Source organism: Procambarus clarkii, chromosome 5 (genome assembly GCF_040958095.1).
Source record: "Procambarus clarkii isolate CNS0578487 chromosome 5, FALCON_Pclarkii_2.0, whole genome shotgun sequence".
Taxonomy (NCBI): Eukaryota; Metazoa; Arthropoda; class Malacostraca; order Decapoda; family Cambaridae; genus Procambarus; species Procambarus clarkii.
In genome coordinates this window covers 48,371,511-48,515,689 of record NC_091154.1, presented here as the reverse complement: position 1 = coordinate 48,515,689, position 144,179 = coordinate 48,371,511, and the positions used below count along the sequence as shown (strand labels likewise).

The following is a 144,179-nucleotide window of genomic DNA, read 5'->3' as shown; positions in this document are numbered from 1 at the left end:
AAGCTCTTCGGATATCAAAGCGAACTAAGACCGACGACACAGAGCGCTGAGATGCCAGAAGGGAGGAAAGAAGACACACAGGTCTAGAATGCCTCCACATAGATTTGTGGGGGTTTCAGGGGTCACTCAAAATCTGAACATCAATGTGACTACTGTATTTAGTAAGACAGCAGCTGCTTTCCATTCCTATTACTGAAGTCCTTGTGCCTAGTGTGACGGTGTTTCCCCCCTTATATCCCCCCTTTCCTTCCCCTCCCACACCATCTGTAAGAGTCATATCTACTTTACCTGAACATTCTCTGCCTTCCAGAGAACAATTTGACATATGTGGGAGCATGAGGTGTTCTCGCATAGGAGAGAAATTAACTAAAGAAGAGTGTTTTTGCCAGTGGCTTAGGCTCTTTTGGACGCCAAGATGGCACCGACTCCTACATTTTCGCGCCAAAATGTTATGACGTCAGTGGCATCAGATTGGCAAAGAACGGTGACGTGGTACAGGGAGCCAATGAGAAACGCCCCTGGCAAGTGTGATGTCACGAGTGGAGGTAGGTCCGGGCCATGCGCCCCCGTGGCGCCAGGAGTTAGATACGACACGTCATCAAGGGCGGACGTGCGATAGGGATGTCCTGTCAGTCTGACAGTATTCGCCCCTCTCCGGTGAATATACACATCACTAGTGGTCTGCGAGCATCCTGTGAGGTCTTCCTGAACTCCGTGAGATGGACAGAAGAAGGAATTGACGGGAAACGAGCAACAAGTGCTCCAGTGACAGGTGCTTAGCAAGAGTGAAGCCTGGGCAGTGATGTCAGGGACGACTGTACAGTTTCACCAGTCGGGTGATGACGTAGCGGCTGGGCCAGTTCACCGTGAGAAAGAAGAACAAACTAGCTGGGAATATGAACGAAGTGAGTGAAGCCTGGGCAGTGATGTCAGGGACGACTGTACAGTTTCACCAGTCGGGTGATGACGTAGCGGCTGGGCCAGTTCACCGTGAGGAAGAAGAACAAACTAGCTGGGAATATGGACGACTGCAGCCAGGAGTAAGGACTGCAGACGTAGTTGTGAGGAGGAGGCGACGGCCAGGGGACCGACTCCAACCCTTCAAGAGGTTGTGGAGGAGCACGGAGCTTGCAGAGAGAAGCAGTATGGAGAAGACGCGTTTTTGGGTGTTGGTTGAGGTCCTGGGAAGATCAGTGTGTGGGGGGGGGTGTTCCCTACAGCAAGTCGTGAGCCGGGACCAGGAGCTTCAATTCAACTCTCAACAGAGGACGAGTCTACATCATTTATGGTGAAAGTAGTTAATTCCGTTTTCCCTCCCATTCCCCTTTAGTTAGCGATTAGCCAGAGTATCTTCTATGTTGTGAGCAGGGCTCACCAATGTCTATGTTTCTAGTAAGACACAGTTGTGAAGGGAGATGCTATAGAGCTCTCACGAGATATATATATGGTGTGTGATTGCACCTGTGGTTTGATGAAGAGATTACTGCGATGAGGACATTTATATTTACATGTCATTTATATTATAAGTTCGTGCCAGAGGTTATATATATAAATATACAATTTAATAGTGTAAGGCTGTGTGCCTAGAGTTACCTCGTTATTAAAAATATTAATAAAGTGAACTATATATACTGGAGTTATTAATTTAACACTTTCGCGCTATCTGGACGCGCCGGCGCGTCCGGTTTCGTCTAACGTAAACGCATAGTGGACATAAAGTTATGTCTTCTTTTAAAATATTTGTATAAAATTCAATTTTAATTCGATTTCATTGGGTGTTTTTCAAACGACGCGCCATGAAGTTCTCTTTCTCACCACTAGGCCGCCTGGCGCGTCGGCCTACCCGGTCACGTGACGGGCCCATTGTTTTCGTGTCACGTGTCGTGAGTCGATCACGCTCCCCTCGCGTGCCAAACTCAAGCATTTTTACCCGTTACCGTGTGGATTATACCCAATTACTTCATCAAAAATGGATCAAGGTCAAGGCCCAAGCACTTCTACGCCCAAGGAAGCCTCCAGGTCATCGAGAGTGGACAAAATAACCCAAATTTTTAAGAAGTGGAGCGGAGTGAAGCTCACACCAACGAAAATTCCAGGCCTTGTGGAGGATTTATCAGAAGCTGAAGGTGATGTAGAGGTATTGGAGGAAGATTTTGGAACCCACAACGATTATAGTGTACCTAGAGCTAGAGGGAATGATACGGCAACGAGTGATGAGGAGACTGAGGCCCTCACCGAGGAAGAGGAGGCACCGCGACCCCCTCCTCCTCCTCCATCTCGGCGCACACGTGGTGCATCTAGGCTACCTAGAAAAGTAGCTACCAGACATGTTACTCGTCGTAGGAACACACGACAAATTGCGCCAAGTGATTCTGAAAGTATAAGTGATGAGGAAAGTGATGAGGATTCATTCGAGCCTGCTGAAAGGCGTACACGTACAGTACGTACTCGGCAGGCTGGGGCTGGTGAGGGCTGGAGTCGTAGCAATACTTCTCCAGTTGTTGATGATTTTACTGGAAATCCTGGACTGAAAATTCCCAAGCCTACTAGTGCACTGGCTTATATTCAATTGTTCATCACGCGTGCCCTCCTTGAGTTCTTTATCGTTGAAACAAATTTGTACGCCTCGCAGTTATTCCGGATGGCCAATGAAAATGTATCAGATATTTGGACCCCAGTGAAGGTGAGTGAAATGGCGCGATTCCTAGGACTGTTCATATTGATGGGCATAATTAGGCTCCCAACTATGAGGATGTATTGGCAAACAGCAAAGCCATGGCATGCTCGTTTCTTCAGCTTGTTCATGCCGTCCAGACGATTCCAGCATATAAACCAGTTTTTCCACACATTCAATACCAATGCAGTGCCCGTGAACAATCGTGATAAGTTGATAAAAGTGAGACCAGTGTTGGATTACTTGAAAGAGAGGTTTGCTCAAGTTTACATCCCCAAGAAAGAGTTGTGTTTGGATGAGGGTACAATGGCATGGCGAGGCCAACTATCCTTCAAAGTGTACAATTCAAACAAACCAGACACGTATGGTGTGAAACTTTATATGCTTGCTGAATCTGTCTCTGGGTACATATATGACTTTGACGTATACTCAGGTATTGGTAAGACGATAGTGGATACAGTAACGGGGTTGATGCAGCCTTTAGTGAACCAGGGTTACCATTTGTACATGGATAATTACTACAACTCGATTACCCTGACAGAAACATTGAGAGAACTTGGGGTGTACACATGTGGCACAATTAGAATGCTACGTGGCGCCCCAAAGGTATTGCAAGCTCTAGCCAAGGGTAAACTTCCACTGGATACCACAGTATACCACCGCAAAGATAATACCTTCATTCTCCTGTGGAAAGACAAGCGAGTGGTTTCAATCATTACCAACATCCACAATGCAGACACTCAGCGAGTTCAGCGAAGGAAGCGAATTCGCAACCGAGACGGAACAAGTGGAATACAACAGGTAGTAGTGAACAAACCGACTGCAATTTGCGAGTACAATAAGTTCATGAAAGGTGTGGACCACTTCGATCAAATGATTAAATATTACCATTTTACCAGGAAAACTCACAAGTGGACCAAAAAGATTACCTTTTATTTCCTGCAAATGGCATTGCATAATGCCTATGTTTTGTACAAATACAACACAACTGATCGAAAAAAGCTAACATTGCTACAGTTCCACGAAGTGGCAATCTGGGCCCTATTGCACTGGTACACAGAGGAGTGGCCTAAAACAACATCATCATCTCAACACTTGCGGCACGCTCCAGACATAAATGATGACACAGTTCCTGCCAATGCTGACGCCATGCCAACTCCCGGACCATCTGGTGTGAGGCGGCCTTTGTTCACTACACCACCTCAAGATGAAGCAGACAACGAATCTGAACCCGACATGTCTGCCACACTGCCAGTTGACGAAACTGTTTTGTCAGATGAATCTGACTCTCCTGCAACTCCTGTTACACCTCCAGCGAGAGGACCTGGCCGCCCTATTGTTGATTCAGAAAATCGCATGAACTACAAACTGAAACATGAAATTTACAGACTGCCCAAACGTCTCAAGTGTCATGCATGCGCACGGTCCGGTAAAAGGAAGGACACGAACTATGGATGCAAGACCTGTGGTGTTGCACTCTGTGTTGTTCCCTGCTACACCAATTACCACCGGAAACAGGTGTATTGGGTGGTGAAGAAGTAACCACCCGCAACAGCTTCACTCCACCTACAAACCATCTGTTGAGCAACTTCAGGAATGAAGAACCTGAAGAAGGTGGAGTGAAGAACAAATGCTCAACTTACTGTTCCACAACCAGCCTTCCCTTGGTAAGTACACCTATTTGGTCCAAGTTTGTGTAGTATAATTTAGCTCATAGAACATTCTATTGCGAAAACATTGCCACAAAAATGAATGACATACATACAATAATAATATCAGAACAGTGAAATAAGTATAAACTTTCAAAGCAACGTTTCGCGCGTGTGTCGTCCGGTCACTGTTACCGGGTAACAGTGCGCCCACTTCCCACACTCTTGCGGGTGGGCCGGGACCATTATTCTACGATTATATTCATATCACCGTGTTGGAAATTTTATTGGGAGTCCATTGATACCAAAATTAAGGCTGTAGGACAATTGTAGAGGTGATAATAATCCCAAGAGTAAAAACATTTTGTTGCTGTTGAGGGCTCACGGCGACTCATCTTCGTAGTTATTTATTTCATGCTGGTATCTCTATAGCTTTCGTGACTTTTTTGACTGATGTTCTTCTAGAGAATTTTATTGCGAACACGTTGGTACTAAAATGAAATACGTAGCATGAAAACTAAGGTCAGAAAAGTAAAAAGAGAATACATATTTTTGCTTAAGCGATAAAAATGCCGCGCGCACATACGATTAGCTGAGTGACCTTCGCCGAGAGCGCGAAAGTGTTAAGTAAGTAATTATCAAAAGAAGGCACCAAACCTGGAAGGCTATGTAGCACCATCAAATGCGCAAAATAATCAGAGGGCGCTAAATATCACCAAAAGTTGCCAATACGAGAACAAAAATGCCTAAGGTGAACGATATCAAAAGTATCCGAGTCACCAAGAATTCTATTGAGGGACAAGTGACCGCAAGGGGCGGTCGGAAAGCAAGACACACGCTCGTCCTGGAAGTCAGGACATTCAAGAAGGACATGCACGATGGTAAGAGGGACAATGCAACTAGGACAATAAGGAGCAGGGCGGCGCTCCATCAAGTGACCATGGGTTAAACGAGTATGGCCAATACGCAACCTCGCCAGAGCTGTTTCCCACCGCCGGTTACGGTGGAAGGAGGACAGCCACGAGGAAACACAACATTTAAGAGTACGTAGTTTGTTACCAGTAACACAACCAAGAAGCCTGCCAACGGGTAAGGACAGAGGAATGGATAACCGGGTAAAAGTCGGAATAAGGAATACCTTTACGAGAGATGGGACAAGAGCAGACAGCTTCCTTGGCGGCAGCATCCGCACTCTCATTTAAAGACACACCAATATGGCTGGGAACCCAACAAAACTCAACCGACTTAAATTTACTGTGAACAAGAAACAGCCAATGCTGGATCTCGACAACTACTGGATGAACCGGATTAAAGGACCCGAGAGCCATGAGGGCACTACGAGAGTCAACAACAACTACAAAGGAAGACTGACAACAAGAAAGCAGGAGACGAAGAGCATAGAGAATAGCATAAAGCTCCGCTGTAAAGATGCTAGTCTCCGGAGGTAAGCGACACATATAAGTGCGATCAGGAAAAACAACAGAGTAGCCAACACCGTCTGCAGACTTAGATCCATCGGTGAAGACAGAAACGGAGTGGGAGTGAGAAGAAAAATGCTCAAGGAAAAGGCGTTTTAGAACCGTGGGAGGGGTAAAAGCTTTAGTGATATGGGTCAAGGATGTACAAAACCCTGGAAGAGGGACTCTCCACGGGGGCAAAGAAGGAACAACACGAGGAGAAACATTAGAAATATGAACGGAAAGAGAATCCTGTAGGCGAGATAACCGGACAGAAAGAGGGAGGTGGTGAAGAGGAACAGGAACCGCAGGAGGGGTAAAAGTTAAAGCATGACAGAGGCGAGAGGAAGGATGTTGTAAGGACCGCGTAAGATAGCAAAGACAGTAGCGATCACGGCGGTCTTGGAGAGACAGGAAGCCAGTGTCAACATACAAGCTAAGGACGGGAGTCGAACAAAAGGCACCAGAACTGAGGCGCAACCCAGTATGGTGCAAAGCATCAAGACGGCGAAGAGTAGAAGGAGAAGCAGACGAGTAAGCAGGGCAACCATAATCGAGCTTAGACAGGACGAGAGAGGAATGTAAAGCAAGGAGAGTGCGCCTATCTGCCCCCCAAGAAGTATGGGACAAGACCCGAAGGAGGGTAAGGGCCTTAGAGCACTCAACACGGAGGTAAGAGATATAAGGAGATCAAGACAAACGAGTGTCAAGGAATAACCCCAAAAGCTTCGCAGAATCTTTGTACTCAAGGGGATGACCATAAAGTGACAAAGAGGGACGAAGAACGACCCGTTTCCGCGTAAAAGTCATGGCACAAGTCTTAGAAGTAGAGAACTTGAAGCCATGATCGGTGGCCCAAGATGACACGGCATCAATTGCAAGTTGAAGCCGGCGCTGAAGGAGAGGCTAATCATCACCCTGACAGCAAAGGGTAAGATCATCGACATAGAGAGCGGAGAAGATACCTGAAGGAAGAGAGGAAAGAAGACCATTGAGGGCAACCAGAAAAAGAGTAGTGCTCAGAACACTACCCTGGGGCACACCTTCGTATTGCTGAAAAGAGGCAGAGAGAGCGGCACCAAGGCGCACCTGAAAGGAACGACGAGAGAGGAAGCTGCGGAGAAAGAGAGGGAGATGACCACGAAGGCCAAAAGAATGAAGTTGAGATAGAATATGATACCGCCAAGTGTTGTCGTAAGCCTTTTCCAGGTCAAAATGGACGGCAACAACGGAAGTCTTCACAGCAAAAGCAGTACGAATATACACCTCCAAGTTCACCAGGACATCTGTCTTGCTGCGGCATTTGCGGAAACCAAATTGAGAAGGGGAGAGGAGGTGATGGTGTTCCAGGAACCACATCAGACGAACGTTAACCATACGTTCAAAGAGTTTGCAGACACAACTTGTAAGGGCAATAGGGACGAAAGTCCTTAGGGGAAGTACCCAGATACCCCGGTTTGGGAACAGGGAGGACAACGGCATCGAGCCAGTCCTCAGGGCCTGGTGAACAATGGCACTGTGAGGATCGAGTGCAGACCCGTGGGGGCTACAGTAAGTAACGTTTATCACTACTAATACTTGGTGGTGACTGGCTAAAGAGAGAGATACACCCCGACACTAGCTAGAATTTAAGTCATTACGAATGGTTGTTGGATGACCACTGTGTGCACATTAACTAGCACTATTGTAATCAAAAGATTTCTGAAACATAATAATTATTACTTTCTCATCTGTTTTAATTTCATTGATCATTGCTTCCTCAATTCTCCTAACAACTAGCAAGGAATAATATTAGGAGGAAAAAGCACTGAGAGATATGAGGGTAAAAAGCTGGGATATGAAGAAGAAATGCAAGACGTGAGGGCATCACTCTATTAAATCCAGGCGATAGGAATTATGACTATATACTTAAAAATTCTGCAAGGATAAATAAACTATGTTTCATTAAGTACATTTGTTTATTAACTGAATGATGCTCTTAGTTACAGTGACCTTTAATGTAGAGATAACCGCCAAGTAAGTTCTCTATAATAATTAAAGGGCCATGAGTAAGAACCAACTATTACACTTTATTCTGTCTAAAAATATACTTTATTAATAGCAAATTACTTAATTATTCACATACATAAAAAAAATCAACTGCAAATCAAGTTCAAATAGCAAGTGAAGGTCAGGTCAGGAGAAAACACTATGCCATTACGACTAGCACTTGGGAGGAATATGAGGTTAAGTGTTTAGGAAAGGATTGAGAAAGGGAACGATACCCAACCACTTGGGTATCAGGGATTGAACGCCGACCTGCAAAACGTGGAAACATTGCTGTACCGTCCAGTCTAAGTGGGTGAGTAAAGTCACAATAACATGCTTGAAAATTACACACCCAACCTACACATCTGAAATACAAGAAGTCTTAACATTTCAGTCCATCCTGAACATTAATCTACTATTAATAATAGTCCAGGATAGACTGATATGACTTCACTTCCTTTATTTTAAGATGTGTGGATTAGGTGATGAATCAAATCAATGTTGGCTACTTCAATACCTGGCAACACACAGGCCTATAGCTCATGATTATATGCCTATATAGTTAACATTTAAACTTAACCCTTAAACTGCGCAACGCGCCTGCAGGCTCGCATCTGGTTTGCGCAACGCGCCTCCGGGTATTTTGATTTTTTCCGTTCCATTCAAAACTGGCGCGCGGTGACGCAGGTATGGTATGGGTGGGTGGGGGCCCCAGTGATCGTTTGCCTTCTTAAAAAAAAATCCCAGCATGCCCTGCAGCCGTGGGGAGCCTCAGTTTTACAGCAGCAACCATGTCTGATGCATCCTCTACGAGCTCCCGCTCCACGGTGACCCACGGTCATGGAAAACGACTCTCTGAGGAGGAAATATGCGATATTTTGTATGATGACGGTGCTCTGGATGATGACCTGGACTATGATCCAGAGAAAGACCTTACTCAGAGATCTGATACGAGTGAGGAAGAGACGGAATTGGAAGATGTGGTGAGTGTGTGTGGTACACGTGCCTCGCCCGGCCTGTCTCGCCGCCCTGGGTCAACACCGTTATCATCACCACCATCATGTATGTCCGATTGGCTCCGATACGAGTAGTGTGGACGACCCGAGTACGAGTAGTAGTGGTGTTACCAGGCGGAGTTTTGCTGCCTCAGCAACACGCCGCGGCAGGCGGCAGCGTGCCTCACAGCATGTGGACAACGACAGTGGCCCCTCAACATCATTTATTCGTGGTAGGCCTACAGTACGTAAATCTGCCTCAGCGCCTAGCATACCCTCACGCAGCTCCAGCAGAAGCAGCGGACGATGTAGCCGTAGTTTTGGTGCTCGTGGCGGTGTTGGCCGTGGTGTTGGCGCCAACACCAAAGCCCCTGGTGTACTTGTGTGGGAGGATTGCACCACATTTGTCCCTCAAATACCAACATTTGATGATAGCGATTTTGGTGTTACACCATTATTCCCATATACTGGTGATGATATGGCAGACATGGAACATTTTCAGGCATATTTTGACAATGTATTCATGACGCATCTTGTGACAGACAAACAGGTTCGCTCACAGCCTCATAGACGAAGGCATTTTACCTGCCTCACGGCTCACACGATGGAAGGACACGACAATCGACGAAATGTACGTGTTTCTGGCACTCTGTATGATGATGAAGCACTCTGAGAAAGCTGTCATCCAGAATTATTGGAGCAAAGACAGCCTTGTTCCATCGCCTGTGTTCAACCGGTACATGTCGCGTGATAGGTTTCTCTTGATACTCAGGTGCCTGCATTTCGAGAATAATACAAATGAGGACAGACACGACAGACTGTGGAAAGTACGGAAGATGTTCAGTGACATGAGAGGGAAGTTCAGGGATTATTTTGTACTGGACAGAATGTGGTTATTGACGAGTCGCTTGTACTGTTCAAGGGGCGACTGGCATTCAAGCAGTACATCCCATCAAAGCGGCACCGATTTGGACTGAAGTTTTTTGTGCTGTGCGACTGTGAGACTGGTATTGTCTTGGACATGATATTATATTCTGGTACAGACGTCAACATACCGGCTCAAGATGAACACGGGTTCTCTGGCAGTGTCGTAAAAACCCTGATGGAACCGTTGCTGAACAAGGGGCATGTACTGTACACCGACAACTATTACACCAGCCCCTTGTTGACCAGATACCTCCTTGCCCACAACACCGGCGTATGTGGCACTGTGAAGAGCCACAGGTAGGAAATGCCAGTGTTCGGTATAGCTATAGCCGTGGGTGAGTGCCAGCTGCGCAAGTGTGTCAGTGCGGTGGAAGGACAGACGCGAGGTGAATATGCTGACTACGATTCACACCGGTGCCATGTTGGACAGTGGGAAAGTCCACTTTCAGACACGCAACACCATGTATAAGCCAGACTGTGTCATAGACTATAACGTGATCATGCGCCTCATCGATAAGTGTGACATGATGCTTGGTGGAGTGGAGTGCGTGCGCAAGTCTGTGAAGTGGACTAAAAAGTTCTTCTTCCACCTCATGGATGTTGCAGTGCTCAACTACTTCAATATGTACCTAGTAAAATCTGGCAGGAGACCGTCTATACGTACATTCAGTGCTGGTATTGTGTCACAGCTGCTAGTAAAATATGGCAAGGAGGGTTCTGTTGTACCGCGCGGAGTGCAAGCAACAATGCCACATGCAGCTCCAGACAGATTGAGGGGTAATGAGAACTTCGGAGCACATATGCTCGAGTATATGCCAGGCACAGCATCACGGGAGAAGGGTAAACGTGCGTGTATAGTATGCAGGAACACTACCCGCGGAGAACAGAAACGAAGATGTATCAGCACCTGGTGCGTGGAGTGCAAGGTGCCACTCTGCCCCGTTGGCTGTTTCTCTGCATATCACACACTCGCGGAGTACTGAGTGTGTTTATGGTGTGTGTATATAGTGTGTGATACTCTACAGTGTGTATATAAAGTGTAAATATAAATATATTAGGCATGATACATTGGAAATTGTCCAGGATAAGTGAACTTGTTTGCGATGCACGTAACACAGTGTCTACAGACAGTACGGATGTTGTACTGCGATATTATAGTGTATGTGTTTATTATACATTGGATTGGCACATAAAAACAATGAAAATGTATTTGGAAAGGTGCGCAAAAAATGAACAAAAATATATTCGTGGCAACTCGCGCGCCCTGCCCTGAGCGCCCCACCGCCCCCGAGAGCTTACGGCACGGGCGCACGGGGAATGATATAAATGATCAAATGTGTATTATACATGGAATATTGATATTAATCTGACCAGAATGTGTATTATACAGGAAACATTTATATTAACCTGACCAGAATGTGTATTATACAGGAAACATTTATATTAACCTGATGACGTCACGCCCCAACTTCCGGACCCCATAGCAGCCAAAGTAAGTACAATTTCGACTTTTTTTTTTTACATACCCATACTGAGGGAAGGGTTTTTGATATTTTAAAAAGAAAAAAGAATTTTTTCCAGAGAATTTATTTCCTGCGCACTGCGGGGGGTGTCACATTTAGAGGCAACGCAGTTAAGGGGTTAAGAGCTATATTTTTAAATTTATATAACTTTTAATAGAAAATAAATATCCTTGTAAAATAATAGTTTATAAATAATTACAAGAATAATAATAGCAATTAGGCCTAGTCTAGGGTACTACTGTGAAAGAAATATTACCAGGATAATACAAATTCCAGTCAGGCTAACATAAATGTTCCATGTATAATACACATTCTGGCCAGGTTAATATAAATGTTTCCTGTATAATACACATTCGGTCAGGTTAATATAAATGTTTCCTGTATAATACACATTCTGGTCCGATTAATATCAATATTCCATGTATAATACACATTTGATCAGGTTATTATAAATGTTCCCTGCATAATACACATTCTGGTCAGATTAATAAAAATGTTCCCTGTATAATACACATTCTGCTCAAGAGTATATGTATATTAAGAGTTTGGAGTATATTATACAGGAATTATACAGGTTCCCTGTAAAATACACATTCTAGGAGGTCCACCCAATACACCCTTTTCCTGTGATAAGTGGTGTAACAAGGTATGACGCAAAGTGGAACATCGCATGTCTTGCACGCTATACCAGTTTCCTTCCTGATACCCGACTTTGCACACACTTCACACCTGCGACGTTTGGGGATTTTTACCAGCTCATGTTTCAATTTATAATTCAGGCGAGTCTCTGCTATAACAACACGTCACTGTTGTCTCTGGGTTGGCAATAAACTGCTGTCTGAATCGTCGCTCTCACTATTGTTTTCAAACACTAATGTGGAATATGAATTATCTTCATCAGATTCAGCTTCAGCACTAGGTGTAGACGTGAAGAGAGGGCGCCTCACACCCGACGGGCCAGGTGTTGACGGGTCAGCAGCAGGATACACAGGACCAGTGTCATCATTTATGTCTGGAGCATGAACTAGATGTGGAGATGGTGCAGTTGTTGCAGGCCACTCTGCCTTGTCAAATTTCAATAAAGACCAACTTCATGGAACTGGAGCAGAGTTAGTTTCCTTCGATCATCTGTGTTGGCCTTGTACAATGCATAAGCGTTTTGCAATGCCATTTGCAAGAAATAAAATGTTATTTTCTTGGAGCACTTGTGACATTTCCTGGCGAAATGGTAATACTTTACCATTTGATCAAAGTGGTCAACACCCTTCATGAACTTATTGTAGTCAACAATTGCCTGTGGTTTGTTCACCACAACCTGCTGTAGTCTTAGTCGGCGGTGCTGGTGCCCCCTCCTCCTCCTCCTCCTCCAGTGTCATCATTTATGTCTGGAGCATGAACTAGATGTGGAGATGGTGTAGTTGTTGCAGGCCACTCTGCCTTGTCAAATTTCAATAAAGACCAACTTCATGGAACTGGAGCAGAGTTAGTTTCCTTCGATCATCTGTGTTGGCCTTGTACAATGCATAAGCGTTTTGCAATGCCATTTGCAAGAAATAAAATGTTATTTTCTTGGTCCACTTGTGACATTTCCTGGCGAAATGGTAATACTTTACCATTTGATCAAAGTGGTCAACACCCTTCATGAACTTATTGTAGTCAACAATTGCCTGTGGTTTGTTCACCACAACCTGCTGTAGTCTTAGTCGGCGGTGCTGGTGCCCCCTCCTCCTCCTCCTCCTCCTCAGTTTGGCTTTCAGTCTCATCCTCTGTGGAGTCATCCCCAAGGGGTCTACGGCCCCCAATTTCAAATTCTTCTTCTACATCCTCACCTTCTGCATCACTTCGTTCATTTTCAGTTTGATCAAAGGCATCCAAGACATTGGGAATCTTGGTGGAAGTGAGCCTCACACCAGCAAACCTCCTATAGATGCCGGTAATCCTGTCTTTTCCACTTGATTCTGAGGCTCCTGTAGCCGAAACACCGCTTGGGCCTGGTGCTGGATCCATTATTGATGAATTTAGTGGGTTACAAACACACACAAACGGGTAATAATCCTTGAAAACGTGCGAGTTTGGCGGCCGAGGGGAGAGAGATCCGATCGCTCCACGTGACAACAAAACAATGGGCCTGTCACGTGACCCAGTAGGCCGACGTGACTTGCGGCCTACCCGAGAGAACGGGAATTTCATGGCGCGGAGTTTGAAACAAACCCCAAGTAAATCGGATTTAAACTGGATTTTTTACAAATATTTTAAACCGCACCGTAAAATTACGTTGTGATCCGACAAGCGGTTAAGGAAAACGCCCGTAATTCCAAGTCGAAAATCCAGGAAAGTGTTAATTGACTAATACTTAATACTTAAATACTTAATACTTAATACTCTCCATCCCTCCCTCCATCCCTCTCCAGCCCTCCCTCCATCCCTCTCTAGCCCTCCCTCCTTCCCTCTCTCCATCCCTCCCTCTCTCCATCCCTCCCTCCCTCCCTCCCTCTCTCCATCCCTCCCTCCCTCCGTCTCTCCATCCCTCCCTCCCTCCCTCTCTCCAGCCCTCCCTCACTCCCTCTCTCCAGCCCTCCCTCTCTCCAGCCCTCCCTACCTCCCTCTCCAGCCCTCTCTCCCTCCCTCTCCAGCCCTCTCTCCCTCGCTCTCTCCAGCCCTCCCTCGCTCTCTCCAGCCCTCCCTCCCTCTCTTCAGCCCTCTCTCCAGCCCTCCCTCTCTCTTTCCAGCCCTCCCTCTCTCCAGCCCTCCCTCCCTCTCTCACTCGCTCTCCATCCCCCTCTCTCCATCCCTCCCTCCCTCCCTCTCTCCCCATCCATCCATCCCTCTCTCCATCCCCCCCCTCCCTCCCTCTCCCCCTCTCCCCTTCCCTCCCTCCCTCCCTCTCTCCATCCATCCCTTTTCTCCCTCCATCCATCCAGAATTTAAGAAACAAATCAAGTTAAAAAAAAAAAGTTAACTGGGTCAATGAGTTAGGGTTAGCGAGCGAGTCCCTTCACCACAACCGACACACCTCCCCTACCCCTCCACCACCCCTACAGCCCATACACACACACACTCTGCTCAACTCAACCTCCATCCCTCCCTCAAATCATCCATCCTTCCATCCCTCCCTCCATCCTTTTATCAATCCATCTCCATCCTCTCCTTCCCTGGCTCCCTCCCAGCCTCTGCCTGCCTGCCTGCCTCCCTACCTGGCTCCCTCCCTCCCTGGCTCCCTCCCAGCCTCTGCCTGCCTGCCTGCCTCCCTCCCTGGCTCCCTCCCAGCCTCTGCCTGCCTCCCTCCCTGGCTCCCTCCCAGCCTCTGCCTGCCTGCCTCCCAGCCTCTGCCTGCCTGCCTGCCTGTCTCTCTCCCACTCTCTGCCTGCCTCCTTCTGTGCCTGTCTCCCTCCGTGCCTCCTTGCCTCTCCCTCCTAAGCTCTGCCTGCCTGCCTCCCTCCCAAGCTCTGCCTGCCTGCCTCCCTCCCAAGCTCTGCCTGCCTCCCTCCCTCCCAAGCTCTGCCTGCCTGCCTCCCTCCCAAGCTCTGCCTGCCTGCCTCCCTCCCAAGCTCTGCCTGCCTGCCCCCCTCCCTCCCAGCCTCTGCCTGCCTCCCTCCCACGCTCTGCCTGCCTGCCTGCCTCCTCCCTCCCAAACTCTGCCTGCCTGCCTCCCTCCCTCCCAAACTCTGCCTGCCTGCCTCCCTCCCTCCCAAACTCTGCCTGCCTGCCTCCTCCCTCCCAAACTCTGCCTGCCTGCCTCCTCCCTCCCAAACTCTGCCTGCCTGCCTCCCTCCCTCCCAAACTCTGCCTGCCTGCCTCCCTCCCTCCCAAGCTCTGCCTGCCTGCCTCCCTCCCAAGCTCTGCCTGCCTGCCTGCCTCTCCCTCCCAAGCTCTGCCTGCCTGCCTCCCTCCCAAGCTCTGCCTGCCTCCCTCCCTCCCAAGCTCTGCCTCCCTGCCTCCCTCCCAAGCTCTGCCTGCCTCCCTCCCTCCCAAGCTCTGCCTGCCTCCCTTCCCCCCAAGCTCTGCCTGCCTGCCTCCCTCCCAAACTCTGCCTGCCTCCCTCCCAAGCTCTGCCTGCCTGCCTCCCTCCCAAACTCTGCCTGCCTCCCTCCCAAGCTCTGCCTGCCTGTCTCCCTCCCAAGCTCTGCCTGCCTCCCTCCCTCCCAAGCTCTGCCTGCCTGCCTGCCTCCCTCCCAAGCTCTGCCTGCCTGCCTCCCTCCCAAGCTCTGCCTGCCTGCCTCCCTCCCAACCTCTCCCTGCCTGCCTGTCTACATTTCAGCCTCTCCCTCCCTCCCTGCCTGCCCATCCACCCACCAGTCAGCCATCACTGACACAATGAGTGCATTTGGAGCCGACATGGTGCACGGATGTTCCTTGATTGTGCAGATATGTCCAACAAAGTCACAGAATGAACACTCCAGCCTCTTGACAAATCGAAATATAGTGTTAAAATTAAAGTTGCCATAATTTTAGTGTTCAATAGTTTTCAAAAACTTTTTGTAGTTCTCAACATACAGCAGAACTACTTAACACAGTGTTAACGGCATAATACACTACAGTATGTATTTACTGTACAGCATTCACAACTCCATGAGACTTCAAGATGGACATAACTCCAACAATAAGGTAAATAACAAATGTAACACAGTATTTGTTACTAGAGTAATAATATATAGGTAAAGTATATAATATGATAATGCATTTATATTGTCTACAAGAAAAAAAGAGACACTGATGCATACGCCTCCTGAAGGTCACCCCTTGCAACGAATCCAACGCTCCAACGAACTGGGGTCGGTCCCATATAGTACGTTGAATCGAGGTTGTACTGTACTAACAGATGAAAAGAGGGAACCTAGTTCGGTCGCGACCTGCAACAGGTCCACCACAAGTGCACCACAGAGGCGAAGGACATGCGAGACATCGGGAACAAACTTACCCGCTATCTTGCGGATATGCTTCCAGACCAGTGGCAGAGGAGTTTCGGACATAATGGTGGAGACATAAGACATCTAGCATGCACGTTTAGCTGCACGGATGGTCCTACGGGCCACCGCACTCACTTTCTGAAACAAAAGAAAAGATTCGACTGTCTGCCAGCGGCGGTGTCTCTTCCAGGCTGCACACTTATAGCAGACAGCCCGAGCACAGTCCACATTCCACCAGGGAACGCACTTTTGCGTTCCCCGAGAGGAAGAGCGAGGAATAGAGCGGAGGGCAGCGTCAAAGACAGTATCATGAAAATGAAGGATGGCGCAAGGAAGAGGCAGAACGAAGAGGTCGGAAATAGTAGCACGGAGAGTAAGAGGCGCCAGTCAGCCTCAACAAACTGCCACCTAGGGAAGTTTGGAAGGAGAGGCCCCTTCCATTATAACAACAGTGATGACATTTCTGGGATACTCTCTCAGGCAGGTTTTGCAGGCATAAGACTACGACCTGGTTGTGGCGTACTGCTTGCTTGTCTTACTAAGAATCTGTCAATAGACACTTGTCTATAGTGAGACATCACATTGTTGCACTGTGAATGATCTCTTGTTTTTCCTCTATCATCATCCTCACAACTATTTTCTTGGGTTGAATTTTACCACTGACTTTCTTGGAACTCATGGCATGATATATTATAAGAACTTTTATGTTCTTATATCCAGTGTTAAATGTAATGAAATGCCATTTTCTGGGTGAGACCCAGAGGCTTCCTGGAGCTATCCGGGTTGATATGAATGTATTATCATTCAAAGCAAATTGAGTTCTTAGGCTTACCGGACCACGAGCCAGAACCTGGCTCCCTCAGAGAGGCACGATTAGAATGGCCTATAGAAACCCCCTGTGTGGTTGGAGGCATTCTATGTCTGCCATCGACTGGGTCAAGCACCCAGAAAGGTAGGCGCACCAAAACAAACCCTACCTGGCAAAAAATTGCTACAAAAAGCCAAACTGTTGGACAGAACTCCCTAAACAAAAAACGAGCAAACGAGCATGACTTCACAATCGTCATCTCTGTCTGCACAGCTCCCCCTCCCCCGTTCCCGTGGGGGGGGGGGATGGAGAGCATCAGACCCCTGCGCCAGCTATCCACACCCACAGTTCTGAGGCTGGATGTCAAAAATCATGCAAAAACTACTGACTGGAGGGAGGGAGGGTTGCCGGGGAGTCTCCGGGTCTCACCCAGAAAATGGAGTTTCATTACATTCAACGCTGGTTTTCTGGGGGCCCTTTGGCTCCTTGGAGCAACTTAACGAAAGACAAAACAAGAGGGACTTACCCAGGAGGCAGTTGCTACTCGCTCCTCAACACGAAGTTGAGACAACTGGCTGCAACAGCCGACCCAATGCAATACATGCCCGACTAGGGCCAGGAACATTGACTAGGTAGTGAGCGGCCACGACCTTGTTCGACCTCCAAAAACCTCATGCCCAAATGTCAGCCCAAGACATGTTGCCAAAGACTGCAGCCAAAGCGGCAAACTTACGAATGTGAGATTTTTCTCTACGCCTACCTCCCTTAGGAGGTGGACTACAAGTTTAAAGTCTGCTCACGGCAGTTAAGCATGAGTCCAGTAGAAAAAGGAAAAGCGGGAGCAAACCGCCAGGCCTCCACCATCAAGGGTGAAAACCTGTCCACAATAGGCCGCTGGCTCCTCCTAGTTAAACAGGACGTTAAACTAATAAAGGGTAACCGACGGGTTCTCACAATCAAATATTTATATTTGTAGTGGCGCTATGAATTGGAATTCGAATTCCCAAGAACAGCCGCCTTATCAAGATCACATCAACATTTAATAATATGCAGAAATATGGTGGAATAATATGGTTGAAGGGTTGACATCAAAGACTGTTTTCTACAACATAACAATTTATTAATAACAAGAGACTAACTACTACATTACCGAGTTTACATTACGTTAATGTCAATCCAGTGGCACGATAACAAACAGCTAAATAGCAACCCTTGCTGTGAGGCTGCATACTGAACTAACCTGAACACAGGTGTGCCCACTGATGACGCAATATTGCAAAACAAAGAAAAATATCACAGACTAAGTTACACCACAGGGAATGGTTATGTTATTGTACATCAAGTGGCATTTGCAACACAGCTATTCAACAGCTCCTCGAGAAGTGACAGCAGGCTCCATCTTGCTGACACTTTGGGCTGACAACATGAACTAACTGAACAAATGAAGGATCCACTGAAACAAAGACACAAGCAGGCAACCAATAGTGTCACGGTTTCCCTGACAGCTACTATAATCACAAACTTAGGGGTCCTCCTGCCCCCCAGGCAGGAGGACCACGTAACTAGGCGGAAGTCTAACAGTGACTCGCCCCTATCACAACCCCGTGTGAACACTCTTTGCAACTCCCAATAAGAAGTTGCCTTGTTGTAACCCGATACACAGACAGGCAAGGCGGGATTCTGGGACACAGCTCCACAGATCCCTAGATGACTCTACTCTCGTCACCAGACGACAACCAAAAGAAATTGCCTGAAGTGATTAATTACGTTAATTGACTGATCGCAGCAGTCAGCAACAAAGTACCACGGTAATCACAAACAATTGTCTCCCACTAGACAACAACATGATGATACTCTACGTTAATCTTTAACACTTGTCTCTCTCTTTTGTTAACAATAACTCGACATAATACACCACACTTGACTCCTTGCAAGTATTCAGTGAGTAATTCTCAATTAAGGTCAAACGGACCACTAATTACATCCCCATTGAGTTACGTTAACTAAGCCTACCCTAACTTGGTAGCTTCTCCACAGTCTGTGTCAAAAAAATTACGAGTGAGTGTTAATTACCCTAATTAACCCACTAATTACTTGAGCCATTAATTATCTGTCACCAGGACCGATAATTAATCATCCATAAATACGTCTCACTCCGCACTGCCTAAGCAGGTCTCATCAAACACTGTGAATTCACGGGAAAGGAGTTAATTACCCTAATTAACAAGATGTGCCAATAATCCACTGTCCTCAGACAGGATATGATTAGTACAACGATTTATGCTAGCTCCATGACCTCGCTTTACCGGGTCACCGGAGCTCTCCAATGCTAATTACTCCACTAATTAACATGAGCCACTAATTGCTATACCCCTGAAAGGTAATTAGTCTCGAGCATATTACGTTAACACAAATACTGACAGACTCTGACAGAACCTCTCCCACTACATGAATTCATGATGAGAAGGCTAATTACATAATTAGCTAGAGTGGTCAATTAATTGTCACATGGACAATTAATTGCTCCCGAGACGTATCTCATTCTCGCTCAACACTGTTCTCTTATAACAGCCCTCACTCACTCCACAATACTAAGTGTGCACCCCTTATCCAGTTAATTACCCCTTAATTAACTCACTGAATCCTTAAGTCCTCAACATAACTTAAAGAAACAAAGTAACCCCAGCGTTACATAGGTCACACTATAATGGCATGCAACAACATATCAGCACTGCCCACATATGGTTGCGGCTACTGCAACTCACTAATTACTGTGCCCACACAATAAAAACACACGGTTGTGCAACACACACAAGTATACTAATATTACTGCCCTCCCTCTTTTAATTCTTGCACCTGATTGCAAAGGAATACTGTGAACACACACATACCTCAGCCAGGCAATTAACCCATCAATTGCCTGCTCTCAGTAAGTACTGTGAATTCCCCTGAATAATCCCCTGAATAATAAACCCTCAAATAATGTTGAGGGTTTAAGGGACCTCTAGGTCCCTTAAACCCTCAACACAGTTCCTGGGGCAATAATATTGTATAAACTGATAACAACACTGCACAAACCTGCAACATAATGATGCCGTCAGCATGCCCCCCATGCTAATGACAACATTAGGCAATCAGTCAGCAATCACACCTACTGACTTACCACACAACACAGTACATAAACATGCAAATGAACACATATGAATGGCATTCACATAATCTATGAAAATTAAATCACCAAGTAATGTGCTAATGTGCAACTAATTACACAGACTTCAGGGGTCCCCACAGACATCCCTGTTTACCTCTAATGATTATAATTTTATGATACTCTATGGCATTAATCCAGCCTGAACGATTATATAGAATCGACAGGCTGGATCACTTATATGGTAAATCTCTACACTGACTGATTTACATACTCTAGTCAGTCTACACACTTATATAAATATATATATAACTACTTGTGTAGTACCGTGTACAACATCCATCTCCAGGTACATCCCAACCAGTCACCTGGACGACAGTACAGACAGCTGTCTCTCAGCTGCTTCCTCACTGTAACAACTGTTATTGTACTCACGGCTCCTTAAATCCTCAACAATCCTTTCCCCTGGTCACTACCTCTCTGGCTGTAAACACCTAGCTCGCTCCTCGTGCGGGGTGTGGCCCTAGAATGTCCAGGGAAGGTGGCCAAAACATGTGGCCAAGGCATGTGGCCACAGCGCCCCTCCCGAGCTGAGAGAGGGGGGGTTGGGTGGCCTGGGCGGCTGGTGTGCGGGTGGCCTGAGTGGCGCATGACGTCATACCACCCCACCGGCCGGGCTGGCGGCGCGGGGTGGTGTTTGGCCTAAGTGGCTGGCCTGGGTGGGTGGCCTCCACCTGCGGGCGGGCGCGCACATGGCGCTTGCCTCAGGCTGGCTGGCTGGCACCCACCAGCATACACACGTGGATGGAAGACTCCCATCAAACCAGCATGCTCGCTCGTACACTCGGGTGACAATGGCCGGCGGCGTCACCACATGGACACCGCCAGGTGGAATGCAAAGTCCAACATGGGCCTGTAATATCACATACGCGTACACTGCCCAACATCAATTGTCCATTGCCACTAGACAGGATACTCTCACACCTGTTACACCAGGCTCTGCCAGCCTGCCTCATACGTTCACACAGTCAACTGTCTCTTAGCTTTTTACTGTTTCTTCCGTAAATCCCTGGCCCCAATTCACTTAATTGGGCCTTGACACAACCCCCTGATGGCAGGAGTGCCACCAATCGAGTAATTTGGACGACAGAAGCGATTAACAGGGGGTGGAGGTGGCAAGGTGCCACCTTCACCCAAACACGTCTCCTTTCCCTGGCCGCCCAATTCAAACTGAAGATTTCGCGGGCTAAGGGTACTCTAGATGCCCATACCTCCTCCCTACAATGCCTAGACCAATCAGCTTGAAGCCGGCACGGCTCTCTCATGCCTAAACCAATCATAGTTGTTCGCGCCAAAACTAGGCTTGGACCACATGTGCGGGACCCAATCATATGCCTCCGTCACCCTCGGCGTCTTGTGACGTCACAAGGAGGGGGAGGCCTAAAAGACAGTGGCTTATTGTCTCCCATGTGGGGGGGGGGGGCAACGTTCACTCCACTCTCTCTCCCCTCCCCCTGTAAAACCGTTGGGAGAGTCAAGTACCTCCCTACACCACTTCACTCTCAATCCCCATCCTATTTCACAGAAACAGGAAAATCTCTGTAATTCTCTCTACAGAGCAATCACAGACTTCTAAGTACTCTCAAGTGATAGTTCTTGACATAAGCTTTCATTCAACACCCAACAAGCATATGTTATTTTGAAAGCTTCAGTTTCTAGAGTGCCTAGCCTACTCTAGAAACTAGGAAAAACTAGCTGAGGGATCTAGATCCCTCACAACGAATGTCATGGGCATGAGGGTAGACCTCAGGCTGGCTGGACCGAATAATCCTGCAGACGAAATGGGAGACCCGAACCCTGGAACAGGGAAGAAGTTTTACTGGGTTAATGCAAAGCACGTCCCCAGTCACCGAGGCCGTGGCGTGCAGGTAACATCAAAGAGCTGCAACCAGACAACACATGATGCACCCTCGGCTGTACCAACCAAGCATCAACAACCCAAGGAACTCTGTAGAAAGCAGCAGTCTCATTCTTCGCCAGAACAGAAGGAGATGGCTGCAAACGAGCAAACCTATCACCAGGACCAAAAGAGCAGAATCCTCTGCACCGGAGAAGAGCATGAAGCTCACCAACCCCAGAGGCCAAAGCCAACAGGAAAAAGAGCCTTCACAAATCAACCTTGAACAGAAGGGACCACAACAAACTGAGGAGAACAGAGAATCGAGAGAACCCGGTTCAATGATCAAGACAGCTCAGGTGGCGCATAAGTAGGCCGGAGGTGAAACAACGCACGAGACAGCTTGCAGAATAAGACAAAAGTAACACCCACCCTGAACGCAAGCTGAAGTGGCTCTGCCAGTGCTGCACAATCGAGGCGACAGTATTCGGCATAAGATATCGGTCCTGAAACAACCTAGAAAGGAAGGACAAGACAACCCTATCCGAAAGAGAAGAGAACCTACAGAGGGACAAGAAATAATGAAAGGACTGCCAGAAAACTTCATACTGCTGCTGAGACGAAGCTCACAGGTGGAACACCATCAACGAAGCCAAGTGCTTACCATACAAATGGTGATAGACCCACGTCAGAAAGACCAGATGCAAAGAATGTAAGAGAAGATCGAACCAGCTATGTAATGGACTGGCTCGATCTGCTGAAAGAGGCAGAGACTAGGGAAGATCCCCGGGTTCGAACACCGAGGAAGCAGCACCTGAAACCAAGGCTGGGCCGGCCACCAAGGGGCAAAAAAAATTACTCTTCACCTGGAAAGTCTCCAAGCAAGCTAGGACCTGAAGCAACAGCTGAACCGGGAGGAAGAGGTACAGGTAACCCCACCTTGACCAGTCCAGCCTGAAGGCATCAACCCTGATGCCTTCAGGGCCTCGCAGTCGAAAAAGGGTGCCATAGATAATGGGAGATGCCTCGACCATGCCTACACGAAGAAGTCCACCTCCGGGAGCCCGTATGCCCAACTAAATGAGTCAGCGATGACCGTCCATTCCGTGAACAGGGAATGAACAGTCCCCCAGGATGTTGAATACCCCTCCCTCCCGAACATGAACGGCCAGGAGAGTCAAACCTCAAGAACTCAGCAGGTGAGTCACCTGAAGCGACAAGCCCCATGGACCGTATCGAACCCCCTTGGTTCAGGCAATGAACCACTTGGAAGCAATCAGAATGGAGTTGGATCGTCGATCTGCGAGTGACTGGAAGCATCCGGAGCGACATCCACATGGCTGCGAACTCCTTCACCGTGCTGTGGGCCCGACAGAGGGATAGACCCCAACTGCCTCTGGCTGGCCTGGTGAGCACTGGTCACAAAGCCCCAGCCAAGAGATGACGCATCCGTGAACACATTAAGTGAGACACTGAACCCCGAAAAACCTGAAAAGTAAGCCGGTAACTCAGCAGCCGACGTAAGGCACCCGGAGGCCAAACCCAGCAATCGCAAGAGAGACAGAAGGGGCGTCCCTGAAGGAACCAGAAGAGCCGACGAAGCCAAACCCGGCCCAGAGGGTAGACCAACACGGCAAAGTTCAGACTCCCGCACAAACCCTCAAGCAACCACATCGTGACCCGGGAGCCCTCCAGAAACAGCTGAAGGTGGGACTGCAGCCGCAGCAGAATCTCCGGAGGGAGAGACAAGGAAGTGATCCGAGAGTCCCACACAAGACACAACCAAGACCGAACCCACGTGGGAACCAGATGGGACTTCCTCCAGTTCACCAGGAACCTGAACCCGGGGAGCTGGGAAAGTACTAAATCCCTGGTGAGCAGACATGTGGATTGGCTGTGAGCCCACACCAGCCAGTCGTCAAGGTAGGCCAGAACCTGAACCCGTAAGAGACACAGACCGTCCACCACGAACCGGGTAAGGTGTGTGAACAAGTGAGGTGCCATTTCAAGCTGAATGGAAAGCAATGAAAGTGGTAAGCCTAAAGCTCCACAACAAAACCGAGCCAGTCACTGAACCCTGGATGAACCAGGATGAGCCAATATGCATCCCTGAGGTCCAGGGACACAGTCCAAGTGCCCAGCTCCAAAACAGGCCAGACTTAGGACAGAGTAGTCATCCAAAAGGGTGGACAATAGACCCAAGGGTTCAGATGCGAACAGTCCAGAATGAGTCGCAGGTCCGTGCAGTCCCGTTTCAGAGCCAGAAACAGGCAGGAAACCCACCTGAGGGACGAGGACTTTTTGACCATGCCCAAGCGAACCCACTCCAAGATGACCTGACAGAGGGCAGGAGAAAAGGCACGCCCCACCAGCCCCGAAGGAGGAGGACCTACCCAATGTCACCGCAGGCCACAAGAAATGACCTGAAAAAACACAAATCATGAGACCAGACGTGAGCAAACAACGCGAGCCTCCTTCCAATCACTCTGTCAATGGGATGAACAATGAAAGAGTCGATGACGCTTATGAGAAGCCAACTTATGAGTAGAATGATCACTGCACCGACCAGTTGTTGTCGGGTCTGAAGGCTGCGGGATCTCCGAAACTGGCCCTACCAGCCTACCACAACAGAAGGAACCAAGAGCCCTGGCACGACCCTTTCGGAGAGATCCCTCATGGGCTCCTTGAAGAACTAACAAGTCCGATATGGGACGACAACTAGAAAAAGTCGCTTGCAGATACTGCACAACCTGCAGACTCTTCAAACAGCAAAGGCATAGAGAACCAAAGAGACAGGGCCCAAGCAGATTTCAAGAAATGAGCGAACACCGCCTGCTGGCAAGTGAGATGAGACGCAGAGAACAGAGACACCGCTTCTTGCAGGATTGGCACAAACAGCTTCAACAGAGCAGCACCTCCAAGTCCAGCGCACCAGACCCAGGATTGGCTCTGAGCTTCTCCATATTCTCCTCAAGCCAGTCCATATAGACAGCTCAAAAAACTAGTGTTGAATGTAATGAAACATCATTTTCTGAGTGGGTTCTGGAGGCTCCCCGTAGCTATTTAGGCTGATATGGATATTCTTAATGATGGCATCAGTCGACATGAGTGGAGTTCTAGGTCTACCAGGGACCTTGAGTCAGAACCTGGCACCCTCAGAGAGGCACAAGGAGCAATGGCCTATAGAAATGCACATTTGATTTTGGAGCATTCTATATCTGCCAGCGACCCAGACAGGAACCCAGAAAGGTAAGCACCACAAAACAAATCCCTATTTTTGGTTAAAACGACGAAAATAGACAAACGAGTGGACAGAACTCCCCCCCCAAAAAACGAACAAACATGCATGACATCACACGAACTGCGCCACATGTTTGTGCAGCTCCCCCTTTCCTGGGAGGGGAAAGGGGAAGCCCCAGACCCCCTATACTGGTGATCCACCCTGCAGTTCTAAGGCTGAATATCAAAATATGCGAAAACCGCTGACCGGAGGGAGGGAGAGTTGCCGGGGAGCCTCCCGGACTCGCCCATAAAATTGTGTTTCATTACATTCAATGCTGGTTTTCTGGGGGGAGCCCCAACGACTTCCCAGAGCTACTTCACTGAAGACAAAAACAGAGGGATGAATCCAGAAGGCGATCGGTGCTCACATCACAACACGAAGTCGAAAGAGGCTGCAACCGCCGACCCAAAGTGACACAGGCCTGAATAGGCCCAGGAACATTCATGAGGTAGTGCAGCCAGGACCCTATTCGATTGCCAAGAACCCCCGTACCTGAAAGTCAGCCCAAGACATGGTGCCAAAGACAGCAGCAAGTGCAGCAAACTTACGAACGTCATGGGCAAGGGGATAGACTGTAGGCTGGCTTGACCGAAAGACCCTGTGGATGACCGGTGTCGGGGTTCACCATAAGAGGGGCGAGTAACAGTATACACAAGGTCACTCACCGTAGCCCTGAGGGTCTTCCCTCTATCCTCGCGGCGCTACTGAACGCCAGCAGGGTATCCCAGTCAATCCCAACCGGCCTCTGATCGAGAATGAGTGAAAACACAGCTTGTTCTCTTTACAGCTGTGTGCCCACCCCGGCAAGGGCTCTACTATTAACCACAAGGTCGCCAGCTGGTGTTTCCTGTGTCCAGTAACACGTCAGTGGTTTCGTTGAATTGTGATAACAGTGGCAAGAGCACACTCAATTAGTCTGACATCAGGCAGGTATTTATTTCTATCACTCTATTTCCTTTCATGTATTATATAGCCACAAGAAATATGGAGGGGATGATACAAACGCCAAGGTATTTGTGTTTTACTTAAAACTCAAGAATCACATAATCATATCAATAAGCAAACAGCTATTTCACGTGGAAGTCGCTCGTTCTCACAAATAATCATGAACTCGCCTAGCTGGCAATGCTCCCCCTCATGTCAATGTCAAAATCAGCTGGGCGGCTCCCCCCTCACTGCGTGATCCCTTACTGCACTTGTTTGTTGGCGAAATATGCCCGTTTCTTTAAATTCTCAAGGATCACTAAATGTTCAAACAACACAATATCTGCGGCAATAGCAATAGAATGTAAATACTTCGCTGCACTAATCTTGAACTCAATCAAACATTTCTATATTAATGAACACCATACTTCACTATCATGGTATAACACACTGCACCTCATTTAATGATATGCATGCAAGTATATATTACTGGAGTTCTCAGTAATTCCTTTCGTGGGCGAATATTCAATTGATCACTGCACACATGAATGGTTGTTCAATACACAGGCATAGACATATATATATATATATATATATAGATATATATATATATATATATAGATAAATCATAAATATCAATAATAGTAATAATATAGTTACTGGGCACATAGCCTAACACCAAATACTGGTACATTTATATATATATATTCTCTCACTGAATGATCATATTAAAGCTCATGAAAGACATTATCAACACAGTAAATTCATCAATTACTCCGGGTGCCTGCACACACCAATAATAATAATAATAGATACCGTGAGTGCCCTATGTAGCCCCACTGCACACTTGTGCCTTACTGTGACATAGGTGAGCCTTGCTCACGACATACAAAATACTCTGGCTAAATAATATAGCTGACTAAAGGGGAATTGGGAGGGAAACTAGAATCACCTACTTCCACCTATCTTCCAGTGAGAGTTGAGTTGTAGCTCCTGGTCCAGGCTCCTGCCTCGTGTAGGGAACACCCCCCACACACACCCTGTCGTGTCCTCCAGGAACTCAATCAACGTCCCAAAATAAACGCGTCGTCTCCGTGTTCTGTCCTCCGCGGGTTCGTGCTCCTCTTCCACGTCTTGTAGGGTTGGAGTTGGTCTCCCGGCCGTCAACTTCTCCTCCCAACTACGGCTGCCTACCTACGTCTCGGCTGCAGTCGTTCGGATTCCCAATTAGTGTCTTCTTTCACTGCTTCCCAGTAGATTGGCCCAGCCGCTACGTCGTCACTGTGAAGCTATCAGACGTCCCAGATGATACTGCCTAGACTTCACCTGCACAGCACCCGACCCTGGAGCACCTGATGCTCAATATTCTGTCAATTCCCTCTTCGGTCCACACATGGAATGAAGGAAGACCTCCCGGCATACTGGCAGACTACAGGTGACGCGTAAGATCCACGGGAGTGGCGTATTACTGTCAGATTGACAGGATCAACCTTCACACATCCGTTCACCTTGACGTGTCGTGTCAGACTGATGGCGCCGCTGTGGCGCTATAACCGGACCCCCCTGCCTTTGTGACGTCATACTTGCCAAGGGAGGTTTTCATTGGCTCCCTGTGCCACATCGCTGTCGGTGACCAATCTGGTGCCACTGACGTCACACAGTTTTGGCGGCAAAACGGAGGAGCCCGCGCCATATTGGCTTCCTAAAGGGCCTATACCACAGGCCAAAATACTTTTCTTTCACGAATTTCTCGCCACCTCGAGAACACTACAATCTCCCACAAATATCAAACTGATGCCTGCGATGTAGAGAACGCTCGGGTAAAGTGGACATGACTCTTACAGCAGGCGTGGGAGAAATATAAGGGGGGGAACACCGCCACACCGGAGAGACCCGAATCCGAGAACAGGAAGGGAGGAAGGGCAACCGGATTAACCCAACGCGCGTCCCCGGCCACAGAGGACATGGCGGGAAAATAACGGTAGAGGGCCACAACCGGACACCAGAAGAATCACCCCCGGCCAACCAACCAAGCAGCAACAACCCCAGGGACCCCTCTGGAAAATAGCTGTCCCAACCATACCAGAAAGGAAGAGACGACCACAAATGAACAAACTGATCACCAGAACCCAAAGAAGTAGAAACCACTGACAAACAAATCTGAACCGAAGGGGTCACAACAAACCGAGGGGAAGAGAGAAAAGAGCACCCAGTCCAAAAGGAGGATGGCACAGGTGGAGCATGAGCAGGCCGGAGATGAACACTGCCCGAGACAGCCTGTGAACGGTGCAGAAGGAACAACAAAACCAGAGCAATCCGAAGCGGCTCCGCCAGTGTCGCATGAGACAAAGCTACAGTATGCAGCAAAATGATGGTCCTGAACCTCCACGAGAGAAAGACAAGACCACGTCAACAAAAAGCGCAGTACACCAACAAAAATAAAAAGAAAAGGAAGGAACGTCAGAAAACCCCATACCACCGCCGAGACAAAGCACACAGGTGGGACACCATCAAAGAAGCCACCTGATCACCTAAAAAGATGGTGAGAGACGCGAGTCAAAATCACCAGACTTGAAGACTCGAGAAGATCTTACCAGCCCCATCACGGAGTGGACCGATTATTGAAAAAGAGGCAGAGCCATAGGAAAACCACAGGGTTTGGACACTGAGCAAGCAGCGCCGGAGCCAAAGCTGTCAAGGCACCAAAAGGAACGTCCGCCAGGGACCCAGGAACCCAAACCCGACGAGCCAAGAAAGAACCAACCCAGGCGAGCAGACACACCCCTCTTGCAGACACAAAAGCCTCTTGCAGAAACTGCTGAACCGCAGACTCCCCAAACAGCAAGGACCAAATGACAATGAAAACTTAGGAAGCAGGGCACAGTCAGAGACCAACACGGAAGCGAGCACCACGCACCAAAACGTGAAGCGAAATACAGACATAAGAACATAAGAACAAAGGCAACTGCAGAAGGCCTATTGGCCCATACGATGCAGCTCCTATTTATAACCACCCAATCCCACTCATATACATGTCCAACCCATGCTTGAAACAATCGAGGGACCCCACCTCCACAATGTTATGCGGCAATTGGTTCCACAAATCAACAACCCTGTTACTGAACCAGTATTTACCCAAGTCTTTCCTAAATCTAAACTTATCCAATTTATACCAATTGTTTCGTGTTCTGTCTTGTGTTGATACTTCACTGCAACCCGCAGGAGCGGCACCACCAGCCCCAGCAGGGCAAAACGATACATGCGTCGCAGAGGAAGAAATGAGGAGAACTACGTAGGACATGTACTACACTAAAACAAAAATGTACTGTCCAAAAAAGGAACACAAAGGAAAGGCCATAGCCAGGGCCAAAATCCTAGCTCCCCTTGTCCCAACGAAAAAGAACAGGAGCTTGTGATTGGAAAACTGCATCTACCACCAGACACTGCAACACAGAAGCTGGTAGTGACAGACATGGAGATTATTAGTAATGTCGAGACAAAGTATGGAAAGAGGTGATTATCAAATAATCAGAAAAAGCATCGAAAGATAAGTAATACGGAAGAGGACCAATGAGTCCTAGAAAAGACTGGAGGTAAGCCTCACTGAAAGGCGACCGATGTTCCAATAATGTTGAAGGATCGAAGATGTACCTGAACCTGCGAGATCCAAGACCATCAAGCACAAAATCCCGGAGGCTCATATGGACCCAGTGGTATCCGTGACCAATGGTCATGTAGGACCCGATACAACAGAACATGACTGCGGCATGATGTAGAACACAGGTCCTAGAGAAGCAGGGTGGGAAGGTGGATAAAAGTACCCACAGAAGCATGGAGTCGGGGCCATGGGAGGGGCCGACGCCCAAACTAACTCATACACAGAGGGGGAAAAGAAAACCCCACTCCATGTAACTGAAAGCCTTGCCCAGAGGACTGGAAAACCCAGGCGGGGTCCAACGGGGCCCAAGGCCCCCAAGTCAATCTTCACAACAGGTTGACTTGGGGGCCTTGGTTCCCTTAGTTTCCGGGTTCCCCAACCCCGGGAACCTCCACAACAGGCCCCAGGGGCGAGTCATTCTCAAAAGCCCCGGCCTCACAAAAAAAGCCGGGACAGCCGAAATAGCAGGAAGAGAGTGGGCCCACTGGTCAGATTCCAGCGCTATGGCAGGAGGAATGGATTCAAATACCTCCGACGCCTCCCGAGAAGGGGTAATCTCCAAAACTGCCCAAGTCTCAGAAACCTCGAAACCCTGCTCCGATCCAGAAGCCCTCAGATGCTACGGAGCCAGTAGCAGGGAGGGAGGAGGAGGGGGGACAGAATAAACCACAGCAAGGGAAGAACAAGGGGATGCGGACTGAATCAAGGCTGAAGCGACCAACACGCTCAAGTCCGGGTCCCTATAAACAAGGTACTCACCTAGTTGTAATCTCTATTAGTGCATCTCTCTCTATATTATGCACTAATCTATCCCAATCTTAATTATGGTATCTGCATGGGGTTCAACCACTGCAAACCACCTCAAGTCCATCATCACCCAGCAAAAATCTGTTATCAGAATAATAACAAATTCTGCTTTCAGACAACACTCAGCCCCCCTTGTTTAACTCCCTAAACATGCTAAACATAATCTCACTCCACAGATTCTCTTGTGTCAACTACATTTACAAAACCCTGTTCTTAAATGCAAATAAATAGGCTAGAGAAAGGTGAGGAGCAAAGTGTAGTAGAGGGGATAGTAGTAGGAATAAGAACTGCAGAGGGCCTATTAGCCCATACGAGGCAGCTCTTATTATAACCACCGAATAACAAGGAGATAGTAATAGGAATAAGAAGAGGATAGTAAGGGAACGTAAAGAAAACAATGAACAGAAAAGAGAGAAGAGAGAAAGAAAAGAAAAGAGAGAAGAGAGAAAGAAAAGAAAAGAGAGAAAGATAAATGGAAGGGTAAGCTTATGTTAGGTCACGTTTGTTAAAAAGATTAGAGCATTTAAGTATATACTGTGAAAGGGAAGAGTCCACAGCAACAAAGCCAAGACTCAAGTTCATGTTGGATATATTGTGTATTAGAGCCGATTCAACAAGATGGCGTCTGAGTAGAATAGAGGCAGGAAAGATTATTTTGGAGGAAGACCAATCAATAGGATGATTGGAATCCCTCACATAACAGAAGAGAGCATTGTTAGTGTCTGCAGACTTAACACTTCTCTTGTGTTCTTGAAGTCTGTCATTCAGTGTACGGCCAGTTTCGCCAAAGTATTGGAGAGGACAAGACGAATAGGAAATAGAGTAGACACCAGCAGCATTAGAAGCAGGAGGAGCAGTGTGAACTAGATTGCTACGAAGTGTGTTAGTTTGTCGAAAGGTGAGCTTTATGTCAAGAGGACAAAAGGTATTGGTAAAAGTTTTCAGTTCAGATATGAAGGGAAGGTATAGTATAGTGCTACGTGTCGTGTATTGGAAGCAGGTTTAGGATGAAAGAAATTGTGTTTTGCTTGAGAGTAGGCACAGTTGATGAAATGCAAAGGGTAACCAAGGTGAGAGAATGATTTGTAGATAAAGGAAATTTCAGAATCAAGAAACTGAGGGTCGCTGAGGCGTAGAGCGCGGAGGAAGAGAGGACACTTTTCTTAAAAGAAGGAGGATGGTAGGAAAAGAAGTGAATGTACATGCCACTATGCGTGGGTTTGCAGTAGACAGAGAAAGAGAACCCGGACACAGAGCTGTGAACGTGAACGTCAAGAAAAGGAAGGAGGGAATTAGATTCCCACTCAACTTTGAAACGGATAGAAGGAGCCAGATTGTTAAGAGAGGAGAGGAAAGGCTGGAAAAGACTAAGGTCATGAGGCCATAAAGCAAAAATGTCATCAACATAGCGAAGCCAGAGAGAGGGACGAGTATCAATAGAAAGAAGAACAGTTTTGAAGTATTCCATGTAGAAATTAGTCAGAACAGGGGAGAGAGAGGAACCCATAGCGACACCGAAAGTTTGAGTGTAATAATTACCATTGAAAGAGAAAGAGAGTCAACACAGAGTCTAATGAGTTCGAGGAAAACGTCAGTGGGAACCGGGAGAGGAAGAAGGCCCTCAGACACCTTCTGGCTAAGGAAAGAGAGAAAGTCATCGAGCGGAACATTATTGAACAGAGTCTCGACATCAAAACTAAGCATCTTACAAAAGGGTTGTAGGCGAAGTATTCGTCCCTTCACCTTCTAGTGTGTGGTCTGGTCATCATTGCTGTTTTCTTATATGTGCTATCAATCTGCTGTATGGTGCCTATTAATCTTGTGTAAATTACCAATCAAGCCATTAATGTAATCAATCAGAGCTTTAATATACCAATGTGCCTTATTATACTTACTAATCTCTCTCATCTCATTTTTTTTTCTTGCAATGTATCTGTTATCATTTTATTAATTCTGCTAAAATTTACCTACTTAAAATTATCTGTTAGATTAAGGACCTGCCCGTACCTGCCGATAAAGTCACTAGTTAAGTTAGTTAAGGACCTGCCAATAAAGTCACTGCATGTACTAGTGACTTTACAAGATTGTAAATACTATGCTATGCTCACAAACCCAATGTACCTTCTTGTATATAAATAAATAAATAAATAAATAAATAAATAAATAAATAAATAAATAAATAAAAGATGTCAAATAATATACACGTGGTAAATACTGGAGGGACAGGTCCCAAACTGCACAGGTAAAATAACAACGTACTGGAATGAACGATATGGAAGAAAATGCAGAACGGAACCAGTTAAGAGCAGGGGTGCCATGGGCACACTCAGAAAACACTGTATAAACATCAGAGGTCCGTGGTTGCTCAACATCCTCCCAGCAAGTATAAGAAATATTGTGGGTACAACCGTGGACATCTTCAAGAGAAAACTAGATAGTTTTCTTCAAGGAGTGCCGGACCAACCAGGCTGTGGTGGGTATGTGGGCCTGTGGGCTGATCCAAGCAACAGCCTGGTGGACCAAACTCTCACAAGTCAAGCCTGACCTCGGGCCGGGCTTGTGGAGCAGAAGAACTCCCAGAACCCCATCAAGCAACAGCCTGGTTGATCAGTCCAGCAACCAGGAGGCCTGGTCAACGACCGGGCCGCAGGGACGCTAAGCCCCAAAGCACCTCAAGGTAACCTCAAGGTAGCATGTATGAAGCAGGGACTGAGTGGATGGATGGATGGCGGGAGGGGGATGGGGATGGTGGGGAAACTAGAGGAATAGCGGAGAAACTGGAGGGATGGTGGTGGGAACTGGATGGATGGTTGGATGGTGGAGGGGGACTTGAAGGAGGGTGGGGTGAACCTCCATCCCCCACACTACACTGATCCCCGCTACTCCCATACCGCCACTGAACCGTCCCCACCACCTTCATCCCCTACTCCCCACCCTCCCCGCTACATCAATCTCCCACACCGGCACCTCCCCTACCCACTGTACCCTCCCAGTCACATATGGATGGTGTTAATATAGAAGGCTTCCTTGCTACCACCTGGTGGATCAGGAGGCAAACATTAAACGTTTGTTGTTTACAAACTGTGAAAGCCTGATTGACTGTAAATGGCTGAATAACAATAAATGCCTGACTGACTAAATGCCTAACCGGTTGCTACCACAACTGTGAATACTTGACTGCCTTTGGTTATGACTGCCTGTGACTGGTCTTGACTGTGAATGCTTGACTGACTTGTGACTAAGTGCCTTGTTCTGACAGGCTGCAACATATAACAGAGGCAGTGAAATGTTTGAAAGGAAAATAATCCCCTGTCAAAACTTCGAGTCAACATTCACGCCACATCCTAAACTTGGTATATAAGCAGAGTTCGTAAACGATTCTGCCCGAAACGCTGCGCGTACTAGTGGCTTTACAAGATTGTAAATACTATTCTATGTATTCTCACAAACCCAATGTACCTTCTTGTATATAAATAAATAAAATAAATAAAAATAAAAATAAAATAAAATCTGGAACCAGTGACGCAGATACGAAAGCATTTAACGCGAGCAGGGGATAGTCTAACCACCTGCTCCTCCCTCTTCCTCTCCCTCCCCATACACCAACACCACTCCTCCCTCACTCCTCCCTGTCTACCATATACAAATACAAATACAAATTACAAATACAAATTTTTATTCAGGTAAGGTACATACATACAAGATAAGATACAAAAGTTGATGGATTTATGGATAGAGCTAGTACATACAATGCCTGAAGCCCCCTATTACGCAAAGCGTTTCGGGCAGGTTAAACACTAAGACTAAAACTTAATACTAATTGAGATTAAAGTATAATTTGTGTTGAGAAAAAAAAAGAAAAGAATGGAAAAAGGGGGGGGGGAACATGGCAGAAAAAAACAAAAACTACAATTTGGTCAACAAAACAGCATTGTTTAAAATAAAAGACATGGGTTGATATTTTGGGGGTGAGGTAGGTTACATTGAGTTAATTAGGTAGTACTTAGTTTTTATCTTAAACTGGTTGGGAGAGGTACAGTCTTTAACATAATTGGGAAGGTCATTCCACATTCGAGGTCCCTTGATTTGTAAAGCATTTCTAGTTTGACTAAGTCGTACTCTTGGAATATCAAATAGGTATTTGTTTTTGGTGTGGTGCTCATGGGATCTGTTACAACCTTCTAGGAAGCTTTTAAGGTCAGGACTGACATTACAGTTCAGCGTTTTATATATATAAAATACACATGAGAGGATGTCCAGGGACTTAATATCTAACATATTCAGAGATTTGAGTAAGGGTACCGAGTGATGTCTGGGGCCAGAGTGAGATATTTTCCTAATAGCAGCTTTGTGTTGAGTAATTAGAGGACGTAAATGATTTTGGGTAGTAGAACCCCCAAGCACAAATACCATGTTGAGATAAGGATAGATGAGAGAATAATAGTGTCACCAGGGCAGGGCGAGGTACATAATATCTGATCTTAGAAAGAATGCCAACAATTTTTGAATCTTTTTTGGATATATTTAGAATGTGTCCCTGGAAATTCAGCTTGCGGCCAATGAGAACGCCAAGGAATTTGCCATCTACTTTGTTACAAATTTGGGTATTGTTAATCCTGAGATTTATTTGATTTAAGGATTTATTGCCAAACAAAATATAGAATGTTTTGTCAATATTGAGGGTAAGTTTGTTGGCAGTTAGCCAGTGATAGACTTTATTTAGCTCAGTATTCACTGTGACATTTAGAGCAAGGGGGGTCAGGACTCGAGTAAATGAAGGTCGTGTCGTCAGCAAATAAAATTGGTTTGAGATGTTAGGAGGCATTTGGAAGGTCATTAATGTAGATGAGAAAGAGGAGAGGGCCAAGTATGCTGCCCTGGGGAACACCAATGTTGATGGATAGAGTGGGAGAAATTGAATTATTCACAGAAACATATTGGAGCCTGTCAGTAAGGTAAGACTTAATGTACTGCAGGGAGTGACCTCTGACTCCATAATGTTGTAATTTAAGAAGAAGGTTTTGGTGGTTAACAGTGTCAAAAGCCTGATGCAAGTCTACAAATAACCCAACAGGGAACTCATTTTTATCAAGTGCTGCACGTATCAAGTTAATCATACTGTATCATAATCATAATAAGTGCATCGTTAGTGTTTTTTTGGGGTCTGAAGCCATATTGATAAGAGCTAAGTATATTGTGTTTGGCTAGATAAGAGTAAAGCTGCTTATAGATTAGTTTTTCAAATATTTTTGACAAGTTTGGCAGAATTGATATAGGTCTGAAGTTGTTAACATCAGTGGGATCACCACATTTGTGGACAGGGGTTACTCTCGCTTTTTTTAGACTATCTGGAAAGGTTTGGAGTTCAAGTGACTTGTTGAAGAGCAATGCAATGACAGGAGCTAAAAATCTGGAGGCTTTCTTGTAAATAAGAGTTGGTATCTCCTCAAGGGCGATACCAACTTAGTTTTAAGGGAAAGGATTATGTCAGTAACATCAGTGGAGTTAGTAGACATTACGTACAGAGACTGTGGATAGTTACCTGTAAGATAGTCCTGAATATTAGTACTGGATGATGGAATATCATTTGCAAGGGATGATTCAATGGAAGAGAATAACCTATTGAACTCAAGAGTAGTGTCAGAGGCTGAAAGCAGACCATCATTATTTGACAGGAGTATTTGTTTGTTATTTATAATCTTCTTTGATCCCAATATTTGAGAAATTGTGCTCCATGTTTTCTTAATATTGCCCTTTGTGTGGGTAAATTTATCTTCATAGTATTTAATTTTGGCTCTCCTAATTATTTTAGATAGCAATGATGAGTAATTCTTTGAGAATTCTTTGGAGACGATTCCTAACCTATACTTCTTCTCAAGGTCATGTTTTTTATTAATGGAATTAAGTATCCCTTTTGTAACCCAAGGATTGTTTAGCCTTTTAGTTGTGACTTGTTTCGTTAGCATAGGACAGTGGGTGTTATAAAGGCTGAGAGTTTTGAAAAATTTTTTGCACTGCTAGGTTGATGTCCCCTATGTTCTCTAATTCATATTCCCAGGTGATATTAGCGGCAGCAGCTATAAAATTAAATAAATAAATAAATAAATGTTTATTTAGGTAAGGTACATACATGCAAAAGATTTTACAAAGATTGATGGATTTATAGATAGAGCTAGTACATACAATGCCTAAAGCCACTATTATGCAAAGCGTTTCAGGCATGAAAAACTTAAATGACTAAAGCTTAATACTAATTGAGTATAAATAATAAAATGTGTTCAGAACAAATAAAAATGGGGGGAACATGGCTGAAAAAGCAGCACAAATACAATTAGGTCGACAAACAGCGTTGTTTAAAAAAAAAACAGACATGGGTTGACAATAGAGGGGTAAGGTAGGTTACAGGGAATTTATTAGGAAGTGCTTCGTTATCTTAAACTGGTTGAGAGAGGTACAGTCTTTAACATGGTTGGGAAGGTCATTCCACATTCTGGGTCTCTTGATTTGTAGAGCATTTATAGTTTGATTAAATTGTACTCTTGGAATATCAAAACTGTATTTATTTCTGGTGTGGTGCTCATGGGTTCTGTTACAACCTTCAATGAAGCTTTTGAGGTCAGGATTGGCATTACAGTTCAGCGTTTTATATATGTATAATACACATGAGAGAATGTGCAGTGACTTAATATTTAACATATTCAGAGATTTGAGTAGGGGTACCGAGTGATGTCTGTGGCCAGAGTTGGATATTGTCCTAATAGCAGCTTTGTGTTGAGTAATTAGAGGACGTAAATGATTTTGGGTAATAGAACCCCAAGCACAAATACCATAGTTGAGATATGGATAGATGAGGGAGTAATAGAGAGTCACCAGGGCAGGGCGGGGTACATAATATCTGATCTTAGAAAGAATGCCAACAGTTTTTGAAACTTTTTTTGATATATTTAGAATACCCATGATATAAATTCATTAGCTAACCTCTTCCTCTCCAAAACTCGAAGCCTCTACAACCTTCATTGTCCCCTTCTTACCAAGCAAGTAACTGACAAAAGATTAAACAATCCATGGCTCACAAGTGGCATTCTCAACTCAATCAATAAGAAACATGAATATGAAAAGAAAGTTAGGATTGGCCTAGTTTCAAAGGAAGTAGCTAAAAGGTACTCATCAATGCTTACCAGTATCATAAGAAAGGCAAAACTTGCATATTATGTGAATAGATTCAATGAAGCAAAAGGCTACATGAAAAGCACTTGGAAAACTATCTCTAGTATCCTAGGAACTAAACAACACTCACATCATAACCAAATAAAACTCTACAAGGATGGGGATATACCGTCAACTGATTTAGAAATGGCAAATGAATTTAATAGTTTCTTTTTATCAGTTGGTGCTAGTCTTGCTAGTAAAATCCCACAGACTCAGACACATATTAACACATATCTCTCAGGCAGCTATCCAAACTCTCTTCTCCTTTCACCAATCAGCCCGGCAGATGTTGTGTCCATCATACACTCTCTAAAAACCAAGGCAGGGAACACCAGTGAAATTCCGTCCATTGTATACAAGAGCGCCTCCCGTGTCCTTGCCCCACCCATAGCCCTACTGTTCAACAAATCAATAGTGTCACACCTTCCCTGATATCCTCAAAAAAGCAAGAATAACGCCAGTCCATAAAGGAGGCAATCCGGCGGACATAAACAACTATAGACCAATATCAAATCTACCCATTCTATCAAAAATATTTGAAAAAATTATTTACAAACAGCTCTATTCCTATCTCGTAAAATTTGACATACTCAGCCCCTGCCAGTTTGGCTTCCGGTCCCAAAAGAGCACCAACGATGCAATCATTAGTCTCCTTGACATAATCTACTCAGCCCCTGACAAAAATGAGTTTCCGATTGGACTCTTCATTGACCTAAGAAAAGCCTTTGATACTGTTAATCACAACTACCTCTTACTTAAACTCCAGCATTATGGAATCCGAGGCCTTGCCCTTGACTACATCCGATCCTATCTTATTGACAGACACCAATATGTAACCATCAATGATACAACTTCTTCCACTCTACCAATTACCGTTGGAGTGCCACAGGGCAGTATCTTAGGACCTCTTCTATTTCTTATAAATATAAACGATCCGCCTAATGTCTCTAATATTCTTAAACCTACATTGTTTGCCGACGATACTACCCTTATCTATTCAGACCTCAACCCACATACACTAAATAATGTTGTGAATAATGAATTAAAATAAGTCCACTTATGGATGTCAACGAACAAACTAACATTAAACTTCTTAAAGACTTACTTCATCTTATTTGCAAGCAAATCATCAAATGCAATTCAGCTACAGATAGACAACATTAACATCAGTAATAAGAATGATGGCAAGTTTCTTGGCCTATTCCTAGACAAGAGACTCAACTTCAGCACCTACATTCAACACATAACTAAGAAAGTCTCTAAGACAGTTGGTATATTCTCCAAAATCAGATATTATGTTCCTAACTCTGCTCTCCTCTCACTATATTATGCACTAATGTACCCCTATCCTAATTATGGTATCTGTGCATGGGGGTCTACCACTGCAAACCACCTTAAGCCCATCATCACGCAGCAAAAATCTGCTATCAGAATAATAACTAACTCTGCTTTCAGACAACACTCAGCTCCCTTGTTTAAATCCCTAAACTTTCTAAATATTAACTCCCTCCACACATTCTCTTGTGTCAACTACATCTACAAAACCCTGTTCTTAAATGCAAACCATGCTCTGAAACTCTCCCTGGACAGATGTAATAGGACCCATTATCACCACACCAGAAATAAATATTTCTTTGATATCCCCAGGGTCAAACTTAATGTGTAAACACTATGCAAATTAAGGGACCTAGTCTATGGAACTCACTCCCTAGTGAATTGAAAAACTGTAAAACTTTTGCCTTATTTAAAAGCAAAACCAAGAAGTACATAATTTCATCTTAGTTTCCTACACTGAGCTTTAAATTTGCTTTGTACCTAGTGTTACCTAATCTCCTAATTTTTACATATTTAATCCAAATAACCTTATTATTGTGTTCATTGCTGTCTTCTTTTATGTGCTAGCCATATGCTGTATTGTGACTACCAATTTTTGTCAACTACCATTCAAGCTGTCATTGCAATTAATCTTAGCTACCTATGTGCTTTAATATACTGTACCTACAATTTTCTCTCATCTTTTTTTTTTTTTGCCATGTAACTGTTATCATTTTTTTTATATATATATATTTTGCAAGTATTTATCTACTTAAAATTTTCTTAGATTAAGGACCTGCCCGAAACGCTGCGCATACTAGTGGCTTAACAAGATTATAATTACCATAATATGTATCTTCACATTCCCAATGTACCTTCTTGTATATGCATAAATAAATAAATAAATAAATAAATAAATAAATAAATAATAAATAAATACTTACCTGTTACTGAATTGATTAGTTTTCCCTTGGGCCACCACTACTACTATATTACCACTACTATTTCACTGAGGTGTTACTGGACACGGAAAACACCAGTTGGCGACCTTTAGTAAGCGGTAGAGCCCTCTGTCGGGGCGGGCACATGATCAAGAGAAGTGATCGTGTTCTCACTTGTCTTAGGCTACGAGGCCAGCCGGAGATAGACTGAGAGACTTTCCTGGTGAACAGTGGCACCGTGAGGATTGAGTGAAGACCCGTGGGGCTAACGCTAAGTAACGATTATCACTACTAATACTTGGTGGTGACTGGCTAGAGAGAGAGAGACACCCCGACATAGGCGACCTTGCCAGGATTACGATTGTGGTGCTTGATAGTGGCCGAAGGTATTAGGTACAGGTAACAGGTATTCACTCATAGCACAAGTATGTAGGACGAGAAGGTTGCAAGGTTTATTGACACCAGGGATGAACAGGTGCTGGAGGATTGCACCAAGGCGCAGCTGCAGTTAATAGCTGACCACTTTGGAATCCAGTTGAGATCCTCCAAAGTGGGAGAAAGGAGGCTTGAGATTGTGGCACAGCTCAGGGCCCGAGATGAGGCTTTGAGGGAGGAATGGCCACAGACACTTGCCAGTGCAGGGGAGAATTTAAGCATTGGTGGAAGCAGTACGGGATCCAGCGGCAGCCGGAGCAGCGTCAAGTTGGAGATGATGAAGCTGCAACTGGAGGCACAGCTGAAGCGTGAAGAACAAGAAGCACAGCTGAGGAGAGAAGAGGTGCAGCTGAAGTGTGAAGAACGAGAAGCACAGCTGAAACGTGAAGAATGAGAAGCACAGCTGAAACGTGAAGAACGAGAAGCAGAAGCACAACTGAAACGTGAAGAACGAGAAGCACAGCTGAAGCGTGAAGAACGAGAAGCACAGCTGAAGCAGCGAGAGATTGGAGCCAACAGAGAGGTTGAGCTGAAGCGGGATGAACTAGGGCTAGCCCCACCCGCACCCCCACAGCAGGAAGACCGCTGGGTGCGAGAGCGCGATTTACCGGTCTTTGTGTCCTTTACCGGTCCTAATGAAGCTGAGGGCTTCTTTGACCATTTCGAGAGGGTAGCTACCTTGAAGAAGTAGCCGAGAGCAGAGTGGGTGGAGCTGATCCAGGGTAGGCTCACCGGTGAAGCTCACGAGGCTTACAACATGCTTGACCTCAAGGAATGCACCAATTATGATGCAGTGAAGAGAGCAGTGCTTCACTCGTTTAAGCTGACTCCAGAGTGTTACAGGAAAAGGTTCTGGGAATGTACCCGTTCGCCAGGTAAATCTTACGCAGAGACGACGAGGGACATGGAAAGAAAATTTCTGAAGTGCTTGGAAGCTGAAGGAGCTAAGTCAGCTGAGGACATCAAACAGCTAATAGTCATGGAAAAATTTATGTCCGTGTTCTCCCCTGAGATCAAGATTAGAGTTAAGGAGGGGGACATAAAAGACCTGAGGGCTGCTGCTGACAGCAGACATGTTGGAGGAAGCCTTGCAACCACGCAGAGAGGGACCGCACCAACTGCCAGTATACTATGGCTATGGGAGTGGTTTTAGGAAGACGGATGGATGGAAGACAGGAACGAGTTCTCCCAAGTCCCACCTCTCGAGTGGAGACGGTAGGGGACTGAAAAGTTCTGTGGAACCAGTCAAGAAGCCCCTAGCTGAGAGTGCCAGATCTGTTGTTGTGCCGAGGGACGCTACGAGGGAGACGGAAAGCGCGAGGAAGACCCATGGAGCGACGGTCTCTGGAGGTTATGCCAGGGCGAGCGGTGGTGGAAGGTCACCGCCAAGAAGGGTCTGCTGCTACAACTGTGGAGCATATGGACATTTTGCGCGGGATTGCAAACGCCCTAAGCAGTGTGGGAACGTTGCTTTCGTTGGAGGACCAAGTGGCCGAGAACATGCGGGGTGAGTCCGTACCAAGTGTGGAGAAGAGAATTCATCCGTTCGTGTGTGAGGGGACGGTAAGGATGGGGGAGGCAGACCCCGTTCCTGTGAAGATATTGAGGGACATCGGGGCTGATTTTACCCTGGTGAGTAGAACCCTGTTCCCCGAGGGTTATGAGAATACCAGTGTGGGGGTGGCTGTTGTGACCACTGTGGGAGGCCCAGTGAGGATGCCCCTGCACAAGGTAACTTAGGATTCTGATTATGGTTGCCAGACCCTAGTGGTAGGGGTCTGCGCCTCAATGCCCAAGATGAAGGCGCAAGTTATCCTTGGGAATGACGCCTGTGGAGGATGTATCCTCCCTAACCTCATGAAGGGCGAGCAGTGCTTGGAGCACTACAGAGAGAAAGGCGGAGTATTAGACGCCTGTGGGAACGAGAAGGGAATCGCCGAGGTGACGTTCCCTGTATGCGCTGTGATCCCAAGGCGGTGCAACGAGCACGGAGTGAGTGGATCTGATGGGGCTGAAGAAGAGACGTCTGACAGCCTGGGAGTCGATCACCTCTTTGTGGAACCCGGAGAACAAGTGGAGGGCGAAGGCAACCCGGATGATGAGCTGCAGGTGACCCTCGCCAGTTCTCTTGGGGTGGACCGCGCTCTTCTGGGGGAGTTACAACAGTTGGAGTTCCCACAGTTGATTTGGGAGGCCAAAGGAGGACGTGCTGGTCCCGAGAGGGCCACACATTTTTATCTGCAGGATGGAATGCTGATGAGACAATGGAGGCCTGTGAGAATAGAGGCCAGAGAGGAATCACTAGGTATGAGGCACCAAGGTAGTGTTGCCGGCCCAGTGCAGAGCGGCAGTGCTGGATCTGTCGCACTCTGTGGATTCTGCAGGTCACCTGGGAGTGACCAAGACTCTACGCAAGATCAAGGACCATTTCTACTGGCCGGGTATGGACGCCGATGTGAGGCATCACTGTAAGACTTGCTTACCTTGCCAGAGGGCAGGAAAGAGTGTACCCGCGATACCGAAGGCCCCGTTAGTCCCTGTTCCTGCATTTGGGCTAGCATTTGAGCATCTGTTGGTCGACAGGGTAGGACTGTTGCCATGGACGAAAAAGGGAAACACCTACCTGATGACCATCATGTGTGCGGCGACAAGGTTCCCGGAAGCAGTCCCGATGCGACGTTTGACGTCAAAAGATGTAGCCGGGCAGTTGCAGCGTTTTTTCTCTTGGGTGGGAATGCCCAGGGAAATCCAGATGGACTGTGGGAGCGTATTCCAGTCCAAGTGGTATAGACAGACCGTGTCGAATTGGGGAGTAATTCAGATTCGGTCGTCGCCCTACCGACCTCAGTCGCAAGGGGCGATCAAAAGGTTTCACTCCACACTGAAAACCATTCTGAGAATGTTCTGTGCAGAACAAGGAGCTGAGTGGGATGAGGCAGTGTACCCTGCATTGTTTGCTATAAGGAACGCTGCAGTGGAGTCACTGGGTTTCTCACCGTTCCGACTGGTATACGGACATGAGGTACGGAGTCCTCTATCCATGCTGAGAGAGCAATGGGCGCCAGGAGTGACCGTGGGAACGGTCAACGAATATGTGCAGAAACTTAACCCTCAAACCGATAGGGGCCCAAATGGAATTCACACCCACAGGCGCAACAAAAAAAAAAATTCCAAAAAATTCTTTCGTCTTATAGAAGTGTTCATTTTTGTTCCCTGATCACGGAAAAAATAACAAAAAAATCGTAGGTGGCATATTTTAGCCGCAATAGGGTAGGGAAGTGTGGCAAAAAAGGGGCGTTGGCAGAGCCTTCACCAGATGAGGTCTACTCCGCCCGAGCTGTCAGACGGCAGTTGCCACAAATATATTATTACCTAATTATTTCAATGTCTCTGATTGATTTTTTATTAGTTTTTTTTTGCAGTAATATTATTCCATACAGTGAATTGTGGTATATTTATATTATAAAATGTGTGAACCATCGCTGTACTCAAAATTATAGTGTGCATACTAGTGATTCAATTATTATGTTCATAAAACAATAAACAAATAGTTTTGCTGTTGTTACACTATATACACAGGTTATATATAAATATTTGCATGTTTTGTACACCATAACGAACTACTAAGTTGGTCTTGTGAGTCAAAAAGCAACGAGGAGTGACCGCCAAACACCAGAGAGCCACTCACTGCCACTCCCTCCCTCAACACCACCTCACTCACCCTCATTCACCTCCTACAATACTCTTTCTGTATTTATTCACTATACACAGACGTTATATATACGTATTTACATGTTTTGTTCACCATAACTGTACATCTAAGCTTGTATGGTGAGTAAAGGCCACAAAGACGTAGCTACTCACAGTCAGCTGATCGGCGGCCGCCCTCAAGGCCAGACGCACTAATATTTGTCCTTCAACAATATTGTTTGTGGTGTTATTACGCTATATACACATATTATATATAAGTATCTACCTGTTTTATTCACCATACCTGAACAAATAAGCTGGTATGGTGCCCAAAGACCATAGTGGCCATCAGTAAACACCATGCCAAGATGTGCAGACGACGCTCTTCCCTCACCAAAATGGCGGCTCCCAACCTACTCCTCTCGCTGTTATCACACTTTATACACACGTTATATATAAGTATCTACATTTGTGTTCACCATATCGAACCACTAAGCTGGTATGGTGAGTGCAGTCTATAAATGGTGGCCACACACAGTCAGAAGACGACGCCACAACCCTCCCTCGCACAGCCTTACGCCTCCCTCCATGGAGCACAGCGCTAAATATCACCACAATCCTGCTATTATCAGAATCCTGGTCAGTTTTATCACAGTCAGGGGGCTTCAGTAATACTATCACTGCTAAATAATAGCAGTATCATATATATTATGGTATTTGTAGGCGATGCTGTGGTCACAAGCTGAACAGCGGTGCTGTGAGCTCGTGCTGCGTGCGCCAGCCTTGGTGGCTTGCTCAATACTGACGCTGTAACACCCAAGAATGTTGGCCTGGATTTTTTTTCTAGGTGGCATCTGGCAACTATCGGTCGTGGCTGTACTATAGCTGCCCCTATCCCAGGCGGGGAGTTTAAATTATAGCGCTAGACACGAAATCATATATAAATGATGTGCGCGGTTTCGGTTTTGTCACTGATATCATTTATATATGATATGCGCGGTTTGAGGGTTAAGGAGTGTCTCACTTTGGCGAAAGAACTAGCAGGAAAGCATTTGAAGGAGGCGCAGCAAAAGATGTCAGAGTGGTATGACAAGAAAGCTACGCCAAGAGAGTTCCAGGTTGGGTCCCAGGTTATGGTGTTACTGCCAGGGAAGAGCCGTGTGACCGAGTCACGATTTGAGGGACCGTATAAGGTGCTAAGATGATTGGGTCCAGTAAGCTATGAAGTCAGCAAGCCTGACAGACCCCGCAAGACACAGGTGTGTCATATTAACCGTCTGAAGCCTTTCTTCCACAAAGAAGGAGGAGCCGCTGTGCAGGACGAAACAATGCCACGAGAACTACAGCAGAAAGTGATCTTATGTGTGCAGGTGAATCAAGAGATTCCAGCAGAGGAACGAAAGTGGTCCAGGGCGGATGGCACCCATCTCTCCAATGCGGAGAGTTTGGAGAATATCGAAGTCAAGCTTCAACACCTGGAAGGAAAACAGAGAGCGGACCTGACGGACCTGTTGAGAGAGAATGCATCTCTTTTTACTGACGTGCCCCGACGCCACAAGAGTGTGATGCACGAGGTAGAGGTGAGGGACGCCAGGCCCATTAAACAGAGTGCTTATAGGGTCAGTCCTGAGAAGTGGGAATTGATGAGGAAGGAGGTAGAGTACCTTCTTGAGAATGACCTTGCTGAGCCTAGCAACAGCGAGTGGAGTTCCCCGTGTTTGCTGGTTAAGAAAAGCGACGGTACATACCGCTCTTGCACGGACTACAGGAAGGTGACCTCTATCACTGTGGCAGATTCCCACCCCATGCCCAGGGTAAGTGATTGCATCGATCAGGTGGGTAGTGCGAGATATATGTCCAAGGTCGACCTGTTCAAGGGGTATTACCAAATCTTGTTAACTCCCGAGGCTAGAAAGATATCAGCTTTTGTAACACCAGATGGGCTGTATCAGTATAAAGTGTTGCCCTTCGGGATAAAGAACAGCGGGAGTTGTTTTCAACGTATGATGAACGAGTTGCTGAGGGGAGCCGAAGGCTGCACTGTATACATTGACGATATAGTAGTGTACTCCGACGATTGGGAGACACACCTAGAGCGACTCAGAGCTGTTCAGGAGGCTGGAAGATGCTAACCTGACCATGAACCTAGCCAAGAGTGAGTTTGGGAAGGCCCATCTAGAGTACCTAGGCTTCGTCATCGGTCAAGGAGAGGTTACCCCTGTGGACCACAAGGTATCAGCTATTAAAGAGTACCCGATACCCAGGACACGGAAGGAATTGCTGAGGTATCTTGGGATGATTGGATACTATCGTGGTTTCTGTAAGAACTTTTCCACGATAGCGCATCCTCTGACAGAATTACTCTCTAAGAATACACGATGGAAGTGGGGAGAGGCCTGCCAGTATTCTTTCTAGAAGATGAAGAACCTGTTGACAGAGGCCCCAGTGTTGATATCCCCAGATTTTACAGCCAGGTTCATTCTGTACGTAGATGCCAGTGATGTAGGGATAGGAGCCATGTTGGCCCAGGAAAGGAGCGAGGTACATAGGCCTGTCGCATTTTACTCCAAGAAATTTGTGAAGTACCAGCGTGCATATAGTACCATCAAAAAAGAGGCTTTGGCTTTAGTAATGGCCCTAAAGCACTTCGACGTGTACGTGGGAGAAGGGGCGAGGCCTGTTCTCGTTTTTACAGATCACAACCCTCTGACCTTCCTGTACAAGATGAGAAACTCCAACAATAGGCTGACAAGGTGGGCATTACTACTACAAGAATACTGGTTAGAAATTAAGCACATCAGAGGGAAGGACAATGTGGTAGCGGATGCCCTGTCCCGAGTACACTAAACCGATATGACTCTTATTTTAAGGGGAGGGGTATGTGATGGTGTTCCCCCCCTTATATTTCTCCCACACCAGCTGTAAGAGTCATATCTACTTTACCCGAATTGTTCTCTGTGTTCCAGGGAACAATTTGATATATGTGAGAGCATGAGGTGTTCTCGCGTTGGTTAGAAATTAGCTAAAGAAGAGTTATTTGGTCAGTGGCTTAGGCCCTTTTGGACGCCAAGATGGCGCCAGCCCCTACATTTTCCCGCCAAGATGTTATGACGTCAGTGGCACCAGATTGGTCAAGAACGATGACGTAGTACAGGGAGCCAATGAGAAACGCCCCTGGCAAGTATGACGTCACGAGTGGAAGGGGGTCCAGGTGGCACGCCCCGTGGCGCCAAGGAGTTAGATACAACACGTCGTGAAGGGCGGACGTGCGATAGGGGGTTCTGTCAGTCTGACAGTTTACGCCCCTCTCCGGTGGATATACACATCACCAGTGGTCTGCAAGCATCCTGTGAGGTCTTCCTGAACTCCGTGAAGCGGACAGAAGAAGGAATTGACGGGAAACAAGTGCTCCAGTGACAGGTGCTTAGCAAGAGTGAAGTCTGGGCAGTGACGTCAGGGACGACTGTACAGTTTCACCAGTCGGGTGATGACATAGCGGCTGGGCCAGTTCACCGGGAGGAAGGAGAAGAACAAACTAGCTGGGAATACGAACGACTGCAGCCGGGAGTAAGGACTGCAAACGTAGTTGTGAGGAGGAGGCGATGGCCAGGATACCGACTCCAACCCTTCAAGAGGTTGTGGAGGAGCACGGAGTCTGCAGAGAGAAGTAGTATGGAGAAGACGCGTTTTTGGATGTTAGTTGAGTTCCTATGGGAAGAGCATCAGTGTGCGTGGGGGTGTTTCCTACAGCAAGTCATGAGCCGGGACCAGGAGCTTCAATTTAACCCTCAACAGAGGATAAGTCCACATCATTGATGGTGGAAGTAGGTAATTCAGTTTTCCCTCCCATTCCCCTATAGTTAGCTATTAGCCAGAGTATCTTCTATGTTGTGACCTGGGCTCACCAATGTCTATGTTTCTAGTTAGACACAGTTGTGAAGGGAGATGCTATACAGCTCTCACGAGATATATATATATATATATATATATATATATATATATATATATATATATATATATATATATATATATTAGTATATTTTGGTAGCAGTCTTTCCTGTAGACATATATTATTAAATATGACCGAAAAAGTAAGATTAATAATTCTATTAATATATATAATTCTAATAGAATTATTAATCTTACTTTTTCGGTCATATTTAATAATATATATATATATATATATATATATATATATATATATATATATATATATATATATATATATATATATATATATATATAAATATATATATATATATATATATATATATATATATAAATATATATATATATATATATATATATATATAAATATATATATATATATATATATATATATATATATATATATATATATATATATATATATATATATATATATATATATATATATATATGTCGTACCTAATAGCCAGAACGCACTTCTCAGCCTACTATTCAAGGCCCGATTTGCCTAATAAGCCAAGTTTTCCTGAATTAATATATTTTCTCTAATTTTTTTCTTATGAAATGATAAAGCTACCCATTTCATTATGTATGAGGTCAATTTTTTTTTATTGGAGTTAAAATTAACGTAGATATGTGACCAAACCTAACCAACCCTACCTAACCTAACCTAACCTATCTTTATAGGTTAGGTTAGGTTAGGTAGCCGAAAAAGTTAGGTTAGGTTAGGTTAGGTAGTCGAAAAACAATTAATTCATGAAAACTTGGCTTATTATGCAAATCGGGCCTTGCATAGTAGGCTGAGAAGTGCGTTCTGGCTACTAGGTACGACATATATATATATATATATATATGTCGTACCTAGTAGCCAGAACTCACTTTTTGGCCTACTATTCAAGGCCTGATTTGCCTAATAAGCCAAGTTTTCCTGAATTAATATATTTTTTCTAATTTTTTTCTTATGAAATGATAAAGCTACCCATTTCGTTATGTATGAGGTCAATTTTTTTTTATTGGAGTTAAAATTAACGTAGATATATGACCGAACCTAACCAACCCTACCTAACCTAACCTAACCTATCTTCATAGGTTAGGTTTGGTTAGGTAGCCGAAAAAGTTAGGTTAGGTTAGGTTAGGTAGGTTAGGTAGTCGAAAAACAAATAATTCATGAAAACTTGGCTTATTAGGCAAATCGGGCCTTGCATAGTAAGCTGAGAAGTGCGTTCTGGCTACTAGGTACGACATATATATATATATATATATATATATATATATATATATATATATATATATATATATATATATATATATATATATATATATATATATATATATATATATATATATGTGGTGTGTGATTGCACCTGTGGTTTTGGTGAAGAGATTACTGTGACGAGGACATTTATATTTACGTGTCATTTATATAATAAGTTTGTGCCAGAGGATATATATACATAAATGTACAATTTAGTAGTGTAAGGCTGTGTGCCTAGTATCACCTCGTTAATACAAATACTGATGAAGTGAACTATATATATATATTTTTTTTTTTGAGATATATACAAGAGTTGTTACATTCTTGTACAGCCACTAGTACGCGTAGCGTTTCGGGCAGGTCCCTGGAATACGATCTCCTGCCGCGAAGAATCGTTTTTTCATCCAAGTACACATTTTACTGTTGCGTTAAACAGAGGCTACAGTTAAGAATTTGCGCCCAGTAAATCCTCCCCGGCCAGGATAATATATATACACTGGAGTTATTAAATAGTATATTCATATGTCTAGTGGTCAACTGTGTTTATGCCAGTGTTGTGATATACTGTGAACACAAAGGAATAATAGGCACCTCACTCCAATAGTGAGCAGTGTGAGTATAGTGAGTACAGTGAGGAAAGTGAGTGGGCGTGGCATCTCGTGAGTTGCCAAAAGTTCAATAACACCATGTGGAGGGTGGGAACGCACGTCAACTGGGAGTGTTGCCATTCCGGAGTGTTCCAGATTTGTGAAGAGACAGAGAGGTTATCTTGAGATGATTTAGGGGCTTTTAGTATCCCCGCGGCCCGGTCCTCGACCAGGCCTCCACCCCCAGGAAGCAGCCCGTGACAGCTGACTAAGTCCCAGGTACCTATTTACTGCTAGGTAACAGGGGCATTCAGGGTGAAAGAAACTTTGCCCATTTGTTTCTGCCTCGTGCAGGAATCGAACCCGCGCCACAGAATTACGAGTCCTGCGTGCTGTCCACCAGGCTACGAGGCCTGACTGAAGAAGCCTACGAGGAGAGGCTGCTCATTTATTCCTTCGCCATGTTGTTGATCCAGAGTTATGATTCTTTAATCTTTTAAGTAAACTACAAAACCACCTTTGTGTTCGTGTTATCCCTCCATTACTTTGTTGCTATTCAGACTATCTGCGAGAGAGAGTGATTTAAACATATACTTACCTGTTACCAAATTGATTAGTTTTCCCTTGGGCCACCACTACTACTATATTACCACTACTATTCCACTGAGGTGTTACTGGACACGGAAAACACCAGTTGGCGACCTTTAGTGAGCGGTAGAGCCCTCTGTCAGGGCGGGCACATGATCAAGAGAAGTGATCGTGTTCTCACTCGTCTTAGGCTACGAGGCCAGCCGGAGATAGACTGAGGGACTCTCCTGGTGAACAGTGGCACCGTGAGGATTGAGTGAAGACTCGTGGGGCTACAGTAAGTAACGGTTATCACTACTAATACTTGGTGGTGACCGGATAGAGAGAGAGAGAGAGAGACACCCCGACACTAGTGCTACCCAATACCCCAATCTTTATATACCTAATCCAAAAAACTTTACCATTGTGACCGTACTGTCTTCTTATATGTGCTATCAATATGCTGTATTGTGCCTATTAATCTTTGTTAAATTACCAATCAAGTTGTCTATGAAATCAGAGCTACCAATGTTTTCTAATATACCTACTAATCTCTCTCATCACATTTTTTTCCCCTTGTCATTTACCTGTTATCACTTAAAATTTTGCTAGATTTTACCTACTTAAAATTATATGTTAGATTAAGAATGTTGTGTGTTGTATTATAAGTTTTGTTGAATTTTAGTTTTAGTTTTAGTCTAAGTGTTTCTCCCCCCCCCCCCCATCACCTTGCCCGAAACGCTATACGTACTAGTGGCTTTAGGTATTGTATGTACTAGCTCTATCTTTAAATTCCAACATTATGTTTGTAACTCATCTTCAATGTACGTACCTTTACCTGAATAAAAATCTATCTAATCTACACATGAGAGGATGTGCAGTGACTTAATATCTAACATATTCAAAGATTTGAGTAAGGATACCAAGTGTTGCCTGGGGCTAGAGTTAGATATTGTTCTAATAGCAGCTTTGTGTTGAGTAATTAGAGGACGTAAATGATTTTGGGTAGTAGAACCCCAAGTACAAATACCATAATTGAGATAAGGATAGATGAGAGAGTAATAGAGCATCACCAGGGCAGGGCGAGGTACATCATATCTGATCTTGGAAAGAATGCCACCAGCTTTAGAAACTTTTTTTTGCTGTATTTAGAATGTGTCCCTGGAAATTTAGCTTGTGATCAATGAGAACACCAAGGAATTTGCCATCTACTTTGTTACTGATCTGGATATTGTTTATTCTTAGATTAATTTGATTTGAGGATTTATTTCCAAATAAAATATAGAAAGTTTTGTCAATGTTGAGGGTGAGTTTGTTAGCAGTTAGTCAAAGATGGACTTTATTAACACTTTCGCGCGCCCGGCAAAGGTAAAAAAAAAGCGGTATGTGCGCGCGGCGTTTTTGTCGCTTAAGCGTAAAAACAAAAATGTGTATACTCTTTTTACTCTCCTGACCTTAGTTCTCGAGCTACGTATTTCATTTTGGTACCAACGTGTTCGCAATAAAATTCTCTAGAAGAACATCAGTAAACAAAGTCACAAAACGTATAGGGATACCAGCACCAAATAAATAACTACGAAGATGACTCGCCGTGAGCGCCCAACAGCAACAAAATGTTTTTACTCTTGGGATGTTATCACCTCCACACTTGTCCTACAGCGTTAATTTTGGTATCAATGGACTCGCAATGAAATTCCCAACACGGTGATATGAATATAAACGTAGAATAATGATCGCGGCCCACCCGCAAGAGTGTGGGAAGTGGTGAAATTGTTACCCGGTATCGGTGACGGGACGACACATGTGCGATACGGCGCTTTGAAAGTTTATACTTATTTCACTGTCCTAACATTATTATTTTATGTACGTCATTCATTTTTGTGTCAATGTGTTCGCAATAGAATGTTCTATGAGCCCGTAGGTAAAAAAGATCAACAAAGCATAAGATAGAATAGCGCCAAATATAAAAACACGCTGGAACATATCAGTGAGCGTCAAACACACACGAAATGTTTTTACTTTTGTTATGTTTGTCAAGTTTATACTTGTTGCACACAGTTATTTTTGGTTGTACATTGATCGGAATAAAATTCCCTAAACAGACATATGCATATAATACATGATATGGGGGAAGCATTACCAGTATAAACGGCTAAAGTCACCCACCTGCAACCCGTTTGGGACACACATGCAGACACACGCTACACCCAAAAAAAAATCTATGAATGTTCGAGTCTACTTATGGCAGTTTATGTGATACAGTGATCATTCTGGTATCAAAATACAAAATACATTACCAGTATAAACGGCTAAAGTCACCCATCTGCAACCCGTTTGGGACACTCATGCAGACACACGCTACACCCAAAAAAAATCTATGAAGGTTCGAGTCTACTTATGGCAGTTTATGTGATACAGTGTTCATTCTGGTATCAAAATACTCGTTTCAGTTTGTAGTTCATGCGATTTTCAGAATCAACTGAATCGCTGGAGGTTCAACATTTGAGTCAGAGTCATCTGACAAAACCATCTCGTCAAATGGCAGTGTGCCAGACATCTCGGGTTCTGATTCGGTTGCTGCTTCAGCTTGAGGTGTTGAAGTGAACAAGGGCCGCCTCACACCAGATGGTCCAGGAGTTTGCATGGCGTCAGCATAGGCAGGACCTGTGTCATCATTTATGTCTGGAGCGTGCCGCAAGTGTTGAGATACTGTTGCTGTTTGAGGCCAATCTTCTGGGTCCCAGCACAATAGGGCCCAATTTGCCACCTCGTGGAACTGTAGCAATGTTAGCTTTTTTTGATCAGTTGTGTTGCATTTGTACAAAACAAAGGCATTATGCAAAGCCATTTGCAGGAAATAAAACGTTATCTTTTAGGTCCACTTGTGAGTTTTCCTGGTAAAATGGTACTGTAATACCATTTGATCGAAGTGGTCCACACCTTTCATGAACTTATTGTACCATGCAGCCTAGTGGTGAGAAAGAGAGCCTCATGGCGCACAGTTTGAAACAAACCCAAAGTAAATCGGATTAAAATTGAATTTTATACAAATATTTTTTCAGGACATTTTATGTCCACATCGCGGAAGCGGGTAGGCGAAACAGGACTCCGGGCGGAATCCTGATCCGCACAAAGTGTTAAGTTCAGTATTCCTTGTGACATTCATGGGCAATAGGGTCTGGACTGGAGAAAATGAAGGTTGGGTCATCAGCAAATAAGATTGATTTGAGGTGTTGAGAAGCATTTGGAAGGTCTTTAATGTAGAGGAGAAAGAGGAGAGGGCCAAGTATGCTACCCTGTGGAACACCAATGTTGATGGGTAGGGCGGAAGAAATAGAATTATTCACAGAAACATACTGGAGCCTGTCAGTAAGGTAAGACTGAAGGTATTGGCAGGAGTGACCTCAGATTCCGTAATGATGTAATTTAAGAAGAAGGTTTTCGTAGTTGACAGTGTCAAAAGCCTTTCGTAGGTCAACAAATAAACCAACAGGGTACTCATTATTATAAAGAGCTGCATGTATCAAGTTAATCATACTATTAAGTGTATCGTTAGTGCATTTTTTGGGTCTGAAGCCGTATTGGCAAGAGCTAAATATATTGTGTTTGGCTAGATAAAAGTAAAGCTGCTTGTAGATTAGTTTTCAAATATATGTGACAAGTTTGGCAGAATGGATATAGGTCTGAAATTGTTGACATCAGTGAGATCACCCCATTTGTGGACTGGGGTTACTCTCGCTTTTTTTTATAATATCTGGAAAGGTTTGGAGTTCAAGTGACTTGTTGAAGAGTAATGCGATAGTACGAGCTAAAAATCTGGAGGCTTTTTTTGTAAATTAGAGTTGATATCTCAGCAAGGGCGCTAGACTTTGTTTTAAGGATAGGATTATCTCATTAACATCATTGGAATTAGTGAGAGTTAGGTAAAGATACTCTGGATAGTTACCTGTAAAGTAGTCCTTAACCACTGTGCTGTTCACCTTCCAAATACCGCAACCACCCCCACCCCAATGCGCACTAAATAAATTATCGGGATTCTTTTTTAATGTGTTAAAAACCTTTCCCTGATTACAGAAATATGATAATAATTAAAAATTGTACTTACTTTCGCCGCAATGGGGTCCATAAAATGGTGCATGATGTCATCAATCCCTGGTCGACCTTGTTTTTTTTTTGTTTTTTTTCTACCACAGACGTGGCCACACATTTACAATGCTAACCAGCATATATACATTTTCTTCTGTTCTCCATGGACAGGGTTAGAGATGTGTTAAACATATAGTTCAAGCGTTTATTGAACAATCAACCACAGAAGGTGATTCGGTGCTTTTAAAATGCTAAGCTAACCTACATACGTAAATACATAGATACAGAGCACCACTTGGTTTCCGAACCCCTTGGGGACGAGACCCATCGGTTAACATGTAAGTTCGTATACGAGAAATAGAGGGGAAAAAATAAACTAGAAATGTAAAAAGAAATTGTTCCGAAAAATTTATGAAAAAACTCTAGGGGAAAAATCGACAGGTTCATGGCATAAATGCGATCGTGTTTTGTTTGTACTCACCAATAAGTGAAGTCCTGATCCGCTTTATAAAAGTCCTTAATTGTTCCTAACTGATTATTAAGACGTCTGGCAAACATCCTCTGGATGTTTCCTGCCAGCCTGCAGGAATATCCTGCCAGCCTGCAGAAACATCCTGCCAGCCTGCCTGCCAGCCTGCAGGAACATCCTGACAGCCTGCAGGAACATCCTGCCAGCCTGCAGGAACTGCCTGCCAGCCTGCAGGAACATCCTGCCAGCCTGCAGGAACATCCTGCCAGCCTGCAGGAACATCCTGCCAGCCTGCAGGAACATCCTGCAGAAACATCCTGCCAGCCTGCAGGCACATCCTGCCAGCCTGCAGGAACATCCTGCCAGCCTGCAGGTACATCCTGCCAGCCTGCAGGCACATCCTGCCAGCCTGCAGGCACATCCTGCCTAAAATATATGATGATGTACTGTACATTTAAGAAACAAATCTGGGTCACAGGTCTGTGGAGTGTGGTTAGGCTTACGGAATCAGCCGGTCCCTCCCCCACCACCAACACACCTCCCCCTCTCCCCCCACAAGTTCAAGTTCAAGTATGTTTAGTGAGATAAGCAATAAATACATCTCAAAGGGATAGAGTAGCTTAGGCTATTTCTACCCCCCTCTACTTCAAGTCCCTCAAGGGGCGCACAAATTCAGTGAGTACAAATAGACATATAGCAGTACAAAAATCCCATTTAACATTGCATACAGCAAGTACAGCATATAATTGTTACATTCTTGGGGCAAAATTCTTGTAGCTCCTAAGTATACTGTCTATTATACCATTATCACACATCCAAACAATTTGATGTGGTACACTATTTATTTCCTTATTTCTATATTTTTCAATAAGGTGACACTCTAATACATAATGTTCTAAGGTGTGGGCGGACGGCATACTACATAATTTACACTCCTTATCTTTTTCACTGACATCAACACCGTATTGCCAGATATATTTATATCCTAATCGTAATCTCATGTAAATTGAATCCTTCCAAGTAGACTTTCCTTTACCATAAGTGAAGGACGAATTTGTATTTATTATTGAATAATTCTTAAGTGTGTTACTACTGTCCACCATTGCCATTCTCTTTATCATTTCTTCACCCTCCTGAATCACCTTGAGTCTTGTTTTTATTTGTTTCAAGGTTAACTGACATACAACATCAACAAGAGTTTTTTCAGTGGCTCTCTTCGCTATGTCATCAACTACCTCATTCAACAGTATTCCCACATCTCCCCCCACCCCAAACCCATACACACTCTCAAAGGTCACGTGGTTCACGGTTCACTTCAACACCCATATATCGCTTCCTGCCTGCCTGCTTCCTTCCCAGCCTGCCTGCCTGCCTCCTTCCCCAACCTGTCCTCTTAAAAAGAACGTCAACATTTGCCGTTTGATTCTACGGCTGTTTTTGGACGTTATTTTGTGTAAAACTACGTCTATTATCGCTTCCATGGACTATCTCTTGTTATACAATGAAATACCACACTCTTATTATTCTATAACTCACTGACTATGCTCTGATATTTGTTCTTCAAGTAAAAATATATGTATTTTTGCCTTAATTAGGCCATAATCCAGAAAATTCCAGCCTATCGATCTTTATATTTAGGAAAACATCTAATAAATTTGGAAACGAATTTTTCGTTCGCCGACAGTTGCCTGTTACTATTTAACCCTCTATGCTTTAATGTCGCTGGTCATTGTGACTTTCCCAGGATTTATATAGGTTTTGTATAAGCATTTAGTCAGACTACAGTAATTCAACTAATGGGAAACCCTCTATAGTTGTCGTAAGTTAATAATAATCATATTTCAAATAATAAATTAGCAAACATATGCAACATTTTATGTTACGACTTTTCGGGTAGGCCGTTCTGATGTTCAGATTCAGATGTTTATTCAGGTAAGGTATATACATACAAGTGATGTTACATTAATGGATTGATATATAGATAGAGCTAGTACATACAATGCCTAAAGCCACTATTACGCAATGCGTTTCGGGCAAACTTCTGTTTGTTTACAACCCATATGGTTCAAAATACACAATACTTTTAATATATAAGTGCCTAAGTATGCTCTAATATATGGTCCTCAATGAAAATTATCGTTTTTTTTTTTTTAATTTGTTCATAATGAATAAGATTCCTTACTGTTGATCTTTATATTAAGAAAAACATCTAAACAAATTGGTATTGTGTTTTCGTTCAGATAAAGTTTCCAGATACTATTTCCTAGTTATCAATTAATGTAGGTGGTTATTTTAATTCGCGGCTACCAGGGGTTTTCTCCCATTATACAATATAAATGTACTCACTAACTATTCTCTGGTATCTGTTCTTCAAGTAAAATTACTTATTTTTTTTGCTTAATTAGTCCATAATTCATAAAATTCCTTCAGGTCGATCTTTATATTTAGGAAAACATCTAATCAATTCGGAATTTAATTTTTCGTTCACCTACACTTACCAGCTACTATTTCATTGTTATATTTTATGTCGCTGGTCATTACGATTTTCCAAGAATTTAAACAGCTAAACAGCAAGTAGCATCTTGTTAGAGTACAGGAATTTACCTATGGAGAACCTCGATAGCTGCCGAAAATTATTAATGATTATATATGGAATTTAAAAAAAATGAATTATTTCAGGCGGTTCTGCGGGTTTACAACCGAATTGTTTAAAAATCACACTATTTTAAATGTATGAGTCACTAGTATGCTCTGATATATGTTCTGCAATGAAAATAAAGATTGTTTTGTTGTTAATTACTCCATAAATGTGTAATGTGTTAATTCAATCTAAAAATCTGAATTTATAATAAATAAATAAATAAATAAATAATAAATAAAAGAAAATAAAATTTAGCAGTCTCCGTGGTGTAGTGGTAAGACACTCGCTTGGCGTTCCGCGAGCGCTATGTCATGGGTTCGTATCCTGGCCGGGGAGGATTTACTGGGCGCAATTCCTTAACTGTAGCCTCTGTTTAGCGCAACAGTAAAATGTGTACTTGGATGAAAAAACGATTCTTCGCGACAGGGGATCGTATTCCAGGGACCATAGGATTAAGGACTTGCCCGGAACGCGATGCATACTAGTGGCTGTACAAAAATGTAACAACTCTTGTATATATCTCAAAAAAAAAAAAATCTTTTTGCAACGTTTATATGCGATATACGTAGCTGGCAACTACCTAATATTTAAAAATAATAGTTACAACATTCTATTAATATATAATGTTGAAATAAATATCACACAAAGTCTGTATATCTGTTTTTAGATGTCTTTTAAATTTTTTTGAAAATAGTATTAATGATTTTTGTGAATCTTGAGTAAAAATTATGTTAATTATTATTAATCTAATTGTTATTATTTTAAGTAAAAGAATTGCAAGTATTCGAATAACCACGGGGTCTCTGTTTGTGTATGAATGCACGGATTTGTTTTTGTTATGAGATGGACACCTTAGAAAGCATGGTGCAGGTGGCTCGCATCCGATCCCACGATCATCGTCACCTGTAAATCAACACAACAACAGGCCACCTGTGTTATCCAGGTATTTAGTATTTACGATTATAATAAGTAATATTTCTTGTATAATAATATTGCAGCAGGTGGTGTAGTGGTAGGACACTCGCCTGGCGTTCCGAGAGCGACAGTTTCGTGACAGTTTATACCCAGATTTAGGAGAGTGACTTGGTCCTCAGTGAGGTTGATTCCTGCAAGGTTCAGGAAGCCATCTCTTGGTCGTGGAATTGCCATAGGTCCTCCATATAACGTTGTTAGTTTCTTGATTATCCTTGTTTCAGTGCTGAGGTGATGTCGGTCTGTGAGGATGTCGAGGTGTTGTTTAATGCGAGTACGGAGACGTTCGTTGATGTTGCTGTTTCTCCATTCGTTTGTAGCATGAAGTAGTTGCACTTTGTTGTCTTTGATTTCATTTTCTGCCTTGTATATCTGATGAGTGAGATGGCCCAGAAAGTGGAGTTGGAGATTCTGTTGGACGACATATTCGACCTCGAAGCACAAAAGAAGGTCACCACCAAAGATACCTTACAAGCAGAACTTATTGCGGAAGGAGGAAAGAATCGAGGTAACTACAGAAGCACCATACTGTCCCCCGAGCTCAAAGCGTCAGCCAAGAGCCTTCGTGAGAACAAGGAGATAGTTGTCAGGAGAGGCGACAAGTCGCCAATATACGTCATTCTTAAAAAAGACAAATATCTGGCGAAAATGAACCTCATACTCTCTGACCAAACTAAATTCCAAAGGGTAACGAAGGACACTACAGCCGAACTGAAAGCAAAGGTCAACAAATTGATCGAAACTGTGAACGCCAAGAAATCTGGACTCCACCTGCCAAAGATTATTGGGGAATATAAACCTGGATATGCGTTTGGAAATGTCAAGACACACAAGCCTGGAAACCCATTTCGGCCAATCATCAGCCAGATACCCACACCCACGTACAGACTGGCGAAACGACTCAACGGCTTGCTGACTCCTTATGTCCCTCGCGCCTTCAGCCTGAAGTCTCCAAAGGAATTTGTTGACTTGCTGCGGGGAACACGGGCCACAGGGATAAGAGCCTCGTTGGACGTAGAATCTCTGTTTACCAACGTACCTGTGGATGAAACAATCGGGATGATAGCCGACAGAGTGTACCGTAATCCGGCCTGTACTCCTCTTGACATACCAGAAAACATTCTAAGGAAACTACTCCAAGCTTGTACTAAAGAGGCACCCTTCTTGAGCCCGGATGGACACATGTATAAGCAAGTAGATGGGGTCGCCATGACTTCTCCCCTAGGTGTCCTGTTTGCAAACTTCTACATGGGTACCATCGAGCAAAAAGTCTTAGTCGACATGAACTTGAAACCGGCCATATACTGCAGGTATGTTGACGACATTTTTACACAGGTACCTGATGTCAGACATCTGCAGGAGCTGAAGGAGGCATTTGAGCAGAATTCTGTGTTGCGTTTCACTTACGAGATGGAGAAGGATGGGAAGCTGCCCTTTCTAGATGTAACAGTCATGGAAAGGAGCGGAGTTTTCCACACTGCATTCTACACTAAGGAAACAAACATAGGAATGTGCCTGAATGCAATCAGTGACTGCCCGGACAGGTACAAGAGGAGTGTTGTTAACGCTTATGTCGACCGTGCCCTCAACCACAGCTCAGAATGGAAGCAAGTCGACGAAGAACTCTGTAGGGTAAGGCAGGTCCTAGTCAACAACGGCTTCTCCAATGGTTTCATGGAAGACATCATAAGAAGGTAAGTGAAACGCCATACAACCTCTGAAGAGACAACTAACACAACACCTATACCCCCTATTAGACTATTTCACAGGAACTTCTTTTCCACAGCCCATAAAACAGAGGAAAGGGTCCTGAAAGATATTGTCAGTAGAAACGTTATCCCTACGGACAAAAATCAGAAGATACAACTGACAATTTACTATAAAACCAAAAAAATGGCCAGCCTACTCATGAGAAACTCTCCAGACACAAAGCAGAACGTTTTAAAAGAGACCAACGTCGCCTATGCCTTCAAATGCCCTCTTGGGGATTGTAAGCCTCAAAAAACTCAGTATATAGGCAAGACCACAACATCTCTTTCCAGGCGTTTAACGATGCATAAGCAACAGGGCTCCATTAAGGAACATATAGCCTCTTCCCACAACCAAACCATCACCAGAGAAATCTTAGCAAACAACACAGAAATCATCGATAGATACAGCGATAGCAGGCGGCTCGACGTCTGCGAGGCACTACACATCAAGAAGTCAACACCAGCAATCAACAGCCAATTAATGCACAACTATATTCTACCCATTTCAAGACTCCGCTCCAATATAGAAGCATCAAGAAATATGGGCCAATAAAAATAGGCCTTCTCCAGTTACCTACTTTTAATACCTGTTTCATTGTTTCGTGTTCTGTCTTGTGTTAAAAGTTTATTTTCACCTCATCCAAAACTATTGTAACATATCACTTCACCCAAATGTAGGTATAAAAACTTGAAAGATGTTTAGCTCTATTCAGTTAAAGTTGTGTGTGTTTGTGTAAACTAAAGTCTTTGAAAATGTAATAAGTTTTACGAAACGCGCTCAAGTGTCACGTCAGACTAGAAATAAAAATGAATTTTGGAGAATTGATCTTTGAATTACCATCAACAGTAAAAAGAAACGTAAGAAAGATCGAGAAAATTCGTGTTAGAATTATTAATCTTACTTTTTCGGTCATATTTAATAATATATGTCTACAGGAAAGACTGCTACCAATATATATATATATATATATATATATATATATATATATATATATATATATATATATATATATATATATATATATATATATATATATCTATATATATATATATATATATATATATATATATATATATATATATATATATATATATATATACATATTGTGTGTGTGTGTACTCACCTAGTTATGCTTGCGGTGGTTGAGCTCTGGCTCTTTGTCCTGTATGTATGTATTCATAATATATATATATATATATATATATATATATATATATATATATATATATATATATATATATATATATATATATATATATATATATATATATATATATATATATATATATATATTATATATATCCTGCCTGAAATGCTGCGCGTACTAGTGGCTTTACAAGATAGTTCTTATAAAGATAGCATTTTGTGGTTATTCTCTATATCTGGTTCACCTAACAGTAAATAAGTACCTGGGAGTTAGACAGCTGCTATGGGCTGCTTCCTAGGAATGTGTGTGTGTGTTTTTGTATTCATGTTGAATTTTACAAAGTAGGAAGAGATATGTTTGTAAAAAAAAAAAAAATCAAATATTTTTGAAAGTATAAGTAGATTTGATATTTTTATTTAATTGTTTATGTCTGCTGTCTCGCCTCCTTTATAAAATGGCATCATTCTTGCTTTTTTAAGGATATCAGGAAAAGTATGGCACTAAGGGAGCCGGTCGGCCGAGCGGACAGCACGCTGGACTTGTGATCCTGGGTTCGATCCCAGGCGCCGGCGAGAAACAATGGGCAGAGTTTCTTTCACCCTATGCCCCTGTTACCTAGCAGTAAAATAGGTACCTGGGTGTTAGTCAGCTGTCACGGGCTGCTTCCTGGGGTTGGAGGCCTGGTCGAGGACCGGGCCGTGGGGACACTAAAAAAAGCCCCGAAATCATCTCAAGATAACTCCAGAGATTTGTTGACTCCTTCCTAGTGTTGCCTAGCCCAGCCCAGCCTTGACAAGGCAGGCTGGGCATCCTAGCCTCACGCAGCTTAGCCCCCACCTACATGTAACATCCCAGTCCATCCTAAGTGATCATTACTTTACTGGCTGTGTTTTCTCTTCAGCCCTGAATGTAATGTGGTGGAACATAAGCAGATACATATCAGGTCTTAGAGAATCTGTACTTCATACATTTCTTAATAATGTCTCACAAATATTTAAATAATTAAAAAAATTGTATAATAACTTCATATTATTCTTGCAATTTATTTTTGCATTTTTTTATACAAAATTTACATTTTAAAAGATTACCTCTATTTTTAGATTGATGACTTGAAGACTACAGTGCCATCCACAGCAAATCATGGTCTTAAAATATCTCCTAGCAATGACGAGACCAATTTTCACAGAGATCAAATTTTCGCTAAGCAGTAGTCACAGGTAAATATATATTATATATATAATATTATATATATAAAATTAACTACTTCATTGCTCAAAGCACCTTTAGGCATTCTGAGAGTTGTGCTGTTTTATTATTAATTAATTAGGCTATATTTTAATGTTTTGTAATGTTTTCATTACTTTTTTTGTTTTGAAATATAAATTGTTGAGTTTTGAAACATTTTGACATTAACTATACCTGAATATTTATAAACAAAAAAATACCAGAACTATGTCCTTGACAATTGCACTAAGAAGTCTTTGCCAAAATCAGGTGCTCAGTGCAGTAGTTAAAAACTTAAAAGTTGTACCACCTCTGGTGCAAGATTAGGGACCCATAGCCTCAGAGAAGAAAATAAAGAGTACTCAGAGAAGGCCTTGAATAATAGGCAGGCTGTTTGTGTGTGTTTCGACGGTAAGCTTGCTGACACCATATGTAATTACCTAAGTGTAGTTACAGGATTAGAGCTACGCTCGTGGTGTCCCGTCTACCCAGCACTCTTTGTCACATAATGCTTTGAAACTACTGACGGTCTTGGCCGCCACCACCTTCTCACTTAACTTGTTCCAACCGTGTACCACTCTGTATGCGAAAGAAAATTTTTGTATATTTCTTAGGCATCTTTGTTTAGTTAGTTTAAATTTATGTCCTTAAGTTCTTGAAGTTCCAGGTCTCGGGAAATCTTCCCTATCGATTTTATCAATTCCTGTTACTATTTTGTACATAGTGATTTTATCACCTCTTTTTGTTGTCTTCTAGTTTTGGCATATTTAATGCCTCTGACCTCTCCACACAGCTCTTGCCCTTTAGTTCTGGGAGCCACTTAGTAGCATGTCTTCGCACCTTTTCCAGTTTGTTGATGTGCTTCTTAAGATATGGGCACCACACAACTGCTGCATATTCTAGCCTTGGCCGAACAAAACTCGTGAACAATTTCTTTAGTATTTCGCCATCTATGTATTTAAACGAAATTCTGAAGTTAGAAAGCGTGGCATAGGCTCCTCACACAACGTTCTTTATGTGGTCCTCAAGTGATAGTTTTTTTATCTAGAATCAACCCTAGACCTCTTTTTTTATCAGAATTATATAAAGATTTCTCACATAATTTATAGGTTGTGTGGGATCTATGTTCTATTCCACATTCCATAACATGGCATTTATTCACATTAAATTCCATTTGCCAAGTGGTGCTCCATATACTTATTTTATCCAGGTCTTTTTGAAGGGCATGACAATCATCTGAATTTCTTATCCATCCCATTATCTTAGCATCATCAGCAAACATGTTTATATAATTCTGTATTCCAACTGGTAGATCATTTATGTAGACAATGAACATTTATGGTGCATGTACTGTGGTACTCCACTTGTGACACTTCTCCAGTCCGATTGCCTCTGATTACTGCCCTCATTTTTCTATCAGTCAGAAAATTTTTCATCCATGTTAGAAGCTTACCTGTCACCCATCCAAAATTTTCTAGTTTCCAGAACAACCTCTTATGTGGAACTCTGTCGAAAGCCTTTTTTATGTCTAGATAGATGCAGTCAACCCAACTACCTTTTTCCTTTAAAATCTCTGTGGCTCAATCATAGAAACTGAGTAAATTCGATACACAGGATCTTCCAGATCGAAAACAGTACTGTCTGTGTGATATTATATAATTTCTCTCCAGGGTTTCTACCCATTTAGTTTTTATTATTATTTTTTTTTTAATCTTTTCACTGTTACACTTGTCAATGATTCAGGTCTATAATTGAGGGGGGTGGGGTCTTCCCTGTTGCCATTTTTGTAGATTGGAACTATGTTAGCCTTTTTCCACATGTTTGCTATGACTCCTGTACACAGGGATGCCTGAAAAATCAGGTGAAGTGGAAGGCTGAGCTCAGATGCACATTCTCTCAGAACCCATGGTGAAACTCCATCTGGACCAACTGCTTTGTTCTTACTTAGCTCCTTTAGCATATTTTCCACTTCATCTCTAGACACCTCTATACGCTCTATGATGTTCTCAGAAATTCTTATTGTGTCTGGTTCTCTTAAGATTTCATTTTGTATAAACACACTTTGGAACTTTTCGTTTAATGTTTCACACATTGCATTATCATTTTCTGTGAATCTGTTTCCTATTTTCAACCTCTGGATATTATCCTTTACCTGCAATTTGTTGTTTATGAATTTGTAGAATAGGCCCAGTTCTGTTTTACATATATCCATTATCCCTTTTTAAAAATTTCTTTCTGCCTCTCCCCTTACTGCTGTATAGTTGTTTCTCACATCTTTGTATCGCTGGTATGATTGGGGGTTTGGCTTCTTTCTATATTGATACCTGCTTGATGGGGTTCTGCTCTTCTACTCCCCAAGCCCGGCCCGAGGCTAGGCTCGACTTGTGAGAGTTTGGTCCACCAGGCTGTTGCTTGGAGCGGCCCGCAGGGCCACATACCCACCACAGCCCGGCTGATCCGGAACTTCTCTTAGAAAACAGTCCAGTTTTCTCTTGAAGATGTCCACAGTTGTTCCGGCAATATTTCTTATAGTCGCTGGGAGGACGTTGAACAAACGCGGACCTCTGATGTTTATACAGTGCTCTCTGATTGTGCCTATGGCACCTCTGCTCTTCACTGGTTCAATCTTGCATTTTTTTCCATATCGTTCACTCCAGTATGTTGTTATTTTACTGTGTAGATTTGGGACCTTGCCCTCCAGTATCTTCCATGTGTATATTATTTGGTGTCTCTCTCGTCTCCTTTCTAGAGAGTACATTTGGAGAACTTTGAGACGATCCCAATAATTTAGGTGTTTTATCTCGTCTATGCATGCCGTATATGTTCTCTGTATTCCCTCTATTTCAGCAATCTCTCCTGCTCTGAAGGGGTGAGTGAATACTGGGCAGTACTCGAGACGGAACAACATAAGTGACTTGAAGAGTACAACCATTGTGATGGGATCCCTGGATTTGAAAGTTCTCATAATCCATCCGATCATTTTTCTGGCTGACGCAATATTTGCTTGGTTATGCTCCCTAAACGTTAGATTGTCGGACATCATTATTCCCAAATCCTTGACATGCTGTTTTTCTATTATGGGAAGATTCGATTGTGTTTTGTACCCAGTATTATGTTTCAGATCCTCATTTTTGCAGTACCTGAAATTTATCACTGTTAAACATCATGTTATTTTCTGCTGCCCAATCGAAAACTTTGTTGACATCTGCTTGTAGTTTTTCAATGTCCTTCATTCCATTTTTGTGTCTTTTGGTCTGTGGCCCTCTCTCAATTTCTGTTGAACCAATCCTGTTTTCTGGCCCTGCATCTTTGTTTTGGTATGAATGTTTGTGTGCCTTCATTGTTTATTTTGCAAAATTTGGCATACATTTAATTTACTTCCCTGTCTAGCAACAAGTCTGCCTAATTACTTATTAAAAAAAATTTTAAGTTCCCCATATTGACCTCTCTCTCTTGAAATCAAGTTTATCAACTGTTTCATGTCCCCATTTTCTGTGTGTGTGTGTTTGGAGGCTAAGCTTGCTGATACCATGTGTGTGTGTGTGTTTGGAGGCTAAGCTTGCTGATACCATGTGTGTGTGTGTGTGTTTGGAGGCTAAGCTTGCTGATACCATGTGTGTGTGTGTTTGGAGGCTAAGCTTGCTGATACCATGTGTGTGTGTGTGTGTTTGGAGGCCAAGCTTGCTGATACCATTTGTGTGTGTGTGTGTGTTTGGAGGCTAAGCTTGCTGATACCGTTTGTGTGTGTGTGTGTGTTTAGAGGCTAAGCTTGCAGATACTATGTGTATATTTGGAGGCTAAGCTTGCTGATACCATGTGTGTGTGTGTGTGTTTGGAGGCTAAGCTTGCTGATACCATTTGTGTGTGTGTGTGTATGTTTGGAGGCTAAGCTTGCTGATACCGTTTGTGTGTGTGTGTGTTTAGAGGCTAAGCTTGCTGATACTATGTGTGTATTTGGAGGCTAAGCTTGCTGATACCATGTGTGTGTGTGTGTGTTTGGAGGCTAAGCTTGCTGATACCATGTGTGTGTGTGTGTGTGTGTGTGTGTGTGTGTGTGTGTGTTTGGAGGCTAAGCTTGCTGATACCATTTGTGTGTGTGTGTGTGTTTAGAGGCTAAGCTTGCTGATACCGTTTGTGTGTGTGTGTGTGTGTGTTTAGAGGCTAAGCTTGCAGATACTATGTGTATATTTGGAGGCTAAGCTTGCTGATACCATGTGTGTGTGTGTGTGTTTGGAGGCTAAGCTTGCTGATACCGTTTGTGTGTGTGTGTGTGTTTGGAGGCTAAGCTTGCTGATACCATCCCCCTCCCCATCCGGCCCGTTGGCGTCGTGAGGGGGCTTGGTGGACGGCTGCCGGAGTGTGATGCTCCGTGGGGCAGTCCTCTGTCCTTTTCTGGTCTTGCACTCCTGCTGCTGTCTTCTCTAATTGTGCCGGATTGCTTTTCCTTTTCCTTATGTTTTGTTTTTCTCCCCCTCTTCTCCTATCTGCTTGTCGTTTCCTGCAGACCTTTTGCTTGTTTTGGATTATTTCTTTGGACTTCTTCTATTTTGATGCCCGGGTGCTTGAGGAGGCATACTCTTGCACCCGTAGAACTGTAGTACCCAATGTCTCGAGCGAGGGGAACCTTTTATTGTCAATCCCCCTTTCGTCGCTGAACCCGATCTCGACGGACTGATGGTTCTTAAGGTGGCGTTTGTGGGGTGTATACTCACGACGCACCCCTAGGGGGTCCCGGCATGATCGGCGATAGCTTCCTGTTGGGTGTCCTGCCTCTAATTGTGGCTCCATGGTGGGTATGGGGGCACATTCGTGGATGAATTTATCACTCTTCGTACCTATGTCGTTGAATGCTTCTGTTTTACCCTCTCGGGCTCGTGGGGTGGGCGACCAAGCCCCCGAGTCGGCCTGTCTTGGAAGACCGGGCTCTGTAGCCTCCGCTACGTTGGGCCCCGACCTTGCTCCTCCTTTGACCATCCTGACTTCTTCCCCCAACTCCCCTCCCTCCTCTGTGTTTGGGTCGAGCCTCCAGCCCCCAGTGATGACCACTTCATCCCCTGGTGTGGCTAAGTCTCTCGTTGTGACTACTGCTCCTTTTGTCCCCTCTCTCTCTGGGGGTTCTCATCGCCGTTCGCGCCCCGGCCGCACTCGCTCGATTCCTTCCCGTACTGACGCGTATCGAGCCTTGTTTGGTCCCGCTTCTTGGGCCAAATACTTTGATCTCCTCCCTCTTGATTCTGCGCCTCCTGACGATTTCTCCCTCCATCGGTATCTTGTTGATTCCGTGGATGCGTCCGTTACCTTTAACCCCACTCGCCTCGGTACACGTGTCGTTGCTGCTCCTTCTCAGGATGCAGCTTCCCGCTTGGCAGCCTTGTCTTGCCTTGGCGAGATCCCTGTTCGGGTCTCCAAGAACGTTCAGATGAATGGCAGTGTTGGCACTATTCTCCTCCCGCCCCATGTTGCAACCGGTGTTCGGAATCTGCAGGATTGCCACGATGATATTCGGCATATTCTTGATGCCCAAGGCCATTCTGTCCTCCAGGTTGACTCGTTTACTCGTCCCCCTCGTGGTCGTCGCCGTCAACCCCTTCGTGTTGTGAAGATCACCTTTGATGGTAGGACCCTCCCATCCTCTGTCATTCTTGCTGGTGCTAGGTGCTCTGTCCAGGAGTATATCCCTTCTCCTCGGCTTTGTAATAAGTGCTGGAGGTTTGGGCATGGTGCCCTCCGCTGCTCTGGGACTGTCTCTCTCTGAACTTTGTGTGGGGGTGAAGGTCACTCTAAGTCGGAGTGCACTTCTCCCCAAGCTCGCTGCCTCAACTGCGGTGAGGCCCATCCTACCTTCTCCCGTGCCTGTATCCATTACAAGCTTGAGGCGGCCGTCCTCAACTTGAAGCACCGGGAGCGTTTATCTTTTCCTGAGGCGAGGCGCCAGGTTCGCCGGCTCCCGCCTTTTTGCTAACGTCTCTTATGCTCGCGTGTTGCGCTCTTCCTCTCCTCGTCCTCCCCTCCTTCCTCAGACTCACAACCGTTTCCGGGCCTTGGACCCTGATACGCCCTCTGCCCCCTTCTCTGTTCCTTTGAGTTCTGTCCCGAAGGGTCCCTCTCCTGGTCCTCTGTCTGGGGTTCCCCTTCTTTCTATCGTATCTCCTGTGTCTTCTTACTTGTCTCCCTCCGATCCTCCTTCCCTTCCTCTTCCTCCATCTATTGGCTCTCCCCACCGCCTGTCGGTGCAGGCGGATGTCCATCGCTCTCCTACCGGCCGTCGTGTGTGCTCTCGTTCAGCTTATCCTGTTGAGACACTGGAATCCGTTGCCCGGTACGTGGTTGCTGGGACACCGGTCTCTTTAAGTCAGAAGCATAAGCCTGGCTCCTCTCCTTCCTCCTCCCCGGCAGGTAAGAAGGCTTCACTTTCTTCCTCAGCCCCTACTTCTGGCTCTGTTGCTCCTTCCCCTCCCATTTCAGTGATTGCGCCCCCTGTTCCTGCTATGGAGGTTTCTTTGGCCCCTGCTTCCCTTTTGGTTGCTGCTCTTGCTGAGGTGCGCTCCCCTCTTTCTACTCCCCCTCTTCCTGCTGCTGTCCTTGACTACTCCTCTCCGTTGTCTCCTCCTCTTCCTCCTCCTCCTCCGGACCCTGCCCGCCCACCTCTGGTCTGCTCTCCCGCTTCCTTCCCTCCGTCTTTGCTCAGTTTACCCATGCCCCCCTAACCCTGACTTTGCTGACCCTGATCCCGACCCTGATATTCTTTAACGTGCTGTGTTGCTCTTTTGCCTTTGTTTCTTCCTTGTTCTCTGTTGTTGTCCTTTTCCTTCTCGTCGATGTCTATTCTTCAATGGAACGTTCGAGGTTATTACGCCAATTTCTTCGAACTCCAACTTCTGATTTCGCGGTTTTCGCCCCTTTCTGTCTGTCTCCAGGAGCCGATGCTTGGTGCTCGTCCTGGTCGTTTTCGTGGCTATTCCTTTCTCTCCCCCCACCCAGCTGTTGCTGGGGCTCCTAATTCTTCTGCTCTCTTAATTCGCACTGATGTTCCCTTTGTTCCTTTACTTTTTCCTTTGCCTCTCCATTGTTCAGCTGCTCATATCTTTGTGGGGAAATGGTACACAGTTTGTTCCATTTATCTCCCCCCGAGTGTCCCGCTTTCTCTTCCTGATTTGAAACACCTCTTGGACTCCTTGCCGGAGCCTATGCTCCTGCTGGGTGACTTCAATTATCGTCATTCTCTTTGGGGTGATGTTCTGACGAATACCCGGGGTCACCTTCTTGAGCCGTTTCTCCTTTCTTCTTCCCTGTCTCTTCTGAATTCTAGTGAGCCCACTCATTTGGACTCTCGGACTCGCACCCTTTCATGTCTTGATCTTTCTCTCTGCTCTTCTTCTCTTTACTTAGATTTCACGTGGCAGGTTCTTGATGACCTCCATGGCAGTGATCATTTCCCTATCCTTCTTTCCTTTTTCTCGTTTCGCCCTTCACTCTCTTTTCCTAGGTGGCGGTATGCTAAAGCGGACTGGAACCTATTTACCCTCAGTGCTGCTCTCTCTGACCTCTCCGTTCTGCCTCTTCCTCACGCTCTCCTCCTTTTTCATGACACTGTCTTCGACGCTGCCCTCCGCTCTATTCCTCTCGGGGTCCACGGAAGTGCATTCCCTGGTGGAATGCGGACTGGGCTCGGGCTGTCCGCTGTAAGCGTGCAGCCTGGAAGAGGCACCGCCGTTGGCAGACGGCCAATTCTTTTCTTTTCTTTCGGAAAGCGAGTGCGGTGGCCCGTAGGGCCATCCGTATGGCTAAACGTGAATGTTGGGCATCTTATGTCTCCACAATTACGTCCGAAACTCCTCTGCCCCAGATCTGGAAGCGTATCCGCAAGATAGCAGGTAAGTTCGTTCCCGATGTTTCACCGGTTCTCCACCTCCATGATACTCTTGTGGCGGACCCGTTGCAGGTCACTTCCGAACTGGGTTCCCACTTTTCTTCTGTTAGCTCTGGTCTTCATCTTCAACAATCTTTCCTTCTTCGTAAACCTGTCCTTGAGTCTCGTCCTTTAGATTTCTGCACTCATCTTTAGCTTCCCTATAATGATCCCTTCTCTCTCTCTGAACTTCGTTCTGCCCTGGCCCTCTGCGGTTCTACGGAGGCGGGCTCCGATGGTATTCATTGTGAGATGCTTCGCCATCTCCCTCCGTGCACGTCTCAGTATTTACTGAGTCTGTATAATCGGATCTGGGAGTCGTCGTCAGTCCCTGAGGACTGGCTCGATGCCATTGTCCTTCCTGTTCGCAAACCGGGGTCTCTGGGTACTTCCCCTAAGGACTTTCGCCCTATTGCTCTCACAAGTTGTGTCTGCAAACTCTTTGAACGTATGGTTAACGTTCGTCTGATATGGTTCCTGGAACACCATCACCTCCTCTCCCCTTCACAATTTGGTTTCCGCAAGTGCCGCAGCACGACAGATGTCCTGGTGAACTTGGAGGTCTATATTCGTACTGCTTTTGCTGCGAAGACCTCCGTTGTTGCCGTCCTTTTTTACCTGGAAAAGGCTTTCGACACCACTTGGCGATATCATATTCTATCTCAACTTCATTCTTTTGGCCTTCGTGGTCATCTCCCTCTCTTTCTCCGCAGCTGCAGCTTCCTCTCTCGTCGTTCCTTTCGGGTGCGCCTTGGTACCGCTCTCTCTGCCTCTTTTCAGCAATACGAAGGTGTGCCCCAGGGTAGTGTTCTGAGCACTACTCTTTTTCTGGTTGCCCTCAATGGTCTTCTTTCCCCTCTTCCTTCTGGTGTCTTCTCCGCTCTCTATGTCGATGATCTTACCCTTTGTTGTCAGGGTGATGATTCGCCTCTCCTTCAGCACCGGCTTCAACTTGCAATTGATGCTGTGTCGTCTTGGGCCACCGATCACGGCTTCACGTTCTCTACTTTTAAGACTTGTGCCATGACTTTTATGCGGAAACGGGTCGTTCTTCGTCCCTCTTTGTCACTTTATGGTCATCCCCTTGAATACAAAGATTCCGCGAAGCTTTTGGGGTTATTCCTTGACACTCGTTTGTCTTGGTCTCCCCATATCTCTTACCTCCGTTTTGAGTGCACTAAGGCCCTTACCCTCCTTCGGGTCTTGTCCCATGCTTCTTGGGGGGCAGATAGGCGCACTCTCCTTGCTTTACATTCCTCTCTCGTCCTGTCTAAGCTCGATTATGGTTGCCCTGCTTACTCGTCTGCTTCTCCTTCAACTCTTCGCCGTCTTGATGCTTTGCACCATACTGGGTTGCGCCTCAGTTCTGGTGCCTTTCGTTCGACTCCCAACCCTAGCTTGTATGTTGACACTGGCTTCCTGTCTCTCCAGGATCGCCGTGATCGCTGCTGTCTTCGCTATCTTGCGTGGTCCTTGCAACATCCTTCCTCTCGCCTCTGTCGTGCTTTAACTTTTACCCCTCCTGCGGTTCCTGTTCCTCTTCACCACCTCCCTCTTTCTGTCCGGTTATCTCGCCTATAGGATTCTCTTTCCGTTCGTATTTCTGATGTTCCTCGTGTTGTTCCTTCTTTGCCCCCGTGGAGAGTCCCTCTTCCGCGGTTTTGTACAGCCTTGACCCGTATCACTAAAGCTTTTACCCCTCCTACGGTTCTAAAACGCCTTTTTCTAGAGCACTTTTCTTCTCACTCCCGCTCCGTTTCTGTCTTCACCGATGGATCTAAGTCTGCGGATGGTGTTGGCTACTCTGTTGTTTTTCCTGATCGCACTTATATGTGTCGCTTACCTCCGGAGACTAGCATCTTTACAGCGGAGCTTTATGCTATTCTCTATGCTCTTCGTCTTCTGTTTTCTCGTTGTCAGTCTTCCTTTGTAGTTGTTGTTGACTCTCGTAGTGCCCTCATGGCTCTCGGGTCCTTTAATCTGGTTCATCCGGTAGTTGTCGAGATCCAGCATTGGCTGTTTCTTGTTCACAGTAAATTTAAGTCGGTTGGGTTTTGTTGGGTTCCCAGCCATATTGGTGTGTCTTTAAATGAGCGTGCGGATGCTGCCGCCAAGGAAGCTGTCCGCTCTTGTCCCATCTCTCGTAAAGGTATTCCATATTCCGACTTTTACCCGGTTATCCATTCCTCCGTCCTTACCCGTTGGCAGGCTTCTTGGTCGTCTGTTACTGGTAAAAACTACGTACTCTTAAATGTTGTGTTTCCTCGTGGCCGTCCTCCTACCACCGTAACCGGCGTTGGGAAACGGCTCTGGCGAGGTTGAGTAATGGCCATACTCGCTTAACCCATGGTCACTTGATGGAGCGCCGCCCTGCTCCTTATTGTCCTAGTTGCATTGTCCCTCTTACGGTCGTGCATGTCCTTCTTGAATGTCCTGACTTCCAGGACGAGCGTGTGTCTTGCTTTCCGACCGCCCCTCGCGGTCACCTGTCCCTCAATAGAATTCTTGGTGACTCGGATACTTTTGATATCGTTCGCCTTATGCGTTTTTGTTCCCGTATTGACATCCTTGGTGATATTTAGCGCCTCTGATTATTCTGCACATATATGATGGTGCTACATAGCCTTCCTGGTTTGGTGCCTTCTTTTGAAAATTACTTACTTACTTGCTGATACCATGTGTGTGTGTGTGTTTGGAGGCTAAGTTTGCTGGCACCGTGTATGTACTTACCTATTTTTACTCACCTGTTTAAATAATAATAGGGGTGTGTACCACCTCTGGTGCAATTGTAGGGACCCACAGCCTTGAAGAAAATAAAGAGTATTCAGAGAAGACCTTGTGGATTCTCACTGAACACTAATCTTTTCTTCTCCTACCACCCCTCTTATTTTGTTTTATGCTGTATTCTAATATATATTATATAAATACATAGCCAAATGGCAATATTTATATAATAATAATAATAATAATTTTTATTTAGGCAAAGGTACATACATAAAGAGATTTTACAAAGTTTGTTGGCTTTATAGATAAGAGCTAGTACATACAATGCCTAAAGCCACTATTACGCAAAGCGTTTCGGGCAGGAAAAAACACTACTGACTAAAGCTTAAAACTAATGGGTAAAAAGAAAAAAATGCGTTGAGTACAAATAAAAATAGAGGTAAAAGAGGGGGGAACATTGTTGAAAAAACAGCACAAATACAATTACAAATTATTACAGAAAATTACATTAAAACAGCGTTGATTTGAAAAAAAAAAAAAAAAAAAAAAAAACATATATGGGTTGACAATAGAGGGGTAAGGTAGGTTACAGGGAATTTATTAGGTATAGCTTCGTTTTTAACTTAAACTGGTTGAGAGAGGTACTGTCTTTAACATGGTTGGGAAGGTCATTCCACATTCTGGGCCCCTTGATTTGTAGAGCATTTCTGGTTTGATTAAGTCGTACTCTAGGAATATCAAAACTGTATTTATTTCTGGTGTGGTGCTCATGGGTTCTGTTACAACCTTCTATGAAGCTTTTGAGATCAGGATTGGCATTACAGTTTAGCGTTTTATATATGTATAGTACACATGAGAGAATGTGCAGTGACTTAATGTCTAACATATTCAGGGATTTGAGTAGGGGTACCGAGTGATGTCTGGGGCCAGAATTGGATATTGTCCTAATAGCAGCTTTGTGTTGAGTAATTAGAGGACGTAAGTGATTTTGGGTAGTAGAGCCCCAAGCACAAATACCATAGTTGAGATATGGATAGATAAGGGAGTAATAGAGAGTCACCAGGGCAGGGCGTGGTACATAATATCTGATCTTAGAAAGAATGCCCACAGTTTTTGAAACTTTTTTTGATATGTTTAGAATGTGTCCCTGGAAATTCAGCTTGTGGTCAATGAGAATGCCAAGGAATTTGCCATCTAATTTGTCACAAATTTGGGTATTGTTTATTTTGAGATTTATTTGATTAGAGGATTTATTGCCAAACAGAATATAGAAAGTTTTGTCAATGTTAAGGGTGAGTTTGTTGGCAGTTAGCCACAGATGGACTTTATTTAGCTCAGTATTTACTGTGGCATTTAGAGCAAGGAGATCAGGACTGGAGTAAATGAAGGTTGTGTCGTCAGCAAATAGGATTGGTTTGAGGTGTTGGGAGGCATTTGGAAGGTCATTAATGTAGATGAGAAAGAGGAGAGGGCCAAGTATGCTGCCCTGGGGAACACCAATGTTGATGGGTAGGGTGGGAGAAATTGTATTATTCACAGAAACACATTGGAGCCTGTCAGTAAGGTAGGATTTGAGGTATTGTAGGGAGTGTCCTCTGACACCATAATGATGTAATTTAAGAAGAAGGTTTTGGTGGTTGACAGTATCGAAAGCTTTACGCAGGTCCACAAATAACCCAACAGGGAACTCATTTTTATCAAGAGCTGTATGAATCGAGTTAAGCATACTAATAAGTGCATCGTTAGTGCTTTTTTTGGGCCTGAAGCCATATTGGCAAGGGCTAAGTATATTGAGTTTGGCTAGATATGAGTAAAGCTGCTTATAGATTAGTTTTTCAAAATTTTTTGACAAGTTTGGCAGGATTGATATAGGTCTGTAGTTGTTAACATCTGTGAGATCACCACATTTGTGGACAGGCGTTACTCTCGCTCTTTTTTAGAATATCTGGAAAGGTTTGGAGTTCAAGTGACTTGTTGAAGAGCAAAGCAATAGCAGGGGCTAAAGATCTGGAGGCTTTTTTGTAGATTAAAGTTGGTATCTCCTCAAGGGCACCAGACTTGGTTTTAAGGGAAAGGATTATCTCATTGACGTCAATGGAATTAATAGACTTTAGGTACAGAGACTGGGGATAGTTCCCTGTAAGATAGTCCTTAATGTCAGTACCGGAAGATGGAATATCATTAGCAAGGGATGAACCAATGGAAGAGAAGAACCCATTGAACTCAATAGCAGAATCAGAGGCTGAAAGCTGACCATCGTTATTAGACAGGAGAGTCGGTTTGTTATTTAAAGACTTCTTTGATCCCAATATTTGTGAAATTGTTCTCCATGTTTGTTTAATGTTGCTCTTTATTTGGGTAAATTTATCTTCGTAGTATTTAGTTTTGGCTCGTCTAATTATCTTAGATAGCAATAATGAGTAATTCTTTGAGAATTCTTTGGAGACAATTCCTAACCTATACTTTTTCTCAAGGTCATGTTTTTTATTAATAGATTTAAGTATTCCCTTTGTAAGCCAGGGATTGTGAAGCCTTTTGGTTGTGACTTGTTTTGTAAGCATAGGACAGTGGGTATTATAAAGGCTAAGAGATTTTTGAAGAAAAGATTGAACTGCTAGGTTGATGTCCTCTATGTTACCTAACTCGGACTCCCAGTTGACATTATCAGTAGCAGTTATAAAATTGTCTATAGCAGTTTCATTGTGTAGTCTAAAACGTATCTCTCTTGACTCAAGAGGTGGTTTGCTAATGTTAGTTAAGAGAAATGTGGGGTAATGGTCTGTAGTGCTATCGGTGATTATACCTGAAGTAAGCGGAGAGGTTATATTTGTCCAGATGTGATCTAGAGTCGTGGCAGTGCTATCAGTGATTCTAGTAGGTCTAGTGATTAAGGGTATGAGGAAGCAGGAATTCATACAGTTGAGGAAGCTAACAGCAGTAGGGTGTTCTGGCTCGCAGAGGTCAATATTAAAGTCCCCTGCGATAATTAGGTGGTTTTTGTTCAGTCTGTTATCAAGTATTAGATTTCTAAGGTTTGAGTTGAATTCGGACACATCAGTGTTAGGAATTCTATAAACTGCACCCACAGACAGGAGAGACTCGGCACCCTTGACTCTGAAGCTGGCGAAGATATACTCCCCATAGCAGTCTCTAGTTCTAATTTCTTTTAAGCATGTTAGTTCTTGGTGGTAGTAAAGAGCAGTGCCACCACTTCTCTGAAGTTGACGACAGTTGTGGATTGCTGAGTAGTTAGGCATGTTAAAGAGTTGAGTAGTATCATCTTTCAACCATGTTTCAGTAAGTATAATAAAAGAGAATTTGTTGTCAATAGCTTCAATCAAGGCACTATAACATCATCGAAGTGTTTACCTAGGGATCTAACGTTCAAATTGATTACAGAGATATTGTGACTATGAGTTAATACATTGTTTACATCATGTGCTGCAAAATATCTGCAATTTAGATCATTAAAGTGATTATTGTCATAGATAGTGGATAAGAGGTTAAGTTCTGGGTCTATACTTGACTGCATAAAAAAAGCTGATTGCAGGAAAAACAAGAAAAACAAAAAGAAATAAATGTACACAATACTGTACCGAACAAACACAAAAGGGGCTTACAGGGGTACAATGGAGTAAGGGAGTATGGCTAGGCTAGGAAACCTAGGTAATGAATGAGATTAAAGAAAAAAACATATAAACATGGACTATACAAAACACAAGATATAGATATACAAAACAAAAATATAAACAAGACTAAGCAATACAAAAAAATTGAGCAAAAATTAAAAATGAGGTAGATTGCTTACAGGTACTCTCAGGTACACTGTAAGTAACAATAGACAGAAAATATATATCAATATAGAAAAGAATGTCACAATACAATAAGAAAAGCAATTACATGAACAGATGAAAAACAAATCTGCTGTAAAATAGGAAGTAATTATAGCAAAACACAATATAATAATATAACAATACAATAAGAGCTTACAAAGTATTGAGTCTGCTAAATTAGAGAATAATTATGGCAAGACACAACAATAAATGCAAGCAAACAAGGAATTGAAACAATTAGAGGTAGAATTAAGGTCACTAGATAGCCATGGAGGATACACAAGTTTGGCGGAGAGAACAAAAAATCAGTAGAGACTGTCAAGATGAATATATAAAAAAATTTGACAAATGATAATTGTAAAGTAAAATAATCTTAAAAGATAATAAATTTTATTAAGCTTAGTTTTAACTTATAATTAGAAAGAACTTAATTAAAAGAACAAAAATGAGATCAATAATTGATTTCAATAAATGACATAGATCAATACAAATAAATTTAAAATATAAATGGAATAGGGTAAGATTAGATTTAAGAGTAAAATTTTACAATGAAACTGAGGTAGATGCTTGCATAAGTGCATGGAGACTTGATGGATTATATAGGAAATTATATGAATAGGAGAACATCAGGTAAATGGTAAGGCAGAGACAGCACCTTAGACAAAGTTAGATTAAGTTAGGTTAGGCTCAGGCACTGAAAGAGTTATTTTAAGTACTGGCATTGATCGGGTTCAGGTTTTCAGATATACCACAATCACTTAAGAAGGCCAGGAGTTGTTGGTCACATTTTATTTCATATCTTTTTCCTGTAGCTTCTTTCTTCGCAAAAATCGTACCATTCCTTGTGTAGCACTGCTTGATAAGACCAGGGTTTTGTTTGCGAATTTGGCGCAGCCTGTAGAGGAGGGATCCACGCTGCTTTGTAAGACACTCATTTATATAGAGGTTGTTTTTTTGCTGAGCAGCTGTTTGTATGAGGTCAAACTTCGCAGAGGGATTTGCAAGTTTGACGAGCATTCTCCTGTTACGGGGATTGTTTTTATCTATCCTAATAGCCGATTTGATTTGGACATTGACACTGATCTTTGAATTAATTAGGGTGTTAGCTATGTTACAGCAATCCTCACCTTGTTGTTCAACAGGTAGATCAGTAGAGCTAATTATCAGGGAGTCATGAAGTTGTTGCTCTTGGTCATCTTTGGAAGCCGCCTGGTGAGTCTGAAGGAGATTGATCTGTTTTTCCAGCTTTTTAAGGAGGTCACTTTGAGCTGTGAGGGTTTCTTCAGCCTGAATCTTACGTATTTGATCCATTGCATCATTAGCAACAGTTTGTATGTTGAGAATTTCTTGGTTGTTGTTCATCGACGATTTAAGGAGGCGGTCTATGGTATGTTGTTGTCGGGTGACTGTGTCTTGGAGGGCCAAAATAGCTTCTGATTGCATTTTCACAAGGTTGTGCAGTTTCTGGAGCCATGGATTACTTCGGAGAGGTTTGAAGTTTATACAGGGAGCCATAGATTGAGTGAATTCTAAAACTAGAGATCCGAGGTGAGTTGAAGGGATACAAGACACTCCGTACATTGACAACATCGCACACTAATATTTTTACCACTTCGGACACCAGCTTTAGACGTTTCGCATATGTGTACGTGTTCCATATTAAAACGACAATATAATGCTATTAACAATTAAAATCTTCTATTTAACAGGCATATAGTTATTAAATGAAGTTTAGTGATGTAATAGACATAATCCGGAGTTGGTAAGGACGCCGCCCGCCAGCGTAAACACAACACACCCGAATGCCCACAAACACGATACAACGCACAAAACACAACACTTCTGTCAGTTTTTGGATAAACTCCTTTTATATTTATTATGTGAGAGTTATACATGTATAAAATGATAACTATTATAGGTAAGCGCCTAATATTTAATATTAATCAATAAAAAAGAAGTCAGAAGCCACACGCCTGTCTGTACATGTGTTTTGTGTAAAAGTATTTTGGGCGCTCATGTACTTGTGCGCTAGCTGGCGTTCACAACTGTTCTCGCCTACAAGCATTAGAATTAAACAAACATTTATTTTTTCATTTATATACAAGAAGAGAAGGCTACCCTTGAGTCTGTAATATTCATCTGATCACTGGTCTCCCATTTGGTCCTCATTGCTTTATCTTACTATTATTGAATGTCAATAACCGTATTATGCAATTTCAATTTCTTCTATTTCTTTCTTTATTATGCACCCCATACCCATCCCGTGGGCGGTGGTGTAAAGGATTACAGAGGCACATAATCAGTTCAGGAACTGAACCCTCTAGTTCGTTTAGCTAAGCAAATAACAATGTTTGACGCTAGTTACAAAATTATTAATGTTGTATACACATGTACACACACTCATACATATATATATATATATATATATATATATATATATATATATATATATATATATATATATATATATATATATATGTCGTACCTAGTAGCCAGAACTCACTTTTTGGCCTACTATTCAAGGCCCGATTTGCCTAATAAGCCAAGTTTTCCTGAATTAATATATTTTTTCTATTTTTTTTCTTATGAAATGATAAAGCTACCCATTTCATTATGTATGAGGTAAAAAAATTTTTATTGGAGTTAAAATTAACGTAGATATATGACCGAACCTAACCAACCCTACCTAACCTAACCTAACCTATCTTTCTATGTTAGGTTTGGTTAGGTAGCCGAAAAAGTTAGGTTAGGTTAGGTAGGTTAGGTAGTCGAAAAACAATTAATTCATGAAAACTTGGCTTATTAGGCAAATCGGGCCTTGCATAGTAGGCTGAGAAGTGCGTTCTGGCTATTAGGTACGACATATATATATATATATATATATATATATATATATATATATATATATATATATATATATATATATATATATATATATATATATATATATATATATATACGTATACATATATACATACACATACATATTTAATCACCTACACAAATACACACATCAATAATTTTTGTGTCACAGGTGATCAACAAGAGGCTCACAACAGTCACTATAAAAGGCACTTTGCATCTATAGTGAGTCACACAGTTACTAGTCTTGCTGCAAACCCACCCAACTGGGCGGCAGCTTTACAGTCATGTGCTCCACACCCACCCAACTGGGCGGCAGTTTTACAGTCATGTGCATGCATTACCTACAGTAAGCAAATTTTGGATTCTTCGCTAAGATTTCGGGCAGCATATCATTATGAATGAAGTACTTACACATTTCATTATGCAACTTTAATAAAGTTGTCCTTCAGCCTTTTGTAGTGTTCAGCTACCCTTATCTTCTGTATGTTCCTCACATTACCAGTATACACAAACATTGACATGTAGGGATAGAGACTCTCAGGTAAGTTAGTAATTTAAATGCACAGTAGCAGTCCTAGGCGTTCAATCCCCGATCGCCGTCCAAGTGGTTTGGCACCATTCCTCCCCATCCCATCCCAAATCCTTATCCTGATCCCTTCCCAGTGTTAAATAGTTGTAATATATATATATATATATATATATATATATATATATATATATATATATATATATATATATATATATATATATATATATATATATATATATAAGCCTATACTTGCATAAACCACAAGTGAAGATAAACAATCTTTGGACAACACCCACCAGTGGGACTCGAACCCAGAAAGCACAACTACCTTCCAGTAGCTGGCATAACTAGTATGCTTTAACCCACTACGCCATCAGACCTTACAAAAGAAGTAGATAGTTCGAGATATATATATCTCAAACATCTCTACCTCCCGAAGGCACCAGATGAGTGAGGGGTCAGTCTGCAATTTTCGTCAAGCCACTGTCAATGTGAGAGAACTCGTGTCCAGCTTATAAGCCTATACTTGCATAAACCACAAGTGAAGATAAACAATCTTTGGACAACACCCACCAGTGGGACTCGAACCCAGAAAGCACAACTACCTTCCAGTAGCTGGCATAACTAGTATGCTTTAACCCACTACGCCATCAGACCTTACAAAAGAAGTAGATAGTTCGAGATATATATATCTCAAACATCTCTACCTCCCGAAGGCACCAGATGAGTGAGGGGTCAGTCTGCAATTTTCGTCAAGCCACTGTCAATGTGAGAGAACTCGTGTCCAGCTTATAAGCCTATACTTGCATAAACCACAAGTGAAGATAAACAATCTTTGGACAACACCCACCAGTGGGACTCGAACCCAGAAAGCACAACTACCTTCCAGTAGCTGGCATAACTAGTATGCTTTAACCCACTACGCCATCAGACCTTACAAAAGAAGTAGATAGTTCGAGATATATATATCTCAAACATCTCTACCTCCCGAAGGCACCAGATGAGTGAGGGGTCAGTCTGCAATTTTCGTCAAGCCACTGTCAATGTGAGAGAACTCGTGTCCAGCTTATAAGCCTATACTTGCATAAACCACAAGTGAAGATAAACAATCTTTGGACAACACCCACCAGTGGGACTCGAACCCAGAAAGCACAACTACCTTCCAGTAGCTGGCATAACTAGTATGCTTTAACCCACTACGCCATCAGACCTTACAAAAGAAGTAGATAGTTCGAGATATATATATCTCAAACATCTCTACCTCCCGAAGGCACCAGATGAGTGAGGGGTCAGTCTGCAATTTTCGTCAAGCCACTGTCAATGTGAGAGAACTCGTGTCCAGCTTATAAGCCTATACTTGCATAAACCACAAGTGAAGATAAACAATCTTTGGACAACACCCACCAGTGGGACTCGAACCCAGAAAGCACAACTACCTTCCAGTAGCTGGCATAACTAGTATGCTTTAACCCACTACGCCATCAGACCTTACAAAAGAAGTAGATAGTTCGAGATATATATATCTCAAACATCTCTACCTCCCGAAGGCACCAGATGAGTGAGGGGTCAGTCTGCAATTTTCGTCAAGCCACTGTCAATGTGAGAGAACTCGTGTCCAGCTTATAAGCCTATACTTGCATAAACCACAAGTGAAGATAAACAATCTTTGGACAACACCCACCAGTGGGACTCGAACCCAGAAAGCACAACTACCTTCCAGTAGCTGGCATAACTAGTATGCTTTAACCCACTACGCCATCAGACCTTACAAAAGAAGTAGATAGTTCGAGATATATATATCTCAAACATCTCTACCTCCCGAAGGCACCAGATGAGTGAGGGGTCAGTCTGCAATTTTCGTCAAGCCACTGTCAATGTGAGAGAACTCGTGTCCAGCTTATAAGCCTATACTTGCATAAACCACAAGTGAAGATAAACAATCTTTGGACAACACCCACCAGTGGGACTCGAACCCAGAAAGCACAACTACCTTCCAGTAGCTGGCATAACTAGTATGCTTTAACCCACTACGCCATCAGACCTTACAAAAGAAGTAGATAGTTCGAGATATATATATCTCAAACATCTCTACCTCCCGAAGGCACCAGATGAGTGAGGGGTCAGTCTGCAATTTTCGTCAAGCCACTGTCAATGTGAGAGAACTCGTGTCCAGCTTATAAGCCTATACTTGCATAAACCACAAGTGAAGATAAACAATCTTTGGACAACACCCACCAGTGGGACTCGAACCCAGAAAGCACAACTACCTTCCAGTAGCTGGCATAACTAGTATGCTTTAACCCACTACGCCATCAGACCTTACAAAAGAAGTAGATAGTTCGAGATATATATATCTCAAACATCTCTACCTCCCAAAGGCACCAGATGAGTGAGGGGTCAGTCTGCAATTTTCGTCAAGCCACTGTCAATGTGAGAGAACTCGTGTCCAGCTTATAAGCCTATACTTGCATAAACCACAAGTGAAGATAAACAATCTTTGGACAACACCCACCAGTGGGACTCGAACCCAGAAAGCACAACTACCTTCCATTAGCTGGCATAACTAGTATGCTTTAACCCACTACGCCATCAGACCTTACAAAAGAAGTAGATAGTTCGAGATATATATATCTCAAACATCTCTACCTCCCGAAGGCACCAGATGAGTGAGGGGTCAGTCTGCAATTTTCGTCAAGCCACTGTCAATGTGAGAGAACTCGTGTCCAGCTTATAAGCCTATACTTGCATAAACCACAAGTGAAGATAAACAATCTTTGGACAACACCCACCAGTGGGACTCGAACCCAGAAAGCACAACTACCTTCCAGTAGCTGGCATAACTAGTATGCTTTAACCCACTACGCCATCAGACCTTACAAAAGAAGTAGATAGTTCGAGATATATATATCTCAAACATCTCTACCTCCCGAAGGCACCAGATGAGTGAGGGGTCAGTCTGCAATTTTCGTCAAGCCACTGTCAATGTGAGAGAACTCGTGTCCAGCTTATAAGCCTATACTTGCATAAACCACAAGTGAAGATAAACAATCTTTGGACAACACCCACCAGTGGGACTCGAACCCAGAAAGCACAACTACCTTCCAGTAGCTGGCATAACTAGTATGCTTTAACCCACTACGCCATCAGACCTTACAAAAGAAGTAGATAGTTCGAGATATATATATCTCAAACATCTCTACCTCCCGAAGGCACCAGATGAGTGAGGGGTCAGTCTGCAATTTTCGTCAAGCCACTGTCAATGTGAGAGAACTCGTGTCCAGCTTATAAGCCTATACTTGCATAAACCACAAGTGAAGATAAACAATCTTTGGACAACACCCACCAGTGGGACTCGAACCCAGAAAGCACAACTACCTTCCAGTAGCTGGCATAACTAGTATGCTTTAACCCACTACGCCATCAGACCTTACAAAAGAAGTAGATAGTTCGAGATATATATATCTCAAACATCTCTACCTCCCGAAGGCACCAGATGAGTGAGGGGTCAGTCTGCAATTTTCGTCAAGCCACTGTCAATGTGAGAGAACTCGTGTCCAGCTTATAAGCCTATACTTGCATAAACCACAAGTGAAGATAAACAATCTTTGGACAACACCCACCAGTGGGACTCGAACCCAGAAAGCACAACTACCTTCCAGTAGCTGGCATAACTAGTATGCTTTAACCCACTACGCCATCAGACCTTACAAAAGAAGTAGATAGTTCGAGATATATATATCTCAAACATCTCTACCTCCCGAAGGCACCAGATGAGTGAGGGGTCAGTCTGCAATTTTCGTCAAGCCACTGTCAATGTGAGAGAACTCGTGTCCAGCTTATAAGCCTATACTTGCATAAACCACAAGTGAAGATAAACAATCTTTGGACAACACCCACCAGTGGGACTCGAACCCAGAAAGCACAACTACCTTCCAGTAGCTGGCATAACTAGTATGCTTTAACCCACTACGCCATCAGACCTTACAAAAGAAGTAGATAGTTCGAGATATATATATCTCAAACATCTCTACCTCCCGAAGGCACCAGATGAGTGAGGGGTCAGTCTGCAATTTTCGTCAAGCCACTGTCAATGTGAGAGAACTCGTGTCCAGCTTATAAGCCTATACTTGCATAAACCACAAGTGAAGATAAACAATCTTTGGACAACACCCACCAGTGGGACTCGAACCCAGAAAGCACAACTACCTTCCAGTAGCTGGCATAACTAGTATGCTTTAACCCACTACGCCATCAGACCTTACAAAAGAAGTAGATAGTTCGAGATATATATATCTCAAACATCTCTACCTCCCGAAGGCACCAGATGAGTGAGGGGTCAGTCTGCAATTTTCGTCAAGCCACTGTCAATGTGAGAGAACTCGTGTCCAGCTTATAAGCCTATACTTGCATAAACCACAAGTGAAGATAAACAATCTTTGGACAACACCCACCAGTGGGACTCGAACCCAGAAAGCACAACTACCTTCCAGTAGCTGGCATAACTAGTATGCTTTAACCCACTACGCCATCAGACCTTACAAAAGAAGTAGATAGTTCGAGATATATATATCTCAAACATCTCTACCTCCCGAAGGCACCAGATGAGTGAGGGGTCAGTCTGCAATTTTCGTCAAGCCACTGTCAATGTGAGAGAACTCGTGTCCAGCTTATAAGCCTATACTTGCATAAACCACAAGTGAAGATAAACAATCTTTGGACAACACCCACCAGTGGGACTCGAACCCAGAAAGCACAACTACCTTCCAGTAGCTGGCATAACTAGTATGCTTTAACCCACTACGCCATCAGACCTTACAAAAGAAGTAGATAGTTCGAGATATATATATCTCAAACATCTCTACCTCCCGAAGGCACCAGATGAGTGAGGGGTCAGTCTGCAATTTTCGTCAAGCCACTGTCAATGTGAGAGAACTCGTGTCCAGCTTATAAGCCTATACTTGCATAAACCACAAGTGAAGATAAACAATCTTTGGACAACACCCACCAGTGGGACTCGAACCCAGAAAGCACAACTACCTTCCAGTAGCTGGCATAACTAGTATGCTTTAACCCACTACGCCATCAGACCTTACAAAAGAAGTAGATAGTTCGAGATATATATATCTCAAACATCTCTACCTCCCGAAGGCACCAGATGAGTGAGGGGTCAGTCTGCAATTTTCGTCAAGCCACTGTCAATGTGAGAGAACTCGTGTCCAGCTTATAAGCCTATACTTGCATAAACCACAAGTGAAGATAAACAATCTTTGGACAACACCCACCAGTGGGACTCGAACCCAGAAAGCACAACTACCTTCCAGTAGCTGGCATAACTAGTATGCTTTAACCCACTACGCCATCAGACCTTACAAAAGAAGTAGATAGTTCGAGATATATATATCTCAAACATCTCTACCTCCCGAAGGCACCAGATGAGTGAGGGGTCAGTCTGCAATTTTCGTCAAGCCACTGTCAATGTGAGAGAACTCGTGTCCAGCTTATAAGCCTATACTTGCATAAACCACAAGTGAAGATAAACAATCTTTGGACAACACCCACCAGTGGGACTCGAACCCAGAAAGCACAACTACCTTCCAGTAGCTGGCATAACTAGTATGCTTTAACCCACTACGCCATCAGACCTTACAAAAGAAGTAGATAGTTCGAGATATATATATCTCAAACATCTCTACCTCCCGAAGGCACCAGATGAGTGAGGGGTCAGTCTGCAATTTTCGTCAAGCCACTGTCAATGTGAGAGAACTCGTGTCCAGCTTATAAGCCTATACTTGCATAAACCACAAGTGAAGATAAACAATCTTTGGACAACACCCACCAGTGGGACTCGAACCCAGAAAGCACAACTACCTTCCAGTAGCTGGCATAACTAGTATGCTTTAACCCACTACGCCATCAGACCTTACAAAAGAAGTAGATAGTTCGAGATATATATATCTCAAACATCTCTACCTCCCGAAGGCACCAGATGAGTGAGGGGTCAGTCTGCAATTTTCGTCAAGCCACTGTCAATGTGAGAGAACTCGTGTCCAGCTTATAAGCCTATACTTGCATAAACCACAAGTGAAGATAAACAATCTTTGGACAACACCCACCAGTGGGACTCGAACCCAGAAAGCACAACTACCTTCCAGTAGCTGGCATAACTAGTATGCTTTAACCCACTACGCCATCAGACCTTACAAAAGAAGTAGATAGTTCGAGATATATATATCTCAAACATCTCTACCTCCCGAAGGCACCAGATGAGTGAGGGGTCAGTCTGCAATTTTCGTCAAGCCACTGTCAATGTGAGAGAACTCGTGTCCAGCTTATAAGCCTATACTTGCATAAACCACAAGTGAAGATAAACAATCTTTGGACAACACCCACCAGTGGGACTCGAACCCAGAAAGCACAACTACCTTCCAGTAGCTGGCATAACTAGTATGCTTTAACCCACTACGCCATCAGACCTTACAAAAGAAGTAGATAGTTCGAGATATATATATCTCAAACATCTCTACCTCCCGAAGGCACCAGATGAGTGAGGGGTCAGTCTGCAATTTTCGTCAAGCCACTGTCAATGTGAGAGAACTCGTGTCCAGCTTATAAGCCTATACTTGCATAAACCACAAGTGAAGATAAACAATCTTTGGACAACACCCACCAGTGGGACTCGAACCCAGAAAGCACAACTACCTTCCAGTAGCTGGCATAACTAGTATGCTTTAACCCACTATGCCATCAGACCTTACAAAAGAAGTAGATAGTTCGAGATATATATATCTCAAACATCTCTACCTCCCGAAGGCACCAGATGAGTGAGGGGTCAGTGCAATTTTCGTCAAGCCACTGTCAATGTGAGAGAACTCGTGTCCAGCTTATAAGCCTATACTTGCATAAACCACAATCACAAAATTGCAGACTGACCCCTCACTCATCTGGTGCCTTCGGGAGGTAGAGATGTTTGAGATATATATATCTCGAACTATCTACTTCTTTTGTAAGGTCTGATGGCGTAGTGGGTTAAAGCATACTAGTTATGCCAGCTACTGGAAGGTAGTTGTGCTTTCTGGGTTCGAGTCCCACTGGTGGGTGTTGTCCAAAGATTGTTTATCTTCACTTGTGGTTTATGCAAGTATAGGCTTATAAGCTGGACACGAGTTCTCTCACATTGACAGTGGCTTGACGAAAATTGCAGACTGACCCCTCACTCATCTGGTGCCTTCGGGAGGTAGAGATGTTTGAGATATATATATCTCGAACTATCTACTTCTTTTGTAAGGTCTGATGGCGTAGTGGGTTAATGCATACTAGTTATGCCAGCTACTGGAAGGTAGTTGTGCTTTCTGGGTTCGAGTCCCACTGGTGGGTGTTGTCCAAAGATTGTTTATCTTCACTTGTGGTTTATGCAAGTATAGGCTTATAAGCTGGACACGAGTTCTCTCACATTGACAGTGGCTTGACGAAAATTGCAGACTGACCCCTCACTCATCTGGTGCCTTCGGGAGGTAGAGATGTTTGAGATATATATATCTCGAACTATCTACTTCTTTTGTAAGGTCTGATGGCGTAGTGGGTTAAAGCATACTAGTTATGCCAGCTACTGGAAGGTAGTTGTGCTTTCTGGGTTCGAGTCCCACTGGTGGGTGTTGTCCAAAGATTGTTTATCTTCACTTGTGGTTTATGCAAGTATAGGCTTATAAGCTGGACACGAGTTCTCTCACATTGACAGTGGCTTGACGAAAATTGCAGACTGACCCCTCACTCATCTGGTGCCTTCGGGAGGTAGAGATGTTTGAGATATATATATCTCGAACTATCTACTTCTTTTGTAAGGTCTGATGGCGTAGTGGGTTAAAGCATACTAGTTATGCCAGCTACTGGAAGGTAGTTGTGCTTTCTGGGTTCGAGTCCCACTGGTGGGTGTTGTCCAAAGATTGTTTATCTTCACTTGTGGTTTATGCAAGTATAGGCTTATAAGCTGGACACGAGTTCTCTCACATTGACAGTGGCTTGACGAAAATTGCAGACTGACCCCTCACTCATCTGGTGCCTTCGGGAGGTAGAGATGTTTGAGATATATATATCTCGAACTATCTACTTCTTTTGTAAGGTCTGATGGCGTAGTGGGTTAAAGCATACTAGTTATGCCAGCTACTGGAAGGTAGTTGTGCTTTCTGGGTTCGAGTCCCACTGGTGGGTGTTGTCCAAAGATTGTTTATCTTCACTTGTGGTTTATGCAAGTATAGGCTTATAAGCTGGACACGAGTTCTCTCACATTGACAGTGGCTTGACGAAAATTGCAGACTGACCCCTCACTCATCTGGTGCCTTCGGGAGGTAGAGATGTTTGAGATATATATATCTCGAACTATCTACTTCTTTTGTAAGGTCTGATGGCGTAGTGGGTTAAAGCATACTAGTTATGCCAGCTACTGGAAGGTAGTTGTGCTTTCTGGGTTCGAGTCCCACTGGTGGGTGTTGTCCAAAGATTGTTTATCTTCACTTGTGGTTTATGCAAGTATAGGCTTATAAGCTGGACACGAGTTCTCTCACATTGACAGTGGCTTGACGAAAATTGCAGACTGACCCCTCACTCATCTGGTGCCTTCGGGAGGTAGAGATGTTTGAGATATATATATCTCGAACTATCTACTTCTTTTGTAAGGTCTGATGGCGTAGTGGGTTAAAGCATACTAGTTATGCCAGCTACTGGAAGGTAGTTGTGCTTTCTGGGTTCGAGTCCCACTGGTGGGTGTTGTCCAAAGATTGTTTATCTTCACTTGTGGTTTATGCAAGTATAGGCTTATAAGCTGGACACGAGTTCTCTCACATTGACAGTGGCTTGACGAAAATTGCAGACTGACCCCTCACTCATCTGGTGCCTTCGGGAGGTAGAGATGTTTGAGATATATATATCTCGAACTATCTACTTCTTTTGTAAGGTCTGATGGCGTAGTGGGTTAAAGCATACTAGTTATGCCAGCTACTGGAAGGTAGTTGTGCTTTCTGGGTTCGAGTCCCACTGGTGGGTGTTGTCCAAAGATTGTTTATCTTCACTTGTGGTTTATGCAAGTATAGGCTTATAAGCTGGACGCGAGTTCTCTCACATTGACAGTGGCTTGACGAAAATTGCAGACTGACCCCTCACTCATCTGGTGCCTTCGGGAGGTAGAGATGTTTGAGATATATATATCTCGAACTATCTACTTCTTTTGTAAGGTCTGATGGCGTAGTGGGTTAAAGCATACTAGTTATGCCAGCTACTGGAAGGTAGTTGTGCTTTCTGGGTTCGAGTCCCACTGGTGGGTGTTGTCCAAAGATTGTTTATCTTCACTTGTGGTTTATGCAAGTATAGGCTTATAAGCTGGACACGAGTTCTCTCACATTGACAGTGGCTTGACGAAAATTGCAGACTGACCCCTCACTCATCTGGTGCCTTCGGGAGGTAGAGATGTTTGAGATATATATATCTCGAACTATCTACTTCTTTTGTAAGGTCTGATGGCGTAGTGGGTTAAAGCATACTAGTTATGCCAGCTACTGGAAGGTAGTTGTGCTTTCTGGGTTCGAGTCCCACTGGTGGGTGTTGTCCAAAGATTGTTTATCTTCACTTGTGGTTTATGCAAGTATAGGCTTATAAGCTGGACACGAGTTCTCTCACATTGACAGTGGCTTGACGAAAATTGCAGACTGACCCCTCACTCATCTGGTGCCTTCGGGAGGTAGAGATGTTTGAGATATATATATCTCGAACTATCTACTTCTTTTGTAAGGTCTGATGGCGTAGTGGGTTAAAGCATACTAGTTATGCCAGCTACTGGAAGGTAGTTGTGCTTTCTGGGTTCGAGTCCCACTGGTGGGTGTTGTCCAAAGATTGTTTATCTTCACTTGTGGTTTATGCAAGTATAGGCTTATAAGCTGGACACGAGTTCTCTCACATTGACAGTGGCTTGACGAAAATTGCAGACTGACCCCTCACTCATCTGGTGCCTTCGGGAGGTAGAGATGTTTGAGATATATATATCTCGAACTATCTACTTCTTTTGTAAGGTCTGATGGCGTAGTGGGTTAAAGCATACTAGTTATGCCAGCTACTGGAAGGTAGTTGTGCTTTCTGGGTTCGAGTCCCACTGGTGGGTGTTGTCCAAAGATTGTATATATATATATATATATATATATATTTATATATATATATTTATATATATATAATTATACCAGTATAATCTAATAATATATACTGGTCTAATAAAATAATTAGACCAGTTAATACTCTCACTCGTTCTGTTAGGATATGTTAGCTTGATAAAACTGACTGTTCATTGTTGAGAAATGTGTTAACAAACAATATATCTGACGTTATCAAGACTGTAGCTTGCTTAGCAAAAGGAACTTTTGGTGTCCAATAGCTGTTGCACACAAGAGGCAACAGCTTCTAGCTCTACAAGCGGCAATATAAAATAGAGAATAGGCGATTGTTTTCACTCATAGTGTAATAAACCCACGGACCCACCCACCCGCTGAAGCCGTAAATACCAAGACATTACTTCCGTTTAAAATTAAGCCGGAATAATCCTCAGGTATGTGGAGGATGAGGGAGGCCTTTGATCAACCGCCGACTTCCTGCCCCGTCGACGGGGCCACCAGCCCTCAGCCAAATTCTTGTGAAACACGTATGTGTGTGTATTAAATATTTTAATTTATTATTTCCAAGATTTAGCTGTTAGCTCTTGGACCCCGCCTTTCTAAGCGTCGGTTGTCTAATGTACCGACTCTCGGCCTCTTTTCCTCCATCATATCTGTAGCGAGTAGATTATCCCAATAATATACTCGCTCCAAATATAGTGTTAATATTCCTGTCAACCTTTGGAGATGAATGAGGTGAGGCGTTGCCCGGGCAACACGGTGAGGTGTTGCCCGAGCAATATAAGCAGCAAGAATAGCAAACATTAACTAGTCTACTTTCAAGTGTGGTCTAGAGCAGACACTTGCGAGATACTGTACCAACGCTCAGTGCGCTCAACTCACACCAACGTATCACCTGTGTACTTCTGTATATTCGACCAAATATATATATAGTATCTTAGTGTCTGTGTTTATTTGTCACCATACTTTACGTAACAATAGAACCGTTACATATCTAAACAACATATATTTTTATCTAACACACACACACATCCCCAAGATGCAGCCTATAGCAGCTTCCTGACTTTCAGGTTCCTATTTACTGCAAGGTGAATAGAGGCATTAGTATGTGTATGTTTGTGTCTGTGTGTGTGTGTGTACGTGTGTGTGCGCGTGTGTGTGTTTGTGTGTATACTCACCTAGTTGTGGTTGCGGGGGTTGAGCTCTGGCTCTTTGGTCCCACCTCTGAACTGGCAATCAACTGATGTACAGATTCCTGAGCCTACTGGGCTCTATCATATCTGCATTTGAAACTGTGTATGGAGTCAGCCTCCACCACATCACTGCCTAATGCATTCCATCTATTAACTACTCTGACACTGAAAAAGTTCTTTCTAACATCCCAGTGGCTCATTTAGGTACTAAGTTCCACCTGTGTCCCCTTGTTCGCCTACCACCCGTGTTAAACAGTTTATCTTTATGTACCCTATCAATTGCTCTGAGAATTTTGTAGGTAGTGATCATGTCTACCCTTACTCTTCTGTCTTCCAGTGTCATGAGGTGCATTTCTCGCAGCCTGTCCTCGTAACTCATGCCTCTTAGTCCTGGGACTAGCCTATTGGCATACCATTAAACTTTTTCAAGCTTCGTCCTGTGCTTGACAAGGTGTCTGTGTGTGTGTGTGTACGTGTATAACACACACGTACTTATGTGGTACGTATGTACTACATAATTGTAAGGCGTTTGCTGAATTAGAAAAGTCGGCTAGCAGTCCACCCTTAACGACACAATTAACTCATTACATAAAAAAAATACGTGGCTGTGCAACAGTGTGTGGGAATTGGGGAACTGGTGTGCATTTAGACGACTGGTGAGGACCAACAATGACGTAGAAGGATGGCACCAGCGTCTGAATCAATGGGCAGTGAGGGACAACTTGGCTTTATATATTTTAATCCCCTTACTGTACCGTGAGGCGTCCCTGGTAACCTTGCAATACCAACTGGTTTCTGATCAAAAGCTAAAGTCCAGTCGCCGCAAGAGCAATGAAGAGAAACAGGAACATTTGTGGAAGCTTTGGGACCGTTACGAGGAAAAACAGATAAGCACCTCACAGTTCCTCAAGGAATGTTCGCGTTTTATCCCAGGAAGTGCCTGAACTAGAATTAGAAAACAGCAGTCTGTTTACTGGTTGTTATTTAACTTAAGTTAGTTGTAAATGATAATGTAAAAATAGCCACTGAGAACTGATGAGTTGCCCAAGACTTTTGCTCGTAAAGAGGGAATTGATTACAAACTTGGACTGCCTTTGAGCAGCCTGAGGGCAGCAATATCCCAGGAACATCAGCTAAATTTCGGAGACTTGAAGCAAAGTGAAATTCACACCAGTTACTCCATCTATCATCATTCTATTATGCAGGAAGAACCGCACGTCTATGGGTCAACCAATAATGTTAGCAGACTTCTAGATGTTACCACTGCTAGGCTTAGGTTCGGCTACAAGTACCTCTGGGAGTTTGTAACATCTGCTGATGTAGATTTGACTAAATGTAAACTCTGTCAGCAGAACTATTCGCTTACTTTGCGCCATTATATAATGGAATGTGAAAAAATCGCGGAATTTAGGGATAACACCATCAATAGTGTCCAAGAAATGTGTAAGTACTTCATTCATAATGATGTGCTGCTCGAAATCTTAGCGAAGTATCCAAAATTTGCTTACTGTAGGTAATGCTGCACATAACTGTAAAGCTGCCGCCCAGTTGGATGGGTGTGGAGCAAATGACTGTAAAGCTGCCGCCCAGTTGGGTGGGTGTGCAGCAAGACTAGTAACTGTGTGACTCACCATAGATGTAAAGTGCCTTGTATAGTGACTGTTGTGAGCCTCTTATTGATCACTTGTGACACAAAGATTATTGATGTGTGTATTTGTGTAGGTGATTAGATATGTATGTGCATGTATATATGTATACGTATATATATATATATATGTACATGTATGTATGAGAGTGTGTACATGTATATATATAATATTAATAATTTTGTAACTAGCGTCACAAATTGTTATTTGCTTAGCTAAACGAACTAGAGGGTTCAGTTCCTGAACCGATTATGTGCCTCTGTAATCCTTTACACCACCGCCCACGGGATAGGTATGGGGTGCATAATAAAGAAAGAAATAGAATTGAATTGGTCTGATTAAGACTTTATGACTATGTAATCTATGTTTTGCTCCACTACTTACTGGTTGAGTATGGGGTGCATAACAAATAATAGCCTCCTTCGGGGGCGCCTTGTTTCTAAACGTGTTAGTCTTAAATCCTTTAATCTCAAATCTTGCTACAATGTACCTCTTAATATATGTTATGTACTCTCGCAACCCAATGTACCTTCTTGTATATAAATAGATTTCAACTGTAAGGGGGTATGGTTTGCACCTTGTTATTCTAATAATGGATAAATAATTCTAATAATGGAAGCGCTAATTATATGAACAAATGCCATGTATTTATTCAGATGATAACAACAGCGAACACAAACCAGCGCATATACGAACGGAATGGTTTGTATGTACAAACTTCTCAGTGAACGAAGTTGTTTCTAGCCCGGTATCCGAAATTGCAGTATACGACTTGACCAGTCCCCAGTTGGAGGGGGGGAGTGAGGAGGGGGAGCGGATGCTGTGTTTACAAACATCGGCGAGGGTTGCGGCGTTGCCAGTGTTTCATTCAGAACTCTAGGAGTAATGGAACCAGAGCGAGAGGCACCCCTACCTTGCTTGTTGTTATGTTTGGGCATGTTTTCGACGAATAGATTCTTGGTAGCGTTTCTAAAGGTAGATACTTGGTGAATTATAGTAGGGATGACTAGCGTATAGGGAACACTTGGCAGGAGGGTCGTAGAAAGGCAGGCGAAAATTGGTTAATTTTGGTTGATTACTGTTGAGGTTCACTGTGAGTTATGTCATATTAAGTCTCCATGCACTTAACTCGTGCATTTATTATGTCTATACAAAAAGAAGACATCCACTTTATTTTTATTTTCTCCTTTGTTTCTATGTGGATTTTGTTGTGACTTCTACATCTTGGAGAATACATATCCGGCACTAAGCATGTGAAGTTTGAACGAAATTGGTCAACATGTAAATTAGCCACAGGTGGCCGAAATTGTGACTTTTATTTTTTTTTGCAGATTTATTTGCAGAGGTCAAACACTATTCTGTCTATTTAGCTTGTATTCATTAATGAGGATAAGATGAGGGCCTTATCAATAATAAATGGGAAATAAGGTATTGCAACATATATGTTTTGTTATAATAAACATAAGAATGAAGGTGAAGTCACAGTGAGAGGTTGTGTAAACCGGAGCTCCTGAGTGTTGTTATATTATCATAGCAATATGGAAGTTGTAGTTAAGGACCTGGTGACTCTAGTGGGAGCCCTGAGGACAGAGTTGGACTCTCTGCGGGAGGAGGTGCGTCAGCTTAAAGAACAACGAGAAGTAACGAAGGAGGAGACCAGTAGTAAAGGGACCTCGTCTTGGAGAGTTGCGAAAGACAGGGGCCTTAAGAAGACTTTGATAAAGCCGCCTTCAAACGCCATAGCAACTTCTAATTCATTTGACGTTTTGGAGGACGAGTGCTGTGGTGAGACTGCGGATCGCGCAAAAGGGAAAGCAACGAAGAGAAAGGAAGCGCAGGCCCCTCAGAAAGTAAAGGAAGTACCTAAGCAAACATTAGTTGTGGGAGATTCCCAGATAAGGTATTTGGATAGAGCGTTTTGTGCTAGAGATAGGGGGAACAGGTTAAGGGTTTGCTATCCCGGAGCTGGCATTGGTGATATTATAAACAACATGAATGATATTATGGCTGGTAATGGGAACAATCCCATTATTTGCATTAGCGCGGGAGGAAATGATGTTGGTCGAGTTAGGAGTGAGGAACTGATTCAGAGGTATAAAACAGCCATAGAATTAGTTAGGAGCAAGGGAGGAATCCCGATCATATGTGGCATTCTTCCAAGAAAGGGAGTGGGAAATGAATGGATATCGAGGGCACTTGGTGTCAATTGCCGGCTGGAAAGATATTGCAAATCAAATGCAATATCTTTCATAGACAACTGGGAACACTTCTATGGAAGAAATGAAATGTATGCTCGTGATGGTGTGCATCTATCGAGAGCTGGGGTTGTTGCTGTTGCGAACTCGTTAGAAGAAGTGGTTAGAGGTGTTTGTTTGGGTTTAAACTGTTAGTAGATAGAGGTATGGGAATTGATTTGGAGGAAGGAGGTAATAAAAGTATGTGTTTGTGGGAGAAAGGAATTGGCAAAACGATCAGGGAAAGAGAAGGTCCGCAAAATAACAATTCACTTAGGGTATATTACACTAACAGTAGAAGTCTAAGAAATAAAATTAACGAATTAAATGCTCTTGTCTGCACAGAAAAAATAGATATTATTGCACTTACAGAAACGTGGATGAATGTAGAAAATAGAGAATTATTAGCTGAATATCAAATATATGGATTTAAACTATTTCACACAGATAGATATATTAGACGAGGAGGTGGAGTAGCCATATATGTTAGGGACAATTTGAAATGTAGTCTCAAAGAGGGAATCAAAACAGAGCCACACACAGAAACTATTTGGATTGAATTAAACGAAAAAGCTAATAATATTATAATAGGAGTAATATATAGGCCACCAAATTTAGACAGAATGGAAGCAAAGCATCTATGGGATGAAATATCTAGAGCATCTAGATCTAACAGTATTTATGTCATGGGTGACTTTAATTTTAGCGGAATAAACTGGTTGAACAAAACAGGGAATAGTGAAGCAGAAGATTTTCTAGAATTAATTGACGATTGCTTTCTTACGCAACACATTAAGGAACCAACACGGGAAAATAATATTTTAGATTTAGTGTTAACTAACAGGGAAACGCAAATTAATGACATCGAAATAGGGAGTGAGCTAGGGAGCAGTGATCACAAAGAAATCAGATTTAGCATAGAATGGAATAGACCAGTAGGAGAAAATTCTGTTAAAGTGCCAGATTTTCGAAAAGCTGATTTTAATAGCCTAAGAAATTTTTTGGGTCAAATTGATTGGAAAGCCTTGGGTATGGGGTGTGGGCCGGTCTTGGAGCGAGACATGAACCCAGCGATAGGTGACTTAAATGAGGATTTCGATGTGGATTCAATATATAACTTATTTAAGAATATTCTAAACAAAGCACAGGAACGTAGTATACCATACAAATTGAATAGATCGAATACTAATGACCCAAAGTGGATAACAAAGAATTTGAAGAACCTTATAGGTAAAAAGAGAGCTTGGTACAAAAGGATTAAAAATGGGGAGGTCACTTTAGAACAGGAATTCGTACAACTGGTTAGAAATGTTAAAAAAGAGATAAGGAAAGCAAAAAGAAACTATGAAGTTCGCATAGCAGGGCAAGCAAAGACAAATCCTAAAGGGTTTTTTCAGTTATATCGTACTAAGACTAGGGAAAGGATAGGTCCATTAAAAACTGAGACAGGTCAAATAACAGATAGTGATGAAGAGATGAGTAGTATTTTTAATAAATATTTTGTATCTGTATTTACTAAAGAGGAACTTAACAATATGCCTTCAGCCGAACAAGTCTATGTGGGTGGCGACGAGGACAGGTTGACGAGTTTAGCAGTTACCAGGGAGGATGTTCTTAAACAAATAGTAAAACTCAAACCAAACAAATCCCCAGGGCCGGATGAAGTGTTTGCCAGGGTGCTTAAAGAATGCAAAGAGGAGCTTTGTGACCCACTGTCTACCATATTTAATAAATCAATAGAGTCAGGCAGAGTGCCAGAGTTTTGGAAAGTTGCTAATGTGATACCAGTTTTTAAGAAAGGAGATAGATCACTTGCGTCTAACTATCGACCAATTAGCCTAACGTCTATTGTGGGAAAGTTACTCGAATCTATAATAGCAAATAAAATTCGTCTTCATCTTGAAAAACATAAATTAATAATTGAGTCGCAACATGGTTTTATAAATGGCCGTTCATGTTTAACAAATTTGTTATCCTTTTATTCTAGCATTGTTGAGGCAGTTGATAGTGGTAAGGATTGCGATGTTGTATACCTTGACTTTAGCAAAGCTTTTGATACAGTGCCACATGAAAGACTGATTAAAAAGATAGAGTCTCATGGTATTGGGGGTGCTATATTAAGCTGGATTAGGGCATGGCTATACCAAAGGAAACAGAGAGTTAGTATAAATGGAATCAAGTCAGAGTGGGAAAATGTTGTAAGTGGAGTGCCTCAAGGCTCTGTCCTGGGACCTCTGTTGTTTATAATATATATAAATGATTTAGATTCAGGTTTGAGTAGCAACATTTGCAAATTTGCCGATGATACGAAAATCGGTAGGGAAATTAATTCGGAGGAGGACTCACTATCACTTCAAGTTGATCTAGATAGGGTTTTGAAATGGTCAAAGGATTGGCAGATGCAGTTTAATGCTGATAAATGTAAAGTTCTGAGGTTAGGTAATGATGATAGAGTTACAAGATACGAGCTAGATGGTGTTGTGATTGCGAAGTCGGATTGCGAAAGGGATCTGGGAGTTATGATTAGTAAGAATTTAAAACAAAAGGATCAATGCATAAATGTTCGTAATAAGGCAAATCGGACACTTGGATTTATTAATCGCAGCGTTAGTAACAAGACACCTGGTGTGGTTCTCAAGCTATATCTTGCTCTAGTTAGGCCCCATTTAGATTATGCAGTCCAGTTTTGGTCGCCATATTATAGAATGGATATAAATTCACTTGAACGTGTCCAGCGTAGGATGACTAAGTTAATTCCCCAAATTAGAAATCTTTCATATGAAGAAAGATTAACAAAGCTTAAGTTGCATTCACTGGAAAGGCGAAGAGTTAGAGGTGACATGATAGAGGTTTACAAGTGGATGAATGGACATAACCGGGGGGATATTAATAGGGTATTAAAAGTATCAACACAGGACAGAACACGAAACAATGGATATAAATTGGATAAGTTTAGATTTAGGAAAGACTTGGGTAAATACTGGTTCAGTAACAGGGTTGTTGATTTGTGGAACCAATTGCCGCGTAACATTGTGGAGGTGGGGTCCCTCGATTGTTTCAAGCACGGGTTGGACAAGTATATGAGTGGGATTGGGTGGTTATAGAATAGGAGCTGCCTCGTATGGGCCAATAGGCCTTCTGCAGTTACCTTTGTTCTTATGTTCTTATTCTTATGAAGGTAACTTCAGAAGGCCTATGGGCCCATACAAGGCAGCTCCTATTTATATTCACCCAATCTCATTCATGTATATGTCTAACCTACTGTTAGACTGTTAAGGGCCAGGGGTTGTTTAATCTTTTGGCAGTTAGTTACTTAGTGAGGAGAGGACTCAAGATGGCTCAAAATGCTCAGAATACTCTCACAAATTTATATCAATGTAATATTTTGGAATCTTATAAAACAAAAATTGTATGACTAAAAATTCTCCTTCTTTCCCATCAACAGGTCTTCCTCACTGGGCTTGCTCGGCTTTTGTGTTACTGTGAGGGTGCCATCATCGTTTACCCTTCAAGACTGACTCATGCTGGCATTGCATTTGTGGACTTCCCTTCACAGTAAACAGTCCTTCTCCATATGGTGATTGTCCAGGGCAATTAAGCAGGGTGTGACTGCCATCTTGGAGAAGCAGGGTCTTTTAATATGAAGAATCTTCCGTCTTCTCTACTTACGCCAGCTTGTGCCAGCCTTGCATTCTTGTTACTTCATGGCCCTTGGGCCTTTTTTATTTATTTTACATAATAAATTTTTTTATTAATACCCGTGTTTCACAAGAGATCCTTAACATTTTAAGCACCAATTGTATTGACTAATGTACGTCTTGTAACCTTTAAGACATAGATAAATGAGTGAATAATACTGAGTGACTAGGTTAGGGCGAGGAACATGTTAGGGGGTGCTATATTAAGCTGGATTAGGGCATGGCTATACCAAAGGAAACAGAGAGTTAGTATAAATGGAATCAAGTCAGAGTGGGAAAATGTTGTAAGTGGAGTGCCTCAAGGCTCTGTCCTGGGACCTCTGTTGTTTATAATATATATAAATGATTTAGATTCAGGTTTGAGTAGCAACATTTGCAAATTTGCCGATGATACGAAAATCGGTAGGGAAATTAATTCGGAGGAGGACTCACTATCACTTCAAGTTGATCTAGATAGGGTTTTGAAATGGTCAAAGGATTGGCAGATGCAGTTTAATGCTGATAAATGTAAAGTTCTGAGGTTAGGTAATGATGATAGAGTTACAAGATACGAGCTAGATGGTGTTGTGATTGCGAAGTCGGATTGCGAAAGGGATCTGGGAGTTATGATTAGTAAGAATTTAAAACAAAAGGATCAATGCATAAATGTTCGTAATAAGGCAAATCGGACACTTGGATTTATTAATCGCAGCGTTAGTAACAAGACACCTGGTGTGGTTCTCAAGCTATATCTTGCTCTAGTTAGGCCCCATTTAGATTATGCAGTTCAGTTTTGGTCGCCATATTATAGAATGGATATAAATTCACTTGAACGTGTCCAGCGTAGGATGACTAAGTTAATTCCCCAAATTAGAAATCTTTCATATGAAGAAAGATTAACAAAGCTTAAGTTGCATTCACTGGAAAGGCGAAGAGTTAGGGGTGACATGATAGAGGTTTACAAGTGGATGAATGGACATAACCGGGGGGATATTAATAGGGTATTAAAAGTATCAACTCAGGACAGAACACGAAACAATGGATATAAATTGGATAAGTTTAGATTTAGGAAAGACTTGGGTAAATACTGGTTCAGTAACAGGGTTGTTGATTTGTGGAACCAATTGCCGCGTAACATTGTGGAGGTGGGGTCCCTCGATTGTTTCAAGCACGGGTTGGACAAGTATATGAGTGGGATTGGGTGGTTATAGAATAGGAGCTGCCTCGTATGGGCCAATAGGCCTTCTGCAGTTACCTTTGTTCTTATGTTCTTATGTTCTTATGTTAACATAGTACAGTGTCTGACTTTGGAAGAATGCCTACTGTTTTAGAAACCTTATTGCTATGATCATAATCGTATGGGTTAAAAAGCATTTGTTGTCACTCCTACACTGTGGCTTGTTGAGCTTGAAACCTTTGCTCCTTGTTCGTGTTACATCTGACCTTTTGAAGAAATTGTATGAATCAATATCCTCCAAATTGTTCAGTATTTTAAAGGTTTCGCTCTATTACTCTCTCATTTGCATATATCTAAGCATATAGATTAGATATAGATTTAGATTAGATTTTTTATTCAGGTAAAGGTACATACATTGCAGATGAGCTACAAAGGGAAAGACAATGGCTAGAGTTCACTAGCTCTATTGGAAGAGAAACGTCTGCAAGACAAGTGTGGGCAAAAATTCAGGTAGCTAAGGGGAGCAGAGCCCGGCCTGCGGCTCACAACGACCCCCAGGGTAAGGCTGAAGAACTAATTCACAAGTGGAGTGATGCAGCATCATCCTCCTCCCTCCCTACAGAAGTAAGCAGGGAACAACTCCGACATAATGACAGAAGGATTAGGATAACAAGAGAACAATCTAGTGATGACGAGTATGGGGAACCAATTACAGCCAAGGAAGTAAAGGGGGCTATGAAAAAGGGTAAAAGTACAGCACCTGGTGAAGATGGCATCACCTATGACATACTCAATGCACTGTGTGAAGTGTCTGGCAATCCACTACTCCACCTGTTTAACAAGTCATTCCTATGTGTAGTGTTGCCCACACAATGGAAACATGCAATAATGGTCCCAATACCGAAACCCAATGACCCTGGCAATTACAGATCTATCAGTCTCATGTAATGCACTTGGAAGATGCTTGAAAGGATCATCCTAAACCGACTATTGCACAAAATAGGCAGGTTAGGGGAGGGGGTCAATGGATTTGTTAAAGGACGGAGCACAGCAAACTATAGTTATTTACCTAGCTAATGATACAGCTAAGTACTCCCAATAAACTCGCTCCTCGGGGCAAAATTTTAAAATTTAAAATACAATACCTTAAGCCACTAATACGCATAGCGTTTCGGGCAAATATATACGAAGTAAAACCCAAACAAAGAACTGACTCCGTAGGACCCATAAAAGATGAGACTAACAATTTTAAGTTGTATGATAAAAGGGCGGCAAACACTCTCAATGAATTCCTAACATCAGTGTTCACACTAGAAAGCTTGAATGACATCCCATCACAACACAAATGTTTGTCGGAGGTAAGGAGAATGAATTAAGAGAAATACCAATTACACGCGACACAATCAGGAAGAGCATTGACAAACTAAAAGACTCAGAAGCCCAAAGTGTAAATGGATTTAAGTCCCAAGTCGTAAAGGAACTGGCAAATTAATTGGGTGGTTGTAGGTAGGAGCTGCCTCGTATGGGCCGGTGGGCCTTCTGCAGTTGCCTTTGTTCTTGTGTTCTTGTGTTCTTATGTTGAGTAGCAACATTTGCAAATTTGCAGATGATACAAAAATAGGTAGGGAAATTACCACGGAAGAAGACTCACTATCACTTCAAGTTGATCTAAATAGGATTTTGAAATGGTCAAAAGATTGATAGATGCAGTTTAATGCTGATAAATGTAAAGTTTTGAGACTAGGTAATGATGATAGTTACAAGATACGAGCTAGATGGTGTTGAGATTGCGAAGTCGAATTGTGAAAGGGATCTGGGAGTTATGATTAGTAAGAATTTAAAACAAAAGGATCAATGCATGAATGCTCGTAATAAGGCAAATAGGACACTGGGATTTATTAATCGAAGTGTTAGTAACAAGACACCTGGTGTGGTTCTTAAGCTATATCTTGCTCTGGTTAGGCCCAATTACATTATGCAGTTCAGCCATATTATAGAATGGATATAAATTCACTTGAACGTGTCTAGAGTAGGATGACTAAGTTAATTCCCCAAATTAGAAATCTTTTATATGAAGAAAGATTAACAAAGGTTAAATTGCATTCATTGGAAAAGCGAAGAGTTAGGGGTGATATGATAGAGGTTTACAAGTGGATGAATGGACATAACAAAGGGGATATTAGTAGGGTATTAAAAGTATCAACACAAGACATAACACAAAACAATGGGTATAAATTGGATAAGTTTAGATTTAGGAAAGACTTGGGTAAATACTGGTTTGGTAACAGGGTTGTTGATTTGTGGAACCAATTACCGCGTAACGTGGTGGAGGTGGGGTCCCTCGATTGTTTCAAGCGTGGGTTGGACATGTATATGAGTGGGTTTGGGGGGTTATAGATAGGAGCTGCCTCGTATGGGCCAATAGGCCTTCTGCAGTTGCCTTCTGCTCTTAATTCAGAAGGAATTAAGAGCAATTAATTAAGAGCAATTCTTATGCTCTTAATTCACTATGCTTGCCAGTGAAACTCCTTTTCAGAAAATCGTTGGACCATGGAATAGTTCCCCTAGTAATAGTTGAAGGTGATGTAGTGATCAAGTAATCCTTATACTCCATTATCTCATCATCATAATGGCATAACTAATTACACAAGCATTAATCCTATCCCTATTTACAGGTAACGGTTTTCCACCCATCTATATATCTTACTGTGAGGTGTAGTCACCGTACATAAGCAAGCGACTTGAGAATAGCACATTACGGGCTATTCATGCCCGTGCCACCTCTTGGGTGGCTTAATCTTTATAAATAAATCAGAATAGCACACACCATTTGGTCACCATTTGGTCCGGGAGACATCTCCCGTTACGCAGGGTGCAGTTGCGCCTCCACAGAACTCCAGTATCATCTTTTGATAATGGTAATGGCTCAAAAGGGCCACCACTTACGGGGTATTCATGCCCGTGTCACCTCTTGGGTGGCTTAATCTTCATCAATCAATCGAATAGGACACAGTACAATCTCCAGTCAACAATGTAGCACTCGGAGTGTACAGTTCTAATCGACCCAAGACGCTACAGCTTCGACACAGAGCAGACAGCAGACTACGACCTTTGTTCAGGTCCATGTAAACTACATCTACCCGAAGTCCTTCGTCTGAATAGCCAGTTACCAGTTACAGGAGATACTTTTTCACCCACAGAGTTATTAACTCATGGAACCGCCTACCCACCGAAGCGGTACGTGGCAAAACGGTGCTGATTTTCAAAATATACCTGGAAAAGATCATTCCTCCGTACACCTGGGGGGTACCTTCGTTAAAGTAAAACGGTATACAGAAATAACAAAGAAAATAGATATGAATACTATTACCTTCGATGTTAGTAGTAGTTGTGCAAGTGAGGAGAAAGAAAAAATATTAGGGAGTTGGAAGGAAGTTTCTAAGGTACTCTTGTACCTCATGGAATGTGACGGACAGAGCAAAGGTAGTTTTATTATTAATCATGGATGAAAGTAGATTGATAATATTATCTTGGAACGTTAATGGATTAAAAACTAGAGCGGTGGATGTACACTATTATACTCTTAGAAAGAATATTAACATAGTTGCACTCCAGGAAACTGGGGATAGGGATGGTAACATTCTGAACATGAAGATGAGCATGTTGAACATGAAGATGTTCAACTGCTGGGCGAGCCCTCTCCTACTCATCTGAGGGGAGGGAGATTAGATTATGCTTGTTTGATAAATGCTGAGGGCATAGAGGAGAATTGTTTTACTGTGGATGAAAGGCTAAGGGATAATTTTGCATTACAAATACAGCTTAAACTAGATAAAAAGCATGCCTGCCTTCAGAGGAAAAGTTTAAAGTTTAATAAGGGAGAATTAAGGGGTCTTGTTGGTCATATTAAGTCTTGGTATGATACATATAAGCCAGTTTCGGCAGAAGCATTTTATTAAGATTTAATTAAGGAGGTAGATGTATTTAATGGAACATTGAACCGGAAAACATCTGGTATAGAAAAGCATCCCCCCATAAAAGTGTGGGGAGAAGAGAAAGGAAATTAGGAGCAAGTATTGGCAGGAGTTTGCAGAGAAAGTTGGGAGTAACATAAACTTGAAGGAAATCTGGCAAGACATAAATGAAATAAGGGGTAAAAAGCATAATTTTGTTGCACATCCTAACCCGTAAGGAATTGCAAAAGAGCGTAAATAAAAGGGCGGAAGCTGCCAAACTTAGTTCATTTAATTACCCGCTGTAACGAGAGTCGTTAGATTCTTGGAAAGATCTAAGAAAGGATTTTATACCTACAGCAGGTAATAGTGGTGATGTCACTTGCACAGGTATTACCAGAGAAGAACTAATAACGGCGATTAAAGTTGGGAAATCTACCGCCCCTGGGGAGGATGGAGTAACTTATGAAATACTTAATGAACTTGCCATTATGACGAAAAGCCCGCTGTTAGACTTCTTTAATATTAGTTATAAAGAGGGCAGAATTCCCAGTAAATGAAAAAAAACTATGATCATCCTTATCCCTAAAGCCAATGGAGAGTACAGACCTGTGTCTTTAACCTCCTGTTTTTGTAAAATGATGGAGAGGATCATTTTAAATAAACTTTTGTATATAATAGGTGATCAGCTGTCTAGTAATTTGTTCGGGTTCCTCAGAGGAAAAAGTACCTCTGACTGTATTACTAAATGTCTAGCTAATGGTAATGATTATTATAGAATTTTTATTGATTTACAAGGAGCTTTTGATAAAGCCAACAAAGAGGTTATTTTATATGAATTAGCTGGTCTTGGTGTTGAAGCGAGATTATTGCCCTGGATAGGGGATTATCTTCAGGAAAGGAAGGCTCAGGTGTGGTATCAAGGTTGTATGGTTCAAGGTTCAAAGTATCAAGGTCAAGAACTCGGCACACCTCAGGGAGGAGTGTTGAGTCCCACCCTGTTTAATGTACTAATGAATAAGATAGCATCTGAGAAATACTCAAATTGGGTAACTCCAATCATATATGCCGATGATATTTTGTTTCAGGGCAAAGATATTTCAAAGGTTCAAACAGTGTTGGACAATTTCGGAAACCTGTGTCACATGGGACTGGTGGTTAATGAAGACAAAACTAAAGTTTGAATGTAGAAGTCGTAGGCCCATTATATTGGAAATAAATGGTAAAAATATAGAGAAAGTTAATATATATAAATATTTAGGCATATATGTTGGATATACCCATGAGAGTTTGGAAACTGAGATGAACAGACTGTTGGGTCAATGTCGGAAGAAATTACAACCTCTAAAGGCCTTGGCATGCTGTGGAAAGGAGTGGGAGTCCCTGTGCTACGAATGATGTACTTGAGTACTGTAAGATTTCTTATTAATTATGCTGCACCTGTCATTTCTTGTTTTGGTAAAGGTAGGATGGGCAAGTTGGAGAAGATACAAAATGAAGCCGTTGGGGGTCGTTGTGAGCCGCAGGCCGGGCTCTGCTCCCCTTAGCTACCTGAATTTTTGCCCACACTTGTCTTGCAGTCGTTTCTCTTCTAATAGAGCTAGTGAACTCTAGCCATTGTCTTTCCCTTTGTAACTCATCTGCAATGTATGTACCTTAACCTGAATAAAAAATCTAATCTAAATCTATATCTAATCTATATGCTTAGATATATGCAAATGAGAGAGTAATAGAGCGAAACCTTTAAAATACTGAACAATTTGGAGGATATTGATTCATACAATTTCTTCAAAAGGTCAGATGTAACACGAACAAGGAGCAAAGGTTTCAAACTCAACAAGCCACAGTGTAGGAGTGACAACAAATGCTTTTTAACCCATACGATTATGATCATAGCAATAAGGTTTCTAAAACAGTAGGCATTCTTCCAAAGTCAGACACTGTACTATGTTCCTCGCCCTAACCTAGTCACTCAGTATTATTCACTCATTTATCTATGTCTTAAAGGTTACAAGACGTACATTAGTCAATACAATTGGTGCTTAAAATGTTAAGGATCTCTTGTGAAACACGGGTATTAATAAAAAAATGTATTATGTAAAATAAATAAAAAAGGCCCAAGGGCCATGAAGTAACAAGAATGCAAGGCTGGCACAAGCTGGCGTAAGTAGAGAAGACGGAAGATTCTTCATATTAAAAGACCCTGCTTCTCCAAGATGGCAGTCACACCCTGCTTGCCCTGGACAATCACCATATGGAGAAGGACTGTTTACTGTGAAGGAAAGTCCACAAATGCAATGCCAGCATGAGTCAGTCTTGAAGGGTAAACGATGATGGCACCCTCACAGTAACACAAAAGCCGAGCAAGCCCAGTGAGGAAGACCTGTTGATGAGAAAGAAGGAGAATTTTTAGTCATACAATTTTTGTTTTATAAGATTCCAAAATATTACATTGATATAAATTTGTGAGAGTATTCTGAGCATTTTGAGCCATCTTGAGTCCTCTCCTCACTAAGTAACTAACTGCCAAAAGATTAAAGAACCCCTGGCCCTTAACAGTCTAACAGTAGGTTAGACATATACATGAATGAGATTGGGTGAATATAAATAGGAGCTGCCTCGTATGGGCCAATAGGCCTTCTGTAGTTACCTTCATTCTTATGTTTATTATAACAAAACATATATGTTGCAATACCTTATTTCCCATTTATTATTGATAAGGCCCTCATCTCGTCCTCATTAATGAATACAAGCTAAATAGACAGAATAGTGTTTGACCTCTGCAAATAAATCTGCCAAAAAAAAATAAGTAACAACTTCGGCCACCTGTGGCTAATTTACATGTTGACCAATTTCGTTCAAACTTCACATGCTTAGTGCCGGATATGTATTCTCCAAGATGTAGTCACAACAAAATCCACATAGAAACAAAGGAGAGAATAAAAATAAAGTGGATGTCTTCTTTTTGTATAGACATAATAAATATTGCCATTTGGCTATGTATTTATATGATATATAATAGCATACAGCATAAAACAAAATAAGAGAGGTGGTAGGAGAAAAAAAGATTAGTGGTCAGTGAGAATCCACAAGGTCTTCTCTGAATACTCTTTATTTTCTTCAAGGCTGTGGGTCCCTACAATTGCATCAGAGGTGGTACACACCCCTATTATTATTTAAACAGGTGAGTAAAAATAGGTGAGTACACACACGGTGCCAGCAAACTTAGCCTCCAAACACACACACACACACACATGGTATCAGCAAGCTTAGCCTCCAAACACACACACACACACACACATGGTATCAGCAAGCTTAGCCTCCAAATACACACATAGTATCAGCAAGCTTAGCCTCTAAACACACACAAAAACGGTATCAGCAAGCTTAGCCTCCAAACACACACACACACACACACAAATGGTATCAGCAAGCTTAGCCTCCAAACACACACACACACACACAAATGGTATCAGCAAGCTTAGCCTCCAAACACACACACACACACATGGTATCAGCAAGCTAAGCCTCCAAACACACACACACACAAACACACATGGTATCAGCAAGCTTAGCCTCCAAACACACACACACATGGTATCAGCAAGCTTAGCCTCCAAACACACACACACATGGTATCAGCAAGCTTAGCCTCCAAACACACACACACGCACACACACACACACACATTTGCAGAAATACTAAAAAAAAATAACTCTGAAGTAATGACTACAGTGATGGAGGTGGCCATGAAAGCAGCCACCTCGCAGGAGGCGGCACGCTCCACTAGCCAACTGATGGAAAGGAACAGATCAGTGGTTGCTGTGGGTATTAAAGAGCAGGAAGGATCTAATAGGACAGAGTGGAACGACAAGGACAAAGCAGCAGTGAATGAAGTACTAAAGGCACTAGACATGGAAGGGGTTGAGCATAGCATTGAGAAGGTTTTCAGGCTAGGCTGGTACAACAAAGACCGAGACCGAATGATAAAGATAGTGTTTGCAAACGAGAACACAAAGGAGAAGATCCTATCAAGGAAGAGCTCCCTGAAAAACGTGGGAAAATTCAAAAATGTATTCCTCCAGAGAGACATGACAAGGGAGAAGAGAGCCGTGGCGGCAGAAGCAAAGAAGAGGCGCAGGGCGAGAGGGGAAAACCAGGAAGTCACAGCTCCCAACACAACACCCCCAGAGGCGAGGGGGGAACCCACAACCAGCTACCCAGTAACACCAGAAGGGAGGACAACCCCGCCTCCCTCCTCTGCATAGAAAACCCCCCTACCCCAAACCCTCCCTGCCCCCACTCAAATGTTCAGCCAAATCTCCCTCCCCCCACACCCAATCCCCACCCTTCTACCCCTCCCCTCCCCCCACACCCAATCCCCACCCTTCTACCCCTCCCCTCCTCCCGAGTCCTCCCTCCCCCCCTTTCCTTCCCATCCTCCCTCCCCTTTCACCCCATACCCTCCCTGTCCCTCCCCCTTCACTGGATCCCCCGCCCCTCATCCCAGTATCCTCTGAGACCCTGTTATCCACCTCACAGGTCCTCACACCCATGGAACAGCCTCCCCCACCAGCAGAACACTCACCAAGGAGGCGATTTGAGAAAGGACAGAAGAAAGTGAGCCTCAAAGTGATGTACACTAACATAGATGGAATTACAAATAAAGCAAATGAGCTTGGAGAACTGGTACTAGAGGAAAACCCAGACATAATAGCCCTCACAGAAACAAAGATCACGAAAACGATAACAAATGCAGTGTTCCCACAGGACTATTATGTTATGAGGAAAGAGAGGGAATTAAGAGGTGGGGGTGGTGTAGCTCTGCTGGTAAGAAAAGGCTGGGATTTTGAGGAGATGGATATTCAGGGCTGTGAAGGTTTCAGTGACTACATAGCAGGTACTGTAACAAATGGAGGGAAAAAAATTATAGTCGCAGTCATATATAATCCACCACCAAATGACAGAAGACCTAGACAGGAATATGATAGAAACAACATGGCCACCATTAACATAATAGAAAGAGCAGCTTCTGTTGCTAGCAGGAATGGATCTGGACTACTAATTATGAGAGACTTCAACCATGGGAAGATAGATTGGAAGAACAGAAACCCACATGGAGGACCAGAAACATGGAGAGCTAAGCTGCTGGACGTGGCAACAAGAAACTTTCTAAGCCAGCACACCAAAGAACCAACAAGAATGAGAGGAGAAGATGAACCAGTAATGCTTGATTTGATATTTACCCTAAATGAATGGGATATAAGGGAAGTTAAGATGGAAGCGCCCTTGGGAATGAGTGACCACAGTGTATTGAACTTTGAGTACCTGGTAGAGCTAGGACTTATCTCCCCCCACAAAGAACTAGGAATCAAAAGGCTGGCATACCGAAAGGGGAATTATGAACAGATGAGAAGTTTCCTAAGTGAAATACCTTGGGACACAGACCTCAGAGACAAGTCTGTACAGGGTATGATGGACTATGTTACCCAAAAGTGTCAGGAGGCAGTAAACAGGTTCATCCCGGCCCAAAGGGAAAAATCCGAGAAGCAACAGAAGAATCCATGGTATAATAGGGCATGTATGGAAGCGAAGAAACTGAACAAAAAGGCGTGGAGGAACTTCCGGAATAACAGAACACCAGAAAGCAGAGATACCAGAGAACCAGGAATGAGTACGTCAGGGTGAGAAGAGAAGCAGAGAAAAATTTTGAAAATGATATAGCAAACAAAGCCAAGACCGAACCAAAGCTACTCCACAGTCACATCAGAAGGAAAACAACAGTGAAAGAACAGGTATTGAAACTTAGAACAGGCGAGGACAGGTATACAGAGAATGACAGAGAGGTGTGTGAGGAACTCAACAAGAGGTTCCAGGAGGTCTTCACAATAGAACAGGGTGAGGTCACTGTGCTAGGAGAAAGGGAGATAAACCAGGCGGCCTTGGAGGAGTTCGAAATTACGAGAGAGGAGGTCAAGAGACACCTGCTGGATCTGGATGTTAGAAAGGCTGTTGGTCCAGACGGGATCTCACCATGGGTACTGAAAGAGTGTGCAGAGGCACTTTGCATGCCACTCTCCATAGTGTATAGTAAGTCACTAGAGACGGGAGACCTACCAGAAATATGGAAGACGGCGAATGTGGTCCCAATATACAAAAAGGGCGACAGACAAGAGGCACTGAACTACAGGCCAGTGTCCTTGACTTGTATACCATGCAAGGTGATGGAGAAGATCGTGAGAAAAAACCTGGTAACACATCTGGAGAGAAGGGACTTCGTGACAAATCGCCAACATGGGTTCAGGGAGGGTAAATCTTGCCTTACAGGCTTGATAGAATTCTACGATCAGGTGACACAGATTCAGCAAGAAACAGAGGGCTGGGCGGACTGCATTTTCTTGGATTGTCGGAAAGCCTTTGACACAGTACCGCATAAGAGGCTGGTACATAAGCTGGAGAGACAGGCAGGTGTAGCTGGTAAGGTGCTCCAGTGGATAAGGGAGTATCTAAGCAATAGGAAGCAGAGAGTTACGGTGAGGGGTGAGACCTCCGATTGGCGTGAAGTCACCAGTGGAGTCCCACAGGGCTCTGTACTCGGTCCTATCTTGTTTCTGATATATGTAAATGATCTCCCGGAGGGTATCAATTCATTTCTCTCAATGTTTGCGGACGATGCTAAAATTATGAGAAGGATTAAAACAGAAGAGGACTGTTTGAGGCTTCAAGAAGACCTAGACAAGCTGAAGGAATGGTCGAACAAATGGTTGTTAGAGTTTAACCCAACCAAATGTAATGTAATGAAGATAGGTGTAGGGAGCAGGAGGCCAGATACAAGGTATCATCTGGGAGAGGAAATTCTTCAGGAGTCAGAGAAGGAAAAAGACTTGGGGGTTGATATCACGCCAGACCTGTCTCCTGCAGCACATATCAAGCGGATAACATCAGCGGCATATGCCAGGCTGGCCAACATACGAACGGCATTCAGAAACTTGTGTAAAGAAAATCATTCAGAACTTTGTATACCACATATGTCAGGCCAATCCTGGAGTATGCAGCCCTAGCATGGAGTCCATATCTAGTCAAGGATAAGACTAAACTGAAAAAGGTTCAAAGGTTTGCCACCAGACTAGTACCCGAGCTGAGAGGTATGAGCTACGAGGAGAGACTACGGGAATTAAACCTCACTTCGCTGGAAGACAGAAGAGTTAGGGGGGACATGATCACCACATTCAAGATTCTGAAGGGAATTGATAGGGTAGATAAAGACAGTCTATTTAACACAAGGGGAACGCACAAGGGGACACAGGTGGAAACTGAGTGCCCAAATGAGCCACAGAGATATTAGAAAGAACTTTTTTAGTGTCAGAGTGGTTGACAAATGGAATGCATTAGGGGGTGATGTGGTGGAGGCTGACTCCATACACAGTTTCATGTGTAGATATGACAGAGCCCGATAGGCTCAGGAATCTGTACACCTGTTGATTGACGGTTGAGAGGCGGGACCAAAGAGCCAGAGCTCAATCCCCGCAAACACAACTACGTGAGTACAACTAGGTGAGTACACACACACACACACACACACATGGTATCAGCAAGCTAAGCCTCCAAACACACACACACACAAACACACATGGTATCAGCAAGCTTAGCCTCCAAACACACACACACATGGTATCAGCAAGCTTAGCCTCCAAACACACACACACAGAAAATGGGGATATTGAAACAGTTGATAAACTTGATTTCAAGTGAGAGAGGTCACTATGGGGAACTTCAAAAAAAATTTTAATAAGTAATTAGGCAGACTTGTTGCTAGACAGGGAAGTAAATTAAATATATGCCAAATTTTGCAAAATATACAATGAAGGCACACAAACATTCATACCAAAACAAAGATGCAGGGCCAGAAAACAGGATTGGTTCAACAGAAATTGAGAGAGGGCCACAGACCAAAACACACAAAAATGGAATGAAAGACATTGAAAAAATACAAGCAGATGTCAACAAAGTTTTTGATTGGGCAGCAGAAAATAACATGATGTTTAACAGTGATAAATTTCAGGTACTGCAAAAATGAGGATCTGAAACATAATACAGGGTACAAAACACAATCGAATCTTCCCATAGTAGAAAAACAGCATGTCAAGGATTTGGGAATAATGATGTCCGACGATCTAACGTTTAGGGAGCATAACCAAGCAAATATTGCGTCAGCCAGAAAAATGATCGGATTGACAATGAAAACTTTCAAATCCAGGGATCCCATCACAATGGTTGTACTCTTCAAGTCACTTATGTTGTCCTGTCTCGAGTACTGCTCAGTATTCACTCACCCCTTCAGAGCAGGAGAGATTGCTGAAATAGAGGGAATACAGAGAACATATACGGCACGCATAGACGAGATAAAACACCTAAATTATTGGGATCGTCTCAAAGTTCTCCAAATGTACTCTCTAGAAAGGAGACGAGAGAGATACCAAATATACACATGGAAGATACTGGAGGGCCAGGTCCCAAATCTACACAGTAAAATAACAACGTACTGGAGTGAACGATATGGAAAAAAATGCAAGATTGAACCAGAGAAGAGCAGAGGTGCCATAGGCACAATCAGAGAGCACTGTATAAACATCAGAGGTCCGCGGTTGTTCAACGTCCTCCCAGCGACTATAAGAAATATTGCCGGAACAACTGTGGACATCTTCAAGAGAAAACTGGACTGTTTTCTAAGAGAAGTTCCGGATCAGCCGGGCTGTGGTGGGTATGTGGCCCTGCGGGCCGCTCCAAGCAACAGCCTGGTGGACCAAGCTCTCACAAGTCGAGCCTGGCCTCGGGCCGGGCTTGGGGAGTAGAAGAGCAGAACCCCATCAAGCAGGAATCAATATAGAAAAAAGCCAAACCCCCAATCACACCAGCGATACAAAGATGCAAGAAACAACTATACAGCAGTAAGGGGAGAGGCAGAAAGAAATTTTTAAAAAGGGATAATGGATAAATGTAAAACAGAACTGGGCCTATTCTACAAATTCATAAACAACAAATTGCAGGTAAAGGATAATATCCAGAGGTTGAAAATAGGAAACAGATTCACAGAAAATGATAATGCAATGTGTGAAACATTAAACGAAAAGTTCCAAAGTGTGTTTATACAAAATGAAATCTTAAGAGAACCAGACACAATAAGAATTTCTGAGAACATCATAGAGCGTATAGAGGTGTCTAGAGGTGAAGTGGAAAATATGCTAAAGGAGCTAAGTAAGAACAATGCAGTTGGTCCAGATGGAGTTTCACCATGGGTTCTGAGAGAATGTGCATATGAGCTCAGCCTCCCACTTCACCTGATCTTTCAGGCATCCCTGTGTACAGGAGTCATAGCAAACATGTGGAAAAAGGCTAACATAGTTCCAATCTACAAAAGTGGCAACAGGGAAGACCCCACCCTCCTCAATTATAGACCTAAATCATTGACAAGTGTAACAGTGAAAAGATTGAAAAAAAACCAGCGTTGAATGTAATGAAACGCCATTTTCTGGGTGAGTCCCGGAGGCTCCCCGGAGCTATCCCAGGCTGATATGCTAATGTCAGACTTTGGCATCAGTCATGTGTATGGAGTTCTTAGGCCTACCGGGGACCACGGCCAGAACCGGGCCCCCTCAGAGAGGCAAGGGGAGCAATGGCCTATAGAAGCCCCCGTGTAGTTGGAAGCATTCTATGTCTGCCATCGACCGGAACAGGCACCCAGAAAGGTAAGCGCCCCAAAACAAACCCCTATTCTGGTTAAAATTGCTACCAAAAACCGAACTAGTGGATAGAACTCCCCAACCGAAAACAAGCAAACTAGTGTGACATCACACACTGCCGCGCCGCTGTCTGCGCAGCTCCCCCCTCCCCGGGAGGGGGAAGGGGGAGCCCCAGACCCCCCGCGCCGGCTACCCACACCTCAGTTCTTGAGGCTGGATGTTAAAAACGCGAAAAACCGCCGACCGGAGGGAGGGAGGGATGCCGGGGACCCTCCGGGACTCACCCAGAAAATGGAGTTTCATTACATTCAACGCTGGTTTTCGGGGGGGAGCCCCGTCGGCTCCCCGGAGCTAACTACCCACAGACAGAAAAAGGAGGCAGTCGTCGCTCACCCCTAAACTCGAAGCCGAGACAACTGGCTGCAACCGCCGACCCAAAGCAACACAGGCCCGACGAGGCCCAGGGACATTCACAAGGTAACGCGCAGCCAGGACCCTGTTCGACCGCCAAAATCCCCGCGCCCGAATATCAGACCAAGACACATTCCCAAAGACGGTAGCAAGAGCCGCGAACTTACGAACGTCATGGGCACGGGGATAGACCGCAGGCTGGCTGGACCTAATAACCCTGCGGACGACCTGAGAGACCCGAACCCGCGAACAGGGAAGAAGGGAAACCGGATCAACCCACAGCGCGTCCCCGGACACAGAAGCTGTGGCGCGCAAATAACGGCAAAGCGCCGCAACCGGACACAAAACATGATGCACCCCCGGCCTGACCAACCAAGCATCAACCACCCATGGACCCCTCCGGAATGCAGCAGTCTCATTCTTCGCCAGAAAAGAAGGAGACGGCTGCAAACGAACAAAACAATCACCACGACCAAAAGAGCAGAAACCCCTGCGCCGGAGGAGAGCATGAAGCTCCCCTACCCGACCCCCAGAGCCCAAAGCCAACAAGAAAAGTGCCTTGGAAAAACAATCCTGGACCGAAGGGGCCACAACGAAACGAGGAGACGAAAGGAAAGCGAGCACTCTGTCCAAAGACCAGGACGGCTCAGGCGACGCATGAGCAGGCCGGAGGTGAAACAATGCAGGAGACAGCTCGCGAAACGGCGCAGACGTAACATCGATACCGAAAGCAAGCTGAAGCGGCTCCGCCAGCGCCGCACGATACGAAGCGACAGTGTTAGGCATAAGATGACGGTCCTGAAACAACCACGAGAGGAAGGACAAGACCACCCGAACAGACAAGGAGCTAACACGACGAAGACGCAAAAAGAAACGGAAGGACCGCCAGGAAACTTCATACTGCCGCCGAGAAGAAGCCCTCAGGTGGGACACCAACAAGGAGGCCACCTGATCACCATAGAGATGATGATAGACTCGAGTCAAAAAAACCATACGCGAAGACTCGAGGAGAAGATCGAACCAGCTACGTGACGTACCGGCCCGATCTGCTGAAAGAGGCGGAGCCGCGGGAAAACCCTCGGGTTCGGACACCGAGCAACCAGCGCCTGAAACCAAGGCTGGGCCGGCCACAAAGGGGCCAGAAGGACAACTCTCCCCCGGTAAGTCTCTAAGCGAGTCAGGACCTGGAGCAACAGCCGAACCGGGGGAAAGAGGTACAGGAACCCCCACCTCGACCAGTCTAGCCGAAAGGCATCGACCCCCGACGGCCTCGCAATCGGGGAAGGGCGCCACATAAACGGGAAGACGCCGCGACCACGTCGACGCGAAGAGGTCCACTTCGGGGCACCCGAACGTCTGGCAAAGCCAACGGAAGGACACGTCGTCGACCGTCCACTCCGTGGAGAGGGGAACGAAGCGAGACAGGGCGTTGGTCAAGACGTTGGACACGCCCCGTACGTGAACCGCCAGGAGAGCCAAACCCCGAGAACTCAGCAGACGAGTCACCCGAAGCGACCAACCCCAAAGAGACGAGGACCGCATCGAACCCCCGCGGTTCAGGCAATGAACCACCGGAGAGCAGTCCGAATGGAGCCGAATCGTCGATCCGCGGGCCACCCGAATCCTCCCCAGAGCAAACCACACTGCCGCGAACTCCCGCACCGTGCTGTGAGCTCGACGGAAGGACGGATCCCAACGCCCCTGGCCGGCCTGGTGAGCACTGGTCACAAAACCCCAGCCGAGAGACGACGCATCCGTGTACACATCGAGCGAGGGCTCAGGTAGGCGCCAAGGCACTGAACCCCGAAAAACCCGAAGAGGAAGCCGGTGACGCAGCAACCGACGCAAGGCCCCCGGGGGTCGAACTCTGTGATCGCGAGAGAGGCGGAAGGGGGAACCCCGAAGGAACCAGAACAGCCGTTCAAGCCAAACCCGACCCGGCGGGTAGACCACCATCGCGAAGTTCAGGCTCCCGCACAGCCCCTTGAGCAACCGCCGGGTGACCCGAGGGCCCTCCAGAAACAGACGAAGGTGGGACAGCAGCCGCAGGAGAGACTCCGGAGGGAGAGACAAGGAGGCGGTTCGAGAGTCCCACACGAGACCCAGCCAAGTCCGAACCCGAGAGGGAACCAGATGGGACTTCCTCCAGTTCACCAAGAACCCGAACTCGGCGAGCTGGGAAAGAACCAAATCCCTGGCTAGCAAGCAAGCTGACTGGCTGGGAGCACAAACCAGCCAATCGTCGAGGTAGGCCATCGCCTATAGCATCAGCCTCAAGAACTGAGGTGTGGGTAGCCGGCGCGGGGGGTCTGGGGCTCCCCCTTCCCCCTCCCGGGGAGGGGGGAGCTGCGCAGACAGCGGCGCGGCAGTGTGTGATGTCACACTAGTTTGCTTGTTTTCGGTTGGGGAGTTCTATCCACTAGTTCGGTTTTTGGTAGCAATTTTAACCAGAATAGGGGTTTGTTCTGGGGCGCTTACCTTTCTGGGTGCCTGTTCCGGTCGATGGCAGACATAGAATGCTTTCAACTACACGGGGGCTTCTATAGGCCATTGCTCCCCTTGCCTCTCTGAGGGGGCCCGGTTCTGGCCGTGGTCCCCGGTAGGCCTAAGAACTCCATACACATGACTGATGCCAAAGTCTGACATTAGCATATCAGCCTGGGATAGCTCCGGGGAGCCGACGGGGCTCCCCCCAGAAAAATTATAAAAACTAAATGGGTAGAACACCTGGAGAGAAATTATAATATATCACACAGACAGTACTGTTTTCGATCTGGAAGATCCTGTGTATCGAATTTACTCTGTTTCTATGATTGAGCCACAGAGATTTTAAAGGAAAAAGGTAGTTGGGTTGACTGCATCTATCTAGACATAAAAAAGGCTTTCGACAGAGTTCCACATAAGAGGTTGTTCTGGAAACTAGAAAATTTTGGATGGGTGACAGGTAAGCTTCTAACATGGATGAAAAACTTTCTGACTGATAGAAAAATGAGGGCAGTAATCAGAGGCAATCGGACTGGAGAAGTGTCACAAGTGGAGTACCACAGTACATGCACCAGAAATGTTCATTGTCTACATAAATGATCTACCAGTTGGAATACAGAATTATATAAACATGTTTGCTGATGATGCTAAGATATTGGAATGGATAAGAAATTCAGATGATTGTCATGCCCTTCAAGAAGACCTGGACAAAATAAGTATATGGAGCACCACTTGGCAAATGGAATTTAATGTGAATAAATGCCATGTTATGGAATGTGGAATAGAACATAGATCCCACACAACCTATAAATTATGTGAGAAATCTTTATATAATTCTGATAAAGAAAGAGGTCTAGGGTTGATTTTAGATAGAAAACTATCACTTGAGGACCACATAAAGAACGTTGTGTGAGGAGCCTATGCCACGCTTTCTAACTTCAGAATTTCGTTTAAATACATGGATGGGGAAATACTAAAGAAATTGTTCACGAGTTTTGTTCGGCCAAGGCTAGAATATGCAGCGGTTGTGTGGTGCCCATATCTTAAGAAGCACATCAACAAACTGGAAAAGGTGCAAAGACATGCTACTAAGTGGCTCCCAGAACTAAAGGGCAAGAGCTATGTGGAGAGGTTAGAGGCATTAAATATGCCAAAACTAGAAGACAACAAAAAGAGGTGATAAAATCACTATGTACAAAATAGTAACAGGAATTGATAAAATCGATAGGGAAGATTTCCGAGACCTGGAACTTCAAGAACAAAAGGTCATAGATTTAAACTAACTAAACAAAGATGCCTAAGAAATATACAAAAATTTCCTTTCGCATACAGTGGTACACGGTTGGAACAAGTTAAGTGAGAAGGTGGTGGCGGCCAAGACCGTCAGTAGTTTCAAAGCATTATGTGACAAAGAGTGCTGGGTAGCCGGGACACCACGAGCATAGCTCTAATCCTGTAACTACACTTAGGTAATTACATATGGTGTCAGCAAGCTTACCGTCGAAACACACACAAACAGCCTGCCTATTATTCAAGGCCTTCTCTGAGTACTCTTTATTTTCTTCTCTGAGGCTATGGGTCCCTAATCTTGCACCAGAGGTGGTACAACTTTTAAGTTTTTAACTACTGCACTGAGCACCTGATTTTGGCAAAGACTTCTTAGTGCAATTGTCAAGGACATAGTTCTGGTATTTTTTTGTTTATAAATATTCAGGTATAGTTAATGTCAAAATGTTTCAAAACTCAACAATTTATATTTCAAAACAAAAAAAGTAATGAAAACATTACAAAACATTAAAATATAGCCTAATTAATTAATAATAAAATAGCACAACTCTCAGAATGCCTAAAGGTGCTTTGAGCAATGAAGTAGTTAATTTTATATATATAATATTATATATATAATATATATTTACCTGTGACTACTGCTTAGCGAAAATTTGATCTCTGTGAAAATTGGTCTCGTCATTGCTAGGAGATATTTTAAGACCATGATTTGCTGTGGATGGCACTGTAGTCTTCAAGTCATCAATCTAAAAATAGAGGTACTGTAATCTTTTAAAATGTAAATTTTGTATAAAAAAAAAATGCAAAAATAAATTGCAAGAATAATATGAAGTTATTATACAATTTTTTTTAATTATTTAAATATTTGTGAGACATTATTAAGAAATTTATGAAGTACAGATTCTCTAAGACCTGATATGTATCTGCTTATGTTCCACCACATTACATTCAGGGTTGAAGAGAAAACACAGCCAGTAAGATAATGATCACTTAGGATGAACTGGGATGCTACATGTAGGTGGGGGCTAAGCTGCGTGAGGCTAGGATGCCCAGCCTGCCTTGTCTAGGCTGGACTGGGCTACGCAACACTAGGAAGGAGTCAACAAATCTCTGTTGTGCCTTACTTTTCCTGATATCCTTAAAAAAGCAAGAATGATGCCACCTCATTTTGTCCGGTCGTGATGGTCAAGTGGATTAAGGCGTCTTATACATACCAGTTGCGTTGCTCCTGGGAGTATGGGTTCGAGTCACTTCTGGGGTGTGAGTTTTCAGTTGCATATTGTCCTGGGGACTATTCAGGCTTGTTCGCATTTGTGTTCCTCACGTGTGCCCCAAAGAATGAGGTGATTTGGTAAAATGCTATGCCCAAGATTACTATCCGAGTGCCGGCGGTGGGGTGGTTCAAATAGCCTCGGCTATCACCTCATTTTGTCCGGTCGTGATGGTCAAGTGGATTAAGGCGTCTTGTACATACCAGTTGCGTTGCTCCTGGGAATATGGGTTCGAGTCACTTCTGGGGTGTGAGTTTTCAGTTGCATATTGTCCTGGGGACCATTCAGGCTTGTTCGCATTTGTGTTCCTCACGTGTGCCCCAAAGAATGAGGTGATTTGGTAAAATGCTATGCCCAAGATTACTATCCGAGTGCCGGCGGTGGGGTGGTTCAAATAGCCTCGGCTATCACCTCATTTTGTCCGGTCGTGATGGTCAAGTGGATTAAGGCGTCTTGTACATACCAGTTGCGTTGCTCCTGGGAGTATGGGTTCGAGTCACTTCTGGGGTGTGAGTTTTCAGTTGCATATTGTCCTGGGGACCATTCAGGCTTGTTCGCATTTGTGTTCCTCACGTGTGCCCCAAAGAATGAGGTGATTTGGTAAAATGCTATGCCCAAGATTACTATCCGAGTGCCGGCGGTAGGGTGGTTCAAATAGCCTCGGCTATCACCTCATTTTGTCCAGTCGTGATGGTCAAGTGGATTAAGGCGTCTTGTACATACCAGTTGCGTTGCTCCTGGGAGTATGGGTTCGAGTCACTTCTGGGGTGTGAGTTTTCAGTTGCATATTGTCCTGGGGACCATTCAGGCTTGTTCGCATATATAGATATATATATATATATATATATATATATATATATGTCGTACCTAGTAGCCAGAACTCACTTCTCAGCCTACTATTCAAGGCCCAATTTGCCTAATAAGCCAAGTTTTCCTGAATTAATATATTTACTATAATTTTTTTCTTATGAAATGATAAAGCAACCCTTTTCTCTATGTATGAGGTCAATTTCTTTTTATTGGAGTTAAAATTGACATAGATATATGACCGAACCAAACCAACCCTACCTAACCTAACCTAACCTATATTTATAGGTAAGGTTAGGTTAGGTAGCCAAAAAAAGCTAGGTTAGGTTAGGTTAGGTATGTTAGGTAGACGAAAAAGCATTAATTCATGAAAACTTGGCTTATTAGGCAAATCGGGCCTTGAATAGTAGGCTGAGAAGTGCGTTCTGGCTATTAGGTACGACATATATATATATATATATATATATATATATATATATATATATATATATATATATATATGTCGTACCTAGTAGCCAGAACGCACTTCTCAGCCTACTATGCAAGACCTAATTTGCCTAAGAAGCCAAATTTTCCTGAATTAATATATTTTCTCAAATTTTTTTCTTATGAAATGATAAAGCTACTTATTTCATTATGTATGAGGTCAGTTTTTTTTATTGGAGTTAAAATTAGCGTAGATATATGACCGAACCTAACCAACCCTACCTAACCTAACCTAACCTATCTTTATAGGTTAGGTTAGGTTAGGTAGCCGAAAAAGTTAGGTTAGGTTAGGTAGGTTTGGTAGTCGAAAAACAATTAATTCATGAAAACTTGGCTTATTAGGCAAATTGGGCCTTGCATAGTAGGCTGAGAAGTGAGTTCTGGCTACTAGGTACGACATATATATATATATATATATATATATATATATATATATATATATATATATATATATATATATATATATATATATATATATATATATATATATATATTATATATATATATATTATATATATATAATATATATATATATGTATATAGTTATACCTGGCTAACTCGTGGGTATCTATTTACTGCTAGGTAAACAGGCTTATTAGGTGATAGAAAACGCCCCCAATAATTGCTGTCTCACCTGGATTTCGAACATGGAATTAATCTCGACTATGAAGCGAGAACGAATCCGATTGTCTTGCAGATTATGACAGTGGTAGTAAAATATAAATAATAATGGTTTTGATTTTATTGTCGTGTTAGTTTAGTTCATTAAAAATATAACACATATCTGTCCTGAGAGCGGCAGTGGGAATGGTATACGGGGGATATTAATTAGGTCTTAAATATGGTGGCATTATTAAATAAGTAACCCAATTTTGCTACCAGATGTTTTGTAAGTACTGTTCAGTGTGACTTAATTTTTCCATCCTATTTGTACGTTTCAGGTGATCGATTCCCTCAAGACAATAATGATCGGACAAGAGCTTGAAGTAGAAGAGGTGGTGATGGATTTCGAGGTTGCATTGTGGGGTGTAGTGAGAGAGCTGTTACCAGCTGTACACATTCATGGCTGCACATTCCACTGGACACAAGCAGTTTGGCGAAAGGTTCAAGAATTTGGGCTGGCAGCTGCTTACAGGGAATACACCCAGGTGTATAACCTAATAAAAAATTTACTTGCCTTGCCATACTTACCGAAGCGCCACATAAATAAGGCGTTTACTGAATTAGAAAAGTCGGCTAGTAGTTCACCCTTAATGACACAGCTAACTAGTTACATAAAAAGTACGTGGCTGTGCAACAGTGTCTGGGAAGTGGGGAACTGGTGTGCATTCAGACGACTGGTAAGGACCAACAATGACGTAGAAGGATGGCACCAGCGTTTGAATCAAAGGGCAGTGAGGGACAACTTATCTTTATATATTTTAATCCCTTTACTGTACCGTGAGGCGTCCCTTGTAACCTTGCAATACCAACTGGTTTCTGAGCTAAAGCTCAAGTCCAGTCGCCGCAAGGGCAATAAGGAAAAACAGGAACATTTATGGAAACTTTGGGACCGTTACGAGGAAAAACAGATAAGCACCTCACAGTTCCTTAAGGAATGTTCACGTTTTATCCCAGGAAGCTCCTGAACTAGAATTATATATGAGGTGTATAATAAAAGATGGAATCTGAGTATGGGGTGCATAATAAATTAGCCTCCTTTGGGGGCGCCTTGTTTCTAAACGTGTTAGTCTTAAATCCTTTAATCTCTTAATCTTTAATCTCTTTAATCTTTCTACAATGTACCTCTTAATTAATATATGTTATGTACTCTCGCAACCCAATGTACCTTCTTGTATATAAATAAATAGAATTCAACTGTAAGGGAGTATGGTTTGCACCTTGTTATTCTAATAATAGATAAATAATTCTAATAATAATCTCGCTGCCATGTATTTATGGCAGCGAACACAAACCAGCGCATATACGAACGGAATGGTTTGTATGTACAAAATTCTCAGTGAACGAAGTTGTTTCTAGCCCAGTATCCGAAATTGCAGTATACGACTTGACCAATCCCCCTCCTCTCGCTGTTATCTCACACTATACACACGTTATATATACGTATCTACATTTGTGTTCACCATGGCGAACCACTAAGCTGGTATGGTGAGTGCAGTCAATAAATGGTGACCACACACAGTCAGAAAATGACACCACAACCCTCCCTCCCACAGCATTACTCCTCCCTCCATGGAGCACAGCGCTAAATATCACCACAATCCTGCTATTATCAGAATCCTGGTCAGTTTTATCACAGGGGGCTTCAGTAATACTATCACTGCTAAATAATAGCAGTATCATTTATATTATGGTATTTGTAGGCGATGCTGTGGTCACAAGCTGAACAGCGGTGCTGTGAGCTCGTGCTGCGTGCGCCTGCCTTGGTGGCTTGCTCAATACTGATGCTGTAACACCCAAGAATGTTGGCCTGGATTTTTTTTCTAGGTGGCATCTGGCAACTATCGGTCGTGGCTGTACTATAGCTGCCCCTATCCCAGGCGGGGCATTTAAATTATAGCGCTAGACACGAAATCATATATAAATGATGTGCGCGGTTTTGGTTTTGTCACTGATATCATTTATATATGATATGCGCGGTTTGAGGGTTAAGGCAGCGTCTGGGATGCTCTCGGACGCAGGTTCGAATCCTCGTCACGGCCCTTGAGGATTTGTTCAGTGCTGTGAGCTCATGCTGTGTGCGCCAGCCTTGGTGGCTCACTCAGTACTAAGGCTCTCACACTCGGGAATGTTGCCCACAATTTTTTTTTTTTTAAATGGCGTCTATTTACAAGAACCCTAAGGAAGCTGATGTGAACCCCGTGTAGCCGCAGGACTTTTAAATCTTGCATGGTGCTCCAAATCATCATATGATGTCGTGCGCAATTTATCGACAGTTACTCAAGACATCATATGTTGTTTTGTGCAGTTTAAGGGTTATGGGCAAGTTTGTTAGCAGTTAGTCAAAGATGGACTTTATTTAGTTCAGTATTCACTGTATCATTTAAAGAGGGTTATGACTGGAGAAAATTAAGGTTGTGTCATCAGCAAATAAAATTGGGTTGAGGTGTTCAGAGGCATTTGGAAGGTCATTAATGTAGATGAGAAAGAGGAGAGGGCCAAGTAAGCTGCCCTGTGAAACACCAATGTTGATGGGTAGGGTGGGAAAAATGGAATAATTTGCAGAATTATACTGGAACCTGTCACTAAGGTTAAACTGAAGGTATTGGAGGGAGTGACCTATGGCTCCATAATGATGTAATTTAAGAAGGTTTTAGTGGTTGACAGTGTCAAAAGCCCTACATAGGTCAACAAATAACCCAAAAGGGAACTTATTTTTATTAAGAGCTGCATGTATCAAGTTAATCATACTAATCAGTGCATCATTAGTGCTTATTTTAGGTCTGAAGCCATACTGACAAGAGCTAAGTAAATTCTGCTTAGTTAGATAGGAGTAAAGCTGCTTGTAGATTATCTTTTTAAATATTTTTGACAAGTTTGGCAGAATTGATATAGGTCTGAAATTATTATAGCATAACATTAATTATAAGCATAACTGTAATTATTATGCTAACTCCAGTAATTATAGCATAACTAATAAGATTAGGCTAGAGAAATAAATTTCTGACTTGAAAAGTTATAAATGCCAGTCTGTCTACTATAAACTCTTGAATGACATATTTCTAATCTACAGTAGAGCTTATCAATAGGTCTACGAAATTTTTGTTTTCTTCAGTTTGCATGAGAATTTCATGAGCTAATTCCTTGATATTGTAGAGGTGACCCACGTGTTACAACAATAGTACAGTAATTCACCTGGAACTGTCGTCGTAGGGAGAGGAAGGGCTGGTAGGGTAGGTGGAGCAAGTCTAGGCTCCTCAGGAAGGGTAGGACAGAGGGAATCAATGCCTCTTAGGGGTCCTATGGGCACATATCCTAAGTGCCAGTGGTGCCGGGCAGGCGTCGTCCGCGTTGGGTCACATGCAGTTCAAATCTGGCCCACTCGGCCTGCGCGGGCTGCCGCGCGGGTAGGCCGTGCGCCGTCGTCGTCCACCAATCAGGGCACAGCCCTGCCTATACTGTAAAATGTCTCCTTGGCGGGCACTTTGAATGTGGTTCCCTCTACACTCCTCCCGTCCCTATAGAACAATGGGTATGTTGGAGGGAAAACGTTTCACTATATACAACATGTCTTTTTTGTAAAAAAGTCTGGTTTCATGAATGGGTCCTATTACAATTATTACCCGTATTATCTTTGCACTATACACGAACTGTTTCAACATTGCATACACTACACTATTCCCTTTCCTTTTTTTTTTTTTTCTTTTCAGCTTCACTCTTAGGAATTTACTCTGTCCTAACAATATTCCTCGCACCGAAGCGCTGCTCCTTGAATGTGAGTCCTTTGACAGAGCAACCCTCTTCCCACATCTCACCCCCAGGATCCCAAGGGAAAGCAATTGGATCTATGCCTTCCAAGAACTGACCAAATGCTAGTTCATTCTTTATTTTCTTCTGAGCCCTCCTTTCCACATTGTGTCTTAACGGGCCCCACTTCCTGTGAGAATTTTGCTTTGCTTCCTGATCCAGACCTGTTTGTTCAGTAGTGGCATGGTCCCGAATTGCCACTTTTGTCCTGCATTGGATTCCTGAAGGAGCCTCACTTGACGAGTTCTCACTTAGCATAACCAAACTCTGTTGGTTGTATGTGTCTGATGTGCTAATGTCCATGTCCCCCCTGTCAGTGTGAGCCGAGATGTCTTCCACACCTCTAGACAATATCTGGTCAGCATCTTGCTCCGATGCCCCTCCTTGGCCTGTTATGCACTGGGTCGGAATTAGACCGAATGAGCCGACCCGGCAGCGTTTAAAGACGAATTCTGGTCCTTAAATGAAACATGTGGCTTGTTGCCCGAGGTGTCCCCGTGCTGGCGGACTGCTTCCTCATCCCTTTCGGATTCCTCACAGTCCCGAGCAAAATGACCCTCTTTCCCACACCTGTAGCACTGAACAGGTCGCCTAGGGGATGGGCTACGGCGATGCTGTGGTGACATAAGAGCAACTGTAAGGTGCCTCAAACTCTCACACACCTGGTCCAATCTCCCGTTGGTCTCTGAGATGCCTGCTACCAAGGTGTCCAACTTCGCCTCCACGCCCCTGGAAGATAAAGGATGCGAGCCCGCACTCGATGGTCGGCAACTGTTGATTCCAAAACCTGAAGAGCTGGTAGCCGGTGACGTGCCTGGGGAGCTGGGGAGGGCGAGTGTCGAGCGCCGAGAAGCGTCATTACTCCTGGGTGGCCGCTCATACTGGGAGTACCTTCCCACTGCATTCACTCGCACTGCTGGACCTTGGGGCACTCGGTGATGGGAGTCGTATCCTTTGGAACCTGAGGAACCGTGGATCGCTATGGCATTGTGCTGGAAGGTTTGGGCCCGATCGATAGCCTCCTCCATGGAGGAGTTCCTTGCATTGGAAATGTATCCTGCCAGACTCTTATCCTGTAATCCCTGGCCAAATCTCATTACTGCGATTTGTTCCACTTCCCACCGTGGCAAATGTTTGTAAGCCCGATGAGCCAAGTGGTGGGCCCTATCTGCCCAATCAGCAATATCCTCTTCTGGTTCCTGCTGGGCCTGGTTAAACTTCATCATAGCTACATCCAGAACTTCCCTATCGCCAAATCGCTTGATCATCTTATGCATCATGCGAATATAATCGATCGACGGTTCTCTGTCCAGTAAGCGATTGTAAAAATCACTTGCCTTACCCTTGAGACACCATCCTAACTGTGTCAATGACGTAGGCCCGCTCCAGTCCTTTTCCGAGGCATAAGACGTGAAGCGGCGGTAGAAGGTGGCCCAATCTGACTTCCCGTCATAGTCCAACGCCCGAGGTGGTGTGCGGAAGGTCTCTTTCTGTTGGCGATAACCTGTCCGCCTGCTGCGGGATAGAGAGGCATCCGAATCGGAAGTCAGAGAGCTGTGTGACGAGTGTCGAGCTGTCCGTCTCCTTGATCGAGCCGATCGATGGTGGGAGGGGCTCCCCTGCCGAGTACCTTGCTGGCCACTAGCCCTGGAGTAAGCTGGTGACTGAGGTCGACGTCCACGTTGGCTGCTGCTGGTGGCACCCCTAGAGGAGTGGCGGGTTCCCGTTTCGCTGGATGAGGACGATGAACGACTTCCTGCCCCCTGACCTAAGGGCCCGGAGCCCTGTTGGGACGGGTCCACCTCAAACGATATAGCAGCCATCAACTCGGGTTTGGTCCGAAGGCGGTTGATATCATAAATGTTGTCCTCCGTGATCACATGGTGACGCCGAAACTTGATAATGCGAGCGGCCAATTTATCTCCTACACCCGGTAGCAGCTGCAGCTCAGCAGCCGAAGCAGAGTTTATCTTGATTAGAGCCATTGTGCCGGTGTCGAAAGTTAAAGCTCCGATATCGTGCCACACCTGGTAATAAGCCTTAGACCTGGGGCCACGCGCCTCACATGTATACCACCCCAAACAGAAAAACAAAACAAAAAAAACACAGACACCAATAGCCACACTTAAGGTTCCAATGTTCAGAGATAGAGATAAATGTTCCACAAGGAAAAATAAGCACTGCAGTCAATATTGTAAATGATGGGGCCAGGTGGGTTTCAAGCAACATAAAACACTGCACACTTAATTGGTACCTAAATCACTGGAGGCTTAGACAAAAACTGGGCACTTACTGCACTTGCAAAGCTGGAAAATCTGATATGGCAGGCACTTTGAGGAACTTTGAGAGAGGCACTTTGAGGAACTTTGACAAGCAATGTGCCTGATTTTCATAAGCACTGGGCTGAGGGTTCTCAAAAACACTTTTTTCAGGTGAACGTGTGGAACTGTGTGCAGGGCGGATCACCATCCACCTTAAATCTGGTATGAACACAAACTCACTGGCTCACTTAATGTATCTCTTTCCCTTGAGCCGTTACTTCTGTAGAAAGCCCAGAACAGGTTACGTCTAGCTAACAGTAGAAATGAGAAAATAACAGACCTGTAGCAAGCACCCTGCAGAGCTGGGACCAGCGTCGCTGTAGTAAACACGCTGGAGACGGATGCGCTCGGGAACGACAGCCTGAAATCCTCCGCGAGCGGATTCGTAAACAATACAGGTCGGGTATGCTTATGAACGGTGGCCCGTATTCCGTGTGAATGGTGGTACTCGTCTCCCCTTCTTCAAAGAACTTGGGGACCGCGGGAATCGGTGCTTGGGGGACAAGACAATAAAATGCAACAAATCCGGAGAAATAATCCGTATAAAACACTGATAACTGGAACTTCTGGAGAATCTTGGGGGATTGCACGAGATGTGGAATAAAACATATGCACAAAAAAACAGGGGTTGAAATATCTTGGGCACCGCTATTGAACAACGAACCGAAGAACATCTATGGTGCAACCAAAGCCAGTAATTCGAGACTGGAACCGTTGAACACTATCCAAGACGTCTTGACTGAAGTCGGCAGAACGATGATGCAGATATCTTGGCGAGGTCCTCTTGATCACCGCGTGGGAACGTTTACTCACTGCGCCAATGTAGAGGTGACCCACGTGTTACAACAATAGTACAGTAATTCACCTGGAACTGTCGTCGTAGGGAGAGGAAGGGCTGGTAGGGTAGGTGGAGCAAGTCTAGGCTCCTCAGGAAGGGTAGGACAGAGGGAATCAATGCCTCTTAGGGGTCCTATGGGCACATATCCTAAGTGCCAGTGGTGCCGGGCAGGCGTCGTCCGCGTTGGGTCACATGCAGTTCAAATCTGGCCCACTCGGCCTGCGCGGGCTGCCGCGCGGGTAGGCCGTGCGCCGTCGTCGTCCACCAATCAGGGCACAGCCCTGCCTATACTGTAAAATGTCTCCTTGGCGGGCACTTTGAATGTGGTTCCCTCTACAATATACATACATTTCTCCTAACAATAAAATGGCCTCGTCTTAAGAACGTCTCAGACTGACTGCTTCAACAGCTCCATTGCTAAATAATATTACAAAAAAAAATCCATAACTTGACTACAGAGATTATATTACATTTTAAATAAAATTCCACAAAGAACTATTTAGTTCTAGATGCAGATGCAGATGCAGATGCAGATGCAGATGCAGATGCAGATGCAGATGCAGATGCATTTCTAATTTAAATTTAATAAAGTTCTAATAAATTTAAATTCCACATAACTATTTAGATGTATATGAAGAAAAATGCATTCAAAGCTTTGTTTTATCTTTGGTAAAATAAAGAGATATTTCTATACTTGTAAACAATTTTAAGTTTTTCTACAGTGACAGCTTCTTTAGTTCTTGCTTGGTCTATGAGGAGCATCTAATTTGAAAACTGACAATTTCTCCAGTTCCTGCTGGTTTATGAGGAGATTCTAACTTCTTAAATGACAGCCTCTCTTGTTCTTGCTTGTTCTATGAGGAGTATCTAATTTCTAAAATGACAGCTTCTCTAGTACTTGCTTGGTCTATGAAGAGCATCTTTCATAAAAGAACAAAATAACAAAATACCTTCAGAACTTTACCGTTTATGAAGTGAATTCATCAAACGAAATATAACAATTACCTCTGAAGGATATCCATCTGACATGGTGATAGCAAAATATTTACATAATGAAGCTAAATTTCCAAACTATACATTAGATTAAAGGTAAGTTAGTGTATTAATATGTGGCTCATTATACTTCAACATTCTTTCAATTATCTCCCACACCCAAAGTTTTTAGCTTATTACCTGAATGTGTAATCATATGCTTCTTCATACTTCCACGTTGACTGAATTTCTTCCCACACTTTGGACACTCATGAGGTTTGTCACCTGAATTGGTGAAGTAAATTTATTAAACAAAATATAACAATTATCTTTGAAGGACATCCAACTGACATGGTGATAGCAAAATATTTTCATGATGAAGCTAAATTTCCAAACTATATATTAGATTAAAGGTAATTATTAGATTAAAGGTAATTTATTATTATGTGGCTCATTATACTTCAACATTCTCTCAATCTCCCACACCCAAAGTGTTTAGCTTATTACCTGAATGTATCATCATATGCCTCTTCATACTTCCACGCTGGCTGAATCTCTTCCCACACTTTGGACATTCATAAGGTTTGTCACCTGAATGCACAAACATGTGATGAATTAGATTTCCACGTTCTCTAAATTTGTTGCCACACTCAGCACATTCAAAAGGTTTTTCTTCCGAATGCAGCATCCTGTGAGTCTTCATATTTTCAAGACGACTGAATTTCTTCCCACACTCTGGACACTCATGAGATTTCTCACCTGAATGTACTAACAAGTGTCTCTTCATACCTCCGCACTGACTGAATCTCTTCCCACATTCTGGACACTCATAAGGTTTGTCACCTGAATGCACAACCATGTGACATATTATAGTTCTACGTTCTCTAAATTTTTTGCCACACTCTGCACATTCAAAAGGCTTTTCATCTGTATGCACCATCCTATGAGACTTCATATTTCGTAAACGACTGAATCTCTTCCCACACTCAGGACATTCATGAGGTTTGTCACCCACATGTACTAACATGTGAGTCTTCATATGTCCAGGATGACTGAATCTCTTCCCACACTTAGGACACTCATAAGAGTTGTCACCAGAATGCACAAACATGTGACGTATTAGAGTTCCACGGTCTCTAAATTTTTTGCCACACTCAGCACATTCAAAAGGTCTTTCATCTGCATGCACCTTCCTGTGAGTCGTCATATGTCCAAAACGACTGAATCTCTTCCCACACTCTGGACATTCATGAAGTTTGTCACCTGAATGTACTAACATGTGAGTCTTCAAATTTCCAAGCTGACTGAATCTCTTCCCACACTCTGGACACTCGTGAGGTTTATCACTCGAATGTACCAACATGTGTCTCTTCATATTTCCAGGACGACTGAATCTCTTCCCACAATCTGGACATTCATAAGAGTTGCCCCCTGAGTGCACAAACATGTGACGTATTATAGTTACACGGTCTCTAAATTTTTTGCCACACTCAGCACATGCAAAAGGTCCTTCATCTGCATGCACCATCCTGTGAGTCGTCATATTTCCAAGAAGACTGAATCTCTTCCCACACTCTGGACACTCATGAAGTTTTTCACCGGAATGTACTAACATGTGAGTCTTCACATGTCCAAGCTCACTGAATTTCTTCCCACACTCTGGACACTCATGGGGTTTGACACCTGAATGTACTAAAATGTGCTTCCTCATATTTCCAAGACGAGTGAATACCTTCCCACACTGTGGACACTGGTGAGTCTTCATCGTCTTTATGATAGGTACAGTGTGTGTAAAGGTTTTCTCCCCGAAAGACCGCCCGAGTGGTGATGTTGGGAGACGCGTCAAGTTTTGAGTGTTGTGTCTTAGAGTTAGACTTGATGGGAGCACTTGGCGGTCAATTATGGTGCTTCTTCTTTATGAGTGGTGCAGTTTGTGTCAAGGTTTTATGCTCTTGTTTGGACACTCACCAGTTGGTGATGACAAAATGGCGCCTGATGCTCATAGGAGCGTTCCAATATTTTTTCTAATTCCAAATCTTTATTTTTTTTTACTTCTTATTTTTGCTTATAAGTTTCTTTACGCGTTTTACGTTTATCAGTTATATTTTTGCTCATCTTTTCCAGTTAAGGAATGTACTTGTAATGATTTTTTTTTAACATAATATCATACGATTATATACTTTTTGAAGGAATTAGTTCTCTCCTGGTGGATGGGATACAAGTTAAATCGAATACGAGACGATTTTTTTTTGCCTATTTGCCTTGATCCTTGCACTGAAATGTGTACAAGTCTCCAAACTTGATACATTAATTGTAAGTGACTCCTTATCATCCTTAAATGCTCTCAACTCATTAAGACATAACTGTAACATGCTCGTGTCCGAAGCTAGACACAAATACAACAAAATTATTAAGGATGGTAACAAGAGTCCATTTCATGTGGTCTCCATCTCATGTTGGCCTCCGAATGCGGGTGGAGCCACACATCTATGGATCATCCAATAAAATCAGCAGACTTCTAGATGTTACTACTGCTCGGCTTAGACTCGGTTACAAGTATCTCTGGGATTCTCATTATCTGCTGATGTAGACCCGACCAAATGTAAACTGTGTCAACAAAATTATTCGCACACCCTCTGTCACTATGTGATGGAGTGCGAAAAGATACGTGAATTTAGAGACAATTCTATAACCAATGTTCCAGCGATTTCCAGTTCCAGTTGCAGCAAATTTTTGAGAGAGTGCTAAGAAGTAAGATCACAAAATACATGGAATCACAGCATCTCCATAACCCCGGACAACACGGTTTCAGAACAGGGCGCTCTTGCCTTTCGCAGTTGCTGGACCACTATGATATGGCATTAGATGCTATGGAAGACAAACAAAACGCTGATGTAATTTACACAGATTTCGCAAAAGCTTTTGATAAATGTGATCATGGCGTTATTGCACATAAAATGCGTTCAAAAGGAATTACCGGAAAAAAAGGCAGATGGATCTACAATTTCCTGACCAACAGAACCCAATGTGTCAACATTGGGTTCAACAAAATAAAACCCAGCCCAGCAACCGTGAAGAGCTCAGTTCCCCAGGGTACTGTGCTTGCTCCAGTACTTTTTCTCATCCTCATATCGGACATAGACAAGAACACAACTTATAGCACTGTTTTCTGAGGTTGGAAGAAAACGTGCTCAGATTGGGGACTTGTTTATTTTATAATGGTAAATAATAAATTAATATATAATAAATTAATAAATAATAAATTAATTATTATTATATAATAAATAATAATAAATAGTATAATGATAAGCAATTATTTTTAATGAATCGAATAGCTAATTAGGATGAATAATAATAATAATAATAATAATCTTTATTTAGGTAAGGTACATACATAAAGAGATTTACAAAGTTTGTTGGCTTTATAGATAGAGCTAGTACATACAATGCCTAAAGCCACTATTACGCAAAGCGTTTCGGGCAGGAAAAACATTAATGACTACAGCTTAAAACTAATGGGTAAAAAGAAAAGATGTGATGAGTACATATAAAAAATAGAGGTAAAAGAGGGGGGAACATTGTTGAAAAAGCAGCACAAATACAATTACAAATTATTACAGAAAATTACATTCAAACAGCGTTGATTTGAAAAACAAAAAAACAAAAAATATACATGGGTTGACAACAGGGGGGTAAGGTGGGTTACATGGAATTTATTAGGTATAGCTTCGTTTTTAACTTAAACTGGTTGAGAGAGGTACAGTCTTTAACATGGTTGGGAAGGTCATTCCACATTCTGGGCCCCTTGATTTGTAGAGCATTAATTCTGGTTTGATTTAGTCGTACTCTAGGAATATCAAAACTGTATTTATTTCTGGTGTGGTGCTCATGGGTTCTGTTACAACCTTCTATGAAGCTTTTGAGATCAGGATTGGCATTATAGTTTAGCGTTTTATATATGTATAATACACATGAGAGAATGTGCAGTGACTTAATGTCTAACATATTCAGAGATTTGAGTAGGGGTACCGAGTGATGTCTGGGGCCAGAATTGGATATTGTCCTAATAGCAGCTTTGTGTTGAGTAACTAGAGGACGTAAGTGATTTTGGGTAGTAGAGCCCCAAGCACAAATACCATAGTTGAGATATGGATAGATAAGGGAGTAATAGAGAGTCACCAGGGCAGGGCGTGGTACATAATATCTGATCTTAGAAAGAATGCCCACAGTTTTTGAAACTTTTTTTGATATGTTTAGAATGTGTCCCTGGAAATTCAGCTTGTGGTCAATGAGAATGCCAAGGAATTTGCCATCTAATTTGTTACAAATTTGGGTATTGTTTATTTTGAGATTTATTTGATTAGAGGATTTATTGCCAAACAGAATATAGAAAGTTTTGTCAATGTTAAGGGTGAGTTTGTTGGCAGTTAGCCACAGATGGACTTTATTAAGCTCAGTATTTACTGTGGCATTTAGAGCAAGGGGATCAGGACTGGAGTAAATGAAGGTTGTGTCATCAGCAAATAGAATTGGTTTGAGGTGTTGGGAGGCATTTGGAAGGTCATTAATGTAGATGAGAAAGAGGAGAGGGCCAAGTATGCTGCCCTGGGGAACACCAATGTTGATGGGTAGTGTGGGAGAAATTGTATTATTCACAGAAACACATTGGAGCCTGTCAGCTAAATAGCCTGAATGATAAATAATTATTGACTAGTGCATAACAATAAAGTATTAAGGAATAATTATAATGAATAATCCTTAATGATAAAGTAGAAATCAATTACAATTAATAACTACATCCATAGGTAGTAAATGAAAGTTGCATTAATTTAATTACACTAATTACAATTCATGGGAATATTTCTTAGTTATCTGCAGGCTTATCACTTTGGGGGTTCCGGCGGAGCACCCCCAATCCCGCGAGGGCCAGCGGCGCGGAACCCCCAACCCCGAAGGGTAAACGCGGCGGCTGGCCGCTGTAACTAGGAATGTGTGTCGACCTCATGGGTGCAGTAGTCTGCCCTCTGGCTCCATCCCTTTTCCTTGTTCATCAATGGTGTACCTTGTGCGCCTTCCGTAGTCAGTTCTGGAAGTATTAAGCTGGCGGCCTCCAAAGGATTCCTGATCAACCAGGCTGTGACTCATACGTCAGGCTGCGAACAGCCGCGTCCAACAGCCTGGTCGATCAGTCCGGCCACCAGGAGGCTTGGTCGACGACCGGGCCGCGGGGATGCTAAGCCCCGGAAGCACCTCAAGGTAGGCCCTTGGTGGGGGCTCCACGAGGCCAGGTTGCAGTGGTCCTATGTTCTTGGGCCCGACCTTTGGGGCCCATGCCTGGTCGGTGTCGCCCTCGTGCCTTGGCGCTCAGAGGAGCGCTTGCCCTGGGTTGTGTCTCGCTTCCTTCCTGTCCCTCTTGGGTGCTAAGGCCACGAAGGATTGAAGGCCACGCGGATTAGCAGCGTGGCCTTCCCCGGGGCAGGGGTCTGTCTGCATTCATGTCGTACCCGGGCGTGCCCGCTTGTGGGGGCCTACCTCACGCCCACGGGCTGGAGACGCCCACGCCTGGCGGCGGTGTCCCGGTCGGCAGGCCCTGAGGCTTCTTTGCCTAGGGGCTGCCTCGACGTCAGGTTGGGCTTAGCCGAGTGCCTCCCCGTCCCCTGCTGTTTTGCTCCTGTGCTCAATATACTTATCTTGAACAAGACACAGAAATAAGGAAACGAAGAGGAAGGATAGGAGGGAGTTCCTTTCACCACAGCCAGCAACCAGAGAAGACCGCTTCAGTCCAGATCAGCCTCCAGCCAGCTGGCTCGTTGCCGGCAGACTGCTCAACTAATCATACCGTGGCCCTATACCAAGTTTACTCAGGTTTACTTTACAAATGATTAGAGTATTATTAAACATAGTTGGAGCCTATGTTATTATTTAATAATCAACCCCCAGCTCAGTCTTTAAATGCTCTTTGAGAAACAAGAATAGTCTTACGTCTGGCAGGGAAGATACAAACAATGACGCATAGGGTTGCGTTCAGCTATACTATAGGAAAGTTTAATAACTCAATTATGACCTCTGGTGTCCACTGAAGAACCCAGGGTCGTAACACTCCTCCCCCCTTCAGAGAAAAAAAAATGTGACTACTAGAATAGTAGTCATTTTTTTTGTAAGAGTATACAGAGAATAAAAAGAAAAAAAATATATGACAAAAAAAAATCAATCAAAAACAACAATTTCTCTGCAAGAAAAATACAAAGGAATTCTCTGAAAGAAAAAAAAAAAAAACACACACAAAAACAGGGAAGTAAATAAATTGGACACGGAATATTTAATGTCACAGTGTAACACTGTAAATAATAATAATAATAATAATAATAATCTTTATTTAGGTAAGGTACATACATAAAGAGATTTACAAAGTTTGTTGGCTTTATAGATAGAGCTAGTACATACAATGCCTAAAGCCACTATTACGCAAAGCGTTTCGGGCAGGAAAAACATTAATGACTACAGCTTAAAACTAATGGGTAAAAAGAAAAGATGTGATGAGTACATATAAAAAATAGAGGTAAAAGAGGGGGGAACATTGTTGAAAAAGCAGCACAAATACAATTAAAGTGTTTGGCTTAGTTGATTTAAAATATATATATAGTACATGAGTCACAGACAGGGATTTGAGAAAGGCGCCAGGTTGTCGGCCTGAGATCTCACACCTCAAAGCGTTAATGACCTCAAGTGACCTGAGGTCAGATCATGAGAATTTCACCTTACTTCTACTAATCTCTTAATTGGAGCCTGGTAGCCTTCAAACATGCCGATGTTTAAGGAGTGGCTTGGTAGAGAGCCGGAGGCTATCTACTTGTGGGCGGAGTTAGCTACTAGGTTCCCCAATAAATACTCGGAGAACTGCCAATTCGAGAGCATTAAGCATTAAGAGAACAGCAGACGAGCCAGCAGAGCAGACGGCCCTAGCAGGGAGGCTGTCGGCCGGCAGGGCGGGAGTCTCCGTCAACTACAGACCCCCCCCTCTCTATCCAGCTATAGGCACACACTTGGTGAGTTGAGCAGTAAGGTGACTTGATCGTGTTTTACAAGTGTTGTGTGAAGATCAGGGGCAGTCAGTTGTAGTGTTCTCAGATTCTTGGAGGATGACTCACTTTACATATATATATATATATATATATATATATATATATATATATATATATATATATATATATATATATATATATATATATATATATATATATATATATATATATATATATCTTGAATATTAATCTTTAACATTTTAATTGGATTGCTTAAGTTATGATATTTATCATGAAAAATATAATTGTTGAATTTATTATTTAAATGGTCTTTATTTTGTTCCCTAGAGATTTTGAGTTGAGGTGAGAAAGCCTCTGTGGTTACTGGTTTCATGGTTTAGAATGAGTACATGATAAAGATGGGACCATACTAATAATGATCTCTTAATAATAATAATAATAATAATAATAATAATTTTTATTTAGGCAAAGGTACATACATAAAGAGATTTTACAAAGTTTGTTGGCTTTATAGAAAGAGCTAGTACATACAATGCCTAAAGCCACTATTACGCAAAGCGTTTCGGGCAGGAAAAAACACTACTGACTAAAGCTTAAAACTAATGGGTAAAAAGAAAAAAATGCGTTGAGTACAAATAAAAATAGAGGTAAAAGAGGGGGGAACATTGTTGAAAAAACATCACAAATACAATTACAAATTATTTCAGAAAATTACATTAAAACAGCGTTGAATTGTAAAACAAAAAAAAAAAAAAACATACATGGGTTGACAATAGAGAGGTAAGGTAGGTTACAGGGAATTTATTAGGTATAGCTTCGTTTTTAACTTAAACTGGTTGAGAGAGGTACTGTCTTTAACATGGTTGGGAAGGTCATTCCACATCCTGGGCCCCTTGATTTGTAGAGCATTTCTGGTTTGATTAAGTCGTACTCTAGGAATATCAAAACTGTATTTATTTCTGGTGTGGTGCTCATGGGTTCTGTTACAACCTTCTATGAAGCTTTTGAGATCAGGATTGGCATTACAATTTAGCGTATTCTATATGTATAGTACACATGAGAGAATGTGCAGTGACTTAATGTCTAACATATTCAGGGATTTGAATAGGGGTACCGAGTGATGTCTGGGGCCAGAATTGGATATTGTCCTAATAGCAGCTTTGTGTTGAGTAATTAGAGGACGTAAGTGATTTTGGGTAGTAGAGCCCCAAGCACAAATACCATAGTTGAGATATGGATAGATAAGGGAGTAATAGAGAGTCACCAGGGCAGGGCGTGGTACATAATATCTGATCTTAGAAAGAATGCCCACAGTTTTTGAAACTTTTTTTGATATGTTTAGAATGTGTCCCTGGAAATTCAGCTTGTGGTCAATGAGAATGCCAAGAAATTTGCCATCTAATTTGTTACAAATTTGGGTATTGTTTATTTTGAGATTTATTTGATTAGAGGATTTATTGCCAAACAGAATATAGAAAGTTTTGTCAATGTTAAGGGTGAGTTTGTTGGCAGTTAGCCACAGATGGACTTTATTTAGCTCAGTATTTACTGTGGCATTTAGAGCAAGGGGATCAGGACTGGAGTAAATGAAGGTTGTGTCGTCAGCAAATAGGATTGGTTTGAGGTGTTGGGAGGCATTTGGAAGGTCATTAATGTAGATGAGAAAGAGGAGAGGGCCAAGTATGCTGCCCTGGGGAACACCAATGTTGATGGGTAGGGTGGGCGAAATTGTATTATTCACAGAAACACATTGGAGCCTGTCAGTAAGGTAGGATTTGAGGTATTGTAGGGAGTGTCCTCTGACACCATAATGATGTAATTTAAGAAGAAGGTTTTGGTGGTTGACAGTATCGAAAGCTTTACGCAGGTCCACAAATAACCCAACAGGGAACTCATTTTTATCTAGAGCTGTATGAATCGAGTTAAGCATACTAATAAGTGCATCGTTAGTGCTTTTTTGGGCCTGAAGCCATATTGGCAAGGGCTAAGTATATTGAGTTTGGCTAGATATGAGTAAAGCTGCTTATAGATTAGTTTTTCAAAAATTTTTGACAAGTTTGGCAGGATTGATATAGGTCTGTAGTTGTTAACATCTGTGAGATCACCACATTTGTGGACAGGCGTTACTCTCGCTTTTTTTAGAATATCTGGAAAGGTTTGGAGATCTTGATAACATCTTTGGTGAATATTGTGATACAGACAAGTTCCATTCCTTGTCTTGTATGTAATGATCATGAATGGATGGTGGCAGCATTTCGTCTTCTACTATCTACTTCTACTATCTACTCTTCTACTTCTACCTATCTACACCTCTCCCTCCACCCCTCTCTGAACTCTCACTTTCAACTAATGACGCTCGAACGCTCATCCGCTCCTGACGACCCTGCTCCCCCTCCAACTTTATCAGCTGCTCCTTGAGCCCACAACATCCCTAACATGATGTAACAACCCCAGAAGGCAGCTAAGTACCCAGTGACCTAAATGTGACCGAAATATTCGACAAAACCTAACCTACTACCTCATCTCGACCTCATTAGTGTTGCTCCCTGGAGGAAGCTAACCTGACGTTTGCTGCTGCCATATATCAACAAGTCTACCCCATCTGCTGCATACATCTCTGCTGCTACCATGCTAAACAATTCTAAGCTCGGCAAGGCCGTAAAGAATGATAGCACACCTATCAGGATGACCCCAACCAGCCAAGCTAGCAACAGGAATAATGCGGCTGTCTCCCCCTTAGGGGCTACCGGGGGGAGTACCGACCCTCCCTGCGTCAACAATAAATGGTCACTGCTTGCAACACAAGCGGGGATGTTTCTGGCGGGGGAGAAAGAAACAATTGCGCAGCGCGTCCCGCGGCGTTGCGCGGGCAGTTTGGGGCCGTATAAATACGGGCGCACAACGGGGCTCCGCCTCACTCCGCCTGCCCTCGCCGCTGCCCTCGCAAAACTCACTGCTGCTCAGCGAGTCGTAAACACAGAAGTTTAGCCCGCTCAACTGTTCTCACAGCATGGACCCTACAACAGTTCCTCGCGACAACGACTCGGAGCGACCCGTTAGGGGCGTCCTGCCCTTCTCAACATTTAAGGTAGTTTTTGTGTTTTGTTGGCGCGCGGGACCAGTGTTTGTGTTGGCGCGTCAGACCAGTGTTTGTCTCTTTGTTGGCGCGCGCGCCCTGAAGCACGCCTGTTGGTTCAGCGTTGGTGACCAAATGCAGGTGCAGTGGTCCTAGAGGGGAAGGTGACCCTCGGTGTTATGGGGCACTGGGTTTTTCTCCAGTAGGTGGCTGTTATTTGAACCACCCTCGGGAGGAGGCCTGTCCACCCCTACCCTCTCCTTCCCCATCTGCTCAGCCCTGTCCTTAAGCTCCCCACCCAGTCGACGTGAGGTATGCTGTTGGGCGACTTCTGTTATGCCGTTATTTATTATTTACGTTCTTTATATGTCCTTCCTTACAGTCTGACTGTTAGTCAGGGTGTGTTTCCTCACGCTACAATATTTACTGTAATTTTACCTTTGCTTTCGCCCCTAGCTTTAATTTTCATGGATTTGTATTTTCATAAGTTCCTTAATTTATTAATGAATTTAATGGTGGCAAGCTGCATGTTTCTTTTGCAGGCTTTTCATTCAGGTCTGTTTTAACTTTTGCTTATTGCCTATAAGTTATTAGGTAAAGTCAGCTAGGTTAGGCTAGCTGCCGAGTCACAGGCCTCTGGCCACCAGCTTTAAGTTTAATGGACTAGTTTTTCCATAAGTTTCCTTAACTTATTCCCGAATTTATTGCAGTGTCAAGCTCCCTGTTTCTTTTGCAGGTTGTACATTTAGTTTTATTTAACTTTAGCTTATTGCCTTTAAGTTATTAGGGAAAGTCAGCTAGGTTAGGCTAGCTGCTGTGTCACAGGCCTCTGGCCCCTAGCTTTGTTTTCATGGACCTGTTTTCCCACAAGTTTCCTTAATTTACTACTGAAATTTATGCAGTGTTAAGCTGCATGTTTCTTTAGCTGGATTTAAATTTAGGTTTGTTTTAACTTCTGGTCATTGCCTTTAAGTTAGTAGGTAAAGTTAGCTAGGTTAGGCAAGCTGCTGTGTCACAGGCCTCTGGCCCCTAGCTTTGTTTTCGTGGACTTGTTTTCCCACAAGTTTCCTTAATTTACTACTGAAATTTATGCAGTGTTAAGCTGCATGTTTCTTTAGCTGGATTTAAATTTAGGTTTGTTTTAACTTCTGGTCATTGCCTTTAAGTTAGTAGGTAAAGTTAGCTAGGTTAGGCTAGCTGCAGTGTCACAGGCCTCTGGCCCCTAGCTTCGTTTTCTGGATTTGTTTCCATAAGTTTCCTCATTTTATTATTGAATTTTATGCAGTGTCAAGCTGCGTGTTTCTTTAGCTGGTTTTACATTTAGGTTGTTTTAACTTTTGGTCATTGCCTATAAGTTATTAGGTAAAGTCAGCTAGGTTATGCTAGCTGCTGTGTCTCAGGCCTCCGGCCTCTAGCTTTAAATTTTCTTGGACTTGTGTTTTCCATAAGTTTCCTTAATTTATTATTGAATTTAATGCAGTGTCAAGCTGCATGTTTTCTTTCGCAGGTTTTACACTTAGGTTTGTGTAACTTTGCTTGCCTATAAGTTATTAGGTAAAGTCGGCTAGGTTAGGCTAGCTGCAGTGTCTCAGGCCTCTGGCTCCTAGCTTTGTTTCATGGACTTGTTTTCCATAACTTTCCTTTATTAATGAATTTTATGCAGTGTCAAGCTGCATGTTTTCTTTAGCTGGTTTTACATTTGTTTGTTTAACTTTTGCTATTGCCTTTAAGTTATTATGTAAAGTCAGCTAGGTTATGCTAGCTGCTGTGTTCACAGGCCTCCGGCCTCTAGCTTTAAGTTTTTATGGACTTGTTTTCCATAAGTTTCCTTAATTTATTAATGAATTTTATGCAGTGTCAAGCTGCTAGTTTCTTTGCTGGTTTTACATTCGTTTGTTTAACCTCTGCTTTGCCTTTAAGTTATTATGTAAAGTCAGCTAGGATGTGATAGTTGTCGGGATCGGGCCCCTTGCCTCTTGCTTTAAGTTTCTTCTGGCCCTGCATTTATGTTTAGTTTCCTCAGCAAATGTCCTGCATTTTACATTGCCCTTGCTGCATGTTTTTACTTTACTGGTTTACAATTGTTTAACTTATGCTTCACCTTTAAGTAAAGTCAGCTAGGATGTCCTAGATGCTGTCTTCGGGCCTCATGCCTCTCCCTTTAAGTTTATCTCGGACTCGTATTGATTAGTTCCATCAGCAATTTATTACTAATTATGCATTGCCTAAGTGCATGTCATTTTACTTACTGTTTTACCTTTATACTTGTTTCCTTGACTTTGTCAAAGTTATTAAGTACTGACGCTAGACAGTACCAGTTTCGTTTACCAGTACCAGTAAACGTTTTTTACAGTCGTTTTGTCTGCCCGGTGTAGCCCAGAAGAATCTGCAGCCTCCCGGCTGCTGGCTTATCCAGACATGTGTGGCCTCCCAGGACGCTGGTTATCAGACGTATTGTCTGCTCGGTGTAGCCCGGAATATACTGCGGCCTCCCAGGCCGCTGGTTATCAGACGTATTGTCTGCTCAGTGTAGCCCGGAAGATACTGCTGCTTCCCAGGCCGCTGGTTTATTCAGACGTTTAGTCTGCCCAACGTAGCCAGGAAGGTTGACAGCCGCTGCCGTCTTAGCTGACTGCGTTGAGGGGCTGCTCCCCAGCCGACGTCCTTCCTGCGATGAGTTAAGCCGACGTCCTTCCTGCGATGAGTTAAGCCGACGTCCTTCCTGCGATGAGTTAAGCCGACGTCCTTCCTGCGATGAGTTAAGCCGACGTCCTTCCTGCGATGAGTTAAGCCGACGTCCTTCCTGCGATGAGTTAAGCCGACGTCCTTCCTGCGATGAGTTAAGCCGACGTCCTTCCTGCGATGAGTAAAGCCGACGATGTTCTACAGGTATTATATTTATATTGGTCATATAAATACACGGCCTTTCTGGCCGCGGGTTTATCCAGACGTGTTGTCTGCCGGTGTAGCCCGGAATCTACTGCGGCCCCCCAGGCCGCTGGTTTCTCCAGACGTTTTGTCTGCCCAATGTAGCCACGAAGGTTGTCATAGCCGCTGCCGTCTTCGCTGTCTGCGCTCGGGGGTTCATGTCCAGCCGACGTTCTTCCTGTGGTGAGTTAAGCTGGCGATGTTATTCAGGTATCTTATTTACATTGGCCATATAAATATGTGGTCTTTCAGGCCGCTGGTTTATCCAGACGTGTTGTCTGCCTGGTAGCCCGGAAGTCACAGTGGCCCCCCCCCCCAGGCCGCTGGTTTATCCAGACGTTTCATCTGCCGGTGTAGCCCGGAACGTTTCCACAGCCACCGACTGTGGAAACTTACAAGTGTTAATCCCGTTTCTCTAACGAATTATAGTCCAGCTTTATTTTGAGCATACTTTGTTTTGCAATTTATAATTATTTGTTATAATTGTATTAATTGTAATTATGTTATAATAGCACAGTTTGCCTAGTTTCCTCAGTAGTTACAGTACTTTCGTTTGGCTCTTGCAGTTATTCACGTCGCTTATTTGGTTATATTTATGTTATGCATCTCCTCTGTTCCCTTAATGTAATATGGCTATATATCCACGCCGATTGTATACCCTTATTTTGTACTTGCAGATACCACGTGCCATGCCTTGCCCTATTCATAATTATGTTCTACATCTCGGCGCTAACATGCCTCCTGTTTCAGGTTACCTCGGACTTTCTTTCCCAATCAGCCTCCTTAATTTACTCCGACAGTTGATGCGTTGCTCATGTCGCATGTTTATTTTTGCGTTGCTGTGTCCAGTATGCTTGCCCACTTTTACCCTGCCTTACGTCATCAAGTAAAGACAGCCAGGATGTGCTATTTGCAGAGTTACCAAGTAATTTATTAAGTAAAGTCAGACAGGCAGTGCTGGTTGCAGAGTTACTAAGTAAATTATTAAGTAAAGTCAGCCAGGATGTGCTATTTGCAGAGTTCCTAAGAATTATTAAGTAAAGTCAGACAGGATGTGCTATTTGCAGTATTCGCGGGCCCTTATTTTAGCTTCACGTCTCCTGGCCCTGCATTTTTGCCTAGTTTCATCGGTAGTTACAGTAGTTTATGCTTAGCTTTGCAGTTTAGTTTCCTCAGTGGTTACAGTATTTACGCTTGGCTCTTGCAGTTTATTCACGTTACTTATCAGGTTATATTTG

The 144,179-nt window shown here is 43.4% G+C and overlaps 1 protein-coding gene and 1 long non-coding RNA gene across 2 annotated transcripts; one reads left to right on the top strand and one right to left on the bottom strand.

The window, feature by feature from the left end:
* The first annotated feature begins 58,611 nt into the window (after positions 1-58,611).
* Positions 58,612-99,760, top strand: LOC138350844 (uncharacterized). Its single transcript, XR_011222294.1, has 3 exons — positions 58,612-58,770; positions 62,799-62,915; positions 99,449-99,760. It is a non-coding gene; the product is annotated as an uncharacterized lncRNA (long non-coding RNA).
* Positions 99,761-106,887: 7,127 nt separating this feature from the next.
* On the bottom strand, positions 106,888-131,909 carry LOC123763678 (zinc finger protein 418). Its single transcript, XM_045750968.2, has 4 exons — positions 130,402-131,909; positions 130,096-130,179; positions 119,362-119,478; positions 106,888-107,193 (listed from the first exon to the last, which is right to left on the bottom strand). The coding sequence occupies exons 1-3, from the start codon at positions 131,657-131,659 to the stop codon at positions 119,474-119,476; spliced, it is 1,347 nt and encodes a 448-aa protein (XP_045606924.1). The 5' UTR covers positions 131,660-131,909; the 3' UTR covers positions 106,888-107,193; positions 119,362-119,473.
* Positions 131,910-144,179: the final 12,270 nt, after the last annotated feature.

What these genes read in the sequence shown, in the direction of transcription:
- LOC123763678 (XM_045750968.2), bottom strand. Translation starts at nt 131,659, where the DNA reads ATGAAGACTCACCAGTGTCCACAGTGTGGGAAGGTATTCACTCGTCTT. An exon ending in GCATATGATGATACATTCAG is followed by an intron (nt 130,180 to 130,401) that starts GTAATAAGCTAA and finishes TCACCAATTCAG; the next exon opens with GTGACAAACCTCATGAGTGT.